A 113,400-nucleotide genomic window follows, 5' to 3' on the forward strand; every position below is an offset into this window, starting at 1 on the left:
GTTGATGAGATAAAGGCCGCATTAGCACTTACAGGACACCCTGTATACAGGCAAGCAAAAATACCCGGCGCTTCCCGGGTTTTCTTCAATTACTGGGAGGATTGGAAATGTGGCAAACCGTTATAAATGAATAAACTATTATAATAACAGAATTAAAGGTGTGACAAACCATTGTAAAGGCATATATTGCCGTCTGAAACGCATTGTTGGAAACCACGGTAACCAAAGTAAACGTTCCGAATGTAATTGTTGAGGCCCCAAAACCATTGTTGCCCGACAGTTTTTCGCCCATTTCGGACATTTTCCCAGCTCTGACGAACTTTTAAAGTAGCCTACGGTTCAATCCCGGTCCTGTTTGGTATATATGCAAAATCTGGCGACGATCGGTCTAAAACTGTAGATTTGTATAAAGAGCATACATACATAAATACTTTCACATTTATATATAAGACTAGCTGATACCCGGCGACGTTGCCCGCCCTGTAAAAAAAATTATATATGTATAGCTTATTAATTATTTCTTAATCAAAAAAATTTCTGCATCAAGAAAGAAAAAAATTACTTTTATTTTTAAATATTTTAATTAAAAACTTGAGGAAATTGCTTGTGGATACGCAATATTTTTTGTTTTCCCATCTGGTGTGTAGATGTACAAATTTTTGGGATTACCAACACGCGAACAGGCGACGTAAAGCTGTCCGTGAGAAATACAGGGCTCGAGTAGGTTGATACCTGCCACTACTAACAACTGGCCTTGCGCTCTGTTGATTGTCATGGCAAAAGCTAAACGAATCGGGAACTGTAATCGCTTGAAAGTGAATGGCATTTCTTCAGTGATAATTGGGGTACGTGGAATGAAGACGTCTTCTTTTGGCACATCCAGTTAGAATCGTTGCTTCGATGATGTAATTGTGCAATTTCTTCACGCAGAGTCTGTTGCTATTGCAGAGTATCGGTGTCTCCAAATTTCTTAAAATGCATTTTTTAAATTGAAACTATATCTCTACGATGGGCGGTTGGTGAGATAAAGGCCGCATTAGCACTTACAGGACACCCTGTATACAGGCAAGCAAAAATACCCGGCGCTTCCCGGGTTTTTTTCAATTACTGGGAGGATTGGAAATATGGCAAACCGTTATAAATTATAGGGGCTCCGACTTTGAGGGTCAAGTTGTGTGGTGGCACACCCGGAATATCCAAAGAGTTCAGAAATTCTGCAGGATACAGAACTGTCTGCGCTGTGTCTGTGACAGTGTCAACCGATTTGTAAGATGTGGAGTCTCCCGGAATAATTTTTAGGATTTTTTCGTTGATCTTGTTCATACTGTAATTTTTCGATGATAGAATCGCTTTCTCACAAAGCCACTCATGGTTTTGGTGATTTTGTTGAATGTTTGGGAAGACTTTGTCTGCAAGTTCTTGAACCGAGTTTATATATATAAGAACTGGCAAAATCCATTAGGGAACGTTATCAGTCCAGTGCTTGTGTCTACGGGAATTCTTCCATTGCCAAGTTTGACCAAGTTCGATGTGAAAATGATAGCAGTGCTGAGTAATTTTGCAGTTAACTCGCATGTTGGTGGATAATGATAATTTTTTAGCTTCGTGCCAGAGTGTTGATGATTTGAGGCAAGCATTGAGTTCATCAGCTGGCGTTTTATTCTCGGTTTTGTCGTCGTAGTTGTTGTTCTCTGTTGTTAGTGACGTCATACGTCACTACGCCTTTTAAGCATTTTTTAAATTGAAACTATATCTCTACGATGGGCGGTTGATGAGATAAAGGCCGCATTAGCACTTACAGGACACCCTGTATACAGGCAAGCAAAAATACCCGGCGCTTCCCGGGTTTTCTTCAATTACTGGGAGGATTGGAAATGTGGCAAACCGTTATAAATGAATAAACTGTTATAATAACAGAATTAAGGGTGTGACAAACCATTGTAAAGGCATATATTGCCGTCTGAAACGCATTGTTGGAAACCACGGTAACCGAAGTAAACGTTCCGAAAGTGATTGTTGAGGCCCCAAAACCATTGTTGCCCGACAGTTTTTTGCCCATTTCGGGCATTTGCCCAGCTCTGACGAACTTTTAAAGTAACCTACGGTTCAATCCCGGACCTGTTTGGTATATATGCAAAATCTGGCGACGATCGGTCTAAAACTGTAGATTTGTATAAAGAGCATACATACATACATACATACTTTCACATTTATATATAAGACTAGCTGATACCCGGCGACGTTGCCCGCCCCGTAAAAAATTTATATATGTATAGCTTAATAATTATATCTTAATGAAAAAAATTTCTGCATCAAGTAAAAAAAATTACTTTTATTTTTAAATATTTTAATTAAAATCTTCAGGCAATCGCTTGTGGATACACAATATTTTTGTTTGTCCATCTGGTGTGTAGATGTACAAATTTTTGCTATTACCAACACGTGAACAGGTGACGAAAAGGTGTCCGTGTGAAAAACAGGGCTCAAGTAAGTTGATACCTGCCACTGCTAACGACTGGCCTTGCGCTTTGTTGATTGTCACGGCAAAAGCTAAACGAATCGGGAACCGTAATCGATTGAAAGTGAATGGCATTTCTTCAGTGATAATTGGGATACGTGGAATGAAGACGTCTTCTCCTTTGGCACATCCAATTAGAATCGTTGCTTCAATGATGCAATTGTGAAATTTCTTCACGCAGAGTCTGGTGCCATTGCAGAGTCTCGGTGTGTCCAGATTTCTTAAAAGCATTATTGGTGCTCCGACTTTGAGGGTCAAATTGTGTGGTGGCACACCCGGAATATCCTGGCTTGAAATCCTGATAATGAATCATTAGTATGTCACACGAACAGTTTTGTCACTGCGTTACGCAATGACAAAATCCGTATATACCGGGTGACTGGAAATGTTACGCCGTCCGCCAATAGAATTTTTTTTTTTTTTTTTTGCCTTGTAGCAGTAAATGTCTGTGCCGTGTCTGTGACAGTGTCAACCGATTTGTAAGATGTGGAGTCTCTTGGAATAATTTTTAGGATTTTTCCGTTGATCTTGTTCATACTGTCATTTTTCGGTGCCAGAATCGCTCTCAGAAAGCCACTCATGGTTTTGGTCATTTTGTTGAATGTTTGGGAAGACTTTGTCTGCAAGTTCTTGAACTGAGTTTATATATATAATAACTGGCAAAATCCATTTGGGAACGTTATCAGTCCAGTGCTTGGGTCTACGGGAATTCTTCCATTGCCAAGTTTGATCAACTGATGTGAAAATGATAGCAGTGCCGAGTCATTTTGCAGTTGAACTCGCATGTTGGTGGATAATGATAATTTTTTAGCTTCGTGCCAGAGTGTTGATGTCCTAACAAACTCGAGGCGACCACCGATAGACAGAACCTTCACTTCCAACCCATCTCACTAATGGCAGTAAATTGCAATGTAGCGATATGGCCATGGTTGGTGTTTGGTGAAGTAGAGTGCTGATGATTTGAGGCAAGCATTGAGTTCATCAGCTGGCGTTTAACATTTTTATTCCCTGTTTTATCGTCGTAGTTGTTGTTCTCTGTTGTTAGTGACGTCAGATGTCCAGTTTCTGCAGCGAATATTATTCAAACTCCTTTTAAGTACTTTTTAAATTGAAACTATACCTCAACGATGGGTGGTTGATGAGATAAAGGCCACATTAGCACTTACAGGACACCCTGTATACATGCAAGCAAAAATATCTGGCGCTTCCAGGGTTTTTTTTTAATTACTGGGAGTATTGGAAAAGAGCCAAACCATTATAAAGGAATAAACTGTAATGATGGCAGTGTTAAAGATGTGACAAACCATTGTAAAGACATATACACGTCTGAAACGCATTGTTGGGAACCACGGTAACCAAAGTAAACGTTCCGAAAGTGATTGTTGAGGCCCCCAAAACCATTGTTGCCCGACAGTTTTTCGCCCATTTCGGGCATTTGCCCAGCTCTGACGAACTTTTAAAGTAGCCTACGGCTCAATCCCGGTCCTGTTTGGTATATATGCAAAATCTGGCGACGATCGGTCTAAAACTGTAGATTTGTATAAAGAGCATACATACATACATACATACATACATACATACTTTCACATTTATATATAAGATACTCTTAGTTTTCGATCGTCTTGGATGCCTTATTCAATCGTCATGACAACTGATTCATTCTTGCAGATCATTCATGGGTGTAACGACTTCTGGGGCTTCAAAAAGTCTATTTTTCAAAAATGAAAAATAGACTTTTAATTGCAAATCAAATGTCAAAAAAAAATCCTTGTCAATTGGATGATTTGATTCTTAAGATAAATTTCGAAAATCTGAATTCAACATTTTTTAAGATACTTTCCATTGATCGATTGCTAAATCGGAGGTTCATTTTACTAAAAACACGTCAAAAAACATTCCTACAAAATTTCAGCAATTTTATTGAAGTAGTTTTATTTTTAACCCTTTAAACGACTTTGACGATGTATGTCACTTCCTTGAAAGCGTCGAATGTAAGAATCTTATCATTGTCAAGCACAGATATTTTGTAAAGTTGATTTCTCAATAAAATATTTCCCTTGTGTCTCCCTTTACTTTGCATCTGCTCAAAACTGCTCAAAATGAAAACCTACTTTATTAACCCCTTAACAATCAAGAACGATATATTTCATCAAAACGCAAATGTAAAAAGTTCATTCTAGCTATCCTTGCTTTTTTACCTTTTTTCTCATCGTCGCGAAGCTTTATTGTAACCTAATGGACAGAAGTTGTTTTTCTTTCTTGCCTATGCTTTCTAAACTCCTGTATAGAGATCCCCCATATAATCCCACTATATATTTATAAGCGAGAGATTAAGAGAAAAAATACGGAGAGGGTGAGAAAGCGAAAATGAGAGCAAGAGTGAAATCTACTACACTAATCTTTCCCTCCCCCTTCTTCTATTTCGAACATGTGAGAACAAGGAAGCCAGTTTTTTTCAATTTTATAACCGATACTCGAAGTAAAAATCATCCAAATTTATTGCTAAAAGCCTTTACGTGAAGGGGTAAAAAATATGCATAAGTCATTTTATAGGGGTTTGGCGATTTCTGCTATGCCACCTTATCTGACAGATGATTAGCAAAAAGTTGATCTGAGAGAAAATGCATTCAAAGTTTGTTTCTTTGGATACTTCAATATTGTCATTCATTTCATTTTTTTCTTTCTTATATATATTCTAAAAGAATCAATCAACCGATTGACATGAAACTTTTTACATTTGATTTGCAATTAAGGGCAATATTATTTAGCGCCATTTTTAAGAAATCGACTCTTTGAAAGAGCCTCAGAAGTAATGATACCCATATCAGTGCCGTGACTAGGCAGGTGCAGCAGGTGCACCCGCACAGGGCCCACTTGGGAGGAGCCCAGAATGAGCCTAAATGAGCCAGAAGGGGGACCTTAATGCAAATTCTTGCACAGAACACAGGAATGGCTAGTTACGGCACTGCCCCCTACATAGTATTTTCTCACCAACTTGGCATTCACCCTGGCTACGAAATCATAACCAAATCCCCCATCACGAGAAACTCTCTGGATTTCAATAGTCTGCAGCTATCAAACCTCGCCGCTTGGTGGTCGAGTGGCCACGGAGCTCGTCAGGGTATTTATATGCTCTTTTCTCCGTGGTTCAACTGAACATGTATAATTTATATTTTGCTCTCTGTGGCAAGATCATTACACTCAGAGCTGGATCTTGAATCCTGCGAACTACGCGCGGCCGCAGAATGCCCGAACTGAAAGAACCCGATGTTTAGAGCGCTAAACGAAGGGACGTTTTTTTAGGGTGCCAATCGAAGGAGAGGGATGGTTTTTTGATCACCAAAATATCATTCGTTTATACTTGAAACAGGTCCAGAGCCGGCCCTGATTACTCGCAATGTGAAGTGTAGATGGCAGGGCTGAAAAATCGTACACAACACTAGATACGTACTCAGACTGTTAGGTACACACACTTTGTGCCAGACTCTGCAACAAACCGGAGTGGCCTGGGGGAGAGGTATAGGGTTGAATAATATTTTTTTTTTGCACTCGAGAGGGATCAGTCATCCTTCCCCCTACCTTTGATCCGTCAGTGAATGAAGCTGGGCTGGATGGGCTCGATCGAGATCTCAAACGGGGCTTGAGTCCTGGGTCTCGGGACAATTACCATCATTTCTTGTCTTATCATGCTGTAAATTCACTGTAGAAGAGTCCGTGAAAAGTCTGGCTTGGGGGCCGGCCAAAGATTTCAGCCCTGCTCCAGAATGTGGGAGTCCATGGATCTCGGCAACGGGATAAGTCTGGTGGCAGAGTGTACTGGCGTTCATTCATTCATTTAGCTATTAAAGCCGGGTTTTCCTAAAAGTAGAATTTTAGCGCCGGGTGCAGCGCGAAAACGCTGATTGGTTAAAAATCGGAAATTCAGGTTTTTTGGCCAATCAACGTTTTCACGCTGCGCGCACCATAGAAAACCTGCTCCTAGGAGCAGGTTTCCTGTACCACGAGCAACGTGATTCGCCCAGCGCGACACGCCGTCCACTCCCCAGCAAGTAAAGCAGCATGGCTGTTTTCCTACAGAGCGCAATACTCCTCACGACAGCGTTTTACGGCGGGCTTGATTGGCCGACTGCTTCTGGAGGAGTCAAATGCGTCGTGCGCCGCGGTTTTGCCGATACTCTCGTGTGTTTTCTTTCCCTTCCCCTTCAAACCGGAGCCTGCAGACGACAGAGCAGCTGATGCCAGGGCCATATACTGTAATATAGCTGCCCTGATCTGATGCGCCACTCTAGGAAAACACAAACGCGTAGCGTGATTATGTAGCACGTTGCTGCCGACGTGAAATTATACTGTTCGGTTCACGCGACGTAAAGTACCTATTCCTAGGAAAACTCGGCTTAAGCCTCCAATTCTTCAACTTGACGTCAGGAATTTCACTCACTACTATGGACACAAGCAGTGGAATAGGGGAACAGTTATGATTTGCCTTATCAGAAATGTTTCAGCTCGTTTGTTTGGAATTCGCCGAGATGGCGGCCAAAGACTTCAAATGCAGTAGTTCGCTGTCGATCGAATCGGTTAAAGTGATCGCGGAATCCATTGGCGTGTCCAACATCACGGATGAAGCGGCTAAAGAACTCGCCGATGACGTCACGTACCGATTGAAAGTTTTAATTCAGGTTCTTTTTTTTATATTTCATTATCAAGTTTCAAACTTAACTTATAAGAGAGAGATCAGTCGCTGTGGGCTCATGTGATTGGCTCACTAAATTAATAATATTTTCATCAGTATCTTCTAATGAAATTCATTCCGTGTCTCTTAGGATGCTCAGAAATACATGACTCATGCGAAGCGGAAAAGACTGAGTACTGCTGATATAGATTACACATTAAAGGTTAAAAATATAGAAGTAAGAAAACTCTCTTTCTCTCTATAATTAGCTATAACAGCTTTGAATTTAGGGGAACTGTAGTGTAATCCCTTTTGGTGACTTTTTGTTTTAATTTGACGAGAATATGGTGGGCTACACAGCAAGCGCTGTTCCAGGGTGGGGTGTGATGGGAGCGATCGTCCTCCCAAGAGCAGAATAATATGAGGAAATTTATCTGCCCCCCCCCCCTTAAAATATGAGATCATCTGATGCACCCACACATAAAGACTGGGTACACACTGGACCAAATTGGCGGCTTAAAATATCTGCCTCGGCTAATTTGCAACCGAGATGTCTGCCTTCGCTCCACAGGGCCATCTTAAGAGCATCATGGGCCCCCCATGCCAAATGATTTTTCTGAGGCTCTATCAGGCAATTTTCAAAAATTTCAACCAGATCCCATTTTCGTGAGGCGCCCGGGTGGGCCCTCGCCTTAAGACGGCACTGTCGCTCCATTCACAGCAGAAGATATCTGCCTCCCCTCCATTTGCAGCTGAAAATGACTGTCTCCTCTCTATTTGCTGCTGAAGATGTCTGCCTTCATTCAGGCATGGATCCAGGGGGGTGATGGGAACATTCTCCCCTCCCAAGAGCCAAATAAAATGGGGAAATTTGTCAGTCTCGTAAAATACATGAATGATGAATGAACATACACATAATTTGCTTGTCTCGCATCATCCTGGATCCGCATCTCACAGCTACAGTAATTCCTTACCTTTCATGTTTGAATAACCCCTAGAAATGCTTTGAAGCATAGAAGGCTTGCATAACCCTAGATATCTGCAGCAGGTATGTACACCAGTGCATAGGCAGATATATATATGCTATGGTGGTAAATGTGAGAAATCTGATTATATATTACGCCAGGGCTTGATAAATTCAAAAAAATATTTAGGCACCAGCCCAATTTCTTGGGGGGAGGGGGGTTGTTAAGGTTGGTATTTTGCTCAAGAAAAACAGTCCTAAATGTTTTCTTTTAGTTTTCCAGAGTTAAAAGACAATGTAATGAAATCAGAAAAATTTATGTTGCCTTCTTCCCTCAAAGCAGAATATGCCAAAATCTGTGACGCACTTCGCAGAATAATCTGGAAGAATTTTTAAAAAAAACGGTAAAAAATGATGTTATGGAGATTTCTACCGCAAAACAATTTCCGGTCAGCCAAGGGGGTCGTTGTATAATAATGCAAAACATTCTGCTTTAGGGGTCGTCCTTTAGACTCCAATTTATCAACCACATTTAGAAAACTGGCCGCCATTATCAATTTTGTAGTTGCCATGACAACTTGATGCCTGAGATTTGTCCAGCCCTGTATTATGCATAAACCAGGGACCATAATCCTGACCATTTTCATAAGTTTGATAAATTTCCTTAAATTTATCTCTTTTACAGGCGATTTTGCATAATACCTAAGCATCATTGGTAAACATGATAAATCATTAAATTCATCACATTTGCCAATTATTATGTATAATTACCATTTCATATTGGTAAATACAGTAAATTGGTCCCAGTTCCATGATTTATTAATTGGGGGGGGGGGGGAAGTTATCAGTCCTATTCAAATATGCAAAACAAATGCTTTGTGTTTCAAGTCCTGTCAGCTCTGCTTTGGGCGAAAATACTTTTTAAAACTCTTTAGTGAATTCATACACCCTTAGCTCAGAAATTTTTAGGTGAAAATAAATGAGTTTAATTAGTGTATTAACAGATTCTGTGTGAGAATTTTTTACATGGAATAAAATTTTGGGCAGATCAGAAAATTTTAAATATCAAAATAGATTCTCAGTAATTATAATTCCGAATATAAAACCCTTTAATCTACATAAAAGTAAATGTTTTGGTTTTATTTAGCATATCTATCAGGTTAAAAAAACTATTTGACTACATTGACAATAAGTTTTTTACTGTTTTCATACTGATTTAGTTTCTGAAGTCTTAAACCTAACTATGTGATGCCCTATCATACGTATTTTGAATAAGCAGCTCTATTCCACTTCGCAAATTGAGTAATCAGTAGCTTAGATAAAATGAACCACAAACTATATTTTATATGGTGAGATATATAGATGGCTTTTTAAACCGTCCCACCTTGGGGCCATTTCCTGAAGTTAGGAGAGGCTACTAATGCCTCTACTTCTGCACCTCACGCCATAGAGCGTGAAATAAGGAAGGCAGGGTCATGTGTCCAGTGGTGTAGATAGTAGCATGCTTGCCCGGTATGCAGGAGGGCCTGGGTTCGAGTCCCGGCGGAGACGTGATGACTTTTCTTTCAGAGTTCATCTCAGCATAATATCCGGAAAATAACTGTTTCCTTAATATATTTTATATGTTCTAGACTCTTATGTTGAAAAATTCAAAATGGCAACATTTTGTTTTAATTATTGTAATAAATTAATGTTTAACAATAAAACATTATAATGTCCAAAAAAGTAAATTTTTCATCATGTGTTCAAAACATTATCAAAAAGCATTCATTTAGGTTTTTGACAGTTTAAAGCTGTTTCTGACAAAAAAAAACAGTTTTGATGTCAAAACCAGTGTCTGTTCATGTCAAAAACCCAACCCTGGATACCATACATGGAAGCCAGTGTCTGAACCAGATACAATGAACTCTGATTTAACGAATTTTCCGAAAAAATCCCAAAATAACTCCTATTTGATGAATTTTGAAATTGCACCCCCCCCCCCCCAATATAACGACAAACTTTCATTTAACAAATTTTTTGATTGAACTAATTTTTTTTACAAGTTATCATATTCATGCGGGTGGGATTCTGGGAAAAAATATTCTTAAATATGGGAGTTTGTTATATAACAGTCCGTGTGCACAACCATCAAATACACTACCTCAGGCTCATTTGAGAATTTTTTAATATTTATCAAATTCACTAGTTACACTAAGTTATTATGCACAATCACCAATAAAAGTGATATATTTCAAGTATTTATCAAATTTACCAGATATGCTTGGGTGTTATGCCTAATCATGGTCAAAAGTTATCTTTTTTTTTTAGTGTTTATCAAATTTACCAATAACCGCTTGGGTATTATGCATAATCACTCGTAAAAGTGATAAATTTATCAAACCTAACTGAGACGATTAATTTTTTTTTCCCCCTAGCCTTTATATGGTTTCAGTGCTCCAGAACTGATTCCATTCCGCTTCGCCAGTGGTGGTGGTAGAGAACTATACTTTAATGAAGAAAAGGAATTAGAGCTCAGTGATATAGTTGGTTCACAAATGCCGAAGCTCCCACTTGATGCATCTGTGAAAGGTAATGAGAAAAAAAAATTATGGATGGTGACAATATCCTTGATGTTTCATTTTATCATGTAGAAATTTGTGTAAACTGATCCCAGAAACCTCATGTTATTGCAAGTGGGTTGCAAATCTCTCTGTGAAATTCACTTAAATGGTATCAAATACTATCACTTCAATATGGTAGTACACAACAACAGACCTGTGACTATGCTGGGGCAGCCGGGACACTGCCCCAGAGCCCTGAGCTTAATGGGGGGGGGGGGGGGGAAAGCACAAAGAAATTCACACACTTATTTTTGGATAATAATAATTTCCCCCCCCCCCTGAAAAAAAAGTCTGCCCCAAGAAGGCACGCTAGGGTCCTGCACAATAACCTGAATCTGCAATACCAACAAAAAATGTAGACTATCTCGCCAGGACCTGGAACCAAATTAAAAGGTTCAAGTGTTATTGACCAACCACCAGTGGTTTTTTTTTTCTCAGATCAGTCTGAAAAAAGTTACTTGCCCAATTCGGGTTATTGCAAAGTCACTCAAATGTTGATGAAAGAAATTTTTTTTTTTTGGCAAAATGAATTTTTTTTCCCCCTACACACAATGGTCCACTGGCTCAGCGGTTCTCAACCTTTTCTAACTCACGAGCTTTTTTCAGTAAAAAATTTCTATTGCAGAGTCCCGTAGGCCTATTTTTTTATTTATTCATCAAAGTTACTGATTTATTTTTATTATTGAAAAATATTTGATTATTTTCTTTTTTTTTTAAATTATTATTTTAATCAAGTGGCTGCGGAGCCCTTAGAAAGTACACACATAAGCCCAAGGGCTCCGCGGAGCACCAGTTGGAAACTGCTGCTCTAACTAAAGCTGTTGATTGGCATCATTAGGGGATTGTTACATGGTCTGGAGGAAGAGGAAAAAATTAGAACCTTAATGATCAAATAATTATTCTCAATCAATTTTTTTTTTTTTTTATGTGAAATTGTTTCACAAGGCTGTCAAATGCACAAGACAGTTTTTTCTAGATTCAACGATAGTCGCTAAATTCAACTTCCTTTTTACTATCTCTTATTGCTTTCTTCAACGCTCTTCTTTTATCAGTAAACAATGATAGGTTACCTTGTCAATTTTATACTTTCTGAATGCCCTTTTCAAGATAAAGTTTACGCATGCTATCCATGAACCATAGGGGGTGCGATGTACAAACACTTTTTTTTTCGAGCAAAGGGTATGATGTCATGCAAAACAGAGGATAGCTTCGTACTAAATTCTTGCCATTGACTTACCACCCCAACTGATTCCAACCAATATTTGAAAACTTCCGCTAATCTCTTTCAAAACATCATAGTTAGTTCTCCGAAAACCAGTCTTTTGTTATCAACCTTACCTGAAGAAAAGTTACCGAAAAATTAACGACACAATGATCACTGGAAGAAAACTCGTCCCCCCACGAAACATGTTCAACAACAATATATCATCATATATCATTTAGAATATATCAGTGTTTTTTATGTCTGTGGGTAGATTTCTTTCAGACAAATTCAATGATACCCATGTGGTTTTAATACTAAAAACTAACTGTATGCATACCAGCCCCACGGCCCACATTCATAACAAAATTATTTTATGCTATATCTCTGGAAGTTTGCAACACAAATAGAAGCCAATAGTGTCCTCTGATAGATATATTTGGCACAAATCTAATGATACCTATTTCAGTCAGTACTTAGCACATGGTTCTAGGCATAAAGAACATATTCACGTCAAAACTTAGTCATGTTTATGACACAGTCTACCTCAATTTTTTTTTTTTCCAATGATGCCTCCAGCTGAAGGCATGGAGTTGAAACTGAAACTTATAATTTCCAGATAAACTAGATTAGTTGCACTTGAGATCTTATTTTCTAAATACTTATAGGGGATTTAATCTAGACAAAAAAAATTCCTTTAGCAAGAAAGCAGAAATGGGGAAAAAAGCTTTAGCAAAATGCTAAGGATCAATGGATGGATGTTTACTCGTTTCACACACATACCTTCTGTATGCATTTTTGCAAAAGTACCTACTACTTTCGCATTCTAAGATTTTCTTTCATATTTTGCGAAAAATTAACCAGTAGCTTAACCATGGTACTTATGTAAATCAGTGGATTTGACCTCTATCCACCACAAGTTGCTGCCACTTTTCCTGCAATCATCTCATTTTGCCTGATTCTGACATAATTTGCAACGTCAGATCAACCATACAAAAATTATCATGGGGTTTGAACTTTGGTGCCTTCTACTATCTCTGCCCACTCCATTACCAAACTATTCATGATCATTTAAGGATTATTCCTATGAAAGAATGTTTTTTTATATATTGGTGTGTGATGATTTTAGCCTACAGACAAAAATGTAGAGGACTGAAGCTCTCTTTACTTCACTTTACAGCTCATATGCATGATGTGGATATGAATTTAACCGCTAACTTATATATTGTCATAACACTGTTTTAACTTCAGTATTTATTTTAACAGCACATTGGTTGAGTATAGAAGGTATCCAGCCAACTATTCCTGAAAATCCACCTCCAGGTCAGTATAATTTGAAATATTTGGATGAGAAGAGTTTTTTAGTAAAAGGCAAATTTTCAATTTCTGAAAGTTGACAATTTCTGTGTTGTGTTAGAAATAATAAAGTAGAAAAAATACAGCTACCGCTTCTTAAACTATTATTACTACTAATAAACCATACACGCACCTCTTAAACATTCCTCCAGGAAATTTCTCTAACAAATGGTACATGTCTGAACTTGTTGTGTGCACAGTCAGAGCCACTTACAACGAGCCCGCTTTTGTTGAGAATCCAAATTTAGCAAGTAAATCAATGTATTTTGTTTAGTAAAATACTAATTTTATGGCAATTCTATCGCTTTCAGCAAGTGGTTTTCATGGTAGCATGGATTTAACGAGTAGTTTGAAAAGGAATTTTGAAAAAATAAGTACAAAAATGTAGAGAAAAATAAAAACTAATTGCAAGAACAATCACACAAACATGTTTGAGTTTGCATTTAGAAAAGTCCTCTCCACTTGTATACGCTCATATATATGCTCCAAGGTTGAAATATTTTATCTGCTTCCATAGCTTAGATGGTAGAGTAGAGTACTCGTCCAGCAAGCGAGAGACCGGGGTTCGAGTCCCCGTGGGGGCAGTGATAAATTTTCTTCCTTGTAATCTTCATCTCCACAAATAACCAGTCTTTCAATGAATCTTGTATGTTTGAGTTTGTTTTGCCTCTCACACAATATTGAGATGATACACTGAACCAGAGATAAATGTCATTCAAATAATTCAGCAAAAGGCTTATCACTCCATGAGGTTTGTTGTCAATGTTCAAGAACAGTAATGCTTCGTCTAGAAGAAAGGAATAGGAAATAAAGATAAGAGAAATTGATCATCCAGAATTTTAAAAAATGGCTAATACATCTCCCTTGCTTTACCTCCAATACAAACTCTATGAGTAGGAGGATCATCACCAGAATTTTTCTTTCCCATATGTTGTGTCTAGTTAGTTTTTGGGGGGTAAATGGGTCTGGAGGTCTGTTTTTCAGGAGTCAGTGCCTGTCCACAATTTCGATTCGTTTTCCATACCCTTCACAAAAAGTCTCACCGCAGAAAGCAATAGGCCTACAACGATAAAATCTTCAAACATTATACTTCCCTCATAGTTCGAAAAATGTGTGGCAGGTGGCAGCACTATAACAAGCATTACACAAAAACAAGCTTCACGTTAGGTTCGCAACACAGACACGCATATCCCAACATAGAACAGTTCGAAATATTGTCTGAGGCTTTCATGGCCGGCGTTAAATGACTTGCAAACGGTTTCCAGGCTATTAGGCCATGGTCTAGGAGATTTTCTTCCTGACGTTTCACCCGTATCTGTGGCAGCATCATCTGAGGTTATTTGGACGTAAGTCTCCGCGGCAAGCAAGGAAGGCTTTGGAAAGGTACGAAGCCTTTCTAGCTTGCCGTGGAGACTTACATCCAAATAAATTCAGATGTGGGTGAAACATCATAAAGAATAGCCCGGAAACCGTTTGCAAGTCATGGAACAGTTCGTTAGAACGACTTGCAAACTGTTTCCGGGTTATTAGGCCATGGTCTAGGAGATTTTCTTCTTCCTGACGTTTCGCCCACATCTGTGGCAGGCATCATCTGAGGTTAATTCGACGTAAGTCTCCGCGGCAAGCGAGAAAGGCTTCGTACATCTACTGTCATCGACTTGTTCCCTATATGCATTTCTGAGACTTGATCGGCCGCAGAAGAACCGCATTGGTTGGCTTGTGTGGATGTGTTTTGCGCCGATTGGCTGCAAGTGGTGTCTGGCGACGATTGGCTGTCGAGGTCATTTTCTCTCTGGCATTCATCGGGGGCACATCTCAACTCTCTGCGGCGCTGAAGTACCGGGACCCAAGTGGGATGCACCTTCATCGTCTCCTCCTTTCGATTCATGTTGTGGTGCTTGAATATTTCAATGGCTTCTCTATGAAGACGAGCATGGTAGTGCACCTCCGACGATATTACCTCGGTCTTTTCAAATTTAATTAACCGGCCACAAAATTAAATTTGAAAAGACCGAGGTAATATCGTCGGAGGTGCACTACCATGCTCGTCTTCATAGAGAAGCCATTGAAATATTCAAGCACCACAACATGAATCGAAAGGAGGAGACGATGAAGGTGCATCCCACTTGGGTCCCGGTACTTCAGCGCCGCAGAGAGTTGAGATGTGCCCCCGATGAATGCCAGAGAGAAAATGACCTCGACAGCCAATCGTCGCCAGACACCACTTGCAGCCAATCGGCGCAAAACACATCCACACAAGCCAACCAATGCGGTTCTTCTGCGGCCGATCAAGTCTCAGAAATGCATATAGAGAACAAGTCGATGACAGTAGATGTACGAAGCCTTTCTCGCTTGCCGCGGAGACTTACGTCGAATTAACCTCAGATGATGCCTGCCACAGATGTGGGCGAAACGTCAGGAAGAAGAAAATCTCCTAGACCATGGCCTAATAACCCGGAAACAGTTTGCAAGTCGTTTAACGCCGGCCATGAAAGCCTCAGACAATAGTTCGTTAGAAGTTCCACAAAATATGGACGAGGTGCATGTGTGGTTTAGTAGTTGTTGTTAACCACAAAATTCTGGATCTGAAAAACTCACCCCTTCATAAAATAAAAATTAACAAAACCATAATTTAGCATTTCATTTCTTTTGTGATAAATTAGCTAGATTGTTTTGGTTTCCACAAAATTGCTTTCTTTTCACAAAATTTGTGACCATTTTCACAAAAATAAGAAATTTTTTTTTACAAAAAACAGGACCTTTCAGAAAATCTGGACAGACCCCTGATCTTATTGAGACATTGTAAATATTAAATTTCTAGCAGTGAATGTTTTGTTTGATTTATTTATTTTGACCGATTTATTTATTCTTTATTGATTTTTTTTTCCTCAGTGCCTAAGGATCAGCAGAAACTAGAAAGCATAGATCCAGCATCTAAGCTAAATAAACTCAGTGCTGCAGCTGATAAAAAAGCTGCCAATGAGGAGAGATCGAAGCATTTGGAGATTGTTCGCTTGAAAGAACTTGCTACTCATGAACTTTCTGTGGTATGGAAATACTTTTCAAACAGACAGTAAAACCCAACTTATATAAACTGGGGCCTGTTTGGATTTTATTGGCGTTCATCATTTATAATATATATTTTATTTATTTATTTTTTATTTTTTATTTTTTTTTTGTGCAATGACAGTAGGTATCCATACATGTTGGACTAAAGTTACAGACCAATTTAATAATTCTGTTTAACAATAACAGTTAATAGAACCTAATGCTTTTCTTCAAGTTCACACAACACGTGCTTAGGTTCCTCTAGGAATATACCTGGTTTAGAATTCATTGAAGAGCATTGGGACTGATAGTGCTCCACCTGTTTACATTGTTTTTGATAGGGTTTTTTTTCGGGAAAATGTCTGGTGTTCAAAAAAGAATTGGATTTAGAATTAGGACTTCAGGGAGAAAATGTGCAAATTATGTACAGTTGGAGCTTTTTTATAACAAAATCCGATGTTATGAAGTATCTGAGTTATAAAAAAAATAATCAAATTTTTTTAAAGGCTTAAGTTTCATAAAATCAGTTCTCTTTCAGAAAAAATTCAGAATGTGAGTTACTGCTGTGCTATTTTGTACGTTCTTTCAGCCTCATCTATAACTATATAGTGCTGATTCAGTTCATTCTTAAAGCCACTCAAATAAAAAAGGATTGACATAACTACAGGTAGAGGCACTGGCATGAAAAAGACATTTAGTGGGCTTAAAGTTATCTAGTAGTCATACTTTTATATGGGATGCAAGCCTGTACGCAGGAGAGGAGAGTGGCTTTGCATGGTATATTCATTAATTATTGGAAGCTCATCCCCCCACACATCAGGGGGATCAAATAATACATTCCCCGGTTCCGGCGCTTATAATTACAGTGTAATTGATGGCATCATTTCTCTATTTTTAAACCTCAGACCATTAGGCATAAAATGTCTGTAACAGTTTCACCACTCACAACAATGGTTCTCAAACTTTTACCGCCTGCAGCTCCCTTGCCTCTGTCAACATTTTTCAACAGCTCTGAAATCCAATAAAGAAGCCCTTTAAAGCACTGAATAGGAACACCTTAATATCGAAAGCATGCCTCTGGTATAGGGGCATTGACGTTCAGTATAGGGGTCTAATATTTCACCCAAACCTATGTTGATATCAATATTTGTGACAAACATGAATTATTGTCATTCTAATTATAATTGAATGTACTTTCAAAGTTTGTTTGAAGACCTCCTGTCCTATCTTTGTGGACCACCTTTAGTCAACAGTTGGAAATGTTTTAAGTGGATCATTAAACTTGAGTATTTATCGTGTACTGGTTATAATGAATATTGAATATTGCATATGCTTTTCAGGTTCCTGTGCGATTTCGTTATATCCAAGCTATTATGTTATTAAGATTGTTGTGTGTCCTCTTATAATATTTCAAGTCTGCTCTGGAAGACTAGTCTTTACTTTTCAATGTAAAAAGTGAGCATTGTTCAATTCTTTTTTTCCCAATTTATTCTTCTAGGAGCAGCAACTTTACTATAAAGAAATCACTGAAGCTTGCGTGGGTTCTGATGAAAGCAGAAGAGCGGCAAGTATTTTTTTAAATTGAAATTTACTGCCATAGACTCATCTTAATTACATCAGATAATTGAAATTTTACTGTATAATTTTCATATTAGTGTGCTGATATATGCCATGATACAAACATTCTAAAAAAACTTTGAACATTTTAGGAAGCACTACAGAGTCTTGCATCTGATCCAGGCCTGCATGAAATGCTACCAAGACTTTCTACATTCATATCTGAAGGGGTAATTATGTGATATTGCTGATTCTTTCTTAGGAAGATGAAGATTATATTGATTTCATCCCTACCTCTTGAATTTCATGTCCTTTTCTCATAGCTAATCTATTTATGAAGCTGTCTGAACTGACCGAAATCATTTTTTATCCCCGGATTTTTTTTAGGTGAAAGTGAATGTGGTGCAGAATAATTTGGCTTTACTTATCTATTTGATGAGAATGGTGAAAGCATTGCTGGATAATCAGACTTTGTTTCTTGAAAAATATGTATGCTTGTTTTTTATTTTATTATATTGATTGTTCATAAGTAAAACTAAACAGTTACAGAAACATGTTTTATCCCCATATACAGTAAAAGTCTGATAATTAGAGCTCATAATCATGATGAATATTGTCATTGTAGCATACTTCTCACTATTAGCTGATTCCTTTTTTTCTCTCTCTTTCTTTCAGGTTTTAAATTTGTGGCTTTATCTGCTATTAAAACTACGGTGTCTTTTAGATTAATTACATAAGATTAATTACATTGTAATACACTCAAATCCTGTTATAACGAACGCCAAGAGACCGGAAGAATCACTTCATTATAACAAAATTTTGTTATAAAGGAATTCCAGATTACCTAGCATTGTTCCTATGTGAACTTATTTTGGGGATTAGAAAAGTGTTAGTTAAAATGAGATTTTCGATAACGGTATTCGTTATCGAAAAAATGAGCTTCGACTGTATCATGGAATTAACAGAACTTCAGTCATAAAATGGATATTTTTGTCTCACATCAGTTGATTCCCTAAGACAGTGATAGGCAAACTTTTCTAGAAGCAGGTTAAAAAATAAAAGAAAAAACTTTGGCCATACCAATATAATTTATTATATAATTCAATAAGAACTCTAAACAAAATTTTTAACATAGAAAACGTTATTAAATCAGCTTAGATTTAAATTCTCATGACTACATTTTGCATATGTAAAAAATGGACACCTCGTTAAATGGTCTTTTTTAAAACACTAAAATTCAAAATTTCTATACTATTATTTTAAAATCTGTGGCAGGCCAGATCGAACCTCTAAGCTGACCATAGTTTGCCCATCACTGCTCTAAGACATTTTTTCTTAGAATTTTGTATTATCTTACCAAAAACAATTGACATTCTTAATCTATTGTTTATAACTGCTAAATTCCATTGCTGTATGGACGCGTTAAAATTTTTCAGCTAATTGGAAAGTTTCTTTTAACATGATTTGTTCAGCTGTTTGAAAACTAAGTTCTAGTAAAAAAAGACCCAGCAGTGTCACATATCCCTTCTGTATAATGGGAAAATGAGAAAAAGACGGAGGTTAAAAATTTGCTTTTTTGTGTCTATTCTTTGTTAGAAGCACCTTATAGTGATGTTAAAAAGCACCATGTGCAATGATAAGTGCCATCTTTAGTTTTAACTCAAAAAAAGAGAGGGAAAAACTGTTGTTTTGAGAATTTTTTGACATCTTACGAAATTCTTTTATTTTTTAATTTTTCTATAATCAAATATTTTTTTCGTATTTTTAACAGAGCTTTTTGACAATCACTCTTTATATCAGACTTTTACCATATTTCTGTCGTTGAAATGGATTGATGTTTATACAAATTGAGAAGTGATTACTTATTCTTTGCGTCTTTTTAATTAAAAACTTGATTTTGAATGGAATTCTATATGATTGTTAAATTTGTTCTCGTTTTTTTCTAATAGCTTCATGAACTCATACCATCAGTTTTGTCATGCATTGTCAGCAAACAGTTGTGTACACGACCTGATGTTGACAATCACTGGGCACTCAGAGACTTTGCTTCCAGACTTATGGCTCAAATTTCAAAGTGAGGTTTTTTTAATACTATCCTAGCATATGAATGGAGTATAGCTTTTTCACTTCCATTTATGTTCTGTTGGCCATAAGAGTCAATTTAAAAACCAAAAGTAATTTTCAAAACTTCAATTTGACATGCATAAGTTCTAGTCCTTGGATGCAGTCATCAACCATGTTTGTCTCTGTTGTTCCCATTTAGCACACCTTTAGAATAACATGAAACTTGGATGATTGAGATCACTTTTTAAGGACAATGATTTTACATTTTTTTATGTTTATAAAAAGAAGCAATGTTTCTGTAGTGTAATTTCATTGGATGGACCACCAATTTAAACTGTCTGGCTGCAATTTTATTGTTGAAGAGACAAATCACAGCATACAGTGGTGCCTCATAATTTGAAATTAAGCCATTTCAGAACTAATGTCAAATTAATTCATAATATTTTCCGTACAGGCTAGGTCTATCTGCCAATTTCATGCACATACACTGTCCGGATAAATTCAAATATCTAATTGTGAGGCATAGCTGTATATGCATTTCTACCATGTTCTGCTCACACGCTCCTTGCCAGATGGGGGGTAATTTTGAATGCGCTAAAACATATTCCCTGTATGCAGCCGCACATAGCGGCTTACAGAGAACATTGGTTTTCACTAGCCTATTGCATTTACATTTGTCCTATAATATTGATTTTTGTTTAGGAGAAATGTTTTTGTAAATCCTTCAGTTATAAATGATGCTTATGTTTCTCAATTTCATAATTAGTGATTAGAATAAAATGTTTCTTTTTTTTTTTTAATCGACAGGAATTTCAATAACAGCACAAGCAATATACAAACACGTGTCACTAGACTATTCAGTCGAGCCCTTCAGAATGAAAAGATGCCTCTTGCATCACATTATGGAGCTATTTCAGGCCTGTCAGAGCTTGGGCCTGAAGTGGTTCGAGCTTTCATCATGCCCAGGGTCAAAGCTTTAGGCGAACGTGTGAAACAGCTATTGGAAGGAGCTGCTGTTACGAACATTGATAAGAGTGCCGCAGAACATATCAAGCAACTCATAATAGTAAGATTAGCTCTCTTCTTTTTGAATAAGTGTCTGTTGTAAGAAGGGGGGGGGGGTAGGTTTAAAAAATATCAAACCTGCTTTTTTAAAAATTCTAAAAATTTCCAAATAACTGAATCATATTTAGAAAATCAGAATAGGTGAAATTTTACTCATTCATTATTAATCACTGTTCTTAGGTTTGCACTAGAATGGCAGGGATTAGCTTCTAATATAAAAGGACTTTCCACCTATTTGGCCTATTATAAGAGGACTTTTATTCCCCAAATTAGCAAAATTTTTGGGTGCTGATTACATGGAGCCACAGGCTATAGGTTGGATATTATTGTAAATTAAGAAATGTAAGTTAGGTATTTCTCCTAATACAGTACTACCCGAGTTAGGTCTCAACTTATGATTTCAGTTGTAAGCTATTCAGTTTACAATGAATGTATTCACATTCACTAAAAATGGTCCAAATTGTTAGCAAATGTTCAATTCACAAGCTTGAAATGTGCAAGTTAAAGCTCATTTGACACACAAAATTTCAGATGCTTTGAACAAATCAAAGGTGACTGCGGTTAGCCTACTCAACTCCTTATACAGTATCTCAGTTAACGAAAACAATTCATTAGCAGAAACAAGATTTCCGATCGATTTTTTATGGAAAATCATTTAATTCATTTTGGGTATGGCCCAAAATTTTACTATAAGTTTTATAAAATACATTTTATAATTACAAAGCCAATTAAAAAAGAACAAAAATGGACTGAAATAAATAGCTACAAAAACGGATGAAGGAAAATTTACAGAAGTTGGGAAAAACTGAAGATCTTTTTATTTATGTTTCATTTTACATTAGCATTTCTGTGTCTCATACTTATGCAGATGGAAAAGATCTCTTTGAATGATCTAATATCTAGAGATCTCTTTGTAGAATGTCCAAACTGTTAAAATTGGTGCTATGAGTCTCAGGCTTCTAAAAAATAAGTGAAAACTTCTAAGTATATATATAACAATACATTTTGACATGAATACGTCTTTAAAATCATCTGACGATACTGCTTTACTGCACACCAACTCCGGTCATATATTGCCATATGGCAATTTCCAACCAGAGGAGTCGGGTGGGAAATGAAGGCTCCATCCATTGGTGGTCGCCCCAGGTTGGGTGGGTAAGGAACTTCCTTCTAACGTTCGATACCCGGATTCTAACTCTTGGACCTTGATGGTAACCTTTATAGTGGAGGATGAGCATTTTGCCGCTGTGCCACTCGGGCGCCTACCCTCGTCAAACTGGAGAGCATGAGAAATATTTTTGATAAATGCATAAAATGATAAATTCATCTTACAGCATTGCTATTTTATGTGAGTGTGTGCATTCATGTCAACTAAAATGTTTGTTAGTTGAGTCTGTATTCATTAGCCAAGGTATAAATGTTGTGAAAAACCATCTGTTATCTAAACAGAACTACTTTTATTTTGCATGGAATACACTGTACTTGCACCTTATTAATTAATTTTCATTAATTATATTGAAACAAAAAAGGCTTTCGTGGCCCTCGTGTAAATTAGAATTTAGCTTAAAAGTTTTTGGGTTTTTTGGCTGACGTGAAGTACAGTTTTCGTCTTTCGCTGTTCCGTTCACACAAGTGGGAAACATTTTCAAGAAATCATTACGTAATGGTGAGTAAAAGGCTACTACTTATGCCTTCTCTCTGCTTGAGTCTACAGGGATGTAATGAACGCCATACATCCAAAAATGCCTCACGGAAAGTAGAAGTACCAGTGACCAGAAAAGCGTTTCTCCCTTACATTCCTCGAGTTACTGACAAAATTGGATGACACCTGAGAAAATTTGGCATCAAGACCATCTTCAAGCCAACCAAAAAGCTAAGCGAATACCTCAGGTCGACCAAACATCAACGGGACGGACTAAAAACAGCTGGGGTTTACTGTATCCCATGCAGTTGTGGAGAAGTGTACATAGGCACTACACAAAAAGATAGATATCGACCAGATTAATTGAGCACAAACGAAATTGTATTCTGGGTCAGGTTGACAAGTCAGCCATAGCAGAGCATGCCCTGACCAAGGACCACAAAATTCTTTTCACAAACACTCAAGTGTTATCTAACGACATGAGATATTTTCCACGTATTTCTTGAGAAGCAATTGAAATTCAATAACATAAGAACTGCTTCAACAAAAAGGAAGAGAGGGTAAAAATCAACAGTTCTTGGTTTCCCATTTTAAAAATGATGAGATTGAAACCCAAGCATTATCCAGAACCCTTAGGAGCAACTTCGGCCAATGGAAAAAACAGACTGGCTCAACAGACTAATCCCAACAAGGTAGTGAGACTCAAGCAGGGAGAAGGCGTAAGTAGTAGCCTTTTGCCCGCCGTTACGTAATGATTTCTTGAAAATGTTTGCTATTCGTGCGAACGAAACGTTGAAGGACGAAAACTGTACTTCACGTCAGCCAAAAAACCCAAAAACTTTTAAGCTTAATTCTAATTAAAGATATTGCTAGGGTGTGTGGAACAAATTAAAGAGATCACTATTCAATTGGAAAAGTTTGTTTTCAAATATGATTATTTTATGATGAATTAAACTTGTCACTCCAGATATCACTGTATTTACTTTTATTCTTCTATGTAAACATTGATTTATTCCCTTCTCCCTATTCTTCAGCGTGTGCTATCTCCTGTTCTGAAGACTACCACTACGGGTCCAGACAATCCCGATGAATATGTAAATGAGTTTGGTTATTTTGGGCCATTCCTTCACAGTCATGTTGTGCGTGCACGTCTTCAGCAGCAGCCTACAACTACTGCAAGCTCATCTAGATCTACATTTACTGTTTCACAGGTATTTTTTAATTTCCAAAACCTTTTCATCTATCATTTATGGAACCTCTTAACAGTAAAATATCATAGATATATCTATGCATTTAAACATTTTCATGCAATAATAGTCATTTATTGTCTGAAACTAAGACTCTCAGAGCCGCAACTAGATACTTTGTCAGCAGGGGCAAGCAAGGAACTTGGTGTCCTGTATAATCTAAAAGGAATGATTAAAACGTACATGATCAACCCATGACCTAGGTACCAAATGTAGCCCTTGGAGACACACGTCTGATGTTGCCTTTGACATGTTACATAATTTTGTGAAAATGAGCCAAGTGGCACATTTCCAGATCGCTTAAGGGACCAGCATGGCAGTTCCACATCACTTAAATGGTCTGTGGCACATTACCAGATCACTTTAGTGACCCATGGCTTATTTACAGATCACTTGAGTGACCCGCAGCACAGTTCCAGAGCATGTCAGTAGCATGCGACACATTTTAAGATTTCTTAAGTGATCTGTGGCAACGTTTCAGATTACTCAAGTGTCTCGTGGCACACTTATAGATCACTTAAATGGCCCACAATATGTTTTAAAATAAACAAAGTGGTTCACCTTTCCCTAAAGGTTGAACACCCTTGGGTTAAAGGGTTAATTTGGCTCCCCATTTGCCCATGGCACCACCAGAATCACCTGCTTCCCCTTCTCTCTCTCCCCCCCCCCCAAGTTTCGACCCTACTCAGTCAGTATACAAATGTCATGATATACAGTATTCTGCTGACCAAGATGAACTATGGTGGTAGAGAAATTATTGTTTTTTCAAGAGGGACATCATCATGCATCACTTTTAAATCAGTGTGGTTAGCGCCATCACCAAATGTACTTATGAGCATTTATGGGCTGTGCAAATTGTAAATGAATTTAATTAATTCAAGATTATGTCCATCAGAAGTTCTGTTCTTTTTTCAGAGTACTTAATGAAAAAAAAATTAATGGAACCATAAATGTGGTATCTCAAATTTTTTGCGATAATTTAACTTTATTGTTTGGGGCCATTCAAGTATTACGTAAGCAGATTTTCAGCCATCCTCCCTTGTCAGCAAAAGTCAGCAAAACACTGAGCAGATTAGAATATTTCATATCTTCAAAAAGGGGTGGTTGATGACGTAACAAACCTTCAAACCCCCCTTCCCGCCCTTGTCATCAAATCCCCCCCCCCCGCGATGCTGACGTAATACTTGAATGACCCCTTTCACCTTCCACAAAATTAATGACCATTTCCACAGAAATAAGGACAATTTTCACAAAGACAGCACATTACAAAAAAATCTGAACCTTTAATTAGTTAATAAAATTAAATTTGGCTTTTCATCCTGTATAAATAAGTCTACCACAGTAAACTTTAAGGCTTCTGGGGGAGGGCGATCTGATGGTGCAAATACTGATGTTGCTAGGTGCCCTCTGAAGAAAAAATAAAGAGGCGTTTTATAATATATCGAAGATGATTTTTTGAGCGGGGATATAAAACATTATTGTTGCAAGAGTTTAAAATGTCTTTAAAAAACATTGCTATGGAGGGATTGATCATTACATCAAATATTGTTGCAACAGTGTTTCACTGTACGCAGATATTTACCTTATGATCAGTGAATTTTCATTACTAGGGACTTAAGTGAAAATATCTGTTTTGTTTTTCATGCAGTCGAGATTGCTACCATCAACTGCACGAACTCCAACAATTGTTACAGTTCCTCGCACAGCTGCTGGAGTGGTTGCCACAGGATCCCCATCTCCAACAACTCAGAAATACATGATTATGACCTCAACTGGAAGGCCTAGTACTCCTGTCTCCACAGCGAGTCAAAGTTCGCCTATGATTTGCACATCTAATTCCACCTTGCCAACTCTCGTAAAAATAGTAACGGCTGCTCCTGTTGCCAGTTCAACTACTGACATGGTGGCGACAGCCTCGCCGATGACCAAATTTGTTGTGGTTCAAGCACCGCCACAAACAGCATCAGCAGTCACTGCTGCTGCTACAACTGCTACCACTTCACAAGTTGTCAGTGCTGTAGATACCCTGGTTTCACCTGTTTGTACTCAATATTCGGTAGTTCGCACAAGTACTGAGACCCAATCTACTGATTCTCAGCCTGTTAATCCCCATGTGGATGTCACACCATTCATGTAAATATGCGATATATATCACTCATCAAAGTTTGCCCGTGAACTTTTTTATTGTTTTGCTGAGAAATAATTGTTAATATGTTTGTTCTTACATAATTGAAATGGTATCAAAGATTTTTAAGACGTTTTAACAATATGATTATTAAATTATTATAATTGATGATATTGTGTTTTTTTTAGAGAGAATATATTTAGCCATTATAATTTTAAAAAATTCACTTTTTTCATTTCTTCAAAGTCTGGTTCCTTCAAAATATTTAAAGGGTAATGTTACAAGTTGTAAGTCCAATTTGTTTCTAAAATTACTTGTATCTTCTTTCAAGAGGCTTGTATTTTCATTTTCTAGAACTTTCGTATGTCTAATGAGCTTTTTCCTTGACCGTTTCATACTCATGACTTGGGAGACTTTTTTAGCGAATATTTTGTGCTCATGCCTTCAATTTTTTTCTAATTCAGATGCTTTAAACTCAGGGTACTACTATACAAAAGCTGATGAAAAAATCGATTTTCTTCGGCAGTATCTATACACTGTTCATAGTTGTGGTTTTCATAGTTCCCCTAGGAGGTGTGTCACAGCTCCTAGGGGCATCACCAAGCTTTGTTGAAGCTGCGAGCTAGCAATACTAATATGTGAATGTGTTCAAGGTGCTTTGAATTAGTTCTTTCTTTCAGACTATTCTGTGGAACTACACATAAATGTTGACTAGAGCAAATATCCTCAAGGGTGGAGGGGAGTTCCCTGGTTCTGCTGGTTTGTTGGGAAGAGGAGGGTAATCAGAAATCTAATCAGATAAACTTGATTGACCTTGATAATTTCATTTTTCTTCATATTGTTAATCGTGAAACAGTCCCCATTCGTTTGTAGACTCATTGTATCCATATTTAAAGTTAGTATATTTTGTGCTATCTGAGGGCTTAACCACTCAATAGAAAATTATGAAATCGTAATGTTTTAATGAAGGGATGAGGAGAATTTATATGTCCACCTAAAGACAGAAAATCTCCCCGTAGCTTTTGATGCAGAGTCACAGTGTTTGTAAAAGAGTTTCTCTAGCAAAACATGTTTTTGTAAAAACTCAACATCATACTCTTTAGTGAAGAAAAGAAATTGAAAATGGTTCTGCTGGCAATGCATAGGCCCTTGCCATCAAGCTTGAACAGTCTAGTCATGTGTTTTCAAAAAATAAGCACATGCACTACATAGAAAACACTCTCAAGTTGGGGAATGTTTAAACTGATTTCTTACTCTTGTTTCTGTTCTCAAATTTTCTCAGCTTTCTGACATGTAGCTCAAAACACTCAAACTTTAATTATAGATGCCCTGCATTTGGCCCAGCATGTCATGCTTGAATCTGTATTTTGACATTGATTTTAAAATTAATTTTGGAACTTTTGTTAGAATGGTCATTTACGAGCAGCATTCTGGCTCTGGTTTGATTCCATTCAACAGTATAGAAAAGGTTTCAAAGAGATGAAATCAGGCTGTATAGTTAATACAGTCAATGCTCGTTATGACGACCACGTTATAGTGACCATTCCATTACAACAACCGGTAGGATAAGTTCCAATAACAACTATCGTATGTATATGCTTTTCCTTTCAATAAAATGACCCTCCCAATATTAAGTCTGTTTTCGACAGGATGGAGGAGGTCGTTATATCGAGTGTTGATTGTATATTAGATTATTCTAGAATGAGTGTGAGGATTTGCTCTATCAGCAACAGTTTTGGAGTTGTAATTTCGGAAGTGATTTCAAAAGGCTTTTGCCATTACGGTTCAAGATATAAGTCAATAGAGATCACTTCAAAGCAGACATGAAGCTGGATCTAACCTCTGCTTTAACCAGATCCTCTTCTGTACTGGCCTTAAGCAATCCAGGTTGTTACTCAATGTTGTAAGAGATTTTATGTTTAGCATAATGTTTCTACAGTGATTCACACAGTTGGCAGGTCTCTATTGGCTCCATGAAATGCTATCTCTTTTTTTGCCTGATTTTCAAATGGTGTTCATGTAAATGTAATATTTCTGTATGAAGTACCTAACTGATTCAAAATACAATATATATATATATACACATACATAGAGGGTTCATAGCTAACAGCACGTAACTTATTTTACTGGTGAACCGTTGATCTCTGAGAGGCATACTTGCAAGTAGAAAAAGTATCGCAATAACGTGCAGAACTCAGATACATTATTTGTATTGCAAGGGGTTATATAGGTATTAAAATAAAAATGTTAACTTTTTATACAAATACTCCATCTTCAGAAACCCAATTAAAAAGTTCTTACCCTGTCTCTTCTGTGGCGAACAAAAAAATTCCATGTTTTTAAAAACTCTAATATTCACTGAGATATTAGAATTCAAAAAATGGGGAAGAGTTAGAGAGAAAACAGCAAAAGCTAACAGGAAAACACTTTTTACCTCATTTATGTTTCTTCCCCCCAAACTTTTCTTCATTTTTTGAATTCAAATATATCAGTGAATAGTAAACATGGATTTTTTTTTTCTTTTTTGGCATCAGGAGAGACAGGGCAACAACTTTCTAATTGAGTTTTTGAGCACTGTCGTCCATGTAAAAAGTAACTTTTTTTCTTTATTTTAATAACTACACAATGCCTTGCAACATGAATGATGCATCTGAGTTCTACATGTTATTTGGATACTTTCTGTAATTGGAAGTATGTCTCTAGGATCAACGGTTCACCAGTAAAATACATGCTACTAGATATGCACCCTGTATACATGTCAAGGCCAGAACTAGAGGAGAGCAAAGATGGCAACTACCCCAAGTGTCAAATTATAGTAGGGGGGGGAACACTTATACTATTATCAAATTTTACAGTGGAGGGGATAGAAAAATCATCCCCCCAAACAAAAATCCTGATTATAAACCTAATATTATAATCCTAACATATATAATTAATTTCAAACTGGTTTCAATCTTTTTTCTACTGGGTTTTCTCTAAACTGGCCCAATTAAGCAGTTCAAGAGAAATTTTTCTGTAATATAGTTTTGCATGTAATTCAATAATTTTAAATTTTTTTGACTGGTTATTCATACATCTATAATGCACATGTTCAGTTGAAATAAATTCTAGTTCTCTGCTAACATTTTCAATATGCTTTTCATTTTAAATGTACCATAAAATGCATTCAGTCGTTGTAAATAAATCACTATATTAGATAAATTGTGTAATTTTAATTTATTTACTTTTTGCGAAAGTACTTATAACTTTTCAATGTTCAGCGTGGGATCTGCAAGGTTGACTTGGTAAAATGTTGACTAATTTAAAGTTTAATAGAGTGAGAGCTGGGAAAATAGAGTAAGCATATGTATCTTTTTCTTTTTTTTTTGTGTTCCGGTTTTTCGGGGAGTTTCCCAAATTCAAACTCTATCTTTTGAACTTGTAAAAAGTTTTTTAGCCTGTATTTTTATGGTTTTATGGCTGTCCCATCTTTTTTGACCAAAAGTCTTTAGTAAATCTTTACTGAAATCATAATTGATGATAATTTCATTACAAATATTCATCTCACCTATTTGCATTTTCTTCCCCCCTCTCCGGACTCACTGTCCTTTTCAGTTGCAATTTATTTCCCCACCAACTGCAATATTTTGGCTATTTTATCCAAAATTAGCAACTTAACTGCAGTTGGCAACTCTTTTTATCTACTATTAGTGACATCCCAATTAAGGATCTCAATACTAACAAATTTACATTTTTTAATGATACATGATTGCACAAGTAATGTTGATTCAGAAATTTAAAAAAAATCAACACACAGACTTATCTGAGAATTTTCCTTTAAAATTCTTCAATAATTGCTTTTTTGTTGGAAAAAAATAGTATAATTGATGAAAATTCTGGAAAATTAAGAATTATTATTTGGTTGACTATACGTCATCACGAAATATATGGCATTCTAAATATAGGACATCAATAATTGCTGCCAAATTAAAAAAATGTCAGTTTCAGAAATTACTCTTGGCTTGACATGGCAACATCTTGCAGGTCCCCCGGCCAGACTTTTCACGGGCCCCTGTATTGTGAATTTATGTATAATGTGAGAAAAACAAAAAAAATAATTGGAATTGCCCCAGGGCCAAAGGCATGTCAGCCCCTCATGGCTAATAGCACTCCAGCCTGAAGGCCAGGGACAATTCTTAATTTTTATTTTTTCTCAGCATAAATTCGGTATACAGGGGCCATGGAAAATCTGGCTTGGGGCCTATCAAAGATATTGATCATCAGTCTCACACATCTTTGGTAGGCCCCTGGGATATCCCAGGCTAGAGGCCATGGTCATCCCATAGGTGGAGATAAACTTGGAAGTCTGGGGGGGCAAGATGATGATGATGTCAATTCATATATACATTAGATCAGTCGACTCCACCTTTGACGCTGGGGGGGCAATTCCCCCCCCCCCCCCGAATTCCGCCCGTGGGTCATCCCCACTCTTGAGGGTGCCATGCTTTCGGAGCTCCTTCTAAGACAAGGAAAAAGATATGCAGGAAACTTATGTAGAGATGATAATTTTTGGAAAGAAAAATTCGCATTTGCGGCCAAGATTTCGCATGATTCCATTATGGAACCCTGCATTTGCCTCCATTGAGATCCAAATCGCAGTCCGGGTGAGTGCGCTACCAATTGAAGCAACGAGAAATTCCTTATTTGAGGCTCTTTCTCTACATGAACAAAACGGTCATAAGTAAAATGCAAAAGATTAATGAAAAATTAAACACTAGCTCTCAGTCATCTGATTGAAACTGGTGGATTTAACGACGGGCGCATGCCCTTGCACCGACCAGTGTCGTCTTAACGCATATGCCCACCCGGGAGCCTCAAGAGAAGACGGGCCTCACAAAACATAAGACTTGGCTGAAATTTTCGAGGAAGGGCCTCAGAAAAATCGGTTTTCCCGAGGCCCCATAATGTTCTTAAAGGCGCGTATAAAATAGAGCACCGATCTTGCAACGCACGATCGCCTGCTCGTGGGTACACAAACTTCCTTTGTGTTCCTCTCTTTCCTTTATGTTCCTTGAAAACAACCGATTCCAGGTGGGTCCAGTGAAAACAGCTCAAGAATTGTTCACAACACCGTACAAATTACTGAACAACCAATAGCGAATGCTTTCATTACATGATCCGCGCCTTAAAATGACCCTGGCCCAGCAAAAAACCCAAAATTTACACTTTTTTGAATTTAAGGAGGTCCAATATTTTTTTTTGCGAACGGGGCCTTATCCGACTTTGATCCGCCTCTGAACGAAGGTGAACAAACTGTAGCTTTTTCTTTTAGAAATCCACACAATTAGCGCATGCAGTGGTTGCTGCCATCTATATTCTAATTTTACAACTCCTCTTGAAATGCATGTCCCGATTTTTGAAATCCGGCAAATCTAATTACGATAATGAATTTTGATCTACAAGTACGAAAATTATACAAAATAATATAATATTCTAAGAAGAAAAAGAATATTTTGAAACTACCGAGACCAAAACACCAAAAAAAAAAAACTAAAATTCCTAACGCATAAAATACGGGACGTATAGTCATCCATCTTACTTCAGGTTATACTGAGAATTCGGTTTTCATTTCTTTTGCTGATGAGAGGGGGAAAAAAGGCACTTTTCCACCCACATATCCTCGAAATGAAACAGTTGAGAACCTGAAGCTCAAAGGAAATGCGTTTGTTTCCTTGGGAGATCTGTTATTGAGTTATAACTCGAAGGCTTGAGGGGTGTTAATTTTATTGAAGGGGGGAAAAGTATCATTAGTCAATAGCAAGTAAGTTGTTTAAACGTAATGTCTTCAATATCGTTTGAATATTGTCATTGTTTTATTGCCGTTCAATCCCATGGAACTGACCAACCACCGTCATATGCTTCAAAGTCACGCATTAATGTCATCGGAGAAGAATTAAATACACTAAAACTCATTCGAATTCGCCCCCAATATTCAATTGCTGGTCGCATTTCAGCGTGAAATTTACGAATTGGCTTATTGTGCATGTTTTGTATGCGAACTTCAATTGTGTGTTTGTATAGTAAATACAATGAAAATCCTATACAACGATTTTACTCTCCTCTGTACTTTTCATAGTGTTAATCTATTACGGTAACTCCTTTATAATAATATGTATATCTTGTCCCTTGAATATGAACATTTCACTGTATGTGCATTTCAATGTTTTCTATGTAATTAGTAACAACATTGTACAGTGAAATTCCTGTAACGATACTCAAGAGACTGGACATATTGTTTGAAAGGAGTTATCTTTTAACACTATGAAAATTGTATAGGGACCAGAGAGGGAAAACCTTTGTACAGCCAATGGGTTCTCCATCCGACCGGTGAAATGTTTTCAAATGATAAAGTGGGCCTGTCTATTTTAACTGAGGGTTAATTTTCCATGAGTGATTTTCCACCAACATGACAATTTCTTTTCCCAACAGCCAATCGCTGCTTTCGCGCTGGTCAATACAAGATGAACAAGAAGAAAATGTCACAATTGCACACACAAAAATAAAATCGCATGAATGCGGCTCACATCATGAAGTGGGTTCAAACGTCACTGTGGTGGTGAAGTTGAAGAAGCTGAAGTTGGTTTTCTGTGGTTCTCTCAACTGCAAACGCAAGCTGATCTCCCCTTTTAAAAGTCTCGTCACAAGGAGCAACATACCTGCAATGTACAATTATTCGATCATTACATTTCACTCAATTAGCATATTTGATGGATGGCAGCACTTACACAGGAGTTATTCCAGTCTTCCATTTGAAAAGTCTCTTTGCAGAGACTTTTCAACTTCACAGAGTGCAAGCAGACCAACAACATGATACTGACATAACATGAAAATTCAAGCATTTCCATCTTCATTTTTGAAAATGGACGGCAGATGGTAGCATGAACATGAAACGTGCAATTCGACAACATAAATACGTTAGAGCTGCACGTATACTCAGAACACGCATTCCGGCATGTGCAGATTCGTTAGAAATTACGTAGAGGAATGTGTATGAGGTGCATGTACGGTTAAGTAGTAGCAGTGATCTCTCTTATGTTTCTCTTTATTTTGTTTATGCGTATACTATAAGCTTCTTTTGTTTATGCGTCTTTTTTTGCTTTTTCCCTTACACTAAACCTAAGTGAGAAGTCAACGTATTCTGTTAATTAATGTAAAAAATCAAGAGATAAAAGGGTTGTTAAAATAAGCAAAGACAATTCAAGGTCAGGAACATGTTTTGACACAAAAAAGTAATATCGTTTGGTGATGACCAAATGGAAAATTAACCCCACAAGGTATCAGGTCTACAGCATTTAAAACTTTCACATAATACGAACAGGCGAAATAAATTGTAGAATTGTTTGTATGCTTCCCAATTCAGGAGACGGGTGGCAGCACTCCTTGCACACACAACGAGTATTTCTCTAGAACAAAGTTCATGTTAAGTGCACTACATTTGCACATAGCATATTCCAACATGCTTATATTCATTAAAGAGTTCCTCAGAGGAATGTTTTGAGGTGCATGTAGTCGCTGTAGTAGAGAAGTGTGAACGCACACAACACACACACATATACCTAGGCTTATATTTCCTTGATAAAAATGTAAAATCCCTGCAGGAAAATATGGGGATGTCTCCAGTTACCGCCAAAACATTTTGTCAAAGGTAAGCAAATTAGTCATCATCCATCACTGAAAAATTACAAGTGGCAGGAACTGAGGGGATAGTGCAAATCGCGGTGGATTATAATAAATCTTCAGTTTGACTAACATACGAGATGAATATTTATGTGACTATAATTACAGTCAAATCCTGTTTTAACAAAAACTTTTCCAATTATCCCAGATAAGTTTACATAGGAACAATGTAAAAACTTGGAAACAATTTCGTTATAACGAAGTGATTTCTCTGGTCTCTTGGAGTTATAACGGGATCCGACTGTAAAATATAATTTATAAATTATCAGGAAAAAAAAATTCCAGAAAAGAATTAAAGTTCAAGTAAGCTTTGTTGAAAAAAAAAACCATTATCTATCATCCAGAAAAATATAGAGATAGCCTAAATTACTGGGATATCCTGGAAAAATGAGGGTCGTATGGTCACCGTACATAGTTTCTGATGCGCTTGCAGATAGAAGGTAGCGTTCTGTGGGATTTTCATTGTATATCAAAACATCGTCAAACATTTGTTGAATCATGAGTAATACTGCTATTCAGTGAGTGTTCCAAGTAAGTTTTCTTTTGCCTATGATACTACATTAACATGTATCTCTTGTTGGCTTTGAGGTTATATAAGTCTAATTGGTGATTTTCAATCATTGACTCGGGTATTTTTTACATCATGGGTTCTTAACCTTTTGTTTTCTACTCGCCCTTTATGCTATGATGAAGGCCACAGCTTTTTATAAATTTTCAGCATATAATGTGAAAATAATTAACTTTATATTCTCTGTCAGACCAGACCCATGGAGGAAAGAATAACAGGAGGTGACGCGACCAGCGCTTCCGTTGAGAAAGCACGGGGAATCTGGGTTGCCAGATGAAGGCAGTGATCGCTCTATTAAAGGGACCAAGTAAGCCCAAACAAACCGTGGCTTTCCTATGAGAAACATCCCAGTTTTTAAAAATCATTAAAAAATTTACTATTCGCTTTAGGAACTCTTTTTTTTTTTTTTTCTCGAATTCTTTGGATATATTTATACAATTGAACGAGAGCTTTTACAATTTTAGTTATTTGTTTTCGAATATTAACTTCAACAACATGGAACCTATTGCAAAAATAACCAAAATTTACCCATATCTTGTGCCACAAAATTTCTTCTCGGCATTTTAATTTTAAAAAAATTATGCCAAAGTATGTAACACCTCAGTGCCGAGAGAAAGACAATGTTTAAAGACCCTTGAACAAGCAGTGTTTCAAAAAATCTGACTTTTTTTGCGAAAAACATTATATATGCAAAACATCAGCATATATAATGCCTTTCAGCTGTTTATATTAAAATATTGTAGAAATATTTCTACATTCCAGGTAAAAACTAGAAACAGACACAATTTTAGATTTCAAATTCAATTCGAAACTTTTTTGTCAAATTTTCGTACACATGTCACTTTAAAAGCAAAGTAATTGGTACACAATGAAGAGGGGGGAAAAACAGCCCAGATTATTTTTCTAAATACTATAGGCCAGAGAGAGATGACTTATCGCGGCTCGTAAAAAAAGTTTTTTTTATTTTTTAATATTTTTTTCTCAATACATCTACATAGCGGAAAGTTCGGATGGGCAGCATATATTTCCAGTAATACATATTCAAGAATATGAGAGTGGAACGGAAGAAGGGTGGTGAAATTTGTAAAGCTTACAGGCAGCAAAACCATAAATACACAGTGGCGGAGGACACTCGAGCACTTCCAGTACTTTGAGGCACGGGGGCGGCAAAATGCTGTTTGCCCCGGGTGGCAAAAATCCTAGCTACGGCTCAGTCAGAAGGTGTTCGAGCACCTCAGAACTGATTCAGAAATCAAAATTCCTCATGTAAAGCTTAAGACGAGCGCCCACGGGCCTGAAACACTTTCGAAATGTCCCGGATCTATCATAATGATGAACGAAACAAAAAAAGCAAGATAAACAGTTAAAAGAAAAAAATTATGAAAATTGAATTTTATTGGAGCTTCATATTATTTTAATCATATTCCCATAGACATTAATGTGAGGCATGAAATTTTTAAAATAAATTGAAGCACTGAACTAAAAACTTATGACGAGTCGAGAGTGAAAAGTGATCTTCTCCTTTCAAAAATAAATTAAAAATATAAAAACCCCTTATACAAGGATAAACTTTTATCTTTCCCCATCATTGGATCATGTAGATTACCTGAAGACGCATTAAACAGTCATGGTGCTTAAATTTATTTAGATATTAATATTTTAAGAGAATTCGATCCGGCAAAACACATGTTAAGTATAGGGAAAAGAGCGGTTTGTTTGGGCTTACTCGTCAGCCCATAGGGTTGCCACAACTGCTTCAATTTTCGTTCCTGATGTCACCTCCTGTTATTCTTTCCTCCATGGACCAGACCCGACCCAAGGACTACGTATAAGGTAACTTATTTTCACATTATGCTGAGAATGCTGAAAATTTATTCTTATGCTGAAATAATGCTGAATGAAAATTTATATATGTTGAAAATTATTTATTATATCCTCTGGTACAAGTCACTTTTTTTCCTTCAAATGTCTAAAATTGGGGGGGGGGGGTGTTATATACGGATCAGTTTTTATAGAGAAAAACCTGTGGGAGGACTTGTTGAATTAAACATGAGTATATAATTCAATAGTTCTTTTCAAAGCTCGCTGTTCTGCTGAAATTTTCCCAAGGAGTCCATAGACCCTTGGTCAAGAACCATTTCACTAGAAAAACAATTCTGTTGGTCACGTTCTTCACTCTGATTCGAATTGGAACACTTGGTCGGTAGAAATCTAAAAAGAAATTTTAAAATTTAGAAGTGATACCTTCAAATCAGAAATCTAAAAACACTTAAACCACTGATTAGAAATCTTGGTGTTCACCTCCCTTATGGAATCGTAGCCCTCTATTCTGTAGTATAGCAACGTCCCTTATGAGGGTTGCTTGCCCAGTTCGAAATATCCAGCAATTTGTAGAAGCAAATGACAAGTGGAAAATTAACACAACTCAACTTTCGCATGAAAATGTTAAGTTCGGACTAACGTTTACACAATTCAAATATTAGATTTTTCAACATAAAAACCCTCGATTCAAAATTGGCAGAATTGTATAATCTCACTGGTTTATGGTAGGTCAATCAGTCAATTTGTATGTCCATTAACCCATTTGCATCGTTTGGAAAAGTAGAAAATTGGCCCATATCACCAAAATTTTTTTATTGTATAAAGTTAGAAATATTTAGAAATGAAAAAAGCGAAAAACAAAATGACCTACACAAAGAATTTATAATGTTACTTAGTTCAATGAAGATATACATTTTGAAAATAATTTAAAAAATCAAATTTAATTGTTTTATACAGTATGATAGTACTCTAGTGTTTTGTTCTTATGCATAAAAAACTAGCTCTCATGTTTTGCATTGTTCTGCAATGAGCCCTCGAGTGACTGGAAATGTTCTGCAGTTCCTATAATAGTGTTTTCTACATTTTTCTTAAAATTCTGCGACGTACGTCGCCGACTTCGACATATTCTGTTTTGGGGTATGTGCTTATGATGCAAATGGGTTAACTGTCAGCCGGAGATGTAGGAAGTCTCTTCGGTTACTCAGTTCTCAGAGTCTCTCGGTTGAGGTCTGAGTCAACACCAGGGGGCCTCTCTGTTTAGGTCTGAGTCAACACCAGGGGGCCTCTCTGTTTAGGGCCAGATCAGCACCAGGGAGGCCTCTCGGTTGAGGGCCGGATCAACGAGATGAAGCGTTATTGCACATACCCCTGACGAGGTCAGCTCCTTTGTTAGTTTTTTTCTGACGTCACTTTGACAAGGCCTTTCATTATGAAAATAAAACAACTTTTCAATTCCAGACCCCCTGCCGGGAAACAGATTTAGATAATTGAACTAACATAAATGAATTATAAGAATTATAACTATTGGATAATTTTCCCAGCCTAAGGCTAAATGAAATGTTTGTATGATGGACAACCGCTGAACTAGATGGTTTTAGTTAAATGAGTATTACAAAGGCAAAGCATTGACTAGCCAAAAAGGGAGGAATTTATACACATACATTTTATAAAAATTTAGAACCACGTGTCCTTGTAAGGCCTTTCCGCCTCAACAAAAACATCATTTGCATATTCATGCGTTTACAAAAATAAACATCACACAAAGAAAATATTTTATCAGAAACCTGGCAACATGACACAATCCGGAGAGCTGATCAGACTCTCCCGGCTACGTCAACATTGAATAAACAATACTGTGTGTGAAAAAAATTCAGTCTTCCGCCAAAAACAAGTGAGTACAACTAAGTTTTTCACACAACAAGACATTGTAATATCTCCCCTGGGAGGTCCCTTAATGAAAAATAATAAAATATTTTTTTTAAGACTAACAATTAACCCTCGTCCCAACTATACGGAAATTGGAACTCTGATCTCTCCATGAAAATAGCCATCATGAGGGAAATTAATTTATATGGGACGTCAGCAGCCTGTTCTCGTTCGACAGCCGTAAGACCTTGACTGCTGAACTAAGCGAACATTATGGCCCTTATCGGTATGCTAGTGGGCCACTCAGGTGGTTTCCGGTAGCTGAGAGGTCCCCGGGGTCTAAAATAAGGAGGAATTTCCCGCATAAATGACAAGATCATCATTAACGTAAAGGGATCGGATCCTGATATGTTACAGTATTTTCTGTAAAGCAGTTTTCCTAGGAACAGGTTGTTTGCACCCTGTGAACAGAATAAGATAATTTTGTGTTATACAGAAACATGTAACTTTATCGCGTTACACTTTTGTGTGGGTTCCCTAGCAGTGCGCATCAGCTGTTCTGTCAATCTGCGTATCTTCATGCAAGCGTTCTGTATCTGCGTGCAACAAAAATACAGAGTTCGGTAAAACATGCTGCGCATGGTACCTTTGAATCCCCCAGAACCACCATCTGACAATCGTGCTTGACGTAGTGTGTTAAGAGTCATCTTGCTCTCTGTAGGAAGACTGTCATACCGCTTTTCTTATTAGTGAGTGAATGTTGTGTGTTGCTGGCTCACTTTTTATGCAGTGCACAAAACCATCTTGCTCCTAGGAAAGCAGAGCTTAAAGCAATGTTTTCCTAAGAACGGGTTTTTTTGTGCATCGTGAGTATAGAGATTGGTTAAAAAACCTGAAGTTCAATTTTTTTTAACCAATCCCCACACTCATACTGAATTTCCATTTAAGAAAATACTTCATAAAGACTGTTGTGATTGTTTTCATTGAAAGTATAAATTATAGATTGAGAATGTAATTCACTTTATTTTTGCAGCATGATCTGAGACGTTCAGATTGTATCAAGTTATCAGGGTGAAGTCGTCACAAACATTTTCTGTGAGTCTATTATCTTTTTTTTAAGTCTAGCAATATTAAAATTAGTAGGTTATGATATAATTTTGTCTTTTGTTTATGCATAGTTAACAGAACCAATTGTAAGCATGCTCATTACCTATAGAGATGTGAAACGAGAATAGTCGATTTGTGGAAAATAAGAATATTCTCCCGAATGTAAAATTTTGAGAGCAATTGAGAATACAATAATGCCTTGGCTAGTAAAGATAAGTTATTCTGGAATCACTCTTGTTATATCCAAAAATTGATTTCTCATCTATTCTATGGAAAGTCGTTTAATTTGTCCAAAATTTAAAGATAACTGGGTCATTCTCACGAAATTAAATAAAAAAATTAACAAAGAAATGCCAATCAAAAAATCCTTAGGGACACTTCTCTACTTGCTGATAAATAAAATATAGTCAACAGCAAAGCTTGTTATAATAATAATATATAATAAGATTAACAGTGTTATTATACAGGTAAATGCAATGGAGCATTTTGCCTGTTTCAGCACCTAACTTGATATTTATTCTTAACACTCGCAACATGTTCCATCTATTTTGGTAGCTCATTTTGAACGTGGACAAGCACTGATACTCTGAACAATTTTTTCCTAAATTGTATTTTTATCAATTAAGTCAAATCAATTTTATGGGGGACAACAGATTTTTAATTTGTCTTTGTTTTAGTTCAAGAGGCACTCGCAAAGTCTTCAGGTGAAGTATTACTAATGCTTGATGTTGCAACCAAGAGAAATATGGATTTTTATTTCCCCAACTAATGATGAAACCTTACTTCCTTGTTACCTGTCTCAGCCTGATCAAAAACTAACCATATTGAAAGCATGTGCTTTTAAAAAATAATTCTCTCAACCAGGGTTGTATAAGATTTGCTCCCCGGGTAGATACCCATTTCCCCCCTCCCTCATACGGACTGGGTTTTTTAGACTGAAAAAACCGGGTTTTTCAGTCTAAAAAACCCATGGTTTTTTTGGGGAAGATTGTTTTCAAAGAAAATTTGTTGCTTTCAGGTTAAAATTTTATTTTAAAGTTAGTTTATGTATTTCCCAAAAATTGCTGCATAGTGCAGTGTTTTTGCTGTGTATAACAAATCCTGTGGAATGTTAGAATATGTATGTTTTGAAGTATTTTTAAGATTTTAATCAATAATTTCTTGGAATTACACACTTTTTGTTGTAATTCTTCTGATTACTTTTTTTTAATGCAAGTATTTAGGTCGAGATTCACACATAAAATGTTACAAGAAATCACAAACATAAAATGTAGCCATGAGCATAATTTGTAATATGTGTATTATACCAATATGTCGTATGTGATAAACATATCCTAAGAAACTATTGCTTATTTATAAGCAAATATTTTATTTATTTATACACAATAATTTTTCACACACATACCTTGTATAAATAAATTGAAGCCTCTGTGAAGAAGTAAACCAATGTATGTAAACTGAATTTTCATTCAAAAAATATTTACGTGTTTGCATTACATTTTTATAAGTTTTATATAGGTACATGAGACTTTCATAACTGAAATATCAAAAGACAAAAATAACATTAGCTCATAACAAAAAGAAAATAACTGTGGGGTTCTTGAATTGAACATTAGTAACGAACACTTTCAAGTGAAACAAAAAAAAGTATAGTTTTTCTCCATAACTAAGACTTAACCAGAAAATAAGCCTTAGCTTGATTTTTCAATCAAGATGCTCATAATATAGCCTGACCCCCAAAAATTGGCCTATTAAAATCATCCGCCAGGTAGTATTCTGTAGGTCTGTTGCTATACATGATAGGTTTTCTTGTATAAAGAGATATTAATATACAATGTTATTGGCATTTATATTTATTGATAATTCAAGTTATTCTGTAGTTTTAACTTCCCAAAAATGGCTAATTTGGGACAAGCGGAAAACACCTCCAAAGTAATGAATCCTCAGAATGACTGCTATCTCCCCCCTCTTAATCAGAATATTTTTTGATTGTTACTGCTCTTTTAAAAATATTTCGGAATTTAATTTAATGGAGCAAGGATATTCTTCAACAGTGAGGAATTCAAGAAAAAAAAGAAGCACATGACTTTAGCTTCTTAAAGTTTGGGTTTGAAAAAGAAACTTAATGGTTCTGGTTACATTGTTAAAGTTTTTATGTTTGATGGATCAGGAGAATTTTAGATACATTTTCTGCAGTGTTCGAAAAATTTGAAGAAAAAAAAAATTGAACACCATCTTGATTTCTCAGAATTTTCATTATCCAAATTCATTTATTTTATCACAAACAATCTTCTTGCTACAGTTCTGCATACAACTCGAGGTTCAGATACAATTATGCAGAAGTAAGTGTGTTTGTGTGTGAACAATTATTCCCTTATTGTATGGTCAGTTTTATCGATCAAATACATAGTTTAACATGTAGGCCTACAAAAAATGTATATTTAGACATAATATAAGATGTACACATAAAGGATGCACATATATGTTAAATTAGATATTTTGAGGTTGTGGAGAAGGAAATTAATTTTTGTCCAAAGAAAACCCCCAGATTTTTTTTTACAACCCTGCTCTGAACTGAAACATGTAGGCCTAAGTCAATAAATCTTATTCACTCTGACCGAAGCCATGCAGAGTAGCTGTTCCTGCCTTCTGTGACCATGATCCCTGTCTGAAGTTAAAGATCCCAATCTTGAAATTGTAATTGAAACAAAAATGTAAGTCCACTCTGGCACCTTAAATCAAACCAAAATTCTTGAAAAAGAATTGTGTGAAAGTACAGTAGACTCTCACTAATCTGGCACATATCGGACCAGGGTGTGCCAAATTATCGAAATTACTAGATTTCTGGAAGTCAATTGAAAATGTCCATTTAAATTATATCAGCTTTGATACACAGACATAGAGGGAAATGTTTTACTTATTCTATATTCTAGAAGAAAACACCTGAAAAAAACAGCAGATTACTGGGTGGGCTAGATTATCGGCAGTCTACTTTATATACAATAAAACATTAACATGTATCTTCGTGTTTTAAATCAAATGAATGTGAACATTAAGCTTTTCTCTTGTATTCTATTAGTAGGCCTACCAATATTCAGAATACATTGATATAGCTTTATGAAACATGGCTTAGTGATGATAATTTTCAGTTATATATTTCTTACATAAAAAAAGTAGCCAAGAGAAGGACATTTATAATATAAACTCACCTTTTTTCATGAATAAATTGAATTTGTGATCTAATTTACAATTCTAACTGTTTTGAAAGAAAGTTGAGGTCATTGTCATATTTTTCTCAACACAAAATTTTATAGGTGGCAACTGAGTATTGGTAACCTGTATTGTAAGACTAGAACCAATGTGTTCCAAATATCACAAATTGGGGGGGGGGGGGAAATGATGGGGAAAGGCTTATGCGGTTATCAACTATTGATAAAAAATATATAGGCCTATAAAAGATATTGAAAATTAGAATAAATTTTTTTAAGATAAACAGTGTTTGTATGGTGTTTAAAAACTCCCTAAAAATCATTAATTTTCATTTCCCTTTTTAAGAGGTCCTTAAAACTCCTTAAAATCCTCCTAGCTGTTTCTAAAAAAATTCATTACTTCCCTCAAACCTGGAATACTTGCTGCCGAGGTTGATAATGAGTTGTACTTGATGCTGAATGAAGTTCCCTGAAAAAAAGGAGAAAAGAGGGGTCTTTTTGGGGGGGGGGGGATTTTCCCTTATAGAGAATCATAAGCCACCCTGTAGCGGGTGCAAATAGCTCTGCTGATGACCAGTGCAGCTAAGACATTATGGCACCTGATTGGTCGGACTCCAGTGGTCTCACCTGTTTCTGATATGCTGAAAAAAACAGTAAAAGAAGATTGTTGTGCAGTCAAAAAATTAAATAAAAAAATAAGTTAGCTAAAAAATAGTGCTACTACCAGTGGTGGGAACTCCGTGGTGACATAAGTGCCAAAATTTACATCTTGCTCCAATAGTGTACTTCGTATTTTTCTGTGCGAAATAGTACTTGTTTGTATATATATATATATATATATATACAGGGTGATTATAAAAAAACTATCCCGACATATGGGCCCCTAACTATCATACCATTCACAGAAACTGAATGAAATTTTGGCATAAGGTATTTTGATGTATGCGCTCAAGAATGATATGGAAAACAACAGTGTCACTCTAACAGTTACGGTTACAGTGACATAGCTGCCAAGTCTCCCGAATTTTTCGGGAATCTCCCGAATTTTATCTTCATCGCTCGATCTCCCGAAAAGTTCTTAAATCTCCCGAATTTTTACGAAAATCACAAAAATCCCTAATTGTCCCTAAACATTCCCTACTTTATTAAAAAAAATCCCCGCTTATGAAAACAATCCCTAAGGAATTTCTTGTGGGGCATGAAGCCTCTTTTTTTTCCCTTTCGAAATGACGTCACACGTCGTAAATGGGGAAATTCCCTTTTTAAGGAAGTTTTACAAACCCTCTGATGGTAACAAGAAAGTTGTTTGTCTTATCGTGCAGGGAAATGGCTTAGCAGCCAATAGTCCTGGATAATAATTGAAGATTATGGTGATGCACATGTGGTCAAAATTTCTTTTGTTGAAGTTACGTACGTGCGATATAACAAAGCATGAATAATGATAAGCAAAACCATATTTAATCAATTTTAAAGATACTTATTCCGATGAATTTCCTTTCATCAAACGTTCCAGAAGAGGGCTGACTTTTCCTTTTTGTACAAGTTGTGTTACGGACATAAACATCGGTCATGGAAAGACTGCCATCATCAGTCGTGAAGTGAAAAAAAAACATCAGTGTCACAAAAAGTCAGTGTTCTTCAAAAATTGACGGTGTTTTCCTTCATCTTCCGATGATTTTGGGGTCATTCGCGCAGAATGTTTGGTCACAGCGTTTCTGATTGAACATAATATTTATTTTTACATCATTGAAGTTTAGGCCTCCAATTTCACTTGTTTTTTGCGTAGGAATTTTATTCCCAAGGGTTTAACTTCCATGTGTGTAAAATCCTTATTTTAATTTGACTTCAGTTTTTGAGTAGGGATTTTATTCCCTACGCTTTAACTTTTATGTTTGGAAAATCCCTATTTTATTTGGAAAAATCCCTATAGGGAGTGGTTTTAGCATAAAATACGGGTTTGCGCGAAAATCTCCCGAATTTTCATTTTCAAAAGTTGGCAGCTATGCAGTGAGAAAATTTCGAAAATATCAAATGGCAACACCAAGTTTTTTGTATTGGAATGTGATCTCCATTGTGAAAAACCCTAAATAGCGTTCGAACGGCAACTGTAGCATGAAAATCACCGGCGGTAGATAGGCTAAAAGTGAGGACAACCAATAAGGACAGAGAAGCAGCATGAAATAAAGCATTTTATTGTGTTTCACAAATTTTCCACATGACCTTGTGGAGGACTAATCAGGCTGGGATCTCAGCCGAAGAAACGGTGTGACGAATGAAATGAACATTAATGCTCTGGTGCACGGCAAAGTCCTTTTTACTTTTTCCTTGCCTAGCTCCAGGGATTTTCGTGCTATAGGTGCCATTCCAATGCTATTTAGTGTTTTTCAGTATGGAGATCGCATTCCAATACAAAAAACTTGGTGTTGCCATTTGATATTTTCGAAATTTTCTCACTATAACCGTAACTGTTAGTGACACTGTTGTTTTCCATATCATTCTTGAGCGCATACCTGAAAATACTTTATGCCAAAATTTCATTCAGTTTCTGTGAATGGTATGATAGTTAGAGGCCCATATGTCGAGATAGTTTTTTTTATAATCACCCCGTATATATATATATATATATATTGCATTTTTTTCGTGTGTGTGTGTTGACTTGGAAACTTGAATATACTTATATACCTGCTTTCTATGTATCAGTTTTACCAATGGCATGCTCAGCGTCGTCAAATTTCTGGAAAAGGCAGCGAAAAGTTTTCTTCCCACGTGCTGCAAAATGATTCTAAGAGTATTGTCACGATCTATAGACGATAGGTGGCGCGATTTGTTCGATGGCTCTTAGAAATATCAAAATCTGTTGATACTGGTTTCGGTATTGCGCAAAGGCATGTGATTGGCGAAGAACTGGTGGAGGGTTGGACAGGAGCTTCCAGAAGATTACGCCCATGCAGATAGTGGTGCCACAAACCTGGTACTATGAAATAGAAGTTTGTGGAATGTTCTTTTTCCTCAAAGTTTCTACAAGGGTTATAAATAGTGTGGCGCTTACAAGATGGCAGCCTCGAATAGAGAGAGACTCGATGAAAAGTCAGTTGTGATTTAACTTTGCGAGAAAGTTGTTAGCTCTCTGATTAGCTTGTAAATTGCTGTTCTGTAAATAAATCTGTTTATCCATCGAACCGCTTCTTGTTTTGCAATCTCGAAGTCTTGTGCAAAATTATCCAAAACAGTGTTTTGTTCCCTAGCACTTCAGCACCACTCCTCTTCCTATCTTCCATAGTCACGCTCAGAACTATCCGAAAATATCATTTTTAAGAGAAATTTCACTCAAAAATTTCAAGGGGCATTTAAAAAAAAAAAGTTTTATTATGAATTTATATATATATATATATGTAAATATATATATATATATATATATATGTAAATATATATATATATATGTATGTAAATATATATATATAATGGCATCCCATCTCTTAAAGAGTTGCCCGAAATCCAGAAACATTTACGAAATTAGGATGACAGATTTTTTTTTTTGGAATGGATATTCCCATAATAGAGAAATTTTGTCCCTGAAAATCAGAATAGGATAACCACAGTCCCTCATTTGGCTTTTCATCACAAAAACCCTGATAATATCCATGGTGGTGGAACTGAAGATTTACTCTATCTAGTTTACCAACTTCAAAGCGTAAATGTGAGGCAGTTTCTGTTTTCAAAAAAGAAAAAAATGTTGCCACTGCAAGCAGCATAGAAGGTCGATCATCATTGCTTCAAATCTGGATGTTTCATGAAAACATTATTCATTCTGCGAGTAAAAGACCTATTCCACCAAATAACGTGTGCTAAATCGCTGAACATTGTGTTGATTCTCCCAAAACTTCCCTAATTTTGCAACAATTTTTTTTTAGTATAACCAACGAGCCAGCAGGAATCGTGCCCATAAAATTGAAGGAAAAAAATTAATTTTAAAGGATTTTTTGTGTTCATTTTTATTGAGGTGAATACAGAGTCATGGCAAATATATATAGCCTATATGAATAATTTTGTTAAATATTTTTCAGGTTTGGTTTTTTTTGTTTTTTGAATAATTTTGGGGGGTGAATATCACTTGGAATTTGTATAATTTTATGTGACGCTGTTATGAAAACTTGACTAAAATGGTTATCAAATATTATGTTTTACTTTTGACCAAAACTTGAAGGTTTTTAAAACACTTTGGTGGCAACAGAAAAGCGTGGATTATCTGTATGTGGATTGATTACTTTATGAATTATTATATTGCTGGGTAAAAAAAAGTTCTAACTGCTCTACGTCTATATTTTTGAGGAGAGTGAAAATTTGTGAGGCAGATTTGAAATTTGCATGTCTCTTCTCCCCCCCCCCCCTTTTTCTTTTGCTGTAAAACTTGTAACTTCTGAAGTTTGCCATGACTCCTTAAAAAGTGCTCAAAAACTCCTTAATTTTTATTTAGGAAATTTTGCATGAACCTTGATAGAAAGTTATCATTGTAAAATTTGGATAATGGGCTGGGAGAAGCCCAGGGAATGGCATTGCCTAAAGAAATGAAAATTTGTTTAACCAAATTTTGAAAATCTATTGATTAAAAAAAATAGAGTGGCGACACGTTTGAGACAGGAATACAAATAGAAAATGACAAAAAAAAAGTTTTATAGCCCACCAAATATGTTCACAGTAAATTTCTGAGGACACAAGGTCAATTTAGGAGAATGGCCCAACTTTGATAACAAGACACTTTAAAAAGACAAAACTAACCGAAAGCTAAAATAAGAAATTTATGATATTTTTATCTCGTACTAGGGGGGGGGGGGCCCTCTGCCGCCTGTGGTGGCCACCTTGTCCCTTTCTCTTCACAACATACCCTATTTATTTCGTCCCACTTCATCAGAGTGGTATGAAAAGTGACATGTCAAAGCACCAGTTTACTAACAAATTTTACAATAATAAGGGGAAAAAATGCAAATGTGATTCATTAAGTACCCCCAGAGAACTTCTCCATGGGGGTCCCCAGAGTGGAGCCCTGTTGGAGCATGAAAAATTTTCACTTGTATTCATTTTACCGACAAATAAATTCCAGGGCCCCCAATCAAGGACCCGGTACTCAATACGCAGATTTTTAGTGGGAGTCCCAAACTGGATTTATCTTTGGCTTCCGCTGTTGCAAATTTTACAATGTTAAACAACAAAAATCATTGAGCTCCATCCAAGCCCCCCCCCCCCCCTTGAAATGAAACCTACCAACTTTTCTATAGGGTCCCCTCTAACCTGGAGACTTGTCGGACATCCCCCTCCCCTGTGAGGGCCACAAAAAATTATTTGTATTCATTTTAACATTGAATAAAATCCAAGGCTGCCCAATCAATCAGCTGGGACCCAATGTGCAGATTTTCGTGGGCCCCAGACTGGATATTTCTTGGACTTCCGCTATTGCAAATTTTTCAATGTTAAAGCAGCAAGAAAACAATGAGATCCGTCAAAGGCCCTGAGAAATGGAACCTTTTAATTTCCCCAAGAAGGTATATGTGCAATGCCATGCCCTGGGTACCCGACCCTCTGTGTTATGAGCACTGGTGAGATATGTATATTATACATATACATATCTCTTGGCATGGCCCCCACAAGGGCAGGTCTGATGGGCTGAACGATTCTTACCACTTTTTGATTTTTCAATAAATTAACCACACGGCCCGTGACAAAGCTGGTTTGGGGCCCTGCCGCAGAATGTTGGGGCCCATGCCTCTCGGTACATACACATAATTTGGTCCCAATGGGTCAAATGGTTCCCGGTATATTCAAGAGTTAAATGGAAACTTCACCCAAAATCATTACCAATTACCCTAACATACCAAAAAACGTAACCAATTTCTATTGCATAGAGACAGACCTTTTTCGATTTTGTGATTTTATATTATGGAATAGATTGTATACATGGTGCCTATGTGATTGTGATGTCAATTCATTGTTTTTTTTTTCATACATGCGGATGGGAAACTGAATGGTTTCAAAGTTCTGAGAGTCTTACCGATTGCACTAAAAACATTCAAGTCTAGGCTTTTCTTTTTTCAGTGCATTTTCGATCTTTCATTTTGCCTGAAATAGCTCAGGTTTCTAAAAGAAATAGAGGAACATCCAAAAAGTGATTCCGAGAGAGACGCGAGTTAATAAGGCTCAAGCAACTAATTTTAATGATTGATGCAGAAATTCAGCTCACTATACAGCTGTCATGTTAGCAATTGCATCAATATCAACTAAAACATTTAGACAAATTAGACATTTCAACAAAACGACAAATTTGTATTCCAAGGCTGGATAACTCCCAGGTACCTGGTCACCATCTGCATTGGCACCTACAATTTTTCATGTGTGATGATTAAAATGGAGTCTGAGGACAATGTGAAATTTTAGAAATCTATGTAAGCTTTTCCATCAACATAAGAAAATGTCACCAAGGTCCAGAAAATCTAATAAAGCTATATATATAATATTTTGGTTTGGTTTTACCTCAGGAAGACAGAATGAAAAAAAAATTGATTTTCTCATACAAAGGATTGTCTCAGTTGCGTTAGAAAATCAGTCTTTCTGTATATATGCTACTTATGTCTTTCTGTATATATGCTACTTATGTCTTTCTGTATATATATATATACTTGTTATGGGCATCTTTTTTTTTTCAGCCACCTCGTTAGGCATTTTGCCTGTTGTGGCCTTTTATTTGTATATGTGCCATGGAAATTTTTGGTTTCATTCCCCACTTAATCTAATACACTAGCGGTTCCCTGTTTTTTCTGTGGTTGTGTTGAACAGCACAAGTAATTTGGTCAGATTCTTCTAATATGATTCTATTTAGCTGATCCATTTTAAATAATTTTTTTTATATATGTTTCATACGCATTGAGTCTTGTTTAATTGTCAGACAAATCTTTAATGATTCAATGAATGATGTGAGAGCATAATTTCATAAGATTTCTGCAAATGTGTTTTTTTTAGGAATTATTGTGAAGCATTTCCAGCTGGAGATTTCTCACGAGCATGAACTCTAACTCGGTTGCCGATGACGATCCAAGTAGAAGACCTGGAACGAGGTAAAATAAAACTAATTTCCAAAACATGAAGTAAAGTAGAATAATGTGAATAAAGCATGTGCGCCAAAAACAAATTCATTTTTGTATAAATTTCAACTGTGTTTAATTTTCTAAACTCATAAAATCGTTCATCATTTAAAAGTAATATTTACCAAGAACTTGAAAAATCCCAGGTTGTCATGGTGGCTAAAAAAATGTACTGACTCCTAAAACTTTCTTTGTGTAGTTACTAAATCAAAGTCTGAGAGCAGCACAAGATGTTTAGAATTTGTATCTGCCAATACGAGAGTCGCCATGCCCTTGAAAAATGAAAAGAAACATTATTTTAGACCTGTTTTTCTCAGTTATAAAAAATGTTTGGCTTCTAAATTGTTCTAATTTTTTTGCCATTTGTCAGCCCTACTAAGAGCATGTGCGCATGCATGTAACAAACGGTCATTAGAAGAACTTATGTACAGTACGGATGTCAGTCACTTTTAATGTTACACCCCCCCCCCCTGCTTAAATAACATCAGTTTTTAACCCTAAAATAGCATGTGTCACATGATCTCAGTAGATTGTGATCTTTAGCTGTCGAATCACTTGCTCATGATTTGTGCTACAAGAAAAAAAAAATGAGAAATTTTTCTGTTATGCCATATTCAGAGAGCTGTATCTCCAACTTGTTATGCAGCTTTTTCCTGTCAGATGATTAGTCTCCCGGGGAGGTTGTACAGAGATCTCTGCCTCTAAAAACTCTGAGGCCACTCACTGCAAACATTTCCCAACAAGGTGGTCATGGCCACCACATCCTGCAGCAGGAGCCCCTAGACTGGAATCTGTGGTGGGTCCTCCAGGCCAGACATTTTTTTCAGTCAATCTCAATAGTGACTAATAGTCACTTTGTTTTCCACCTTATATAGTCACTGACTATATAAGGTGAAAATCAAGTGAGAATCATTCCTGAAGTCCTGTCATCCACATCTTTTTTGGGAGGGGCAATAGAAGGTGGTTGAAAAAATAAATAATATTGAAGAAAGTGCTCTTTTTTATGGGTAGCAGATTGCTTCTCAATTTTTTTCCCCACTAGGAATTTGTGACAACAGAAAGTTAATTTCATGTAGGTCTGTTCACATATCTGATATAGAAAAAAAAAACTCTTGATACCACAACCAGTGTTTTCCTCGTTGGAGCTCTTGATTCACAGTGTATCAGCAATTAATGAAGTTCAGAGAAATCTGACTTGCAAGTGTCTTTTTGCATGCAATACCAATCAAATTCTATTTTATGTGTTGTTGTTGTTTTTTTTTTTGCGTATTACTGTTTTATCCCTGTGTTGAAGATTTGTAAGAGAACTGTTTTTTTTTTAAATTTCTAAAAGTATCGCATCACATGTTTTGTTTGGTTTCTTGTGCTTAACCCCTCAAGCCCAGAAGAGATTTAAATGAACTCTTATCTTGTAGGTTGGAGGAAATTAAAATGGAATCACTGTTTTCACAGATGTTTTAGTAAAAAAATTATAACTTTGAAACTAATCATTGAATTTATTTGAATTTTTTATTTTTATAAAACGTCTTGTCTATAATATTACATACTACCACTTGTATATTTTTTGGTAATTTTTTTTTCTTTTACTGCTGCCGAAAATGGGATTTATAACTCGACCTAATGGCTGCAAAAAAGAACTATTAACTCAATTGTACAGGGCGTTTTAGCTCAGTGGACTATAACATGTTCTTTAGAATAATAATTATATGGAACATTTTTGCTCAAGTAGCTAAAACATGCTCTTTACAATAATATCGCAGATTCCTTCTCTCTGCCCTCCCCCACGTTAAGCTGCAAATGTTCATCGCTCACAATGAAATATTATAAACCTAATGACTTGAAAATATGAATTTTATATTGTAGAGAAAAAACACTTTCACACAAAATACAATAGATTGATTGAATTTGAAATGAAATTTCTGACAGAAAAATTATTAGATTTCAGAAGTTCAAGAAGCGTACCGGGTACGTATGGCGGTGGCTTACTGATATTTCATCGTACATACTGGATACATAGGAGGCACTGAGGGGTTAATATCTGCTAGAAACGTTTTGGAGATCATTTGATTTATTTCAAGAGGAAATGAATCAAATAAACTCCGTAATGTGTGTAAAAATTTAAATTTTTGTCATGATTTTACTATTTGGCTTGTAATGGAAATAGGAATTTACCTTTTTCTAGGGTTTTCAAGAAAAGCTCGCCCAATGGCAAGGTAAATATTTATTTGTCAGATCTTGATAATTATTTGGTTGTCGCATATGAAATGCCAGATTTTGGGATGAAAGGGATTTGTATATTTATGGAATCTTTGTTAATTAATCAATGTTTTGATCTTTAATCAAATGTGAAACTTTTTGATGCAACAATTTATTTTACTATGAAAATTTTCTCAATAATGCAGGGGTGGGAACTCTGCCGATTGCACCGCACTGTGCCAAACTTACACCTTGCACCATCTTGCTCCAATAGTGTATTTTTGTATTCTGCACAAAATAGCGAATTTTGCTTCAGTATGCCTGGGATTTCGAAAAGGACGCCAAAAAGTTTTTGTTCCGGCTTGCCGCGAAATGATTCTTTCCAAGAACAACAATTTTTTTTCCTATATACTTTTCAGCACCACCACCTCCCATCCTCTATAGTCATGCTATCTCGTGACCTTGAAAAAATGAAAGTCTCTATTGGAAAGTAGTTTGACTACACTGTAAAGTACGGTGTTGGGAAAAAAATTCACTGACTAACCATGTGTGCTTTTCCCGCTTTGTAATCAGTACAGAGATATTTTTTACATTTGAACGAAAATTTTCAATCAAAAAATATTTAATTTTTATTTACCATTCGCAACTTTAACCCCTAGACAGTTTATTTAGTTTAGTGCAGTATAGTTTTTTAAGTGCTACAAGCATGTCAAACCAATAATTTATCTGGTCTCTCGTTGAAAGAGTTGCCGGAAGTCCAGGAAAGTTTGCCAAATTAGAGAGAAGGTAGCAGATTTTTAAAAAAATAAATTTTCAAATTTTCCCGGGAAGTTCCCGCACTCGACTTTGTCCTCGAAAATCAGATTGGGATACCTGTGGTCCTTATTTATTATACTATCTCCCCCCTCATCGAGCTTTCCTGTTCTGAATCCTATATTTTACTGTTCCAAAACTGACTTTTTCACTTCCCACCCCTGAATATTTTTTTGTTTCACTCAAAATTACATTATTTTTCTCTATATTCTCTTGATATGTATCTGATACGTTTTTTTTTCAACTAGCACATTCTATGATATCCATTTTTAATTTTATTTATTATAATTTATGGTTTTCGTTTTTAGATTACGGTATATCTTGGTAAAAGAGATTTTGTGGATCATGTTACTAATGTAGATCCAATAGGTGAGTTTTTTAAGAATATGAACAATAGAGGTATTGATTTGCATTTTACAGTACTCGTGTATAAGCAGATACCCCCACACTTCAGGACCGCCAAAATCTCAAATTGAAAACCTGTGTGTTAAGCCGACCCACAAAAAATCAGTGCATTTTAAAGGGGGGAAATTCATGTATTTTCATGTAATTTTCAGTTTTGTCTATCGTGTTACTGTTACAACAGTTTTTAAAAAATTCAATCATAATGATTTTGATAGAATCAGAATTCCATGCCTCGTGAACTCACTTGCACACTGGCCAAAGTATTCTCCAGCATGACATATTTCCACTTATATCTCCTTTGGGGACAGAGTGGAAGTCATGTTCTAGTCAATGTCAGGTTCCATCAAGGCAGCATTTTTTGTTTCTTTATTTTCTGAAGTCGTCTATTCAGTCAATAAATTCCTTAAATCACCTCTAAAGGCTATGAAATCGGCCTCAGTCTACCCGATACCAAAGTCAATGATGTTTTTGCTTTTTTACTTCGGCTTTAACATTGCTGGTTCTGTGGGGGTTTGAACATAGCTAAAAAAATTACTACTGATTAGTAACACATCTATACCTATAAAAATTGCTCTACTCACTAGCGACACCATCTAAAGTAATCCAATGACATCACAGATCTTCAAGCTAGCCATGAAGGAGGCCATGCAGCTATATGATTTGGTAAAGGGGGAAGTCGATATTTTCTCCCTAAAAAATAACCCTTGTATAAGCTGACCCCCCTCAAATTAAGGAACAAATTTTTCAACAAAAACTCAGCTTATACATGTGTATATATATACGGTAGCTTTATTTTTTAAGCTAATGTTTGTGCAATACATGTTTTCCGCAACATGCATATGTATTTATATATGTGCAATAACAAAAATAGAGTGATATATCATGCAAATGAATTATAATTTTTAGATGGTGTAGTCCTGATCGATCCTGAGTTTGTGAACAACAAGAAAGTTTATGGTCATGTCCTGGCTGCTTTCCGATATGGAAGAGAGGACCTTGATGTGCTTGGTTTGACATTCCGTAAAGACTTATATTTGGCCTCTGAACAAATTTATCCTCCGACTGAGGAAAAAAAGCATCCACTCACAAGACTGCAAGAGCGACTTGTTAGAAAGCTAGGCCCTGATGCATATCCATTTTTCTTTGAAGTATGTCTTTTCATTTAATCTTCAGCTAGCTTACAGAAAGTCTGAAAGTTTTAGAAAACCACATATATTTTTTAAGTTACTGAACTGTATTTCAATATTCATTTGACCTAAGGTGACTGAGAAATTAATATTTTTCCATCATTGTCTTACATTGTTTTAACTTATTCTATTGAAAGAGTGCGTAGAAAATTCTGACAAACCAAAAGGTGTGATATGGCAAAAATATAAACAGTTTGCAGAGCTGATGTACTTTGGAAAGTAGAGTAATATCTCAAGAAATATATATATTTTTTTAATTAATGAGAATCGGATTCAATGAATCGGATAAAACCAATATTTTAATTAGTTAAATTGAGAAAAGCGGTATGTCTGGGTTAAGCTCAACATAAATATTTGCTCAAAAACATCTAAAAAAATTTGCTAAATTAAAGAATTTATTAAATTTGGTTTGTCATATTACAGTCCGACTGTAAATTATGCTCAAATTAATTAAAAGAAATTATTTCGAAAAATTTAGAACGAGCATAGATTTTCTTATTTGATAAAATTTTGTATTCTCGACTGTTTATTTCTAGCTTCCCCCTCATTGTCCTGCCTCTGTGACCCTGCAACCATCTCCTGGTGACACAGCAAAGCCTTGTGGCGTTGACTATGAGCTGAAAGCTTTTGTTGCTGATAGTCCTGAAGAAAAAGGACACAAAAGGTATATTACTGTTGGCAAAAATTGATTAGTATGTTTCGAGAAATTATGTCGAAACAAAAAATTTTCTTATATATTAAAATAATGGGGGGGGGGGGGAAATTGTGAATTTTTCTGTTCATTACAAGTCTAGCATTGTTTGTATTATACTTTACTTTATCAGTGAGCTTCGAAACAAATTATTTTGTGGAATCATTCTTCTAATGCCTTTTCAAGTTCCCATAAGAAATTTTTGCGAATTTGGTTAGATCATGCTACAGATGACTCGATAGCATCAGTTTAATTATGGCCATATCAGGAAAACACACTGGATTTAACAGGAAAAATTCCATGTCTGTCCCCTGTCCTACTTCTAATGAAATCTTAAATATATGCCCTATAGCTATTAATAATTATGTTTTGGAAACACTAACATGGCTGCCAACGAGATAATTTAGTGAGTTTGTATGAGAAATAATTTTTTCAAGTAGCAATTTTGCTCTAGAAATTGTGACTTTAGTTAGTGATGGAAAATTTGACTTATAGCAAGTTGGCAAAATCACTGCAAGATACAGAACTTGGAAATGATTTCACAAGTTTTCAGACCTGATGTCTGTGCAATCGTAAAGTATGCAGGCAGTCATGCTAGTGAGAGTAGAGCTTAACAATGGACCTGATCAAGTGGAATGATTAATTGGATTAGCCTTAATTTTTACATCTCTAACAAAGGTGGGAACTCTGCTCCAATAGTGTATTTTCGTATTTTTCTGCGCCAAATAGCCAAAATAGTGAATTTTGCTTCAGTATGACCATAATTTCAGAAAGGACGGCAAAAAATGTTTGTTCTTGCTTACCATGAAACGATTCTTTCTGAGAAGAGCATGTTTTATTCCACTGTACTTAAACTAGCGCCCCCCTCCCCCCATCGCAAAACCCGATAATATCCTTGATCATGCAACTGAAGATGGTTTGCAATTGTCTTTCAGCTTTAAAGCACAAATGTGAATCAGTTTCCGTTTTAAAAAAAAGTCTCCACTAGAAGCAGCAGAAATTAATTTAGTCTATCGTTGTTACGTCAAATCCTGATGTTTTGTGAAGAAAAATTCATTTTTAAAGTAAAAAGAGCATGTCCGCCAATTTATGAATGCTAATTTAAAAACTTTGGCAATTTAGTGCTCATTATTCTGCAATGTTACTGAATAACGACTGTTAAGTCACCAGTCTTGCCAAATAATGAGTGCTGAATCACCAAACATCGTGTTGATTCTTCCAAAATTCTCTATTGCAACAATTTCTTTCTGAGTATAAAAAAATTTAAAACTTGTAGAAAATTTTTAGCCCATTTGAAGTGCTGCTGTTCCAGACAACAAATACTGCCCTCGGTAAGCAAAAATCATCTTAAATAGACTGGTGTGAAAAATTTTATTACAGCCGCTCTTTCAAACAAGGTGTCAAAAGACTGAAACACCAAAAACAGAAAAACAAACTGATGAAAAGATGTTTGATAACAAAAGACAGTGCAGTTTTATTTTGAAATGGGGTGGGGGTTAACGAAAATATTCTTGTTAATTTCGTTGCTCCAATTTGTAAATATCTGTTCTGAATTCTATATTTTGCTGCTACGAATCCTAAATTTTGCTGTTCCAAAACTGCTCTAAAATGGACTTTGGGCATCCCTGCTCTAAAAATAGTAATATTTTATCTTACTGATGACAGTGCTGATATTGAAAAAGTTGATCAAATTCTGTTATTTTGAGCTTGGATGGCTTTCCATTCAGTGGGTACTCCTTGCAACCCACCCTTATCATATTTCTGTTAACTCAAGAGTATTGCACTTGTGATTAATTTTAGTGAAACGGAACGATGTATTTCTCCCGTTAATTTATGTATTGAAAAATTGATGTTGAATACATTTTAACCTGAGTTAATGGATCGAAAGAAACAACTTTATTCGTCAAATCAGGGTAAAATTGATCAGGGGCATAAACACACTCAACTGAAAATATTGAGTCAGAATGCATGAAGAAATTACTTGCTAGAAGTTTATTTGGTATGTCCAACATTTTTCTCAAATCTGTCAAAATTGTCTGTTTTTTTTTTCCTAACTGAAAAAACTTGCTACTCAGATGACCCACCATTCTTTTACTTTGCTTGTCAAGACAGAGCACAAAAATGAAGTAATGTAACAGGCAAGCTGTTGACAAAGATGTAAAGTAGTATTTTTATTCCCAAGACACATGATGAAGCTTGTATCGAGAGATGAAGACATTCTCTAGAGTTTAATTTTAACCTCCGCGGGGGGGGGGGGGGGGGGCAAAGGGCTGTCTGTTTTGCATGACAACATACAGGTGTTCTGTATTGAAGTACAATAAAGGAATTTTTCATGTTCGCCGCTCTGTATATACCCATCGACCGTCACAGCACTAACTTTTTTTACTGAAATCTAAACATGTAGACAGCACAATGATTTATGGTGTTATCTATATATATAAAATTGATTTTCTGTGTGTCTGTGTGTGTGTATGTTCTCTATACAAATCTACAATTTTAGATCGATCGTCGCCAAATTTTGCATATATACCAAATGCGACCCGACTTGAACGATAGGCTACTTTAAAATTTCGTCAGACCAGGGCAAATGCCCCAAATGGGCAAAAAACTGTCCGGCAACAATGGTTTTTGGGCCTTAACAATCACTTTCCGAACGTTTACTTTGGTTACCGTGGTTCCCTAGCGATGAGTTTCAGACGTGTTTATGTCTTTACAATGGTTTGTCACTTCTTTAATGCTGCCAGTTATGTATAATAGTTTATGCCTTTATAATGGTTTGCCACATTTTCAATATACTCTCAGTAATGAGGCTTTTTGAATAGACGTCATAATCATCACCATCATCGCTTTGAGGGTCAGGAAAAGGGTGATCCTCATAGAAATCAGTATTAAAATTGCCGATTTAACTGCATAAATACGGAAATTTAGTGGGGGGGGGGGGTTCCCTGCCACATCAATAATTTTAAAAATTAAATTGAATTCTCGATTTTTGAAATATGGAATTCACTTGGAGATACGAAGCCCAGAAAATTAAAAATATGAATAATATGCCGGATCTACTTTTGAGTTGGATATCCATGTAATAACATTGATTTCAACCGTTTATTTATATCTTCTCAATCATGAAAATTAATGTCTCCGTATTGTCTTTTGATATTTATTTGCATAAATTCATATAGTTTAGGATGTTTTTAAAATTAGTTATGGGCCCCGTAAAGTGCATCGAAAAAATTCCACAGCTTTAATTAAGCATTTTTGGGAGCTCAAACAGGCAGAAATAGATAACTTGAAGTTCAGGGGGAGGGAATCGAAATACCTAACACCCATAAAAAAAAAGGGTGGGGGGGACTATTCATTTCTACGTTTCTTTAAATTTAGATTTATTTCTTTCATGAGTCGCGCAGGACGTCGCCATATTGGTTAACTTAGACACGGTTTGCATGTCCCTCAAAGAAAGAGGGAGATATCGCATGATCCAAAAAGCCTCATTGAAGAAAACCCGGGCAGCGCCGGGTATTGTAGCTAGTTGTACATAAATTGGCCTCTGAAACCTTCCCAAGTACACTCTAAATGACTTGGTCTCCTGTCAAAATGGAACAGATTCCTACTCATTCTTTTTCTTTTCTCAAAAAAAAGTCAAATCCTGGGAAGTCAAATTTTCAAATTGTGATTTTGGGTAATGAGAAATTAGAAAAAATATCAAGGATAATTCAAAAAAATTTGTTGCATCGAGGGTTTTTATTTGTTAAATAGGGGTTTGACTTTTTTTATCGTCAGAATTTAAAAATAGAATTCATTAACTCAAGGAATTCTTAGAATCAGTTCGTTGTATGGGGGATCTAACTGTAATCGATATTTTGTTCTTTTTTTCCAAGAAATTCTGTGCGTCTTGCCATCAGGAAGATTATGTATGCACCTAGTCGCCAAGGAGAACAGCCGAGCATTGAAGTCAGCAAAGAATTCATGATGTCGCCAAATAAACTGCATTTAGAAGCATCACTAGACAAAGAGGTAAAAAAGTGTGTATGCATACACTCAACATGCCAGCTATTCTACCAGATATCAGCTGGTTTTACGGCTTCTGACTTTCAAAGCTGCTTAAATTTTATGTGACTCTGTCAATCAGGGGTTCTTAACCTTTTTTTAACCACTACCCAAATCACCAGCACAATCAACTTTGCGACCCTATGACTCTATTTTGAATTTAAAAATGCTAAGCAAACAATCCTTAGTAGAGTCCGGATTATATGCAAATGCATATGCACTTGCATATTTTGGCCTTTTTTAGCATTAATGCATATAAATGCATAAAAGCAAAGAATTTTCAGGATAAGTGCATATTTTTGACGGTTTATTTTAGCTCACTCAATTTTTTTATAATTTTTCTAATGAATATTCATAATATTTTTATAACATTGGTTTTTTTCCACGCAGGTAAAATTTAGTGAATTAATACATATTTATAAGTGTATTTTACGAATAGTAACCGTTTTATTGTAAGGCTATTTCTAGAGATATGTCTACGTGTTAAATTTTTTTTAGAAATAGTGTAGAAATTCTTTTGTTACTGGTATTTTCGTTATTGAGCAGCTACAACAAACTGAAAATTAAAAAAGCCTGAATAAAAAATATGTAGAAGTTATTTGCATATGCGGTATATATATATTTTTTGTAAATGAATACATATGCACTAAGAAATAGAAAAGATGCATTTTAAAAACACATCCGTTTTTTTGTTTTTTTTTTGTGGATGGCGATTTTTTTTAATGCATATTTTCTCATTTGTTGCACATATTTCTGAATTTTTGACGGTTAAAGATTTCTAGTGCATATTCTTGGGTGTTTAGTGCATATTTTTGGATTCCCAATGCATTTTAAGTGCACACTTTGTATTTTAAGTGCATATTTTTGCATTTTTAGAGCATATTTTGCTACTTTTTTAGTGCGTGTAATCTGGGCTCTAATCCTTAGGAACAAAATGTTTAGTTAGTTGTCCAACCCATCTTAGAAGCCCTTACAACCCATAGGAAGAAAAATCCTTTCTATAGATATCAACGGACTAGGAGCTTTCAAAGAAATTATCAATTTCTTGCATACGATCTGAGCATTCAAATTTCACTGATTTTGAGTAATGAAATTTTGCAGTGATGTTCAGTCTGCAAACTGAATATCCTTGCATAAATACTCCAGTTCATGAACGTTTCTGAACATAGTGAAATTCTAATTTCATCAGAATCTTTCTAGTCATTTCACATCTGTAAAATTATTCTTTTCTAGATTTTTCTGGAGAGTTACGAAAAAATAAGACCTGGGGAGCTGCAGGTGGAAAAGGGTTGAAAACTTATATGGGAGGGTATCGTTATATAAGATTTTCACTGCACTTTATATTCAATACTTTAAAGCAAGTGAGTCTGAACTTGCTGGTCATGTTCGATTTGCACCCTCATCTTTGAAATATATTATTGTGACAGAAAACGAAGTGGCTGTGTAACACTTGTGTATCTGAACTGAAATTCTGTTATTTAAAAAAGTTACTGATTGTTTTTTCTTGTTTATGTGTAGCTCTATCATCATGGAGAGGACATTGCTGTCAATGTTCATATTGCCAATAATTCTAATCGAACAGTCAAGAAAATAAAAGTATCAGGTAAATTTTTTCCATTAAGTTTGAATGGTTCTTTTCCATTAAAGGAACTTCCGTTTTACCAGTTGCACCTGAGTGGCGTGGTGGTAAGATGCTCATCTACCATTGTGAAGGTTGCTGCCACAGTCCCAGGTTCAAACTTGAGGGAGGATATAGAAAAGATATTTTCCCTTGAAGCGATCACCAATAAACAGCGCCTTCATTTCCAACTCATCTCATTAATGGCAGTAAATTGTAATATAGTGATATGACCAGAGTTGAGGTTTGGTGAAGTAATTTGATATTAGTGAACAAATGTCAAATATAGTAACACATGACGTGTCACATGTTTCTAGGCTATGATGTCATAGACATTAGCAGAAAAAAATTAGCATTGCTACTAACAAGTTTTAATTGTTATTTAACAGAACAAGCTATTACAAAGTTATGGTTTGCTATATCCTTTGAATTAGTTTCATAGAGTGAAAAAAAAAAAATTATACAAAGATGGAGCTACTAGCCATATATACTAGCAGAAACTTTCAATGAGACTTACCTGTGAACCCGGCAACCATCTTTGTTGACATCTGAAAACATTGTCAGTTTTGACCAATAAAAATTGTATATTAATCTGAGGTAAGGAATTATAATTCATCAATTAATTTACTCTAAGCCCCTTCTTAATGAATGATCAGTTTACCATGAACTTATTAGTTCCTGATGGTTATTAATTAATAAGCATAGTTCATCAATAATTAACCGATCATATATTATGCTACAATAAAAATACTTGTGTTCTCTAAAACTTGTATGTACAATCTGGCTACTAGTCAGAGGGGTGTGGAAGGGGTCACCTCCAACCACGAATGTGGCAATATCAGGGTACTGGGCTTGGTCCTGTAGGTTGCAGCCACAGCAGTCACTCTAGTGATTATCTTGAAATGGATTCACACAAGAAATCATTGCACCTGTGCAGGAGTACCAAGCTGTCATGATAAAATGAAATAAAAATAGTTAATTAATAAAGATTACGTGTATAGTTGAGGGTCGCCATTGTTATTTCTGCCATTTTTGTGCCAAAAGGAGCCACTTTAACAGAATAGTACAGTTTAAATTAATAATATGGAAGTTTTTCAGTTGAACAAAATTCTCGGCGTAATTGTGATATTGATTTTGTTAGACCCATTGTTTTATCAATTATCTGTGTATTTTTTCCATGGAAATTTATTTTAATATTTATAATTTTTTTTGATTGCAGTTCGACAGTTTGCAGATATATGTTTATTCTCTACCGCACAATATAAATGTACAGTAGCTGAGGTTGAAAGCGAGTAAGTGCATATCAAGTTTTGCCTACGTTGCTGTCCTAGTGCTGAATAAATTGTATTCATTCGTGGATCTCTGGTGCATGCATTGACTAAAATATGGGTGCTGTTATTTGTCTTGTTGAATTTTAAATTCTTAAGATGCCTTTTATTTGATATCAGTGTTGCTCTTTATTTTTATCGGCAACAAGACCTATATTGTCGTAAATTCCAGTAAATATCTCAAATTCCATGGATAAGTATGTTTTTACAGGGATGCTTGAAAATTACAAGGAATTAAGAAGGTAGACTTGTTTTAAATTGAAAGCAAGTTCATCTGTGATATTCATTCCAAAATTGTACACTGGTAGATTAACTATTGGTAGAAAATGAATTACCTTTTGGGTTAGATAAGACAATTGAATGAATGACATATTTTAAACGACGTGTAATTTTGGGTTCAAATACATCTTTCATTGAATTGTGTCTTAACTATTGGTAGTTCACTCGTAACAAAGTCTTTAGTAAATGATCTTTTTTTCCCTGAAGCCCAAACAATTTCTCAATTCAATGTAAATATATCGAAAACTAGATTTTTTTTTTAAAACCTGGCGAAACCTAAAAGCAATGTTAAAGCCTATGCGGAATGCTGTTCAGAGAAAAGATAGTCATGTTTAAATAACTAGCTTTGCATGTTCAAATGTATGTATCCTTTTCGTGCTTTTTTTTCACCCTTTCTTCAGAATGTGTTATATCTCATTCTTTTTATATATTTCTATCAAATCAATATTAAGTGTTTCGATTAAATATTTTTCAAAGTTTGAAAATTTTGACATGTTTTCATTTATCATGAATTTTATATAAGCTATGAATGTCGTGGTATTTCATGGGATTTTCACGATGTTTCAATTCCAATTTAAAATTATTTTTCATCATTATATATATAAAAAATTATCCCTCATTTTTGAAAAATACTCCTCGAAATTTGGGGGAGGAGTGTAATTACTCGTCAAAAAAATTTTCGGATAACACTTCTCCCAGACCTGCCAACTCTCCCGATTTAGGCGGGAGACTTCGGATTTTTCATTCTTCCTCCCGCTCTCCGGATTTGTTAAAATTTCTCCGGATTTTGGCAGAAAATTAGATTTCACGTTGTCGTGGCGTCAAAAATTACCGTCGTCGTTGGGGAAAACACCCGTAGAGGACAGCGGTAGTCATTTTCATCGAGCAGCCGTTAAAAAAGTCTTTGTGACCACATTTAAGCAACTGGCAAAGACGCGACTTTGTTTTCATAGCATTTATTGGCAATCATTTATCAGGGGCATGACCTTCGTTGCTGAAATTCCTGTATAATCGTTATTGTATTCCATTAACAGCTGCGCGGTAAACACGTTTTTTCGTCCGCAGCTTTGTAATTTGAATTTTTTAAATCGTTTCTTCCGATTAAACATCTTCAGAAAGAAAATATAAAACTTTAAGCTATATACAGCTAAATATAAAGCTTTTAAGAATTCATATACCCAAGATTATCAATCACTGATAGCATCCACGAAAGGAAACACATACTTTATTAATAGTATGTAGATGTGATTTCTCTATTCTGCATGGAAAGATTGGCATAGAATTATATTCTTCTCGGGCAATGCAGAACATGCCTTGGGGGGGGGGGGGGGAGAATGTAACTTTTTCTTAATTTATTTTAAAAAAATTCGAATTTTTTGAGTCGGGGGGGGGGGTACCCCCCTCGGTAGAATTTCTGGATTTCAAAAGTTGGCACGTCTGTGCTCCCAAAGATTCCTCTAACTTTTTTCATGTGCACAGTATGACAGAATAGGTGCTACTATTTACGACAATGCGCATGCAAAATGTTTTGCATGCTCTGTAGCATTTTTCACACATGCTCACAGTTTAGAGGTAGCATTGGTTGCTTCTAGAAAGTTTCCACGTTTTTTCTGAAAGAAATTAAAACTTTAGCATAGAATTAGTAAACACATGAGAAAAATTGACATTGTATTTCAATGATTAACATAAAATCAGTCAATTATTCATAGATTTTCTTGCCCTAATACAAATCATGTTTCAACAAGTAAGGCTAACAATAGTATAATTTGAATTGACATTAACAAAGTTGTGTTTACTATTTTGCATAGAGATGGATGTCCTGTTGGTCCAGGTTTCACACTTTCCAAAGTGTATTATCTCCGGCCACTCCTAGCGAACAACAAGGACAAGAGAGGTCTGGCATTAGATGGCCAATTAAAACATGAAGATACAAATTTGGCATCATCGACTATGTGAGTATTTTTTTCCCCTGTGATTTGTTTTATGAATACGCTTCTTCAGTTCCAAATGTCTATTAAACTAAATCAAACGTTTATACATGTATGCTGCTTGGTTTCTCCCAAAAAAAGAATGAAATCTGAATATTTTTATTTTTTGTATTCAGTTGAAACAGTGTGAATTCTTTCAAATCATTGTGTTGTTTTGTTTTTTGGTTTGATTTAAAATAATTTAAATAATCTGGTTTTTTTTGCAGTGTTACTGATCCTGCACAAAAAGAAAACCTTGGAATCATTGTACAGTACAAAGTAAAAGTGAAGCTGTGCTTAGGTCCTTTGGGAGGCGATTTGGTGGCTGAATTGCCTTTCATTTTGATGCATCCAAAACCTGAGGAACCATCACCACTTCCTGTTAGATCTACCAACAGCAACGCCACAGAACAACAGAATAATGATGAGAATAATCCTGTGGTAGACACAAATCTCATTCAGTTGGACACGTGAGTAAAAACACTGCAATGTTGTATTTTTTCCTCTCATTTGTAAATTTTACCTGCTGTCTGGCTGCCATGAAATTGGTTTTTTATCCTTCAATTTGACAGGTTTAGTTTTCATTCTGGCTTGGGCACAAAAACTTTCTTTCTTACGAGTTCTTTCTTTTTACGAGTTCTTTAATTTTCTGTGTTCAGTCAGCAGGTGAGAAGGGAACTTTATGACATTTTTTCCTTTCAGTAACAATCTTTTACATATTTTGCCCATCACTAATGAAATTTTAACCCCTCAAATTTTTCTTTATTTTTTACTACTTTCACTGAAACATTTTTTCTTTCCCTAGCCAATATCCATCAAAAGTAGAAAATTCACTATCATATCGATGAATCAGAGGAAAAAATATTATTCTAGTTAGATTACCCCCCCCCCCCCCTAAAATATATTCTTGGTTTTGGAACAGGTTTTTGAGACAGTTTGCTAAATGGGAATGTATATGAGGGATATTTGTCATTACAGTAGGTTGTGATTTTCAGCTGAAGAACGAGTATTTGTTCTTATTCGTTCCTCGTTTTAAAAAAACAAGCATCGTCGTTCCCCCTTTAAATGAGAGGTTTTAAAATTAAAACCAATGGTCACACAGTATAATTAATTATTCATCTCGATTTCTGATGTGTAATAGGGATTATTATTAGATACCTTTGTAGGTATAACTGGCATCCGAGTCCAGAAAATTCACTGCCAGCAATTAACCAACAATTCACTGCCGGAAAATTCACTGACAACAATTCGATGTGAGGGAGTGAACAATTGAGTTACTGAGTCAGTGAGGGAGGGAGGGTGGGAGTGAGTTACTAAGTCAATAAGCGAGTAAGTCAGTCCCTGAGTGAATGAGTGAGGAAGGGAGTGAGTTTTTAACCTAGTAGTGTCACAAATGATTAAAAAATCTAATTTTTTTCAAAAAGGTATTTATGCTGAAGTGTAAAGAATATAAAATAAAAAAGAATGTATTATTGGCACAGATGGAGGGTGTGGAGTCCTAGTGGTGAATTTTGCATGGCGGTGCATTGTTGGCTGTGAATTTTCCATAAACCATCAGAGTCAGTGGTACTATTTATGAGCAACCACAGTATTTTGTAGCACCATGCTGAGCATATCCAGAAGTGGTTTCTAAATAGAATTTTCACACTGAAAGATGAGCACCCACAGGTCTAAGACTGGTATTACACTATAAAAGTTTGATAAAATCCCTTGTATAAAACTCAAAAAATTCAACCAATGAAGTTCATAGGTTACATTCGAGCAAATGAAACTGATAATCTTATTGGTGGCATTTTACAAGTTTGATAATAGATCTTTTTCAAAACTTCAAAAAATAAACTATCAGCCTATTAGTTACATTCGCTCAAATGTAGTGTGAGCAACGCTGCTCTTAGGATCATCACCAGAATTTGATATATCAAATAAAAAGTTAGAAATTAATTCTCAAGCATAATATCTTATCAAAAAACTTGGACAGATAATATATGTCAAATAAACTGCTAGTGACTATATAATGCCTGATCATGGTAGGCGTATGCTTTTATCCAGTTCATGAGCCCGAGCCCACTCAGTATTCGCCACCCTCTCCATAACACCTATAAAAATATTGGGTTTAGCCCACCCCTCATCCCACTATAATAAATAAATAAATTTGATCCGCATTATAACTGCCACATTGAAAATAAAAGTGTATTAAGAACCAGATATATTTTGGGATGACTGAAATAAAGCAGATCAAGTTTGACGAGATATCTCGGGATTGACGCTGTAAGGGTTAAAGATAAGACTGTTGAAATGACAAAATCTGTAGGATTTTTCATGATTTAGATGAGACAGTCAAATCCAAGTCACCGGATCTCACTTGATCAACGTGGACAGTGTTCAACATCTTTTGATAAAACATTGACAATATTATCAAAATTTTAACCAAAAAAATACAATTACAATTTTCATACGTGGGAGGGATGTTCATAATTCTGTGGCAATTCTGTTGGTGCTAAAGTTCTCATAAAGAGACAAATAATGCTGCTTGTCACACGAATCTCTACTCTTTAATCAAAAGAAAAGTTATACCAGGCTCTTCAGGAAAAAAAAACGTCCACACTCAGTAGAGTTAATCAGAAGTGCTGAAGACAGAAGTAAATAGTAATTAAATTCATTCATACATCTTAAATTCACAAGATTTATTTAAAATTTTCAATAAATTCATTCAAGTATATATTGCTGCTGGCAGTCTATTTTTGTTATCTTTGTGAAGCCACCACACCTGCCCCCTCTTATCTCTATCTTACCCATATTCAAATCAAACTCGTTCTACGTGATTTCATCTTTTATGCGATTATTTTGCGGACCAATTAATCATGCATGGGCGTGGGATACTCTATGGTTGTTCTTATATAGCCAGAATTAGGTAGAAACACAAAAAAATCTCTATCTGAACTCGAAAAATTCTGGTTTATCTCTAATAGGAAACCTATCAACAAAATTTTTATAGTTGATTTTAATTGAGGAAGGAATTATCATTATAATGCCAAGTAATACAAATGTAGTAGATTGCAATTAATGATTCTGCTAAGGCGGAAATTGTATTTTTCATTAGCTCAGTTTGAGGGTTCAATAAGTATATAGTAGTGATTAAAACTTTTGCCTGGTTGAAAAAAAAAAGTGATTTTGTATTTACTACTTCACGGTCTTAGATAGTAACTAACATTCATCATTAAAATTATGGTGCACATTTTGTGTATAGGCGAAACAACAGTTTGCATAACAAAGCAGTTGGATACATAGGCCTATTCTAGGTTTTGTGACTCTAATAACATACCCAATAACATTCAATTGTCTTTTGTATTTTTAGGGCATGTAGAGGTATAAACAATATTTACAAAGCTCTGCAAAGAGCTAGAAATGAAAGTGCTTCATTTGTCAAAAATGATTACACTGGTATTGAACACTAAAATTTAAACACATCCTTTTAAAAAATGGACAATGTAGTAAAATCATCTGGTTCACCTTAACTTATTTGTATCGGACCTTATAGTTTATGCATTTTGCACTTTTTTTTTAAATTGGTCTAGAAAGTGTCATTCCTATAAAAACTTATGTCTTTATAATTTGCTGTGTGCGTCGTCGAAGAGAGTTGACAGCAGACTGGACTGTGGTGGAAGACTCCAAAAAAATATACAGTTCTTCCCCCTTCCCCTCCCCCTCCCCCCCTCATATACTGCTAATATATTTTGTGAGGGAGAGAAAAAAAATTTCTGTGGTTGCTAGTACTTTATTTTGGCCAAAAAGTGTTTTTGTTACCAGGTCATTTTTGGCATCCTGTTTTTACTGGAGTCAATTTTACAGGATACTGAAATAGTGCTATAAAAAATAATTTAAAAATTTTTCAATTTTTTTTTTTTTTTTTATTGTACTAAACTGCTCAAAACCATTAGGGGAGCACATGGTTTTAACAAAATTACGCAAAGATGTATACCAATAAGTAACATAAAATGAATCGTCCATAATTTAAAGCCTAGCAGGAAACGGAAGAAGAAAACTTCATATGCAAATCAAAGTACATGATGTCAAAAACCAGAAAAAGGAGATAAGGGCAGAAATCGGGATGTTGCAGAAACGTCTGTTTTACTGCCGTAACTGTGAAATTAGATTGCGCAGTATTTTTTTATTTTTTTTTTGAGACAAGGTGACTTGAGGATGTCTCAACAACGTGATTTACCGGAATCCATGGCATGGCGTGTTATAGGCAGACTGGAATCCGGGCAAACACAACGTAGTGTTGCGGACGCTGTTGGAGTCGCCAGAAGTGTTGTTGCAAGGCTGTGGAATCGATTCCAAGAAACAGGAAATGTTAGACGTCGACCAGGGCAAGGTCGGCCACGCGCCACTACAGCAACTGATGACCGGTACATACGGTTAACAGCCCGTCGAAACGGAACATAGAATGCTACGCAGCTGCAAAGACAGTTGCTCTTGGCAACAGGACGAAGGGTGTCCAGCCAAACAGTACATAATCGGCTTCATGAGGGAGGGCTCTATGCACGTAGGCCAATGGTCTGCATTCCGTTGACCCCACGCCACCGTACGGCCCGAAGAAGATGGGCTGCTGAACATCGAGATTGGGAGCAACATGATTGGAGCCAAGTGCTGTTTACAGACGAGTCCCAATTCAGTCTGGAGTGTGACACCCGACGTGTTCTGGTATGGAGGGACAGGGGCACTCGAAATAACCCTGCATTCGTTCATGAAAGGTCACAATACAGACGAGCTGGTTGGATGGTATGGGGTGGAATCAGCATAGGCGGACGTACGGACCTGCATATCATTCGGAATGGCACTTTGACGGCCCGAAGGTATGCAGACGAGATACTGCGACCTCATGTCATCCCTTACGCTGGAGCCATTGGAGATTACTTTGTTTTCCAGGATGATAATGCCCGACCACATAGAGCTCGTCTGGTGGAGAACGTGCTTGAAGCTAAAACAATACAGCGTATGGAATGGCCAGCGTGCTCTCCCGACCTGAATCCAATCGAGCATGTTTGGGACATGCTCAGACGACGTATTGCCGCGCGACCAAGGCCGCCTGTTACTGTCCGAGACTTGCAGATTGCACTTCTTGAGGAGTGGAACAGTATTCCCCAAAGTCTGATCGATAACCTCATCGCATCCATGACAAACAGGTGTGCAGCAGTCTTAGCTGTTCGAGGAGACCACACACCCTATTAAAACTCATGCATCATGTCTAAACAGTACTTTTTTTTATTGTTTACATGTAACCAAATTGTTGTCCTGAATCATCTTTTCATGTTTTTTCCATATTTTCAAAGAATTAAAGCTTAATTCCAAATTTTTTTTACGTCTTTTTTCTGTATTGTGCATTGATACGCGTGTACTATCCATTGTATGCCAATACGTGGCTGTCTCCCACTGTTTTCTTCACTTTTTTGCTTGCTCCCCTACTTGTTTTGAGCAGTGTATAATTGTTTTCAAACGGGGGGGGGGGGGTCTCATCCTATTTTTTCTAATTATTTGAGGGAGAGCCCTGCTGTAAGAATTAAATGCTAAAAAAAATTTCTTCAGTTCCAAAATATACAATTGGTTTTTTTTTTTCTGTAATTTAGGGAGGGCGTCGAAGATGCAGATGATGATTTAATATTTGAAGATTTTGCACGGCTCCGATTGAGAGGGGAGACAGATGCATGAGCTCTAAAAGAGAATCTTCTTTGCCAGTACACACATTGTCACAGTGAAATATAAATATGCGTATATACATTAAAAAAAATCACATCATTATTGTCTCCTTCAGTAGAAACTATAGCTTCTCTGATTTACTTGTTACCTCTGATTTATATATATATATGTCATTGTGTTGTGAATAGATTATAATCAAGTTTTTAACACTAAGTCATAATGTGTAACTGTGAAATCCCCTCCCCCCCTTTTCACCCTTCTTTTTTTCCCCATTCTTCCCGTCTTTTTTATTTTATATGCATCGCTTGAATTGCATTTTTGTGTTTTATTCGTTTACTAGTGGAAGTATTTGTGCTAGTCTTTTTGAGCATTTATATTTACTATTTAATGGCTGAAGAAAAGAAAAAAATATCCGCTAATATATTCAGTGCTAAGTTTTTATGAATGCAAAAAAAACTGGATATTTCTATTTATATATGTAAAAAGTGTATTGTATATTACATGATCTGATATTGCTGCTTTATGTAGTGTGAATTCCTCTAGAGAAAAAAAAAAAGTGGCAAAGCATTTTATGTATCTGTTTCAGAGCTTTTTTTACTTTTCATGGAATGTGTTTTACTGTGATTCGGCTTGGTTATTTTAGGGATTGCGTTGGTATAAAAAAAAAAATTTCATGGTAAGAGGAATACAACCACGGAGGTAGTATTTGAACAAGATGAATAAAAAATTCCACAAATGCATTCTTCAAACATTCTAATAACGGGTGTGCATTTTCTTAATAAATCCTGTATTTATTTTTTGCCATAGAGCTAACATTGGTTCAAATCTTGCAAATTGTAAGAGTGAAAGATGAGTATAACCTGAACTTGAAAAAAAAATAATTGAGTATGGTGTCTGATATATGGAAATATATAGTTTTACGTTGTTGCACGTAAGTTGCATTCTTGAAAGCTTGGTTGTCATAAAAATCATACCCAGTGACAATCTGTAAATCACGCATGAGACTGATTTATTTATATCCATTTTTTTTTTTTTTTGGTCGAGTGTCATGAAATATGTAAAATTAACAAAATACATAAATTTATGCACATCAGTGGATGTTATTTACTAAATCATGTGAATCATGATTCAATAATAACAAGTAGGCTTTGTGAGCATTAACATGTCAATATAATATCAAATGATTGATTACGAGGTTAGATGAATATATCGACAGAAGTTCCTTTACAATTTGTAGTGTATTACCCTGTGTATGAATTTTTGTTAGTTGGGTGATTTGTGATTTATTTTTAATACTTTTTTAATGTTTTTTTTTCTTTTTTTCATTGGGATAATTTATTATGTCAGGTTTTGTAAAAAAATTTGTTCGATATTTTTTATGCTATTTAAAATTAACTTAAAATTTGTACGGTGATGGTCTTTTTTTCTTGTTAATTGAAAATTTGAATACTACTTTGAGGATGGCCATTTTGTAATTTATTTGGTATATGTATATGCTGGCTGAGTGTACGTGGAATGATTGAAGCAGTTCTGGCAAAAAATACCTTCACATGCACATGTTTGAAACAAATTTGTCTTGATGCCAGATCACAAGTCCAGGTAAAGCATTAACTAAAGAATCAATGTTTCAATTGGTCATGATGCTGAATTTAGAAACAGGCTCTTGGCTTCTCAAGAGATTATACATCAATATTTTTATGGTGTTTGTCGTGTTTGTATATTAGTTCAGCATGTGTTAAATTTTTAATATTTGTGTTATCAATGATTAAAAATAGTTTTTATGATCTAATTTAATGTATCTGATGTTTTTATCGCTGCTGTGTGCTTAGCAAGCATTTATTGACATTTATCTTATTTGTCGTAAATGGAACCGACATAACTAATATGGTTTAACTACTCTTAAGAAGAAATCAAACAAATACAGTTGGGTAATGATAAGTGAAGATTTGTTAACTTAGGTAAATATGGGAGCTCTGTAAACTGCTGATGTAATACTTGCTAGGCAACGGCTAAAATTGCCTCCTAGGGATGGAGCCCAGACGGTATGTGGTGTTTTGCTGCTGTAGAAGATACACAAAAACTGTTCCTTGTCCTTAGTTATCAAAATTTTAAGATGAAAGATTGCTGTCAATTCAATTAATTTCAGTTTTCTTTAACCCTTAATGGTCCGGGAGGGAGGGTTGGCACTTATTGGTACAGTTTGTAGTTTATAGCACCTGCTCCACAATGAGGAAGGACCCTGAATGTTTGTCCCTTTGCGGTTTTTGTATAGCTTATGAGTTCTGCTAAGAGAAGCCAAATTCACAGGGGCCTTCCTATTATTGTGAGGGCTATTGTAACGATGAAGTACCATTGTTTCCTGATGTGATCCTATGTCAAGTCAACTTTGACATAGACCACAAAAAGTTAACATACATTTTTCTTTGGGTAAGAAAATTAAAAATGATCCTTCTTTATCATGTCTATGAAAATATTATATATATATATTTTTTTTTTTATAACTAAATTGAATACCTGTAACATTTGAAGGTCTACATTCATGAATATAGCAGGTCTCTAAACAAGTTTACATAATTTTTAGGATGTGCCCAAATATTAGTACTGAATTTCAAAGCTTTCTCAGTTAAACATGAACTTTAAGACGGGGTCTTCAATGGTTCAGATATCGCAGGCTATATTTAAACTTTCTAGGGAGTTAGCAGGCCATCACACCAAGCATACTGTGGTATTTAGGATTGTCAATATAAAGTGATATTGATAAAAATTATTTCAATTTTTTTTCATCAAAATTTTTCTGTAAAAACTTGTTTCCATGTTTTTCTTTGCATTAACAGAGTGTTTCTCAACCTATGATCCGTGGACAAGGATTTAGACTCATCTTTGCAGTTCCCTCCTCTGGTGGGAGTTTTCATCATCTTCCCTATTTACAAAAGCCTCTACACATACCCATATTTCCTATCTGGGTTGTCTTTGGTGATAAGAGGTTAATGCCAGCTTCCCCTAAAAAATTATATTTAATGTCCCAAAATGTGTGTCCCACCCCCGAACTTGTTAAGACAACCCTGGTGACGTATCAGATGCACTGCATTAATAGTAATGGAATTCAGGCTCTCTTCAGTGTTATATTTTTTACTTAATTGTCTTGCAATGTTTTTGGCTCATTCCTAAAAATGTTTGGTGGGCTACAGTGAAAAGCTTGGTTGGTCATGCATTGAAGACCTGCTTGTTAAGATATTAAAGATTTACATTTCATGAATCAATTTGAACTAGAAAATATGATCTGTTAAAACAGCCAGCAAAATAAAATTGTAACATTTTGGTGATATAAAGGGATTTTTAGGTCACACATTTTCTGTTTTTACTTTTATTTTGAGATTTGTAAGAATTATTATACATTTAATCCCCTTCTTAATCCAAAGGCATACACAGGAACCCATTCTCCCCCCTCCTCAGATAAACAACTATTTTTAAATATTGTGAAATATCTAAAAAAAAAACTCTTATATGCTATATTAATTTCTGTTAATTTAAAATGCTTTTTGAAGGTTAGTAATAAAATTCTCTGGAAGAAATTTATTTCCTCCCTCCCCCGAAGGTCAATCTTGTGTACGCCCCTGGCCTAATGTTTGGCGGTCAAAACCGTACGTATTAAACCAAAAATACCTTTCAAGTGGAGACTTCTTAAACTGGATCTACTTTACGAGAGGGAAAACAAACTTAGTGAATGTTGCAAAACAACTTCAATAAAGTCTATCAATTCATAAAAATTTGTTATAAACGGTGGTGAAAATCAACTGTAGGAATCCATTTCTCTCAGGAAAGATGTTTTTTTTTAATATATTTTAAATCGTATGAAAAATAAAGATTTTGAAAAATTCCAACACAGTTATTGTAGAATTGGGTAAAATATGTTATTGCAAATCATGTTTTTTTTTTGTTTCGTATCAATGTGATATATTTTTTCAAATTTTTTTTTTATTTCATTTCTAACATTTTTTCCCCTCCCTGGGAGAGGGAGGGACGCAAGGTATTAGATAGCCAAAAGAGAAAAAAATAACCACGAGCTTGAGCTTCATGTGTAGATAATTATTTGCATTTTAGCTTCATCCCTACTTAGCTGCAGCTATTATGAGTATTCCTTTTCAAAATATTTGCACTGGTGTGCATGTGAAGATGTATATTCTGTGTGTGGGAAAACAGAAAACTTTGCTGGCAAAATATGTATATATATGACACATTGTGCCAGAATATCTTTCCTGCAGTTTTTCCCCTCTCTACGCAGATAGTGATTTTGATGAGTTTTTTGTTTTGTTTGAATTTTGATGCTTGAGCGTTTGATAAAAATGTATTGAATATTTGAGATTTCCTATTCCAAGTAAATCTCCACTCGTAGCAATGAGCTTTTTTTAGCTTCCCCCCCCCCTTTTTTTTTGTTGATTATATATTTTACGTGTTTTCTATCTATTTTTGCCATGCACTGTATATGAAGCTGTTTTCTTTTTAATTGCATTCCAAAAAAATGTCACACCACTTTTATTTTCTCATCCTTGCTTTGCATGAGGGAAAATAAATGTATGACTCGATTGTCGTCACATTTCTTGTATTTAAGCTCTTCTCTCCCACCCTCTTGAGAAAAGTGCTGTTATAAATAAAGATATAAATATATATAAGATATGTATACATATATTACAGATGTGCTGGTCATAGAAAAAAAACGCATTACATGTAAACTGTTGTATTTTACATTCATTGGGTACAAAGTTTCCAATAAAAACTAACTGCAATATATGTTCAAAAAAGTTTTTGATACTGTCTAAATAATGTTTTTAGTGAAAAAAATTTCAAAAAAAATTTGTAAAAAAAAAATTAGTTTTTAGCCCTTTAAATGTCAGACTTATATGCACAATAAATATGCAATGTGTTTATGTAGAAGCGTATTTGTCAGTGTTGTAAATGATAGAATACCCGTTTCAATAATCATGGAATGCAACAATTTAGTAGATGCATGTTGTCGTTTGTTAAACTGGGGGATTTTAGCGTCGTAAAATAGTTTTGTTATAATCTCAACTGTTTATTACAGGATTATAATCTCCTGTGGGTTTAGAAAACTTATTTGCAAAGAAGCAGTGAGCATGGAAGTCCTAAAATGCGATTCTCATTTACCATACTGAAATTGGAGACTACAATTACAGGGACGCAAGAGCTGCTCCAAAACGGTTCTCTTGCTCAGGGCCGTAATTAGGATTTTTGCCGCCCCTACAACTTTAAAATTCGATAATTTTGTGATGGTGTTCTGTTCCCACCTGAAACTGCCGCCCCCCCCCCTAAATTTTGTCTCCCTGGGCAATTGCCCTCCCCCTCTAGTTACGGCCTTGTCTTGCTGCATTATGTGCCAAGGCATCGAATTCCTGCGCAATAGCGCCAATTCCGGTTTGTGGCACTCAGATATGCTGCTAATACCGGGAATTTAAGAATAGGACGCTTAAAAATTTGGTTCACGCGAGGGAAGCAGAAAAAAGTACCTGAAGGGAAAACCTCTCCGTACAATTTTTCCCTTCCCACCACCTACCATAGTCGCGCTATCTCGTGACCTTGGAAGCTTTACTGCTTTAAAGTACAAAGACGTACTGTTATTAGTATAACCCGCGCGAGCCATCAAAGAATACGCTAACAAAATATCTATTCGCTTCCTTGATTGAAGGGTTATACTGTATAACCGGATTTGTGTAAAAACTTGAATGTCCGCAGTTTTATATCAACCTACCATGCGGTCGTGTGATTATCGTCGGTTTCTGGTCGCGACAATTTCACATCGCGAAAATCCTTGGTTGAACGGGAGGGAAGTTGGAGAGAAAAAAAATCTACCCACATGGTGGGATCTATTTTTTGTCGACAAATTTTTTTTGGCCCCATCTCGGATTTCTCACGCATTCCAAAAGTCATCCCAGCATTGGCGGAGAGATGCTAGTTACTTTATTTTTTTATAGAGCCCTTATATTATATTCTACACTTTTTGGAGAGCGAATAAGATTTTGGTGTTCAAGCAGCAAAAAAATTTGCTGCCTAGGCTTTCAGTATGCATGTGTATATTTTGAAAATCAAATAATCGATATCGTCATTTCAAGTAATACATGCTTTAGCAGCGACAGATACTTCAGAAAAAATTTTAAATTGACTTTAAATAAAAATTTACTTTTTTAACATTAAAATTACCTGTTCTATTTTTGGCAAAATTTTCAGCATTTTAGGGAAAAATTACCCCTTGTCTATTACAGATACAGTCCATTTTACGTCCAGCTCCATTTCCAAAATTTATGCTCCAAAATGGATGAGTGGCACTTCTCGGTTAACGAGCGGTTTAGTTAACGGACAAATCGCATTACGAGCAAAAATTTTGCGCTTTATTTTCACGTTCTAACAACTGAGATGATGGTTTGGCCCACACACTTGTTATGGAATTGTGGGTAATATTCTCCTACGGTAAGCGTGCCTTACTCGGAAAATTAACACCTATTGCGAGTATGAAGATTTTACGATGCGAAACTAGATGTAGCAGTGCAGCTATACGTATGTGCGCGCTTGAAGTTTTTTTAATTCTGCTTCGAGAAAACTGCTGATTGCATTATTGAACGTAACTTGGTGGGGCTAGCTTATAAACAGGAGCCACTACTTGTTGAAGAGATTGTGTGCTTAGGGAAGAGAGAGACCATGGACTGGAGGTGCGTGAGGATGATATTATAGGGCTAGTGGTGAAAAGGTGGTCTAAAAGTTGACGGTAGATGTAGGTATGGATCGCTTTTGCACGCACCAGCAAACGTTTATGGACGGTATCTCATCAGAGGATGAGTCCCTCACATAAAATGCTTTGGAGAGATGTGGGAATATGCGCTAAACTAAAAGAATAAGTGTGCAAACAACAGTGAGTCTGTAAATCATCCTAAACGATAGTCCTACTCTATCTCGTCGTTAGTTAATTTGTAAACATTATACAAATACAACGCCACAACAGACAAAATGTCCAACGAGGTGGCTGATAAAAAGATGCCCATAAAAATATGGTTGTCATATATTTCAAAAATACAGCAACGCAATTAACACGTATTGTATGTTTATTTATAGCGTTATTTATGTTATGTATATTAATATTATGTTTAATTATCGATTGAATGCCGTTTTTTTTATGTCATTTTTATGTGAATGAATAATTGGGGAACGAATTATCATAGTTTCTATTATTTCCTACGGGGAAGTTTGATTCGAATAACGAGCACGTTTGCGGAATGAATTAAGCTCGTTAACCGAAGTTCCACTGTATTATACTTCGTCATCCAGGAGAAGAATGGATTTTGGTGCTCCCCCCCCCCCCCTACTTCAGGGCACAAGATACGTTTGCTCCGCCCTTGTTCATTACCACCTGTAGAACATATATGTTCTATCGGTGGTGTTGCGTTGTTGCGGTTCTTCACTGCTTATAGCCGAAGACTGATTCAGCTCTGGTGATCAGTGGAATGAAAATTGATACTAGAATTTTTCTAGCATCAATTTTCGATAATTGAACACTAGCACTTTTGGTGATAAGTGCTTGTGTTCAATCTGCATAGTCTGTTGAAAACGGGTTTCGTTCGTACAGGGTCGGTCTTACAGCTAGTGGCACCAATCACCCCTTCTACCCCAGGCATGGATCCAGAGTGATGTGTCAAAAGAGGCGGCTTTTGCTAGTCATTACTGTTCCGTAAAATACGGAACAGATTCATTATTATTCATATTATCGGGCTCTTGGGGGGGGGGGGGTGATCTATCCCATCGCCCTCGCACCTGCCCCCCCCCCTCCTCCTGGTTGAATATAAAGGGACGAAGAAGTCAGAAAAAAGCTTTCTTCCTAGAATGGGACTACTGCAATTAACTTCTAAACAAGCATAAACACCAACTTGCTTGATTCAATTAAAAGACAAAAAGTACAACACACATTAGAAAAACAAAACATCACGCATTTTCGTTGGATACTCATCTATCTTCACGCGAATTTTAATTGAATTTAATGGTAAAATACGTGTAGTGTAGGTAAAATCATGTACGGGCTAAACTGATAATAAAAGTTGTTAAATTGATACATGAAATTTTCTCATGCGGGTTATATACCACCATGCCCCCCCCCCCACAAGGGTGGGCTCCAGCCGCGGAGCCCTGGACAATTATCATTTTTTTGTTTTTTTTCATACAATGAATTCATTATAGAAGGGCCCGCGGAAGATCCCAGCCAAGGGGCCTTTCTCCAGGATGTGGGAATCATGTATACCGCTGCGACTATAGGGTGCCTTTTTTTTCTCCAACTAGCGAAGTTTGCATCTGCGGCATAGGCGGAAATAGACTTGGAAGTCTGGGGGGGGGGGGGCACGATGATGATGATGTTAGTCAATTCATTTATACATTAGATCAGTCGACCCCACCTTTGACGCGGGGGGGGGGGGCAATTGCGGATTATAAGCAGGAAATAAGGTTAGGTTTTGTTCAATTCTTATTCAATATTCACATCGTGGACAGAGAAAAGCAAGGTAAGTCCTTTCTTTCAAACCGAACACAACTCAGGTCTGTCACCATCTATGGGCGATTTACTACACTGGTGAAATAAATTAAGAGAATTTGCATATTTTATCGAATCTCATGAAAAGAACTGAACTGAATGTAAAACCACTGCTTCTAGACAAAAATGCAAATCTTGTACGTCAAATACGTAAGCGTACACGTGTGTGTGTAGGCGGAGCCAGTAGAGAAACAGGCTTTATAAGCGCGCGTAAGTTAAGACGCATTTCGTTCGCTAGCACACCTCGGCGAATTTCTTGGTATTATTTCGCAGCAATCGGTTAATTTCAAATTGTAACAGTAAAAATGAGTAACCACCAACGTTTAGATGATGGAATGAGGTGGCGAATTGTGGGGAGGCTAGAAGCAGGCCAATCTCAAGTCCAGATTTGTAGAGAGTTCAATTTAACGCCCAGCGTCGTGTGTAACTTATGGAAACAGTTCCAGGATACCGGATCCATCGAGAGAAAGCCTGGGCAAGGTCGTCCAAGAGCTACGACGGCCAGAGAAGATCGCCATTTGTCGATTATAGCGAGGTGTAACAGGAGTGCTACAGCTTCTCAGCTCTCTCGTGACTTGTATGCAGCCACAGGAACCCGTGTATCGAGGGTGACTGTTTCCAAAAGACTTCATGAGAGAGGGTTGTTTGCAAGAAGACCTGCTGTTTGCGTCCCGCTCACTTCTACGGACAGGAGAATCCGTTTATCATGGTGCAGAGAGCATAGAGATTGGAGTATGGATCAATGGGCGACCGTTCTCTTCACTGATGAGTCCCGATTCAGCCTAAGCACCGATTCTCGCCGTACGTTCATATGGAGAGAACCAGGGACCCGCTACCTACCCTCCAATGTCCGTGAAATCGACCATTATGGCGGAGGAGGTTTAATGGTCTGGGCAGGCATCATGTTGGATGGCCGCACACCTCTCCATGTCTTTGAAAGAGGCACTGTGACTGGTGTGAGGTATAGGGATGAGGTCTTGGAGCCCTATGTTCCCCTTTTCAGGAGTGCAGTTGGCCCTTGGCCCTGAGTTCATTTTAATGGACGATAACGCGAGGCCCCCATAGAGCTCTTCTGCTCGACGATTTTCTAGAGAGTGAGGATATTCGCCGGACGGATTGGCCAGCCAGATCTCCAGACCTTAACCTTATAGAGCATGTCTGGGACGCTCTGGGGAGGGAAATTGCAACTCGCTACCCCCTCCGGGAACCATCAAGGGAATGAAAACAGCGTTGCTGAACGAGTGGGACCAATTGCCACAGGAAATGATAAACTGCCTTATTTCAAGTATGAAATCTCTCTGCGAGACCTGTATATCTGTAAGAGGGGACCATACCCCCTATTAACCCATCTATTAACCCATTTTTTTGTTTATTCTGCAACCGCTGTTACATACCTTCCGACTCCAACGAGTGTTACGCACGATCATGCGTGTGTATTATAATTATTGAATGGTTATTTGTTTTGTATTGTATCAATATATGTACATATCAAATTTCATTAAAATCGGTACAGTAACTAGTTCTAGAGATAATCGATCAAGTCTGCAAATTCTCTTAATTTCTTACACCAGTGTATATGGATTCAAGCATAACTGATGGAATGTTTTCGATGTATCAACATATTATGTATCAGATATATATCTTTGTCAGGTTCAGGATACAGATCTATTTCAAACGATATTAAAATAATTTATTGTTCCAAGTTGTAGTCCTTTAAACCAAAGATTATTATTATCACGGAATCAAGTACATATTTGACTAAAAACTGAAGACTTAATTAACATCATGAATAATTTGCACCATTCCCAGTAGCACACCGATATAGAACGACGTAGGGATTTCGATACCGTACGACGTAGTTACCGATATCGTCCGACGTAGAAATGGCATGGCATGTGTCCATGTCGACCAAGTTTGGCATGGAAAGAAATTTGGGTTATTTCAAGAGACTAATTATCGTACAAGATATTCTCCTTCGAAACGAAATGCTGTAAAAGTAAGAGTAGTACTTTTAGGGGAAAAAAGAAGATATTTTGTCGTTTTTTATTCAGTGAATACATTCTTACTATATATCGTTCGATATCAGACACGTAAAAATTTCAGACCTTTTTCCGAGGTTCGATATTCATTCGACGTCGGACCGGTATCGGTATATTATCATAATAATTCCGTATTTTCATGAATTTTAGAACATTGTCACACTGTAAATTCTAAAATTTCATCAATTGGGGAATTATTAATTTCATTAATTCTAAATTTTCATGAATTTCGGAATTATCAATTTTCATGAATTTCGGAATTATCAATTTTCATGAATTTAGGAATTATCAATTTTCATGAATTTCGGAATTATTAATTTTCATAAATTTCGGAATTATTAATTTTCATAAATTTCGGAATTATTAATTTTCATAAATTTAGGAATTATTAATTTTCATGAATTTAGGAATTATTAATTTCATTTATTCTTAATTTTCATCAATATTGGGAGAGAATTATTAATTCAATTAATTCTTAATTTCCACCAACTCTAGAAATATTTTTTTTTTCTTTAATCCTGAGCTTTTATCAATTTGCTGGAATTTTTTTCCCTGAATTCTGAACTTCATCAATTCTAGAGTTAATTCTGAATTTTCAAAATTTCTGACATTTTTTTCCTAGTTTTAATTCTAAATCTTCAAATTTTTTTGTGTTATTCCAGCAACATTCAAATTAGTGTGTTAAAAATTTGTTTATGGCTATTTTATCTTAACATTCCAGAAATAATGGATGCCGATTGTTCCCCCGCCGCCGTAAAATCAGAGCAAAGGAGGCCCTAAATATTTTTTTGTGCCACGAAATTTTTGAGACGCATCTTGCTCCGTGTCTGATAAGGGCAGAGCATAGGCGGAGATAGACTTGGAAGTCTGGGGGGGGGGGGGGACGATGGTGATGTCAATACATATATACATTAGATCAGAGGATTCCATCTTTACGCCTCCACCCCCGTATTTCAGCCTATGGGGCAGAGAGAGATTTCTATACATTCTTTGGACATTATGCAGGGGTGAACTTGGGGGAAATTTCGGTGGTTTCATTGAGAACTAGGGTGACCATACGGCCCGTATTTCCCGGGACAGTCCCAGTATTTCCTGTTTTTTTGGCCGTCCCGACTTTTTGGCAAAAGTGTCCCGTTTTTTCCCGTATTTTCCAAGAAGCCTTCTTTAATTTTTATTCTTTATTGAAGTCAAAGATTGACATTATTTTTCAACTCATAAATTAATTTTATGATAATTACAACTATATATGAGAATATTAATCTCCTACATTTGCCTTGGTGAATGTTTTTTTTTTCGTGGAATACAGTTTGATCCACTGCAATTTGCAGTAATGCATCATTTCCCGCCATTGTGATTTTCCCGTAATTTCAGCAATATTTTGCAACTTTGTTTTATTTTGGCGTCGTGTTTGGCGGTAATTGGTGATGTCCCGTATTTTACCGTATTTGGAATCCCAATGTCCCGTATTTCTCTCGAGGAAATATGGTCAGTTTATTGAGAACGAACCCAGGACCTTCCGATATACAGAAGAGCACACTGACCATTGTTTGCACCACAAGTGTTTACTCACATTACAACAGGTCTTAGGTTCGACTTCCTGTCTGAACGTGAAAAGTTAAATGTCCAAGAGACTTGTCTATTATTGAACTATTTAGTTTATTTTACTTTTATAAAGGTCCAGCTTCTTTGAAAATAAAAAAAAAGGGCCATTTTTTTTATCCAGCTCAGACAGTCGAAATGTAAAATATGGTCAGCGCATCGTGGGTGAAAGGTCAGCCACTCCTGGTCCAGTCCATTCCGCGAGTGTCCTCGAACACCCGAACTGTAACTGTACGTGTATTGGTACAACAACAAAAGACGTAATTTCCATTTCACAATGTGGTAAACATTGGAGGATTAAAGATTCCGTTCGAAGACAGAGGAGCGAAATTTTCGAGGATATTTATGAAAATGTGGACGCTTCACTCCTGATATTTACAAAAAAAAGAAGCAGAAGATAAACCGTAACGATGGACATGGCCGAATTCGACGCTATCTTCGAGGTCGAAGAAGAGGAAGAGCGATATTTGGACTTTTCCATGGAGCCAGTCGTTGTCAGAGGAGCTGGGAACATGACAGTGTCAGTTGTCTAATTTTTGACATTTAATGGTCGCGTGTCCACGATTGAAAACTTATTTAATGTCTTATATATAGTCCGGGTATGAGTCATGAAAAATTTCATGAGTCATTCATCTAAATAGTTCCCAGCCTGTAGTGGGTGTATGTCTGAAGCAGGGGTTCTTGAGAAGCCTTCAGTGGAGTATGTGGGTTTTTATAGGAGAACAACTAACTCGTTGTTTTTAATTGTAGCCTATTGCCTACACCACGGCTTGACAAATCCTAGGTGCCAGGTTGTCATGCCAACTAGAAAATTGTTATTGGCACCTTAAGTTTTTTTATGTGCAATTGCAGAGTTGTAGTTGAAGAGGATATTGAGTCCCGAAACGGGTCAATTTCCAATGTAGAGGGTATACATTTTTGTCGCTAAGTTTTTGACTATGTCGAAACAGTGATGTATTGTCAACACCATCCTCTCTGCATATTTTTAAACGTTATTAGGTCTTATTGCCCCGCCGGCAACCCTAGCAAATAGTAACAAATCGGGCTCGGCAATATTAAAAAGATAGTCATCGAGTTCCAGTATACCATTAATTGGGAATTTATCCCGAAACGTTGAGGAAACATTTCAGACCATTTTTATTGAGTGAAAATCATGTTTGGCTTATATATAAGAAATTTAGGTGGTGGCTGAATTTTTTTTTTTGTATATCAAGCTCTGGTATAGTCCTGTAATCACAAGATGAGGCTTGGCTACCGTACATGACATCAGCCGATTTTATTCTTTCCTAGAAGAACTATTCAAGTATTGAAAATTTGGTCGCTGACTAGCTATTCTTGATGTGTAATTGTTTCATTTAAAAGAATTGAATAAAATCTTCCAACGTGACATAACGTAGCCAAGTCTTATCTTGTGGTTGATAACATACTCACCTAAAGTACCAAGTGACGTTTAGAGTTGTTGCAAGTTTGATACCTGATTTGTCATTTACGTCAAACTTTCCTGAAACAAGAGTACAACAGAAATTTTGACAACATGATCATGGAAAACAATTGCTAGTGCAGAGAGAGTGCACTCGAGTGGCATGGTGGTAAGATGCTCGTCTACAACCTTTATAGTGATAAAGGTTGCCGTAGCAGTTCCAGGCAGGTTCAAATTCTGGGGAAAATATAGATAAGATATTTTTGTAATTAGCTTGAAGCGATCACAAATGGTGCCTTCGTTCCCAACCCAACTCATTAATGGCAGTAAATTGCAATATAGCGATGTGGCCAGAGTTGGTGTTTCGTGAAATAATAGTGAAGGGGGAGTCACACCGAGGGATTAGCGCATCAACCTGTTGGTGGATATAAAAAAAAAACAATGTTGAATTCTGCTGTTTGGAATCGGCAATAAATTGGTGGTTCTAATCACCCCTTGTGTGCAGAAAATGACCATGCTATGACAAAAATGATCAATGATCGTGCAGTTGGGAATACTATATACACTAAATATTATTCGGTATTTAGGGGGTTCTATGGTTAATGCCTTCTTAACAGCATCATGGGCTCTAGGGATGGGACGAATAGTGATTTTGCTGAATAGCCAAATACCGAATATTTTGGCAGTCAAATATCGATTTACTTAAAATTTATCGAAATTATAAATAAAGTTGCCGTTTTTAATTGAAATTGAAATAATTGGTAATTTTAAATGATATTGCATTTCAATTATGCAATTTATTATTTAAATAACTGTTAAAAACTGGTAATTGAAAGATTTTTACTGTCACGATACTGATAATCAAATTTAACGATGATATAAAGCCGAACTTGATTCACTCGAAATCAAGAGTCACTGGAAAGAAATTAAATTTATGGAAAATCCAATCAATCTATCCTGCACCGGTTAAAAACATGAGGGGGATAATAGTTAGCGATTATTAAAATTTTATCAACAGTTACGAAACTGTTTCTGAAATTTTGTTTGTCATTCTTATGCTATCAATGAAATATACTTTCATTAACGTATTTACAATTTGTACTTTGACTATAAAAATATTCAGATTTTAAATGGTACACCTTGATCCATAATTTGAACAACGTGATTAGTATCAAGTGGTACACATTCTCGATGCACTCCAACTGAACAATATCAAAATGGACATTAAATTATCATAGAAAGAATAGAGAAAAACAGAGTATTCAGAATTTTTGTTTCGAAAATTTGTTGTTTAACAACTTGGTCAAATAAAATAGTCTGACCTATTTCAGATTTTTTCCGAACTAAATTTGCTGACACAAAAATCATAATTTTTTTTCCTTCAACTTCGAATTATTCAAAACATTCAAATTAAACACAAAATTTTAATCTCAAGTTGGACAGAAAACTCAAGGGGAGTTTGTAAAGGTTTGCATTATCCGAAATTCAAATTAACCAATCTCAGCTGTAGGTGTATTGTATTTTAATATAGTCAAATACCGTTTTAACGAATACTTTTCTAATCCTCGTTAAATAAGTTTACGTAGGAAAAATGCAGAGACCTGGAATTCTTTTATAATGAAATTTCGTCCAGTCTCTTGGAGTTCGTTATAATGGGATTCGACTGTAATTACTTAATGAATCAATTTTTGTCACAATTTTACATCTAATCAAAAAAATTTCAACCATTATTTACTCTCAATTAGTAATGCATCATAAAATTTGCGACTTATTTTCTTATTTTTCCCCTTTAAATGTTCTTTGCCCATTTTATTAGCTTAATATGTTTCTTGTCTAGGCACATCTTTCCGTTAGTGAACTTGTGTAATTCATGCGCACTTCCACCTTATTGCAGTAGGATTCTATTTTCAGTTTCGTGTTTTTCTTTATCTCAGAAATTCACCCTGACATAATCTCTTTCGCAGAAAGGGATACACACTGTACAATAAAATATAATCAGCAAATTTTTAATTTATGTAAAAAATTCTAATTAATATAGTTTTTCAATTAGTTTGTTGTGCCTGGATTTTTACACAGATATTGACCAAATATTCGGCAAAAGGGCTGAATATTCATCCTATCTGAATCTTTGAATGGGCTCCCGGGTAAAGTTACATTCTGTGGCCCTCCTTACTAGGCTGGAAGTATCTACCTATTGATTTTATTCTTACCTTCAAAAATCATGCTACTGAATTAGGCCTACCTTATGAACTTGAGGTATCTGGGCTCATTACCACTATTTTTCTTCACACTAACTCTGGTTATATCGCCGTACAGCTATTCCAACCAATCGAGTTTGGTCGGAAATGAAGGCGTCATCTATCGGTGGTTGCCTCAGGTTTGGTGGGAGAAAGAACTTGTTCTCCAAAGTCTTCCCAGAGATCAAATTCACGGAACTGATGTTATTGCCTTCACGGTGGTAGATGAGCATCTTACCACTGCACCACTCTGGTGCTATTGAGACAGCCAGGCCCTGGCCTTTATTTTATTGGTACAAGGGGGTCTGTGTCTGTGGTATGCCAAAGGTTAAGGACCCCTTCTCTGGAGGGTATATGATGGGTTTAGGGCAGGACTTGACAAAGCCTAGGTTGCTGTTGTAATTAAAAAAATCAGTGTTGGCCCCAAAATTTTTGGTGTGATGGAATTTATGTAAGTGTTTTTGTGCTGACATCAAAGCCTGGAAAAAAATTATGCTGACCATTTTTCTTGGAAAAAGTTATTTTCGGCTCCTGAGAGATTTGGCAGCATCTAGTTTTTCATGCTTGTCAAGTACTGGCTTTGGGGATTTCGAAAAGTATTCTACAATGGCGAATAAAAGATCAATGTGATAATATTAAAAAATTTGTTATGTCACCATATACGAGGGAGGTACTTATTCTTATATGGGAGGTGCATAGGACTGCATTACATGTGTGTTTTTAGAGGGTAAATAAGCCTACTAAGCTTTTTAAGGGATACGAAAGCCCCTTCCCCAATATTCCAAAAAGGATGCAAGCGTCTAACAGATGTATTGTTTGATGTCCGGGACATGTATTTGTTCACCGGTCGCTAGGGCAACTTAAGCAAGGGTGCAAAGGATGTGATGTACCCAGGCAGCTGGTTGAATGGGACAGCAGCTTGGGTTTTCATTGTACACAAGAATTTTTGAAAATTTCCAACAGTAAAAATTCACATAACATTAGGCTTTTGAGCAATTCATTGATAATGGAGGTGTTGAGCAAACTTGACAAAAAAGACGGCGTGGTACAGCAATACCAGAAACAAAAAATATATATCATAATGTGTAAGTGTGCATTCTGGTGCTCTCAAATTGTAATTTTGTCGAAACAGTCAAACAAATGGGAAAAAAAATAATTCGGCTTTGAAATAAATTTCTTAACAAAAATCGTCTCGTTATACATTATCTTTACAAGATAAGTGTAAACATGATGGCTCATGAATAGTTTGTGGGTAGCTGTTTTATGGGTTGAGTTATCCCCCCCTAGGCTAGTGATGGGCAAACTATGGCCCACTTAGAAGTTCTATCTGGCTCGCTGCAGAATATGCGCAGCTTCATTTCTAAGGATGAAAATTCTAATTATGAATCAATATATCTGGCCTGCCAAGATCTATTCTTTTTGTTTTTTAGTCCGCTCCTAAAAAGTTTTCCCATCACTGCTCTATGCTATAGTCCTATCAGCCTCCCACCAGGATCGTCTTTGGGGGCTGCAAATGAGGCTTTGCTTGAGTAATCTCAAGCTGCCCCTGTGTGTGTGTGGTGGTGTTTGTTTTTTTTTTCAATCACTTTCCTGACTCTAGCTCAGTGGTAATCAACTTTTTTTTGACTCACAGGTGGCCCCTTTTTGATAAATAATTTCTACGGTGGAGCACCATATAGACGTAATTTTTATTTATTCATTGAAGTTAGATTTATTTTAATTACTGGAAAATTGATAATTTCTTTAAAAATTTACTGTTGTTTTTTATTTCCCTTGAGCAGTTACGGAGCCCCTGAGGAGTTCATACAGAGCCCCAGTTGAGAACCACTGCTCTAGCTCATAAAATAGTGATTTGGGCATGTATTAAGTCATGCTTGTAAGTTTTTGGAAATTTGTCCAGCCCTGATAACGTCTGTCTGATAAATCTCGGGTTGAAATGGGGATAAGAAAACCAATATTGGCACCTAATATTTTGTGTATATGATTTTTATATAAGACAGCATTTTTTTCAACATGGAAAGGGGTCCTGAAAAAGCCTAATAAAAAAAAAATTATAGTCAATGTTCATTTTAATGATCTCCTCCTTTCATTACATGGGAAATGGATGAATATGTTGGGAGATCTTTATATCAAACATTAAAAAAAGGCTTGTTAGAGAATTCATATTTATAGTCGGAATAAAAAATTATACAGTAGAATCCTGTTATGACGAATTCCAAGAGACTGGAGAAATCACTTCATAATAACAAAATTATGTTACAAAGGATTTTCACATTGTTCCTGTGTAAACATATCTATAGGGACTAAAAAATCATCATTAAAACAAGATTTGCACTATAACAGTATTCGTTAAAACAGGATTTGACTGTATTATACATTTTTTAAAATATCAGCAGTTTTGTAGGGAAACATCAGGTGAGAAAATAATAACAAAATTTGAATAATTAATAACATGCATACAACACGTACATCTATGTACCAAATTCTTAAATATTGAGGTCTGCACAAATGTTTAGCAAACAAAAAAATGTAGATTGTGTACATATCTTTGTGAAAAAAAATGGTGGGGACAGAGCAGAATTTTTAGATGTTTCATTGGATTGAATGTTTCTTTTTAGGTTCTTATATTGGTGCAAAATAACATGGAATAAATAGGAGAAAATTCTAGACTTATCATACCGTCACTATAACTAAGCATTTGCAAAAATGCATGATTGTTATAACAAATGTAGACTATATTTCGGTTTTAATCTCTTTCCAAAGAGGGGCTGCATACACAAAAAGTTAGACAATGGAACTACAGTGGAACTTCGGTTAACAAGCTTAATTCATTCCCTGCCAATGCATGCATTATACGAATAGCTAGTTATGCGAATCAAACTTCCCAGTAGGAAATAATGAAAACTCATATAATTCGTTCCACAATTAGTCATTCACATGAAAATGACTAACAAAAACGGCATTCAATCAATAATTAAACATAATACAATAAAATATAATAAATACAAATGAATAATATAAGCAACACCATAAATAAACGTACAATACGATAATGTTTACAAATTAACTTATTCTAAACAATGAGAGAGAGACGAGGATTATCGTTTAGGACGATTTACAGACTCACTGTTGCTTGCAAACTTATTCTTTTTTCGTGACAATTGTAAATTGCAGTTTTCTTTCTTTGGAGAGATTGCACATTGCTACAGCTTCATTTGGGTGGTTTTTCTTACAGAGTTTTGCACAGATTTCCACATTCTAATCTCATTTTATGTGAGGGACTCCTTCTTACTTCTCTCTTCTTCAGATGAGATATGTCGATAAACTCTTGCTGGTCAGCGAAAAAGAGATCCTTAACCTCATCTACCATCAACTTCTAGACATTTTTCACCACTAGTTCTTGAATGCCATCCTCATGCACTTCCAGTCCATGGTTTTCCTCAAGCACAGGCTTTTGTTCATGAGCTAGCCCTCTTAAAACCACGTTCAATAATGCAATCAACCCACAGTTTTTTCCCAAGCATAATTTAAAAAAAAAACTTCAGGTACATAATACGCATCGCTGTGATGTTACATCTAGTTTTGTATCGTAAATATTCACACTCGCACATGTGTTACATTTCCGACTAAGGCACTCTTACCGGAGACTGTAGGGGAGAATATTACCCAAAATTCCAAAACACGTGTGTGGGCAAAAGCAAAATAAAACCAGCTTCGTTGTAAAGTAAAAATAAATTTTAAAAAAGCTCAAAAAAGTTTTGGTCGTAATCTAAACTATCGCTCGTTAACCGAGTCAAAATGTGTTTGAAATTTTTGTTCGTTATGTAAATTGCTCGTTAACCAAAGTTCCACTGTACGGGGAAATACCTCAATAAATGATACTCTATATAATGATAAATCTTTCTGTGACAATATTTTGTCACAGAAATATTTTGTCTTTTTTTGAAATGTATATACTCTAATGTTAAACTGCTGGCCTCTCAATATAAGGATAATCCCTCTACAACGATATTTTTTCCTTGGTTCACTGGGTATCGTTATATCAGGGTTTTACATTGGAATAACAGTTGTGTGGAAAATGATCTAATGACTAAGATTGTTATTTTTATAGACTAGTTAAATGCAAATGTTGATTATAATTATTTTCAGGTTTGGACTGAGCAATAGATTTGACACAGAGTTTCCGAACGCTCTTTGTGGGAAGGTATATATTTACAGATTTCCATATTTTATTAATTTAGGAAGTAAAACATTTATTGAGGAGAATCTGTTTTTTTGAGTCCAGTATTTCTGACTGATCATGATTTTTCTTAAGATTTGATTGCATACAGAGATGCCATTGTATTCCAATTTTTCTGGGTCCTGGGACCCAGGTTATTCAAAAGATCTGGGTCTTTTTTGAGTGAAAGTGGGTCCCTCTCAAGAAGAAATTATCTTGAAAAAAATAAGGTCTCCCCCCCCCCCCTCCATAATTCATTGGTATGTCTATGAGTTTTTTCCAGCATGCCCCAGGTCTTTGATCACCTGCTTCAATCTCTTTGTTGAGACAGAGCGGCGGGCCATGTTCCGGGTAGGAGAAGGAGGTATCTCTGTGAATCAAATAATTAATTTCTAAAAACATGTTCTTTTCAAAGGTTAATTTACTTTCATTGTCTACTTAGTAGAAAAAGCTTGCAAAGAAGCCCATTAACACTGAGAATTTAACATATAGAATTTAGCACATGTAATAAATATAAAACAAATATATCGTCGATCCCACTTATAACATTCCCATTTAGAACATTTTTCCACTTAGTTCGACTTATTTCCGTTGTCCTAACTCTAAGTAATTCTCATTAAGATTTTGCACTTCAAGTGTTTTCCTGTTTACACCGTTTTCTATGACGGTTTTTTTGATAAACGTTGTGAAAGTGTTATAGACTCCGCCACGAAGCTGGGCTGGAAGAGATCTCGGCAGCGGGATAAGTACAGTGGCAAAGTTTTGGCGTTCATTCATTCATTGATAAACGTTGTAAGCAGGATCCGCTGTAATTAAAAGTTAGAGGCACACATTTATATATTTACTAATAAATCTATCTATACATTCCTTCTGATTGATTTTCCATTTCATTATAAAACCTTAGCTCGTTCAATAATATCTTGTGATTAAATTTAAAGCAAATGAGATTTTGACACTTATCTTCTGATTCCCCCATTCATATAAGTCCTTCCGAAGCTATTTCCTGGTGGAGTGATTTTATTTTCCCTCCCTGATGGTCCGCCACTCTGATCTGTTGCTGTTTAACTGCCACGTATTTTCTCACCTGAACATGGGAGCTGTGCCAGACTTGTAGTGGTGAAACTTAAGAGCGTACTTGTTTGCCCAGCATTTGGTGTGTTTTATGTTCAGTAGGTGATGCCATCTATCCAGGGCCGCAACTAGATACTTTCCCAAACGGGACAAGCACAAATTTTTGTGCCTGTGTAATGTGGAGAAGAAGCAGTTATTCAGGGTGAATTTGGCACCCCCCCTTTAGTCCAGAGCTCGGGGCACTAGACCCACCGGCTTCCCCCCTCCCCAGTTGCAGCTCTGCATATATCCTTCAAATTGGTAATGCGATCGTTGTGTGGCAACCAGAGCTTTTTTCAAAGGAATAGCCAACTCAAAATCAGAAACCTTAAAAATCTTATTTTTAGCTGATTACCACTGCACAATCACAGGCTCCCAACCTGGATTTTCACCTAAGAGAAAATCTGGAGGGGGGGGGGGGGGAATGTAGGCCCATGCCACCAAGAAGATTAATAATTAAAAATATTTTTATAGAAAATTAAAATATTGGAAAAAAATACATTCTTATACTATATGTTAATTTAAAATTATTTTTGAGTGTTAGTGACCCACAATTTCTGTGGGAAATCCTTGTGCCCCTCCAATAGCTGATTCTGCGTACACACCCGTGATTTTCACAATGCGAAATGGTGACTATCACATAGCAGCTAGATGACAAAACTGTGGATATTCAAGGTAGAGTTTTTACAGATTAGATTTTTTCTGAATGATTTTGGAAAATGTTTTACAATTTGAACAGGCGTTTCAAATCCTTTAAGATTTTATATAAATGTACATCCGCAATCTTGTAGGAATAAGGTGAATTTACGCCATGTAGACACTGTTTTTGAATGCTGGCAGATAAATGTTAAAGTACCATAACGGGAGGAGGAGTAACCCACGGGAGAATATAAACTCAGAAATTTGAAAATTCGGTACACATGCTCTCGTTCAGGTAAGCAACTAGATATCAATCATCTTATTCTTCAACAACCTGCATGTATATCAATACAGTACACAGTATATAAAGTTGGAAAACCACTTTTGTCAAGGTCGTGCAATCATGATAGACGGTAAAAAGAAGAAAAGGGGAAAAGAAGGTTGGGGAGGTTTTTTTTCTCTCTACATTTTTTTACTTTGGAACTAGGGAAAAATGCACCCTGCAGGACGCGTGAACGAAATTTTTAAGCATTCTTTTCCAAAATTCTGGGTATTTGATGCACTGTAGTGCGTCATTGGCATCTCTGGTATAGTTCTGTGGTAAAACTATTCCAACTAATCATTTCCTCTCCTTTGTTGTTATCAATTTTCTATTGATTTATTTTTGTTAATCTATTTTTATAGCATCTATTAGTATTATATGGTCACAAAAAAAAAAAATATATATATATACATACAGTATATATATTAAATTAAAATTTTATTGATCAATTGAAAAAATTGTGATTAACCAGTTATAATTTTAATCGATTCCCTACCCTAGAAATAATATAACAATGTGAAAATATTAACATGAAATAACAAAAAATTTGAAAACCCTTTATCATTCAGTTACTTTCAGCAAGTTTCAAAATTACTGCTCACTGTATCGCCATTATCTTTCTGAATTTTCACAGCGTGTAGCTGGAATTTTCATATAAGTTGTCTTACATACCTGGCAATCAAATCATGAAAAAAATAAAATTTATATTAAACAATCATTAATTGCACATGTGCAATTAATGATTGTTTACTAAAAATACTCATGTCTCATTGAGTAATAATTTGTCACATTTTAAATTTCTATACAGTATGTTTCATCCCCAAAGCTGAATGTGCCAAAATCTGCATCGAGCATCACAGAACAATTAGCGCTACTGCAGAACAATTTGGCAGAAATTTAAGAAAAAGTGCCAAAAAAAAAAAAAAACCCCCCCGCTATATTACACTTATGGGGATTTTTACCGCAGAACATTTCCAGTCAGCTGAGGGTTCGTCGCAAAACAGTGCTAAACATTCTGGTTTGGGGTGTTTCATGTATAGTTAATTTTTGTTTCTGCAAATTTTGTAAAAAATTGTTGAAAAAACTACATGTTATAAACAAAAAAACACATGATGAAAATTGGAATTTTTATGGAAAACATATTTTTATGAATACAACATTCTATTCTCACAAAAATGCACAGAAGTATTGCGTATTGCATAAAGTTAGTGCAATATTTTGTTGAAGTTAAGGTCATTTTCAGCTTTTTTTAATACAGGATTGATCAAAAATAGTTTTTCCTATTGAATTTTTTTGTCAGTCCCCTAAATGCATTCATAACTAAATTTTCACTGGAAATTGTGAGTACCAACATAGGGTACATGTAACCAAAATTTCAGAGTGATTTATTTAGTATTTTTCTAGAAATTCGAGAAAATGTCTAAACTATTACGTGGATTGACTTTTTGGCTATGTAGTGGTATGTTCGAAATGTCAAATGAAAAAAAACCAGGGAAATTTTTCATTTGGCTGCAAAAGTAACTGATAAGAAGTATTTAAAATAATAATAATGAAAAAAAATTCCAAAGTACATTGATCCTAAAAAATATATATAATTAAAAATAAGAATATATTTTTGTTTTAAGATAGAAAGTTATTTTAAAATTTGAAAAATGGGATGGGGGGACAGCCATGAGAAAGACATTTTTTCAAGGAAAAAAAAAATTGTTCATGTGAATTTAAAATATCAGACAGGACTATAAATAGAAAAAGACAAAAATAAAAAAAAGTTTCTATACATAATATATTTCGTGTAAACTGCTGAGGACATGATTTAGGTCAATTTTATTTGAATGATCCTGTTATTCAAAAGTATAAGAACCATGTTATTTTTTGCCTCCTCTAAAACTAAGGTTGCACCAGAGGAATATAAAGCCTCGATATCAAGAGTGAATTCTGTTCTTCGGAAGACATTACCTGTCAATGTAAAGTGGCTATTTTGTGGATGTTTATGCTGTTGTTGTACGCTAGGATGCTCACTATGGCCTGTCATATGCTTAAGCAAACGGGTAAGTGTAGCTTTTCCTATTAATTTGACTGATCTTTTACTAAATTTATACAACTGATAAATGATTTTTTTTGTGTGTGTGCATGAAAGAGAACTAAAATACAAGGGTTAGTCTGTTAGTTGAAGCTTTGTTGCCTCTTTCTTGTCAGGGAATGGGGCCGTACCAATGCTATTAAAAAGATTCTTTGCTGGAATTTCAATCTTTTGACCAATTTCAATAGGTGACCTCTAGTGTTCCTAGAATAAGAGAAAAAAATTGGGAAAATCCTGAGTATACACAGTGTTCATCTTAGAATTTTTCACACCCAGGTATATAAGGAAGTGCCTTGGATTGGGCACAGTGTGGTATTATCAAAATTTTATCCGATATGAAATCTTTGCCTGGTGGTCGGAATAGTTGGCCTGTTATGATTCACAATTTAGTTATTGTTCATAGAAAATATCTGCTACCATTGTGCTTATATTGTAGTTACCATGAAAACCTTTTGCCTGGGATTTGTACAGCCGTGGGTGATAATATTTAGTATGAGGTCATAAAGCCATGGGTTGAGTATGCATGATCTAAAGCAGTGTTTCCCAAAGTGGGCAATGGGACTATTCAAGGGGGCGATACTAGCTACAGACACGATTGGGGGGGGGGGGCTATGAATGAGCATAAGAGGGCGATGGGAGGACGAGAGGAAAAAATAACTTTTCGAAAACTGGGATCCTTTTCCGAAGAAAGCCTTCGTAAATATCCGTGCCTATGGGCGAAAAAAAACAACTAATATTTGCACACAGTAGTTGTACTTGTTTCATCTGCTGTAATTGATCAATAAAGCCTTCTGTCGCAGATTTCAACACCATCTGGGAATGACTGATTTTGCTAATAACTATTCATTATTGGAGCTATCGTCCCCCAAAAAAGTGCAGCTGGTATCTGTGTTCTGGTTTCAGGGCCCCGAGAAGATTCTCGTTATTATTTTTTTTTCACCTTATAAATTCAATACAGATTGTGGCCCACTAAAGAGCCTAGCCTTGGGACCCTGCGACAAGGTGGGGGCATGATTTTAGCATCCCTGTTCATTCACCTACGGCTATGGCTTTTTTGCATTCTGGTTTTTTTTTAAATAAAAGAACCGCTTGGGAACAGACACAAACATCAATGGTCAACAGCTCGTCACGACACCACTAGGAACCCAGATGCTCACTTTGAGGAACTGCGGTAATAGAAAATTTTTGTAATGTATTCGTTTAAGTTCCTGAATTACTTAAACCCAAAGATAACGTGTGTGGAAGTACCAAATTATGAATTACAAATACAAATACAAATACAAATACAACGCCACAACAGGCAAAATGCCCAACGAGGTGGCTGATAAAAAGATGCCCATAAAAATATGGTTGTCATATGTTTCAAAAATACAGCAACCCAATTAAAAATGCAATTAACACAAATTACAAACAATATATACACATGATAAAATATTATACAATGCCCATAAAGAATACTTATGGTTGTCTTATTCTAAGAATGGATAGCTTCTCGATTTACCCCAACATGTTTATCGTATTTCTTTTTAAACGTGTCAATTGTGTTACAATTTACTACCTCCGGGGGTAAGCTATTCCATTTATTAACAACCCTATTGGAGAAAAATTCCCTGCGACACCATAACCTTGCATTGTCCCTCACCAATCGATACTGGTGTCCCCTTGTAAAAGCAGTCGATTGGCGGTGTACTAAAAGTTCATGGTCCATCCTATCCATCCCATTGAAAATTTTGAACACTTCGATCATATCTCCTCGACACCTGCGTTCATCCAATGTAAACATATTCAAAAAATGAAGTCTTTCTTCATAACTCAAGCCCTGTGTGCCAATAAGGACACGCGTAGCTCTTCTCTGCACCCCTTCAACCAAGTCTATGTCCCTCTGTAGGTATGGTCTCCAAAACCTTACAGCATACTCCAGTCCAGGACGAACTAAGCCTCGAAAAAGCGGAAGAATGACTTTAGGAGAACGCGAAGAGACCTTTTTGAAAATGAGACCAAGCATTCTATTCGATTTTTTGACAACCGCTGAACAATGTTCAGAAAACAGATGAGCAGTCTTGAATTTTCGTGCAAAAAAGTCACATACCTAAAGTGTTTGTTACACAACAGATGGCAGGGCCATCTGCACCATGGGCCCCCGGGCCAAGTGGTTTTTCTGAGGCCCTACCACGTAAATTATAGAAAATTTCAACCAAATCTCACTTTTGTGAGGCCCGGGTAGGCCAATGCGTTAAGACGGCACTGAAGGATGGACCTCCATTTCATGGTTCAAACATGCATATCAGCTTCAGCCACCTCGTTGGACAATTTGCCTCTTGGGGCCTTTGTGTTTCTATTTGTAATTTCGATGGTGTCCGAAAAGAAATGAATGTTATGCGGAAGAGATGTTTGTTGAATTCACGCAGTAAGTACAATAATGTATTTTTTTTCATCAAAATTTTGATGTTACTAAATCCTCTTATATTGACCGATTTTCATGACTTATGTAAAACACTTGGGCAGTACTATCTATCAGAGGCGCCGACATGAAAAAAATATTGGAGGGGGCAGGGCGTTGGAAGTGTTTCGAACCTGTGGGTGCCCATCTTGAGATTAATGTAGGAAACTTCGATTTTTGAATCAATTCTGTGAGTGCTCAGACCCGTTCTACAAACTTCCGTGGGTGCTCGAGCACCCACAGCACCCCTGGCTCCGACGCCACTGGGAGGGGGAAAGGCATAAAGTTGCTTGTCGTCCCGTATACACGAGACAAGCGTGTACGCAGGACAGAGAGAACATGCATTGCATTTTATTTTTAGAAATTAATTGCGGGGGGGGGGGGGGCGCAAAGGGCCTCAGCTCCTAGGTTTTGGTGCCTATACTATCTATTAATGCTTATCAAGAGCACTATCCGTAACCACACTGATTATGACAATAAGGATAAAAGGGAAATTTTGGTACTATCTCCGCAAACAAGCATCGTTTCTCGTTCGAATATTGCGAAGAATAGGGGGGGGGGATACACGCTCCTTCAGCATCAGATGATAGAAATTTCTTCTCGCAATGGTGTCGGTTTAGTAGAAAATTTATTGAAATTTATTTTTTTGACTTGAATTTTTTTTTTTTACTGTGACTTATGTAGTGTTTTTCCTTGAAAGAAAACGATGCAGTGTCATACAACCTTTCAAGAGTGATTTTACTCAATTCGAAATCGACTCATTCTTAAACATCGTAGCATATTAATAGTATGATGAAATTTCCTTTTTAGCAATGTAGAACACAAAACACCATCGCTATTCTTTAAAAATACACGGAAATAAACACCAATGAATTTCCGGGTATTTTTAGTGAACATCGTTGGTTTTTTGCGCTCTATATTGATAGTATTACTTAAGGATATATAATTATATTATCAGTCATATCCCTCTGAAAGTATTTTTTATTGTGTTTTTACGTTTAATTAGCGTGGTTTCATCAGAATTTTTTTTCTTTTAATATGTTTGAGCTGAAAGGGTTGAAATTCATTGCAATCTAATGAGCTTTCAGATATATTCATAAAACAATGGTAACTATTTAGAATGATTGTCATTCGGAATTATATGTAGAAGAAACCAAAGAGGGAGAGCGTCAATTGTAGTCCCCCGATGCTTGTCAGTTTTAATCAAGAAAGAAGTGAGAGACACCTCCAGTTATCAAACACTTTTTGAATTATGCAAACTGGACTCCGGACTCCCGTTGAGACTGATTATTTTACTATCCATTAACGAACACTCCTTGTTAGCGGCGAAAATTTTCGGTCCCGTGAGTCAGTGCCATCTTAACGCATAGGCTCCTGAAGAAAAGAAGGGGCTCAGAAAAACGAGAAGTAGTTGAATTTTTTGAGAAGTTCCCAGGTAGGGCCTCAGAAAAATCACTTGACGGGGGGTCCATGATGCTCTTAAGACGGCCCTACCATGAGTGTCTGTTATTGAGAGGTTCTAATGTAGCCTAACATTTTTCATGTGCGAGATGTTTCAATGCACTCACAAATCTTTCGACAAAAATCAAAATCACCTACAGATATTCAATTGTGAGGATTTGAGAACACTGCATAGTAAAACCAAGCGACAATCATCACTTAGAAAACATCTATTAATAATAAAATTATTTTTATTAAAACTAAGTAACAATTGTAGTTTTGCGCATTAATGGATATTTTTTGTGTGATGTGAATATTACTTTGACCACAATAAATGCAACTAAATGCATATGTTTATAATTTTATAATTCACAAATTTAATTTTTTTTCGTTTTGCAATGAAGTTTACTGTAATTTTCTTAATTGTAATTATTTTAGAATTTCTAACCCTTTTTATACTAGAAATGTTTCAGGAAAACATTTATGCGAAAAAAATCGAAAATTCGCCACTGCATCTTTCAACTTTTTAATATGTGGGTTTTTAACATCTGTTCCAGGGGGGGGGGGGGGGGGGCGATGAGAAATTTTGTTTTTGAAAAGAGGGCGATGGGCTGAATAAGTTTGGGAAACACTGATCTGAAGTTTATTATGAAGTTCTTGTAGCAAAATCATTTCACTAATTTTGCATTTTATTTTTTCACAGACACGTCATTCCATAGAGAAAGTACTTGAATGGGAAAACAGTCATCTATATCACAAAGTAATTTTGAATACATTTCTACACATTTTTGCAGTTTAATCATTTGTAATATATTTCATGTAGAGCCTCTAATTGATGCATTTTTCTATATGACAATATCTTTACTGGATCACAGATTTTCTTGCATAAACAAACTTTCTTTGTTAAATTAGGACTAAACTATTCAGTTTTGCTTTTTATGACGTATTTTTTGTATTTTCAGAAATAACATCATAAAAGAACACGTATACTTTTTTTTTTTTTTTTAGCGATTTGTATTTTTATAATGCTTTGAGTTAGTTGTCTGTATATGAAGAGGTGTTGGAGATAAGTCCCCGTTTTCTTCTATTGGAGCAATCCTGTGAAACTGTTAGCAGCTATAGGTACAACATATATAGGAATCGTGAGTGCTCTAAAAGGTGGGGGGGGGGGGGAAGACTTATTGAGCAGTAAGTGTTAATAAACTTGTGCAACTGGGCTCCAATGACAACCTAATTCAATTTATCAATTTGAAAAAAATCCAAATTGGTATTTATTATTTCATTTTGGTGCATTCCATATACAGTCAAACTTGGTTAAATTTGAATCTCAAGACGACAACAAAAAAGTTTGAATATCCAATTCATCAATATTGTGGATGACCATACTTTCATAAAAACATCAAGAACTCTTGATAATTATGAAAAATATATTGAATGTTATCACTTACTATGCCAATTTTCCCTTTGTTGCAACTAGTGCTTGTATAAAACCATAAACGATTGCAAAAATTATTTCATTCATAAATTTGTAATATTTTTTGGCTGCTCTTAAACATTGCACAAGATCTTCAGGTTGATTTAAAAAATTAAAGACATGATTTTCAAGCTTTAACAGCCCAATTTCTAACATGGTCATTGTTTCTGCAAGTGTTGGAATAGGGAACACTATTGTTTTTTAAGATCAATTTTCAACCTCTTCAATGTGACTTTAAAGTGTACTTGTCATCAATATTCACATCTGTAAGTCAACCATTTGTTTTTTAGAGTTGAACAAGCTTATGAACCTCATTTAGACAAGGTGAAAAATGTTACATTAATGAAAAATGTGTTCTAAAGAAAAAAAACAAAAATGCTAGAGTAAAATCTTCAACACATTTTACTAGAAAAGTCCCTTGGATTTCAGCACTCCAGCTTTTAAAAATTCTGTGTTAGTAGAAAACCACATCAGACACACTCACACAAGCATATTTCTTGAGTAGTGACATTTGTATCTGCAATTGCTATGTGCTAATTAAGTCATTCAGTATTTGGTAAAATGCCAACTGCAACGAGAATCACCAGTATATGAAACTGATACTATAATCATTCCTCCTTAAAACCAAAAAAGTTCAGATTTTTTGTATTGTGATTTTTTATGTTTAAATGAAGGGCATGTGTTACATTCTGGAAAAGATCAGTAAATCATGGGGAAAAAAGTCTGAGTAAAAGTTAACTTGGAATTTTAAAATAGAGAAATTTTGCAAATAACATATCTGAGTTGACTTCTTATGACTTTGAATTGTCCAAAGCATGAGGAAAAAAATCAAATTAAACGAGTGATTTCATCATTATTATGAATTAGTAACTCGAGGAATTCCCAATATTCAAATTATCAAAAAATTTGAATTAACAAAGTTTAAATTAGCCAAGTTTGCCTGTATATTTATGTTACAGCAAAAGTCCGAAGTCTGGCTACTCTGTAAAGTTGCTGGCCACTTTTCACATTAACCAGTTTTCAGACATCAGCCAGTTAACCCTTACAGTGAAAATAACGAGATATCTCATCTAATTTAATGTTTTTCATTTGGGCAATCTCAAAATATCTTGCCTCTTTGAAACTCTCTAGTTTCGGCAATGGCGAGCCCAGCTACTGTATTGAAGTTGCTTTCACAGTCAAACATGTTTTCTATCCCCTAACCCAGTGGTTCTCAACCTGGGGCCATATGGCCCCCTTGCGGTCCTGGGATATTCTAGGGGGGCCACGGGAGAAAATGAGAAGAAAGGTGATCCACGACAGGTGATGAAGGGAGTTATAGAGAGCTGTGATTAGAAAAGGTTTAAAAGTGAAACATGGTTGAAAAATATTACTGCTTTCGGAATTCATCAGATCCGTCCATAGAACCAGGGGTATCTTAACCCTTGGGTCTATGTGGGCATGATCCGTGTCTTCATGTCTATAATGGGAGGGGACTGCACTATATGGGATTTGGTACTATGATTTTCATATGTAAGCTGTTATTTCCAGCTAAGTATGGAGGGCCGCCAAAGCAACATTTGATGTGCTGGGAGGGTCGATTTATCGTGCATGTTCGTTGGATCGTGCCGTATTTTACACAGACCATTTTTTAATATATAATTTGACTCATGGGAGGGATGATAATCCACCATTTTTGAATCCGTGCTTAGCCAGGATTCCAGAGATTGATCTGATTTATTAAAATTCCATTCATAAGAAAAAAAAAAGAAAGTATCTCACTCTTGAATGAGGGTAGAGGGGGGCCCTGGATAGGACAGGGGGGGCCATGAGCTGAAAAGGTTAAGAAACACTGCCCTAACCTGTCTATCAACTGCCAGTGGGTAGAGTCAGCTTTTTGTTCAAAGTCTGATACAAGAAGGAGGGAGACAATGTTTTTCGAGATAGTATAGGAAGGATTATTTGTACAGCATAGATAACAGAAAATAATAGAGTTTTCCTGTTATTTTTTTTTATTTATCATTTTCCGTGTTTCGAGAGGGGGAAGCATTTATCAGGCAATAGGAAAAAAAATATTCTTGAAAATAGTTGTTAATTTCTAGAAGGTTGTAGTGATTTCCCCTGTGGCAGTTATAATGCGAATCAGGAAAATTTTAAAAACCACTTAAACGGTTAAGAAAAGCTTATATTGTAAAATATACACAGTGTTTAGATACCTGCTAGGCATTTCGTAAAAGATGGCTGTAATATCCCAAAGTGATATTTCAAGAAACAGTGAAGTGGTGCATCTTTTCTTATGTATTATAAACAACTGTATTTGTATTTTTGAAGTATTCTTCATTTTTGTCGAATCTGCAAAGTGTATATCTATTTTTTGTAACATTAAAGAAGTGATGCATTTTTTTTTTTCAATTTCTTTTTCATTTAGTTGGGTTTGCATTGGAGGCTAAATAAGCAATGGTGTGATTCAAATAGCATGATGGAATATGTAAGTCAGATATTTCAATTTCATGTAAAAATTATAAATTTATAATTTAAATTTCCACATGCATGTCAAGATAATTCAGGAGGGAAGGCGAAGGGGTGAATTGTGAACTAAAAAAACTTTTTTCTGCATGATATTATTCAATTCAAAACCACACTGATCAGGGTTGGATTTTTGGCATCAAAAACTGGTTTAAACTCAAAAACTGTTGAAAACCATCAAAAACCTAAATGAATGTTTTTTGATAATGTTTTGAACACAATAGGGTTTCTTACATGATGATAAACTTAGTCTTTTGCATATTACAATGTTTTATTTTTAAAAATTAATTTGTCACAATAATTAAAACAAAATATTAATTATAATTTGTAATTTTGAATTTTTCAACATGAGTCTATAACATAAAATATAATTTTATGGTTATTTATCTAAGCCTTTATCATTACCTGTGTTCAATTTGCGAAGAAGAATACAGCTTCTTATTCAAAATATGTATGTTAGAGCATCAGTTAGGTTTTTGGCTTCAGAAACTAAATTAGCATTAAAACAGTCAAAAACTTATTGTCAATGTTGTCAAATAGTTTTTTTTAATTTGACAGATATGTTAAATAACAAAACATTTACTTTTTTATGTAGATTAAAGGGTTTTATATTCAAAATTATAATTACGGAGAAAAGGTATCTATTTTTTGATATATTAAATTTTCTGAATCTGCCCAAAATTTTATTCCATATAAAAATACTCACGCAGCATCTATTAATACACTAATTAAACTGATTTATTTTCACCTAAAAATTTCTGAGCTTAGTGTGTATGAATTCACTAAAGAGTTTTAAAAAGTATTTTCAACCAAAGCAGAGCTGACAGGACTTGATACAAAAAGCATTTGTTTTGCACATTTACATACAGCTTCGATTGGAAAACCATATCATAGTGCAAAAGTAGGAATAACTAAGTTTGACTAAGGATAAGTTACAGGAGCTTCTTAAGCACCATATACGAGCTAGCATTGCCAAATTAAATGACATTTTAGTCCTACAATTTAGTATTTTGATCGCTAGATATATTTCAATGTTATGCAAAATAAGAGTATCGTTTTAAGTATCGGTAATTATCTAGATAATTTAATAATAACAGAAATCAGCATTACATATATGATGCAATAAAGTTTTTTGAACACTTATCTGTTGTAAAAAGAGTATAGCAGATGGTTTATGTCACTGCACATATATAAGCAATTGACAAAATTTTGGAAGGTCTATAATCGTCTTTAAGCAGAGAATGTCAAATCATTCCATAATTTTCCATTCAGTGTTTATGCTATGCTTTATTCAAATTGTATATTTTATAAGAAAAAAAACATATATTGCCCAAAATAATTTTGTAGAGAACAGAAAATTACTTTACAATTATATTAAATATTTATTCTTTGTATAATATAGTCACTTTAAACATTACATGCAATTAAAGTGTGTATTTCCAATGGGAATTTTTATATTTAAAAGCAATATTTGAGGTTTTTGATAAAGGTTTTTGACGTGACAGATTAAACTGTGGTTTAAACCGTCAGAAACTTGCCAACCCTGACACTGATCATATGGAGCCAAACTTGATAATAATAACATTCAAAGATTCCATGAAATTTTGTCGTTATAACTGAAATGGTGTTACAAACAAGGTAGACGTTTTCAAGACTTCAAATATGAAAAAATCTTAAATTCAATCAAAGCAGTGTGCATGAAGTTATTGTTTTATTATAATTAGGGTGACCATATTTCATCTGGAAAAAAAAGGGAAATCAAGATTATAAATACGGTTCATCGCTAATTCTCAGTGAAAATATTGCAGATTGTCAGTAAAATTGCCAATTATTCCTTTTAACTAACTCTGGGTGAGAAATGCAGGCTACAGCAAATCTGCAGTAATTTGAAATGTATTACAGTGAAACCTGTCTAAGACGGACACTGTATGAGATGGAAACCTGTCTTACACAGAATCAAAATGTAGTCTGTTCAATGATTAGTGCTTTTATTTGTACCTTTATAAAAAACGTAAATCTGTCTATAACGGAATATTATTTCAGTCTATTGACATTCGTTTTGTACAGGTTCCACTTCACTGTAAATGGGGGGGGGGGGGAGTTTTCCATGGCCACAGCCATTTTAACAGCATGCATCACAGTCCTCCAGGCAAAGTAATTTTTCTGTCTGGGCCCCCTACCTGGCTGAAAATACCCGCTACCCAATTTACATGCTCACTATTGAAAATTCGACCAGATCTCATTTTCATGAGGCTCTTTCTGCACTTGAAGCCCCCAGGTCGTGCTGAAATCAGTCCATGCGTTAAGAAGGCACTTAAAATATGATATATGCGAGATTAATATTGATATTTATAGTCATAATTACCATAATATAATCTATAAATTAAGCAAATTATATCTTCATCCCTGATCTTGATAAAGGTTATGAATCAACTTCAGTGAAAAGAAGGAGCCCTTTTTTATTTAAAAAAAGTCAAGAAGGGCAGAATTATGAAATTTTCCGTATACGTGTCATGCATTATCACCCTAATTTTGATAATGTGCCAATGGAAAAAATGAACTAACATGTCATTATATCTGAGGTCTGTGTTTTCATTGATGTAATAATAAGCCAGATTCTTTAATGTCTCTAGGGAAATTAGTCAGAACCGCCAATTACGTTAAAACCGAGTTCAACTGTATCATATGTATCATTTACCTACAATGGTAAAATCTTCAATCATTTCACTTCACTCACGGTTGAAAAAATTGATGGCAGCACTACACATAACAAGTATTACACAGAAACAAACTTTGTGTTAGGTTTACAACATGGATACACACATTCCAACATGTACCAATTTGTTAGATGTTCTGCAGAGAAATATGAATGAGGTGCATGTGTATTTTCAGTGTAATTCAGGTGAATTTCTGCTTGTATTCTTATGCAATGCATCGAGGTCCCTGACCAGGATCTTTGGTGTGCCCAGCAGGGCTGGACCACTCTCCAAAAATATAGATTCCCAAACTTGCATGTAATTAAAAATAATATATGCCCAAAGCAGTATTTTGTCTTTCATGAGTTGAAATAAAAATACATGCCCAGCCAAAACTTTTGCATGCCTTAGGCAATAGATTTGTTCATTCCTGATGTGCAGAGGGCAATTTACATGTCTCTTCCTAAGTAAGAATTAAAAAAATGGTTTGATTCTTTCCAGGCCACCAGGCTGTAGCCCTGTCCATCTCCCACCCCCAACATGTGAGGCCATGCAATACATTCATGCAAGTGCATATAGGTTACAAAACCCTCTTCAATACCCCACACAATCTTCTGATGTTCTTTTTCGATAACTGGGAAAGTTGGGCGAATTCTTTATTCAGCAGTAAAAACATGTTACTTTTTTATTTTTGAGAAGATTATCAGCAAAACTATTGTCCAGATCGTAAAAAAAACTATCAAAGCATGAATAGATATAGAATAGAATTTCGTGTAGAAAAAAAAATTGTCTTTTTGTTCAATAATCAGGGGACCCAGATTATTTTCTTAAAAACAGAAAGAAAACACTATAGATATATATGTATTGAATATGTTTCTCTATGAGATTTGTATTTCAATATAATGAATGTGTATTTGTAATTGTATATAACTACGAATGTGTGTGTGTGTGTGTGTATTTATAATTATTTATAACTGTTTGATGTATGGATGTATTTTCTTTTAAACAATTAGCATCTACTCTTTCCTTTTACTAAAAGTTTGATCATAAAAATTTGTCTACGGTCGACTGTATAGGCACCGACCTCTTATAGACTAATAATATATTGTACATTGTAACAATATGTAATTTATGACATATATTGAACTGAAATAAAATTGAAAAAAATTGAAATTGAATATATGTGTGGAACTCATTATAAAATCTCCCATCTTATGGACTGAAGACCACCTCTGCAGTTATGAAGCAGATTCTTGTTAAAAATGAGGAGGTGGTGGTACAGCCCCGGTTTCAACATATTCCTGCTGATAGGAAACAGACAAGATAACCATTTATACTTCTTATTTTACAATTATAAATTTTTTCTTGTTCACATAAAGTTTTATGAATTGATTTATAATTTGTCCTTCACATTCCTCTCTCACTCTCCATTAGGTTCTGTTGGTGGAGTTTATACCGAAGATGCCTATTCATTGCCCAGATTGATGTTTCCTATTTTTTTTTGTACAGTTACCTATGAATATATGTACAGTGTATGTATAGATACATAGTCTGAAAAGACAAAAAAAAAAAAGAAGAAAAAAAATTGTGTTGGGGGAATAATGAACTTAGCAATAGTGCTTATGATTATATTATGACAATTTGTGTTTTTGAATAAGTTCAAATACTCAAAGGAATTCAACACATTGTTATTATTATGTTTCAGGTTAGTAGCAGTTCCTTAAGCCAAAGTATTTTCGTTACACCACAAACTCATTTAGTAGCAAAGTTCCATTGTTGTTTGGTCTTGATACCAGTTTTTTTTTTTGAATAGTTATATTTTGTTGTAGATTATGTGTTGACACATGTTATTAGTGTAATTGTATATTCATATTTTAGTGTTGATTTTTTTTTTTTACGTAGTAGTATTAAACTTATTCGACAACTTACTATACTTTACGGTTTTACCAAATGTACAACATGGTTATTTGTTCTTACGTTTCCTTTTGAAATTCTGTTACATATATTTACTGATGCAGGGATTTTTAATCTACGTTTTTAACATCATTGGGACTGAGATTATTATTTCAAATTCCCAATAACACTGAAATCTGATCTTGAAAAGCTATAGTGGTGCCCTAATGTCAGTATAGAATCACTATCCCAATCACTAATTTATTCTCCAAAATATCTTGTGGTACCCTGAAATGCCGAGACACATTGCTTGAGAATCACTGCATTAATGCCTTTTAATTTGCATTGATATTCATTTACCATCACCAAGTATTGGAATATGTTTTTATATCCGGCTGTTCTGTCCTTGCCCAACTGCAAAATTTCTCTCAGTTATTCGAAACATTATCAAAAATGCCAAATCTTGAATTTCATTGTTATAATCAGAGTTTGTATGCATAATTTTTGTTATACTTGTTTTGTTTCACTCTTATCAATTCATAATCTTCTTTGATTTTTTAGTGTTTTTGTTACGTTGTAACCTGTGTATTTTTTCACTTATTGTTCACTTCAGTTCAATTTAAATTATGATCATTTCCTGCCGATGATCTGCAGGGGTATATTCAATACACAAATTTTACTACTTAGAAAAACAGTTTCCCCCTGGTCCCCTGTGGCCTTTAATCTGCATATTTTTCACCGAAAATGAAACCTTAAGAAATTGGAGAGGTTTTTTTGTTCAAGTTTTTTTTTTCTCAGAAGATTGATTCATTTGATTTTTCTACATGCAGCTATATGTAACATCTGTGAATCTTTGAACAAAATATTTCCTATGAGTTATATTCAAAACTAACTTTATTGCAACATCTACGGAAGAAAAAAAAACCTGTAGATAATACAGAGCAGTATGTATAATTTTTCCTGAAAAACTCAGGTGTTTTTTTGAATGTCTAATCTGCAGATCAAAGGTAGGAAATTATGGTATCTTAAATCTATACCGAAAGTAGAAATAATTTTTTACCAACTAATTTTAATAGTTGTTCATTCTACTAATTATACCTGATTTTCAAGTATTGCAAAGAAATTTTCTTTTTTCATTGATGGAATCTCATTGTGTTTTGTTTTATTTTAGTTTAGCAATGATTGAATGCTTATATAATCTTGTATGTGAGAACGCTTGATAATTTGCGATTAAGTGTTCCTTGGAATAGGAGTGGCAACATTTAAGCTGATACTATACATACATTAGCTTTTATTTTTTTAAAAGTGAAAGCCCTAAAAGAGTTAATAGAAATGTGTAATTTTGAATATTAATTCACTCAAGTAATCAGAATCGATACTGATAATTTAGGAATCAGTCAGCAAGTAGGCTATACGTTTGTGATTTTACACGAGCTTGAAGTTTTATTATGATGGAGAGATGTGATTATATATGTATGGTCATGCAGCATTAAGCTTGCATTTGTTTTTGGCATTTTTTGTTTTAAAGCTATTTCTGTACTAATGTCAGCAAAGGTGTTTGGTCACAATTATTTCTTGTTGCATCTTGTGCCTTCATTGAATCAGTCAAGTGATTACCCAAACTATCTATTGCTTGATGATGGGAAAAAATTGAGTAAATGCCATTTCTAATGGTTTTGGGTTTCGGAATCTCTTTGAGAAACATAATTAAGTCAAACTTATATGTAAGTGGATACAGAATAACAATAAATTAGTTGAATTAATAACCTGATTCCGTCCTATTTTCTTACATTAACATGAGCAAAAGTGGATATGATTTTAGTGAGTAAAAACTTTCTACTGAAAGCTCATCTTCAGTTCAAAATCCTTCAAAGACATTATAAAGCTTCATGAAATGTTAGCCTGCCAAGGCCTTTTGTAAGACTCCAAATAGGCTTGATTTTGATAGTAGTTGAAATTTTCTGACTTTGCGTTAAGGATCTTCAACAATTCAGGCATTTTTGCTAACCAAAAACAAAATTTCCATGAAGCCTGATGGCCAACAACTTATAATGTGGTATCTATATTCACATACAGTAGAGTCTCAATAATCCGAAGTGAATGGGACAGACTACCTCACAGGAATGAAAACTGGGATTATCTGAAAAGCAATAGATATTTTTTAGGGGGGTTACTTTCTCTTATATTTGTTTTGTCATTAATTCGTTACACAACTGTCGAGACCCATGGCCTCTTTATAAGTGACTGACAGGAACTCTAGGGCCTGAATGCCAAATACAATTTTTTTCCTTTTGTAAATCATAAATTTATTATAGAGAGGCCTGTGAAAAACCGACCTAAGAAGCAAGTATAAGGATCAAGATCCCCTCAGTCTCTGTTGAGACCCCCCCCCCCGAAGTAATTGAAATTACTCATATTCTATAACAAAAATTAGACAAAGTGGAAAGAAAAATTGTTATTGGCGGAAAACTGTGAGTCTTTGCAAAAGGAATTCAGAATAATCGAAGTACCTTAAACTATACAGAATCTTGAAGTTTTGAGACTACTATAGTGATGTCTTAACAGAGCTCCAAATCGAATAGGATGGGGGCGGGGGTTATTTTGTAAAAAAAATGTATTTATTCTGTGACTATTTTTTTCATTAAATATAGGTTATTCCTCAATTCTAACATTTTTTTTCCTTTCATATATGATTTTTCATGAATTCTGAGATTATTTTTTCATTGAATATGAATTTCATTCTTTCTGAATTTTTTTAAATCATGTATTAATTTACATTAATTCTGAATTTTTTTAAATCATGTATTAATTTACATTAATTCTGATTTTTTTTCTATTAATCCTAGAATGGCACCTAAAAAAATTATGCTTAATGATACCTATATGAACTACGTCTCTTAGCTGTATAGATACCATTCTAGGGTTAGATGCAAATTTCCATTAATTCAGAAATTATTTATTCATCAAATATGAATTCTGAAAATATTTGTAATTAATTCTTGTAGGTTTTTTTTTCAATAACTCTGGGAGTATTTTTTTTATTCTGGAAATATTTTTCTACTTCTGGAAATATTTTCTTTAATAATTGTGAAAATAATTTTTATTCCATTCTGGGAACATTTCCTTGAATAACTTTCTTAATTGTTAGAGTATTTCAGTAATTATAAAAGTATTTTTCATTAGTTCTGAAATTTTTTCTAAAAGTAATTTAAAGATTACTTCTTTTGCCAATTCCGAAATATAATTCTTTATTGAAGTTTTTTTTAGCATTTCTATGAATTCTGTAACTTGTGAGATTTTGCATTGTTGGGCCATTGCAAAAAAGCTTCGAGGATGACATTTGCCACACTGGGGATATGCCTGTGCATCAAACACCACTAACTTAAGTGGGTACTGAATTTTTTAAAATCCCTTTCTTTCTATCAGAACACAACATGTGTATAAAGCTTGTCTGAAGTAGAAAATTTACGCATAAGCTGTTTACAGAATTTTTTAAAATAAAATACATGTAAACAAATTTAATGAAGCAATTTCACAGTACATCATATAACTAGATAAGGGAATAAACAACCTGAATGAATATTTTGCTTTAAGTAATAATAATATCACACTTAGATCTTTGGCTGTAAAATTGCAGAATTTCCATCAAGACATTAAATGCTAGTCGGCAGCCACTGTGGGGTTGTGCTGGATACTCATCATGAGGATCCAAATTTGAATCCCATTGGCGACACGGTGGTCCGTGAACTTGGTTTTCTGTGGTTTTTTTAAATTCCAGGCGTGAATACAAGCTGGTCTGCCATTTGAGAAAGCCTCTCTGCAGAAACCAAGGTGGCAAGCACCAGTAAGAACATGAAACAAATACAACTCTGGAAACATAAATACATTAGGGTCACACATGTAGAGACGCAACACATTCCTGCAAGTACTGATTCATTAAAAATTCTGCAGGGGAAGGTATATGAGGTACAAGTTCAATTAAATAGTAGTGCCAGTTGGCAAAATGTTGACAGAGTTACTAACCTATCTTTGAAAGAGCTATTGTACTACTTCTTTATGATCTTGTTTGGTTACGCACAAGATTTTTCCATGAAGAAGAAAATACAGAGGAGTAAGTTATTTTCAGTAGGCAAATATATTTTTAATTACTCGGTCATCAAGGGGGCCATATTCATTTGAATGTACTATAAAAAATAACTGAATTCGCTGCTCGTTGCCATGTATTTGGAAATAGTGTAGTTGTGAATCACACTCTATATAGGGGGCCATTTGATGAAAATATAATTTCAGAAATTTGTTGATAGAACATATTACAATTGTTAAAATATGCAAACTGTCAGCAAAGATGAATATAGAAGGAAATTGTTAAAAAAAATATGTAATGATTAGTCCTCATAGAGTTGTTGTCCTTGAGATTCTGAGCATGGTATTGAGCGCTGTATTTTTAGACATCTATTCATTCGAGAAGAAATATATATATATATATTGATGATAGTTTCATTTATACGTTTCAGAGATGCCCTTTCATGTAATTACTGCTGAAACATTTTTATGAAACTGCACAATCGCCCTTGCCATTGCACAATCATTTATGAAATAATAGAATTTTTCCTGTACTCTTAACGCATTCAGTGCTAGTCACTAGCACACTATATCGTATCAAGTACTGGAAATTGAAAAAAAAGAAGTTCACTTATATTCCCACAATATGTACTTTTATTCCATACTCTGTATACCCCCTAACTTTTCAAACCACCTGGGTTTCAGCCATGTTAGAATTGAATGACTTTACTTTAAAGAGTTCCTTTAGTCAAGACAATATTGCGGTAATTTGCCACTTCACTTATAATATTGATGAGAGATGGCAGCACCACTGGAACGTGTATTCTGAAAAACAAATATGTTAGGGCCACACATGTACTCATATAGACAGCACGTTCCGGCAGTGTAATTACAATCCCTACTTTCTTAGTAATACAAGAAGCATTAACATGTCGGTGATTGGTTACTCTGAGCAAGAAAAATAAAACTTCACAATGGGCGGAACTTTTGACGAAATTTAATTTCCAAGTTCATTAACAAAAAATGAAAGCATTTTTTAGTTAATCAATAATTGATGGCATGGCCGAGTTTTGCTAGCCGTTATTATTGCCATCTCAATGCACCCGAACCACATTTGATTAAATCAGAAAAAAAGAAGACATTTTTAGTAAATCAATAAATGATCACAAAGATGGAAAGGAGCGAAAAAAATCTCAGATGGAATTGAGAGGGTATCGAGAGCACAACCTTCGGTACATGTGTCCCTTGCTCTAACGATTGCTCCAACTGCGGATGTCATATTCAAGTCCATTAAGTATACCTATTGTTAAACATTGCAAGCAAAAATTTTGCTATGTAAAAATTGCGAATTATGTAAATTTTGCGATGTAATAGTTCATCACTCATTTCAGCCAATCATGATGCACTGAATTTTTATAATGTAGCTAGGAATGTAGGGTTTGTTTATAAGAGTTTCAGCATGCACCAAATTGTTAGAAATTTCTTAGAGAAATATTTATGAGGTGCATGCACAGTTTATTTGTGTGTTCAAGACAATGGCTTTTCTGTTCAAATGATTCCATTTAATGCGTCAAGTTACTTTGGATCTGTTGCAAATGTGATTTGAGGTATAATTTTATAGACTATAATCTGGAGCTACTTTGCACCTACAGCAGTGACTTCAATGCTGAAAAAAGGATTCTATGTTACCTGGCGATTATTCTAATGAATATTACTAAACCATTTTGATTCTGCCCAAAAAGAGATGTTATCAGGCAACTCTGTATTTGGGTTACTGATGCATTCACTGTATCTAATATTATTTGCTAAACATATTTGTGCTGCTTGATTTCAGCTGGATAATTTTCCAAGAAAAAGTTAAATTTTCAGTCACTAACTGATTAATGCATCAGTAACTTAAATACATGAGTTGACCAACAGTGTCTTCTGTCGGGCAGAATCAAAACTGTTCGGAAATATTCATTAGAATAATGGCCAGGTAAAGTTGAGTTATTTTTTTCAGCATAGCTTCAAAGCCACTCCTGTAGGTGCAAACTAGTCTTGAATTACAGTACATTTATCTGATGCAGGAAGGGATGGAATGTTTTCTTTTCCCCATCAAATAAAGCAGTGTTCTTCAATCTTTCTGCAACTGCTGACAGGGAAGGGGGGGGGGGAGTTGAAAAATCTCACAGACCAGCACACGAAAAAAAGGAAAGTTAGAGGAATAATTTGTCGGCCAGCAAGAAATAGATAATTGCGAAAAATAATTTAAGGAACAAGAAAAAATTAAATAAATTAATAGGAGAAATAATTTACTGGGTGTCAAAAAGTAAATGATGAAAATCAATAATTCATAGACTTGTTGGCGCACAAATGAAAACTAACATAGAGATGGTATAACATTTAAATTAAATTAAAATTTGAGCTGTCAAAATTTCTTGTATAACAACAGGAATTTTTCATAGGCCAGCAGTTGAAGAACACTGCTGTAAAGTACATTGGTATCTTGACTTGCACAATTAACTTCTTTGTAAAAGTTATTTGTGTGTAGTATGAAAATACCATAATCTAAACAAAATTTCCCCGCGTAGAATAATGGAAATTCCAATAAATTAGTTCCATACCCTTCAAATATTTATACAATCTAACTGTGATTTCAGTATCCATTTCTTTTTTTTAAGAGTTGAAGCTTTAGTATTTTAAATGAATTTATTGAAAGTTTCTCTCATATCTTCTGTATTCACAATCCAAATATTCTTAATTAGTTTATTTTTGTTTTTTTTCCTCTCGTCAATTAGATCTGCAAGATAAGGCATTCACTGGTTGATGTATCAGTGTACAATGATATTGAATTGGTACTGAAGATATTATTAGAAATAATTCCCCCCCCCCCATTTTATTTATTTAATTTTTTACATAAATTCGAAATGAGAAAACAATCAGCCAAAGGGTCAAGAGACC

General features: G+C 35.5%; 3 protein-coding genes and 1 non-coding gene across 5 annotated transcripts; all 4 read left to right on the plus strand.

The window, feature by feature from the left end:
- The first annotated feature begins 7,033 nt into the window (after positions 1-7,033).
- Positions 7,034-26,227, plus strand: Taf6 (TBP-associated factor 6). The gene is made up of 12 exons (XM_089249634.1): positions 7,034-7,194; positions 7,339-7,425; positions 10,569-10,722; positions 13,222-13,278; positions 16,204-16,358; positions 17,858-17,923; positions 18,069-18,146; positions 18,304-18,405; positions 19,866-19,990; positions 20,788-21,046; positions 23,722-23,898; positions 25,583-26,227. Exons 1-12 carry the CDS (start codon positions 7,045-7,047, stop codon positions 26,069-26,071), a joined length of 1,899 nt encoding a protein of 632 aa, XP_089105760.1. The 5' UTR covers positions 7,034-7,044; the 3' UTR covers positions 26,072-26,227.
- Positions 13,819-13,895, plus strand: TRNAA-AGC (transfer RNA alanine (anticodon AGC)). The gene has a single exon. It is a non-coding gene; the product is annotated as a tRNA-Ala (tRNA).
- A 5,493-nt stretch (positions 26,228-31,720) lies between the features above and the next one.
- Positions 31,721-71,506, plus strand: krz (beta-arrestin protein kurtz). 2 transcript variants are annotated; one of them, XM_089249207.1, is made up of 13 exons: positions 31,721-31,859; positions 39,064-39,125; positions 49,355-49,449; positions 51,659-51,689; positions 52,794-52,854; positions 53,797-54,038; positions 54,614-54,741; positions 58,644-58,779; positions 60,331-60,415; positions 61,650-61,722; positions 63,846-63,989; positions 64,232-64,474; positions 69,632-71,506. In XM_089249207.1, exons 3-13 carry the CDS (start codon positions 49,397-49,399, stop codon positions 69,711-69,713), a joined length of 1,278 nt encoding a protein of 425 aa, XP_089105333.1. In that variant the 5' UTR covers positions 31,721-31,859; positions 39,064-39,125; positions 49,355-49,396; the 3' UTR covers positions 69,714-71,506. The 2 variants fall into 2 exon arrangements, with proteins under 2 accessions (XP_089105333.1, XP_089105332.1); XM_089249206.1 differs by having other exon boundaries at positions 31,727-31,859; positions 51,641-51,689; positions 69,632-70,095.
- A 10,623-nt stretch (positions 71,507-82,129) lies between these two features.
- LOC149070219 (cysteine-rich hydrophobic domain-containing protein 2) lies at positions 82,130-108,156 on the plus strand. The gene is made up of 6 exons (XM_089249843.1): positions 82,130-82,440; positions 89,727-89,781; positions 93,760-93,915; positions 98,531-98,587; positions 101,709-101,768; positions 105,937-108,156. The coding sequence occupies exons 1-6, from the start codon at positions 82,331-82,333 to the stop codon at positions 105,985-105,987; spliced, it is 489 nt and encodes a 162-aa protein (XP_089105969.1). The 5' UTR covers positions 82,130-82,330; the 3' UTR covers positions 105,988-108,156.
- Positions 108,157-113,400: the final 5,244 nt, after the last annotated feature.

The sequence above is a fragment of the Pholcus phalangioides genome, unplaced genomic scaffold (assembly GCF_987345545.1).
Source record: "Pholcus phalangioides strain wild (caught in Gottingen) unplaced genomic scaffold, Ppha-v1.0 ptg000022l_1, whole genome shotgun sequence".
NCBI lineage: Eukaryota > Metazoa > Arthropoda > Arachnida > Araneae > Pholcidae > Pholcus > Pholcus phalangioides.

Excerpts from the sequence above, each read along its gene's own strand:
- Taf6 (XM_089249634.1), top strand. The coding sequence starts at position 7,045 with ATGGCGGCCAAAGACTTCAAATGCAGTAGTTCGCTGTCGATCGAATCG. Across the intron at positions 16,359-17,857 it reads CTACTCATGAACTTTCTGTG|GAGCAGCAACTTTACTATAA; the intron begins GTATGGAAATAC and ends TTATTCTTCTAG. Across the intron at positions 23,899-25,582 it reads CTACATTTACTGTTTCACAG|TCGAGATTGCTACCATCAAC; the intron begins GTATTTTTTAAT and ends TTTTTCATGCAG.
- krz (XM_089249206.1), top strand. The coding sequence starts at position 49,397 with ATGAACTCTAACTCGGTTGCCGATGACGATCCAAGTAGAAGACCTGGA. Across the intron at positions 60,416-61,649 it reads CAAGAAAATAAAAGTATCAG|TTCGACAGTTTGCAGATATA; the intron begins GTAAATTTTTTC and ends TTTTGATTGCAG. Across the intron at positions 63,990-64,231 it reads AATTTGGCATCATCGACTAT|TGTTACTGATCCTGCACAAA; the intron begins GTGAGTATTTTT and ends TTTTTTTTGCAG.
- LOC149070219 (XM_089249843.1), top strand. The coding sequence starts at position 82,331 with ATGGACATGGCCGAATTCGACGCTATCTTCGAGGTCGAAGAAGAGGAA. Across the intron at positions 93,916-98,530 it reads TCATATGCTTAAGCAAACGG|ACACGTCATTCCATAGAGAA; the intron begins GTAAGTGTAGCT and ends ATTTTTTCACAG. Across the intron at positions 98,588-101,708 it reads ACAGTCATCTATATCACAAA|TTGGGTTTGCATTGGAGGCT; the intron begins GTAATTTTGAAT and ends TTTTTCATTTAG.